Below are 109,280 nucleotides of genomic sequence, written 5' to 3'. Positions count from 1 at the left end.
TCTCTAAAATAAATAAATAAATCTTTAAATAAAATAAAATAAAACACAGTACAGAAATACAGCTCCATGCTTTCATTCCCTGCAAGTAAACCTTTCTCCTAATATATCTGACTCTCAACCACATGAGAACTATATGCTCACAGAGCCCCCTTCCCTGGGTGGGGTGGTAGAGAATGAGAGCTACATGTCTAGGACACAGTGCAGTGGTCCTCAACTCCTGGAACACGTTTGTAAAAAATGCCAGTGCCACACCCCCAAAATTCTGACTTATTTGGTGTGGGTTGGGGCTCAGGCATCAGCATCTTTAATAACCTTGAGTGAGTCCTACATGCAGTCAAGGTTGAAAACCATCAATCCAGTGGAAAAATCTGAGTCCTGGCATGGAATCCTGGCTCTTCCATACACTGGTTGGGTGGATGATTGATTTAGGGGAATAGTTCATTCCCCAGAAATAGCTGGCCTTATAAAACAGTGGACTTGAGCACTGAAGAGTCCATTGCAGTACCAGCTAGTAGACAATGCCTTGAAACACTGGGAGCTGCTCTGCAGCATGTAGCATCTGCTTTAAAATAGGGCTGTTTCTTCCCCCAAAATACATGGATCTAGAGTATTTATACCAAGGAGTATAATTAGGTAGTATCTCTCACACTGACATATGATGACCCATCCTCAATGGTATTACTTCATTTCTGAAAGTCTGGATCTGCTGACTTAGGGTACCCAGAGGAGGAATATTTCTACCAGAGAACCCAACAATGATTCCCCCAAGTTAGGAGCTGGGACTGCTATCAGGCTATTTCAAACATCTCATGCCACTGGAAAAACAGGTTTTTTAAAAAAGATCATAGGTTTGGCAATGTCTCAGACTGGGTTTTGCAAAAGCAGACACTGAGATGGAATTTGGTGTACAGGATTTTTTGTGAAGGACCAACATCTGTGGAAGGGAGTAGGAGAAGACAGGATTGGGCAGAGAGATAAGCTGAACTGTTGAAATTTAGTACAGGACCAACAAACTTCAGTCAGCCCCATGAGGAGTTCTGGAGCATAAATGACCCACCAGACTTGTCCTATGTTAGGCTAAAATGTCCATACCTAATTGACCCTGCAAGGCTCCCTGAAGGAGCTAATAGCTGGAGACCATCTGCTTACAGCTCCCCCAACAAACAGTTCAGACAACAAGCTTTTCTTTGAAGGGGAATCTGGGAAGTGTATCTCTATGTCTACCATGTTGGATGGTTGATCCTGACAATCAAGGGAAGAAAGTTCACTGACACACAGATGGGATGTGGTAGGTATCTTCTAAGATGGTCCCCAGTGATTTCTGCCTCCTGGTATTCATGCCCTTGTGATCTTGGAAGAATGACCCTCCCCCAACAATTGCACCTTCAGATGAGACAACAGTCACAGCCAACAGCCTGAATGCAACCTCATGAGAGACTTTGAGTCGAGGTGCCCAGCTAAGCCACATCTGGATTCCTAGCCCACAAACCCTGAGGTAATAAATGTCTGTTGTTAAAGCCACTGAGTTTGGGGGTAATTTGTTAGGCAGCAAAAGATGACTAATACGGGGAGCAGGGAGGATTATGACTGGAACTCAAGCAATAGATACCCAGGGGTATCTTCTAGTTCAACCTGTAAAGTTTGGCATTCTTAACAAATGGGATGGCCAACAGAGTAAGATAGCTCAGAAACAAAGGTCTGACTCATCCCACCAAGTAAAGAACATAGGCAGTTGACATGCTGACTGAAGAGCAAAGGAAGACAGAATAAACGGCTACGGAGGGTGGTCGTGTGGCCTCATGAACTTTGCAGAAACAAGGGTTAAAGCCACTATACCTGTATTTACCTGTCATGTATCTTTTTTTAAATTTAATTTCATTTTTCTTTCTTTTTCCTCTCACTTACATTGGATACCCAGATGAGATCATGACAGAACTAAAGAGGACAATACATCACTCAGTGATGCTGGGCTTGGAACTGGTTGCAATAACTCAAAAGACAGTGGGTTGTCTACTCTTGGAAAGAAGATGGGTCTGGATAGCATATAGCTGCACTAGGTCAGGTAAAAGCAGCTTGAGGAAGTGCCAGGATGAGGAAAAGGGTGTATATGAGTATTGGGCTATAGAATACTTGTCTCTTTGTCCAGGATAGCAGTACCCTTCTTAATAAAGAGAAATCTCAAAATCAGTGGTAGATAGGACCACAACTCTGAGTCAAAAGACAAAAGAGGTTGGACATTTCTTCTTCCCAGCTCCCTGGCACATTACCCAGGCTCAGGCAATCAGATGTCACCATCTGCATGACTGAGACAATAATGCACTGCCTCAGAGATATCTGAGAGTCTTCAAGGGACATGTTGGGAGTCTTCTCTGATGTCCTCCTTTCCTTGGTCCTGCCCCCTTTTCCAAGACTTTACATTGAGTCTGAAAACAAGTAGTTACCTTCCCAATAAATTTCTTTCATGCTTAAATTATGCAGACATGGGCTTGTTGTTTCAATCAAGAACCCCAATTGATATACCCACAGAGCTATCTCCTTTCCTATTAAGATTGATCCCGTTTTCCCACAGTGTGTTAAATGGAACACTAGTCCAGAAGTATGCTCAAAATGGGTTCAAAGGTTAAATAAGTTTGGTAAACAGTCCATGCTGTATGTCTTTCTTGAAGATTCATGGTAACTATGCGCATTTTAAAGGTTCTGAGAAGTCCTGTGTTAAGAAAATCTGTTTAATATTATTTATAACAGGGGTTCCATTACCATTTTTCTTTTACACTTAATGGATGATACTTCTCACTCTGAGAAACACTGTCCTGAAGCCAAAAAAAGGAAGATTCAGAGGCAGACTACAGTTCCCTCAGATTTCTAAGTTCTAGTTTGTTTGCTCTACGAGATCTTGCCACTTCCCCAGTTGAACCACACAAAGCATCATCACCCCCTTCCAAAGAGGCAATGCTACCCACAGAATATCAACACCATTCTGTTGAGTAATATGTACCTTCCTCATTAATTTCATATACTTTTTTGACATTAATTGTTTTCTTCTCAGGTCTGTTAAAGGCCTCTCTGTTCTGTTTTATTAACCTTACAATTATTTTAATATTACCAAACTAATAATTGCTTTACCAAACATCTTAAAATATGGCAGACCCCCCTTGTTAGCCATTTTTTAAATAAAATTTTCTCTTTTTTTAAGATTTTATTTATTTATTTGACAGAGAGAGACACAGTGAGAGAGGGAACACAAGCAGGAGGAGTGGGAGAGGGAGAAGCAGGTTTCCTGTCCAGCAGAGAGCCCGATGTGGGGCTTGATCCCAGGGCCCTGGGATCATGACCTGAGCTGAAGGCAGACGCTTAACGACTGAGCCACTCAGGCGCCCCTAAATAAAATTTTCTTAGCGATTCTTAACTTGTTCTTTCAAATTACCTTTTGGCAAGTTACAAAAACAAAGTCCTATTGCAATTTTACATAAAGTTTAATTTTAGTAAATTTAGTAATTTTAGTAAAGCTGTAAAATAATTTAGGATGATTTGACATCCTTAAAATAGTCTTCACATCTAGATCCACATGATGTCTGTTTCCATTATATCTGTCAATCTATACTTTTTAGTTTCCTTCATGCAGGCCTCAGCCTTTTTTCTTTTCAAGGGAAGAAGATAAGGTTATTATTATTTGTAGATGATATAATGTTTTAGCTATGAAATCTGAAAGAACCATCTGGAAGAGTTATTTAAATTGATAAGAGAGTTCAATAATCATATGGACAAAACAATCCACATGAATAACTTTCCTGGGTACACAAAACAACCCATTAAAACTATGAATATATAGAGACATAGGGAGGATTTCAGATATATTTAGGAGCAGAATTAACAGGACCTGGTAATGGGTTTGGTGTTGTTTGTGGGTCCCCTTCTGCCCCCCCGATCACTCTCCAGAAAGAACCATGTTGGATCATACCATCTCATTTCAATTTTAGAGTCCAAATTTTATGTCTAGAGGACACTTTTCAAAATTTTTACCATTCCTAGCTTCAGCACTGCTGGTGAGGTCTTTGCTATGTGCATTCATCTCGTTCTTTTCATTTCAGTCAGGCGGAATGGGCTTAGTTAGCTGGTCAATTCCTACCCCATCATTTTTTCTCAGAAATCTGCCTGTTAAAGCTTCCCTGTGATGATTTCCCTCTCACTCTTTCCTGATTGTTTGATGAAGCAGGAGGGAAAGATCTGCTGGAGTTGCACCGGGAAACTGAAAAGAAGAGTGCAGATTTAGACTAGCAGCAGAGGAGAATGAAAGAGGAAGCTCGCGAGGAACAAGGAAACGGACAGGCAGCCCTGAGACCACATAGTCATACAGTGGCCCTATACATTTCAAAGGCTCTCAGACCCTTTGAAAAAGGAATCTACTGTGCATGGAGGTTGGCAAGAGAAATGCCAAAGCTCCTTTTCTGGACTAACTCAAAACCTCGCAAGTTATACCTTCAGGAAAAAATATATCAATGTAAATATTGTTATCAGGGCATTGAATTGTTGAGTGACAACCAATGGGAATTACGGGCTTTCAAGAATTAAAGATTACATTTCACAGCACTTAACAATCTCTGAAGTCCAGACATCCTAAAAGATTCCTTTGTTATATGGAAACAGAACAGGATTATACCCTTTCAATAAGTCTTCTCACTGGTAAGGAGAGTAAAATTGGTGCTCTTTGTAGATTTTCTCAATACACCTCTTCATCAGAACTCTATTTTTTTTTAAGTTCCATCAGTTTTTTTTAATTCTCTTTGATTTTTTCTCTTGGTCTTCTGTTATCCTTTCTGCAGGTTGCTTCTTCAACCCCTTCATTTTCCTGGTTTGTAGTTTGCTTAGGTCTTGCTTCTGCATATGAATCCTTCCATAGTTGTACCAAAAGTATCATGGGAGACATTTTTCTTCTTCTTTGGCTTGAGCGCTTTTGGCATTTTCATAGATAATTTATAAAGATCATCTGATGCCAGATGTGTTCTCCTCAGAACCAGATCCAATGAGGACCCCATCTCTTCCAATTCAATCCTTGGTGTTCTACAACCAGATTTCTTCAACAGCAACTTATAGCTTCGAAAGTAAATCTTCCCATTCAATGCAGTGAAGTGCAGAACATACTCTAAACCAGCCAGGCAGATATTTGGTACTGTGGGGCCTCTGAAGAAATCAATAAGAAGACTTTTTAGCCTTCTGTAGTCTTCTGTTACATCAAAATCATCACCAGCAAATATTAACATGGGTTTTGTTCCCTTGGGACATTTACTATTCTTAATATCTTTTAGAGAGACAAACTTCTCGATACCCAATTCAATCATATCCAGTACATGGTAGTCATACATACGACCTATTACTAGGTTATTTGGCCGCTTCTTATTATGGGAGCCAAACATAAATAAAGAACAATCTGACTTCTTTGAAAAGAAGTCCAATGATGTCTGATCCTCAAATGGCCTTGTAATGTTTTTCTTTTTATACAGAACTCCATATGGTTTTTTTCAGTGCATACACATCTTTAAGTCCTTGTGTCATCATTGAATTTGCATTTCCCCCTTTAATCAGCATAGCATTTTTAATATTTTCACTGAGTTTCGGTTCTCTCTTCTCAAGGAATCTCTTGGCTCTTTTCGTTTTGGGCTTTACAACTCAATCCAAAGCGTCCATGGCTACTGCAACGCGAATCCCCAGAACTCTATTTTTTTTAAAGATTTTATTTATTTATTTGACACAGAGAGAGAGAGAGATCACAAGTAGGCAGACAGGCAGGCAAAGGGAGAGGGAGAAGCAGGCTCCTTGCTGAGCAGGGAGCCCGATGTGGGACAAGTTCCCAGGACGCTGGGATCATGACCTGAGCCGAAGGCAGACGTTTAATCGACTGAGCCATCCAGGCACCCCCAGAACTCACTTTAAATAGGTCTGTTTCCCTAGAGTTTTGTGGGAGGGAATATTTTCTGCTATAGTTTCTAAGATCTTTTTCACGAGCACCATGCTCAAGGTTAAACCTACTCTCAAGATTAAGTCCTTTAGTCCAGGAGAAAAGTCCTGGGAAACTTTAATATGGGGGGGGGGAAAGAAGAGAACAAATGGAATATGTTCTCTTATTAAACAATTATTAAATATTAAAATAATTGTAAGGTTAATAAAACAAATGGAATATGCAATAGTATGCTCAAAGACATTTAACAACTGCTCTCTAAATGTAGAGGGGAAACCCGATTTGTAATATTTGCCAATTGTCATTGCGTAAATATTTCCACCATGGCCATTAAGTAACCAACATGATGTCCCTGAAAGCAGAGTTGAGAAAAGATGCACATAATAGGCTCTTGAGAGCCTGTAGGGGCTAATTCTAGCACGTCACTAAGGGACAAGTAATGTTTTCCACCTGTGGCCCAATCTATCCAATTACGTGGTTTTTCTCCAACCTTGCACTCCAGGACGGGGAGGAGGGGATGCCGCTGTAGGGTGGTGACAGAAGGACAGGGGTACTGTTAAATGCTAGCAGGGAAACCCAGAGAGGGGAAAGGATGCAAAGACCCAGCATAAAACAGAAGGAATAAGCGCCCATGCCTCCTGGGGATCCTCCATTCTGAGCATTTATTTGTCCATTTCCACCAACTACGTGCTATTGCTTGCTTTAAGTTCTCTCTGTAAACTCCAGAAGGAACTGTTCCTCTTCCCTGGCCACAGGAGGCCTGGCTGTCCCCCATGACCACAACTCCCTGATGTGGGCATGGCTCCCTTTTCTGGGTGTGGCCTATAGTCACCTTCTTGGGAGCGGGTGACTTAACAAGGGAATCCCCTGGTTCCTGGGTACTTTCCCTGGAGTGAGAACCACAAGGAACACAAAGGCCCAGTGTTTGGCCACCAGAGAAATGGATGGGGGGAAAGGCTATGTGTTTACAAAGAACAAAAGCCCTTTCCATGGATATAGTAGCTCCAAGCACCTGGGGACATTTCCCAGGTATGGGAAGAAATGAGATGCATCATGGGATTAGGCAGTCCCTTGCTTCAAAGGATTCTCATTACCCTGGAGGGAAAATTAAAAATCAATCATCTTCAACAAAACACTCCAGGATTTGGCGTCTGTCTAGCTCCACGTTCCTATCTCTCACCACTCCTTCTCGCTGGCTTTCTTCACATTTGGAAACATTCCAAGCTTGTTTCTTCCTCAGGTCCTTTACACTTGCAAAAGTATATATGTATATATATGTATATACATACACATATTTTTTCTTGCTGAATTATTTGAAAGTAAATTGCAGTACTGTGGCATTATTGATATTTCTGCATTTATCCTAAAAACAAGGACACTCTTCTCCTCCATAATCATAATACCATTACCACACTCAAGGAATTTAATGTGGCTGCAACATCTAAACTATATATAAATGTCTAAAAAAAAAAAAAAGTCCCTTATACCTGGGGGGAAGGTCCTGACTCTAGGATCCAATTGAAGTTTGCACATTGCATTTGATCGTCATGGTCCTGGACTTTCCTATAACCTGGACCAGGCTCACCGCCTCATCCTCACACACACACACACACACACCTCTTTTTATCATTCATGACATGGACATTTTGGAGAGTACAGGCCAGTTGCTTGTAGAATGCCCCAAATTCTGGATTTGCCTGATTGTTTCTTAATGATTAGACTCAAGTTATGATTTTCTTTTTAAAACTCTGTTAGTGCAGCTTGACAGCCCCTCACAGGTAGGGTGCTGAGTGGTGACTGAGCTGGGGACCCAGCAGGTGTGCGCCAACCATGGCTGAGCCTGGCCTCCAGGTGTCTGCTGGGATCCACAGTCCTGATGCTGCTCAGGTCCTGAGTCCTCCTAAGCTGGAACTGTAGTGAGGAATTTTCCAGCTAAGGGCTATGGAGCCAAGTGTTTGTTGTTTTCTGACAGCAATATCTGAACCCCTGGGGCAAACATATCTTGATGGAGGACATAGAAACCAAGAAGTGGGGGGCCTGGCTGGCTGGCTCACTCGGTGGAGTGTGCAACTCTTGATCTCGGAGTCATGGGTTCGAGCCCCACACTGAGCATAGAGCTTACTTTAAAAAAAAAAAAGGAAGAAAGAAAGAAACCAGGAGGCAACTGCATGCAGAAGGCTGTGTCACAGGGACCCCTGACCAAGACTAAGAAGATGCCCCACAAAGCAGAAAGACTATTTCCTGCCAGGACTGGCACTCAGTGTGTATCCTGGGACCACAGAACCAGACGTGTCGCACCAACAACATCCACCTCGTGTGGGGAGGAATGACGTCTTTACTATGTGAACCCTGAGAGCAGAGGCTGGGCGCCAGTCTCCTGAGATGCCCTGAGACTCCGCTAGTGGTGTCTTCAAAGCCATTCAGGAATTTGGCTTGACCTAGTTCAAAACTAAAGTGGTTGAATGAAGACTTCCACTTCTGGCCAATGTGGAATAACAGGGGAAGAAAAGACAACATTCAGGAAACAATGATCTTTAAGACCCTGGACATCATCAGGACACCTGGGTGGCTCAGTCGGTTAAGCGTCTGCCTTAGGCTCAGGTCATGATCCTGGGGTCCTGGGATCGAGCCCCGTGTCGGGCTCCCTGCTCAGCGGGGTTCTCCCTCCCCCTGCTTGTTCTCTCTCTCTCCCCCCCCCCCCACACACACAAATAAATAAAATCTTTTTAAAAAGACACTGGACATTAGGCAATGAAAGACGGGATCCCTGAGATGAAGGAAACAAGTGAGGGGAGCCCTACAGTTGCCCCAGTTTATATATTAAGAGCTTCCACAGCATACAGGGAAAGAACAGGCAGAGCCCAGCACACTCCCTGAGTTGAGCGGACAGAGCTGAGAGTCCAAGAAGACGGAGGCAGCTACAGAACACAGCACAGAGCACCCAAGAGAAGAGAGCTGCACAGATGCTCAACTCCAGAGAGCTACAGAGGGTCCCCTCGAGTGTCCGGCAGAGTATTGGCCATGCATCTGGTCATTAAACAAAGATCAAGTCACTGTAGAGCTCACTCCTCATTAATCAATACGTTTAACACTACATCAAATACTAATGATGTACTATATGTTGGCTAACTGAACATAATAAAAAAAAAATCAATAGGGAGAGCATGGCATCCCATTCCCCATTGCCCTGCCTCTGCGGCTCCTCTTTATCACAATTACACCCATGCTTTCTTCATCAGTGGCCCATAGATGGCGCCATTACCTTTGGCTGGACACAGAATTACTCCAGGCTACCACTTATTAGAGTACAGTTTTTACAATGTGTGTGAATCTGGTCTTCCTTAAAATTTTGTAGGACTGCATGATAGTTATAATGGAATCCTGGCCTTCCAGGGATTCCAGACCCCCTTAATAAATGTAGCAAGCGATACTAGTAATCCTGTCCCTATCCCTCACTCCCTGGGCCAGGACCCATGAAGCTTCAGTAAATGTATAAAGTAGACAGATTCTTTGAACAGAGAGAGAAAGGTGATGGCTTTATGGAATGGCCTTGTCCCCAAAGAGCAGACACAGACAATCAGTCTTGGTCTTCAGAAACCAGCCAGAGTGGAGGTGGCCTCTCTCCCATCAGCTGTGACTGTTAAGTATAGCAAGCCCTGATGGGGACCAGTCCCAAGAGTCTAGAACATTTAGAAATGTCAGGGTTCCTGTTATGAGGCGACCTCCTGCAAACAGGAGACAGGCAGCAGGGGGACTCCATGTTTGCCTGCTCCACCAAAGCTGTTCTTGCCAAGGGCAAGAAGACCTCCACCAAAAAAGAAAGACACCTGGACAGCAAGTGCCTCCTGATGTGATCCAAGGACCACTCACGAGGTTCTATTGTCCAAAACAGGAAAAAAAAGAAAAATCACACCTAAATCTGATAAGTCCTCTAATTCTAATTGCCAGGGAACAGAGCAACATGGTTAAAGACACCAGAGGGGCCAGCAAAATCCAGAGTGAAAAGTTCTAAGGATATATGGTCTAGTCTTTACATGTGCACATGCGCACACACACACACACCAAGTTGAACAGTTACAGATTTTAAAAGCCCAAAAGAATGTGTCAGACAGACACAATGTATATGGAGTTTGTTTGTGTCTTTTTACAAGTAGCTGAAATAAGCTACTTGTAAAAAGACACATGAGATAATATAGAAATACAGAAAATGACTAGATATTTGGCAAAGTAAGAATTAGTACTAATTTGTAGGTATAATTATTGTGGTTTTTCTAAAGAGTTCTTTTTTTGAGAGTTCTTACTTCTTAGAGATACATACTGGAGTTTTTATAGTAAAAATGATATAATATCTGGGATTTGCTTTAAGACAATTTGAGGGAGAACAATAGGGTTGTAGATCAAATAAGATGGGCCAGTTGTTGAAGCTGGGTAATCGGTATATGGCAATCATTATACTAGTCTCTCTACTTTTGTATTTGCTTTAAAATACATAATAAAAGGCTAAAAAAGAGAGAGAGAGAGTTCCTTACCAAAGTGTACCAGGTAGCCACAGTCAACCTATCAGAGTTGAGATTATGGATCAGCCTTCTCTGCTCAACTCTGGGCTGGAGCATGGCAATCCTGGCAAAGAACCTGTGAACCAGGAAAGAACCCAGGGGTCTTAAAGGTGAGTCTGTTCTGATAGGGTCAGAAGCCTGATCCTTAGGGGCACCTGGGTCGCTCAGTCGTTAAGCGTCTGCCTTTGGCTCAGGTCATGATCCCAGGGTCCTGGGATCAGGCTCCCTGCTCCGTGGGAAGCCTGCTTCTCCCTCTCCCACTCCCCCTGCTTGTGTTCCCTCTCTTGCTGTGTCTCTCTCTGTCAAATAAATAAATAAAATCTTAAAAAAAAAAAAAAGAAGAAGCCTGATCCTTAAAACCTGGCTATTTTTACAGAATGCTTGCTTACTTGCTTTCCTTCTGTGTGTGTGTGTGTGTGTCTTTTTGTTGTTACTATTGTTCTCCCTCAATCTTTGGTAAAATTCTTTTATGGAAATTCCAACTTCCTTCAGAGGTTATCAGAGGGACCAGGGGAAGTTGGGTTTGCTTACCAAATGCTGAGACCTGCACTCTCAGGCCCAGCCCTCTTCTCCCACTGGCCCCCAACCTGCTAGCAACTTGGCCTTTCCCTCCTAGCAGGGGACTGGGACAAACTTCTCTGGGGCATCTGACCAGCCCAGGAGACACATTTTCAAGGCAATGAAATTGATAGAGGCCTGGGCAGAGCATCCTCCCCTCAGGTGAGACTTCCAACTGACCATCACCATAAGGACCATATTTATAGGGCAAATAACAGGGTTTGAAGTTAAACATTTGTCTGCCTACATACAGTTTGGAGCGGGCTACACTTCCATGTTATCATGTTTTTGTTTTTTTTTTTCAAAGATTTTATTTATGTATTTGACAGAGAGAGACACAGCGAGAGAGGGAACACAAGCAGGGGGAGTGGGAGAAGGAGAAGCAGGTTTCCTGCTGAGCAGGGATCCCGATGTGGGGCTCGATCCCAGGACCCTGGGATCATGACCTGAGCCCTGAGCCGAAGGCAGACGCTTAACAACTGAGCCACCCAGGCGCCCCATGTTTTTATATTTTTAAGGAGCCTGGGCTATGAGTGTTTGCCTCCCCTCTCCCAGATTCCATGGAGGGGGAGGGCGGCCCAGCCTGGAGCAGGAGGGGATGTGAGGCAAGATTGTAGCTCTTGCATCCAGAACAGAAGGGCCAGTTTTGACCTGGAGGCCAGATAGTACATTTTAAACAACCAGGCTCCCAATGTTATTCATACAGCATGAGTCTCACAAATAACATTCCTTAGCCTCTCAATCAGGACTCCAGCTGTTTCCACAGGGCTTCCCCCGGCTGATGAGGTGGGGTATTGTAAGTACCCGATTTGAGGTAACTTTGCCTTATTCTCATTTATTGCCTACTATTTATTACCTTCATCTAAGTGTAGCTTCCTTTTCTCTTCTGTTTCTATTAGATTTCCATAATAATAATGAAGTTTTCTTTCCTTGTCGAAACCAAAACATGACTGTTATGAATCTTTTGTTCAGAATACCTCTTCTGCATATTTAATTTTCTCTCTTTCTAGGACTTCTGTTATCTGGATCCTGGCACTTACACTTATACTGTCATACCTCTTAACTTTTATTCTAAATTTCCTAATTATTTATTCTTCACTGCTTCCTTCCTTGAGACATCTGATCTTGCAATTCACTGTTTATTAATTGTGCCCATTCTATTATTTATCCCATCTGTTGTGTTCTTTATTTCCACTATTATATTGTTCACATTTAATATTTCCTCTCACTTCTTTTTATGATTCCTTGTTCTTATATTATTAATATCTTCCCTGTCTCCTTAAGTATATTTACTGAGCTTATTTTAAGTTATTGGTCCATCTGTTCTAATACTTCAAAAGATACATATTATCTCTTGTGTTACTTTCTTTTGAGAAACTTGTTCTCCTCAGCTGTCTAGTTATTTTGGCTTGTGAGGTCATATTCCCCACAAAATTCCAACAACCATATTCCCCACAAAATTCCAACCATTCCTTAAGGTCCTGATCACTTTCTGTATGTCTGATAGTGAGCTTAGGGAAAGAACTGAAGTTCAAACCCTGGTCCTTGTCAGCTGTGTGAGCACAAATGGAAGGGAGAGGAGGAGCCTAAGATGAGCACCAGAACCACAGGTAATGGTGCCTGTGTGCTCTTACCCCACTAGTCAAGGCTTCAACTTCGGACCCCATGGAAAAGCAGCACAGAGTGGAGGTGCTCTCTTGGGTTGGGACCCCCTAGCCCTGGGAGTGTAGAAGAGGAAAAGTAGAGAATAAATGCAGGAGGCCAGTCAGTTCCGGGTGACTTTCCCAATTACCCCAACAAGACCTGTTCTCTGTCCAAATAGTACCCCACTGATACCTACCCAAGCTTGATGGGCCATTTTCTTTTTTTTTTTTTTTTTTTTTTTTTTTAAAGATTTTATTTATTTATTTGAGAGAGCGAGAATGAGAGAGAGTACATGAGAGGGGGGAGGGTCAGAGAGAGAAGCAGGCTCCTCGCCGAGCAGGGAGCCTGACGCGGGACTCGATCCCGGGACTCCAGGATCATGACCCGAGCCGAAGGCAGTCGCCCAACCAACTGAGCCACCCAGGCGCCCTTGATGGGCCATTTTCACAGTGAGGGAGGACAGGATGGTTTCCCCAAAGCAATAGAGGAGGGACAGGGAAAATAAAAATTAAAATAATATTCTGCCCCAAATTAAACGGACACTTCCACCTCTTTGCAGCTTTTTAATGCCAGGTTTTGGGGGAATAGTTCCAGGTACACCTCAAAAATCACAGGGCCCTCTTCTTGGCTTCAGTGGGAATGATTCCAGTGTTTCCCCAGTGAGCTCAAAGAAAGCTCTTCACATACTGATATAGAACCGTCTTCAAAATATAAGTGAAAAGCAGGGTACAGAACAGTGCAATATGCTGTCATTTGTGTAAAGAAGGTGGCATGTGTGGGTGTGTGTTCATTTACTTGTATATGTACAGGACATCCCTGAAAGGTTACATGAGAAACGAAGACCATTGAAGGTCTCTGACAAGGGTACCTGAGTGATTAGGGACTGGGGTAGGAAATTTAAGCTGTTATGCTTTTTTGTAACTCTTTATTTTTAAACATATTTTTAAGTTAATAAATATCTCAAATACACACACACAGTGTCTTATCATCAGATTCCAGGGTCCTCTCCCCGCTTGTGACCCTAATGTCTAGGTGGGTACAACACTGCCCATGTTGAAATCCTCCCCATTTTCACAACCCACCAAAAAATGCCACTTCCTTCATTAAGCCTTCTCTGAACACCACAGCAAGAAGATCCTCTCTCCTCTGAACTCTCAGCCCACATTGGCGACAACATTTTAAGGTCCTGATCACTTTCTACCACACAATTTCATTATCTGTATATCTATCACATCTCCTCTGCTCATTCATTTGGTCTTGAGGAATGCTACTTTGCTGAAATGGGCCCGGTATCTAAAACGCCACAAATTCCCAGGGGCATCCTCCAGGCTCATTTTAGATGATTCTCATTCACACAAGCCACATATTTGCCCTTCTGAATGTCCCCTAGCCATTGTCCTAAACACGGGTCCACCACATCCAGGGCCAGTGACCTGAGGAGCACCAGGATCCCACATGCTGACAGGTCAATGAATTAATGGCCATTCCTTCAGCTTTATATATACGACAAAACTGAGCCACAGAAACCAACAGTCCAAGGTGACCAAATTTAGAGATGAGAGCAACAGCCTCTGACTCTCTTCTGTGACTGTTCTGGAGAACAGTACTCAGTCAGGGAAGTCCTTCTCACAGGACCGAAGAGGGGGCTAGGAAAGGTCTGTCCTCCTGATCTTTCGGAGGACCCACCTTCCCCAATATATTTGGTATTTTCATTGTCATGTTTTACCTGTTCAGTTAAAGATAACGATTGTCCTCTTGCTTAAGTTGGCAAACACAAGAACTGTCGCCCCATGGTCTCGAAGGATCTAGTCTCCTGCAACCTGCCCAAGATGTATGACGGGAAGCTCAGGAAAGAGACAGGTGAGGCCTGGAACAAAGCAGACACAAATGCACTCATCAGAACTGCCCCCCTGCCCCATCTCTCCTCCCAGGGCCCTTTTGCACAGGAAAGTTCCACCTGGTGGGCTCTTACAGAGTCTACCATGCTTGTTAAGGTGTAACCTCTTGGTGAGCCCTGACCCTTCTGGTACCAGGCTTGTATTTTATACTCACAGTTATTCTTGTATTATCAGCCTGTGCTATTTGCTCCTACGTCTGTTTCCTCTACCAGACACTGAGAATGAAGACACAGAGGGGAGGAGGATGGTGGAGTCAGGCTACAGGGCAGCCTGGGGTAGGGGCTGCCGTTGTTCACTACCGCAAGGTGGGTGTTTTCATCATCCTGGTACCCTCGGAACTCAGGAAGGACTTCAGAAACCAATACAGGACGCCCCTTTGGCCCCACGGCCACAACTCTCTGGGCTCCAGGTGGTAAGGGGGCTCTCGGCCCCGCCCCCTTGCCACCCCCTGCCGAGGGACCGGGGTTTAGGGAAAGCGGACTCCAGCACCTGGCGCAGACAGGTAAACCAGAGAAATGAGACCCGCGACCAGCGTCTCGGGCCTGGCCTCTGTTTGAGACATTCCCCCCGACTTCACCCCTGTTCTGGATCCAGCTCGAGGAGGCTGGGAGAACCAAGAGCCCGGCGCCCTCTGCCAGGGCGCATGCGCAGGGTGGTCGGCGCTGGGCGAAACCCCTCGTCGCTTAAGCTCGCGACCAGCAGGGGGCGACACGAGGACGCCTCCCTGCTTGTGGCCGGGAGCTAAGGACGTGGTGGCCGGAGGGTGGGCTGGCACCTGACTGGGGGCTGCGAGGAAGAGAAGAGAAGCTCCCAGCTTCTCTGGGTAAAATTAGCGGAAAGATAGGACGTGGCAGTAGCGAGCATGCCTGGCGCGACCCCAGCCGTCCCCGCCACCCCGGACCGAGTGCTCACATGCTCGCCCCACCATCAGTGTGGTGTGGCCAGGGGTCGAGCCCACAGTGGGTGTTTAGTCCGTCTGAGAGTGCTTTGTCTGGGTCTCCACACACTTCTGTGTCTCTGACTCTGCCTGACTCCATCTGTGCTTGTGTCTGGCACTGAGGCTGTAGATCCGAAAGGAAGAGGAGGGAACACCACCTCTTTCTAGCTCCTGCCTGAAGTTGGTATATATAATTAGCCCTACTCAACTCTCAGCCCTTACCTCAACCTGCAGCCTGCGAAAATTCTACTCTTCTGTTCACTGCACAGCCCCACTCAGGCTCAGCCCAAAGGGACATGGAGTAGGCTCTCCCCAGAGGGACTGCAGAACCCTGAGGGACTGCTGGGAAGGAAAACATGTCCTATTCAGGAAGAGGTGGCTGGTGAGAGAGAGGTGCTGGGGACCCTCCACTGGACAGTTTCCTTAGTGAGCCTGAGGCCAGGGAGCCCTGGGCACCGTCTTCTCCCTTGTAGCCCACCTCTAACCCACGCAGCACCCTTGTGAAAATTAGCTCAGGCTGGTTTTCAGTCCCCATTTGCCTCCTGGGCCAGGTGACCTTGTATAATGCACAACCTGTCCAAACTGTACATGGCAGAAAACTGCATCCTGCTAGTCCCCATGGAGAGTAGAAACTCGGATTGTGAATAAGTCTGTGACCGGGCAGATGTCCACTTGTCCACCTCTACACTCCAGGACAGTGATGGAGGCAGTGACTATTCCTATAAGAACATAACACTTCCTGGGGCGCCTGGGTGGCTCAGTCGGTTAAGCGTCTGCCTTCGGCTCGGGTCCTGATCCCAGGGTCCTGGGATCGAGCCCCACATCGGGCTCCCTGCTCAGCGGGGAGTCTGCTTCTCCCTCTCCCTCTCCCCCGCTTGTATTCCCTCTCTCGCTGTATCTCTCTGTGTCAAATAAATAAATAAAATCTTTAAAAAAAAAAAAAAAGAACATAACACTTCTTACTCCCATCAGGGAACCCACAACTCCTTGTGCGTCCCTCCAAAGCCTCTGACTCTGAAACTAATGGAATCTACAGGGTAGCTTCGGGAAGCCTGTGGCCTCTTCCCCTACAGTCTGGCATGTCCTGGCCAAGATGGTTGACTACTCCTCTGTGCTCAGCTCTGCTCCTGGGGACAGTCCTCACCGCCTAACTAGACATGCAATGCTCTTTTTATATTTCTAAAACCAGGAGTCCCTCTCAGTGATGCCTTCTTTCTTCCCAAACTCTTGTCTCTGACTGAGTTCCTGGTCTTCACGACCTTTGACTTGGCAATGGTTTCTTAGATATAATACCAAAGTACAAGCAACCAAAGACACAGAGAAATTGGACTTCATCAAAAGTAAATACTTTTGTACTTCAAAGAATACTATCAGGAAAGTGACAAGACAACCCACAAATGGGAGATATATTTGCAAATCATATATCCGATAAGGGACTTGTATCTAGAATATACAAACAACCCTTAAACTCAATAATATAAAGACAAGTAACCCAATTAAAAATGGGCAAAGGATCTGAACAGACATTTCTCAAAAGATATACAGATGGCCAAAAGACACCTAAAGATAGTCAACATCATTAATCATCAGAGAAGTGCAAGTCAAAACCATAATAAGATACCACTTCACACCTACTAGGATGGCTATAATCAAAAAGACAGGTAATAACAAATAACAACAAAAATGTAGGGGAAACTGGAACCCTCACATATTGCTGGTAGGAACATAAAATGGTGCAGCCATTTGGAAAACAGTGTGGCAGTTTCTCAGAAAGTTAAACACAGAGTTAACTCTTCAACCCAGCAATTCCACTCTCTTGGGTATATACCCAAGAGAAAGGAAAACATATGACCACACAAAAACTTTTACAAGAATATTCACAACAACATTATTAGTAACAGTAAAACAGTGGAAACAACCCAAATGTCCATCAACTGATGAATGGATAAAATGTGGTACAACCATATAATGGAACATTCTTTGGCATTAGTAGGGAATAAAGGACTGCTACATGCTACAAGGCGGATGAATCTTGAAAACATGACGAGAAATGAGAAAAGCTAGTCACAAAAAACTGCATGTTATACAATTCCATTTACATGAAATTCCAGGATAGGTAAAGCTATAGACCCAGAAAGTAGATTAATAATTGCCTAGGGCCTGGAGGCATGGGAGATTGAAAGTAGAAGAGCTAAAGCCTTCTCATTGGAGTGATGAAAATGTTCTAAAATTGATTGTGGGGACATTGCACAACTCTGTGAACAGACTAAAAACCATTGAATTATATACTTTAAATAGGTGAATTGATTGGTATGTGAATTATATCTCAACAAAGCTGTCACAAAGAAAGAAAGAAAGAAAGAAAGAAAGAAAGAAACGACCTCAGGAGCCAGCTGAAGGGAGTCCCACTGACTACATTTGGGATAATTTGCAAATTAAGTAAATAATGATAGTAACATGTTATAACCCATTGACTAAAACATGAATCCATTGTACTTATTGTTATAAACAATGCATAGAAAATTTGACAAGTAATAGGATATATACATAGTCTCAGAGTTCCTCCCTAAAAATATTTATTAATTACAAAGGAAAAAATACTAACTTTACAGAGAGAAACTTAACAGACACCACCTCACTCAAATGATCAAAATTAACATCACCCGTATCTGGATAAAAAAATATCAGGTCCCATCTGATAGGATACAGTGAGAGAATTCAGCACCAGTTCAGTGGTATTCCTGCCACAGATGCATAATCTAAATTGAACCATGAGGAAATATCAGGCAAACCCATATATATATATATATATCTGTCAGGATATTATATATAATAACTGGCCATGGAAGTCAAGAAAAGACTGGAACTATTGCAGACTGAAGATAAATAAGAAGACAATGACAACTAAATACAGCATATAATCTTGACTGGATCTTTTTGCTATAGAGATACTGTCAGGACAACTGGCAAACCTTAATGAGGTCTGAGTTGTCCACGGCAATAATGTTGATTTTATTATTTTGACGATTGCATTATGATTATGAGGGAAATACAAAACAAAGCATATGTCAGCAATTTATGCTCAAATGGGTCCAGGGCAGGGTGAGTTCTTTATACCTGACAACTTTTCCGTAAGTTTCAGATTGCTTAAAATAAAGCAAGAAACCATAATACATAAAAAGTAACTGGCCGGGGCGCCTGGGTGGCTCAGTTGGTTAAGCGACTGCCTTCGGCTCAGGTCATGATCCTGGAGTCCCAGGATCGAGTCCCGCATCGGGCTCCCTGCTCAGCGGGGAGTCTGCTTCTCCCTCTGACCCTCCTCCCTCTCGTGCTCTCTGTCTCTCATTCTCTCTCTCGCAAATAAATAAATAAAATCTTTAAAAAAAAAAAAAAGTAACTGGCCCATGTTCTTCAAAAAATGTCTATGTTACAAAAAGGCAAAGAAAATTTGATGAACTGTTCCCAGCTAACGGAGACTAATAAGAACTCAAAAACTAAACACAACGAGTAATACTGGATTAGATCCTGGACCAGAAAAAAATAAGAAAGGACATAATTGACACAAGTGGCAAATTTTGAATAAAATCTGAAGATTATATAATAGCATGTTAGATGTCCTGATTTTGATCATTGCACTATGGTCATGCAGATGAAGGACGTCCTTCTTTGAGAATATAAGGGCACACGGTGTCTGCCACTTATTCTCCCATGTGCCTATAACAATAATTTTCTAAATATATAGGGAAAGAGAATGATAAAGCAAATGTAGCTAAGAAATAGGTTTACTGGAGTTCTTTGTACTATTCTTGTACCTTTTCCATAAATTTAAAAGTATTTAAAACTAAAGTTTTTCAAAATAATGTTTAAAAAACAAGATGAGCGGCACCAGTCATTAAGCATCTGCCTTTGGCTCAGGTCATGATCCCAGGGTCCTGGGATGGAGCCCTGTGTTGGACTCCCTGCTCAGCAAGGAGCCTGCTTCTCCCTCTCCCACTCCCCCTGCTTGTGTTCCCTCTCTCGCTGTGTCTCTCTCTGTCAAATAAATAAATAAAATATTTACAAAAATAAAATAAATAAAGTAAATAAAAAACAAGATGAAATCTAAAACCTGATGCACATGAATGAAAAGCACATGCACAAAAAATAATGCATATTTTGTGAGAAAGTATAACAACAAAGACATATACACTAAACACAATTCAATGGTTCCTTATTGGGGGGGCAGGGTGGGGAGGAAAATGGGAGCGTGTGGCTAAAGAGAACAAATAAAACAATTTTTTAAAGACTGGACTGGGGGTGTCTAGAGGAACAAAAGCCAAATTTCTGACTTCAAACTTCTGAAGAATAAGGTGGGATAAGAATGGAGGCAAGCGGGGCGCCTGGGTGGCTCAGTCGTTAAGCGTCTGCCTTCGGCTCAGGTCATGATCCTGGAGTCCTGGGATCGAGTCCCGCATCGGGCTCCCTGCTCGGCGGGGAGTCTGCTTCTCCCTCTGACCCTCCCCACTCTCGTGTGCTCTCTCTCTCAAATAAATAAATAAAATCTTTAAAAAAAAAAAAAAAAGAATGGAGGCAAGCATGAAGAGGGGAGAGGGGAAACATCATACAAACACACGCTGTTTTGTGTTTTATCTTTATGTTTTGCATTGTTTGAATTGTTTTGTGATATAAAATATATTCATGTATTATTTATGTAATTTTTGAAATAGAGGAAAAATGGAACATCCATAAAATGTTATCTAGAGGAGCTATTAAAACTGAGATAGAGGAGTGCCCTAGTGGCTCAGTCTGTTAAGCATCTGTCTTCCGCTGGGGTCATGATCCCAGGGGTCCTGGGATGGAGCCTGGCATGGGGCTCCCCACTCCACAGGGAGTCTGCTTCTCCCTCTCTTCGCCCTCTCCCCCCTCGTGCCCTCTCTCAAATAAATAAAATATTTTTTTTTAAAAACTGAGGTAGAGCTACATCCACTGATATGTAAGAATGTCATGGCCTATTGTTAAACTTTTTTTTTTCAATGGCAATTTGCAGAGTAGCAGGAATAGTATAACCCGTTGATGAAAAACGTATAGTTTGCACATGCAACGTTGTAACTATCAGCTATGCTACTTATGGAGGGAGGATTAAGGAGAAGGACTTACATACATTTCAGCCTGGTTATTTTACAATGAGCTTGTATTAACATAATTTTTAACCACATAATGCATGAATATATTCTCATTTTTTAAAAAATCAAGTAATATATGTATGGTTTTAAGATACATATCACTGTAGCTAAGGTAAGGAATTGTTTCTTAAAGAACAATTGGTATTTTTTTAAAGGAAATGTAAATTCCTTTTAAGCAAAACACTACTTAAAACAACGATTATGTAATTATACCTCTATTAATATAGCAACAGTTTAAAATAGTGCATACGCCCAATGAGGAGGTTGTCAGTTTCCAATTCCGTTGAATGGAAGGTGAGAGTCTCACCTTGCCCGACTTTCCCACACACGCTAGACACTCCCTCAAAGTATAAGTCACGACGTGCCCCTCCAAATCCACAAAGCCCTTCTGCTACCCAACCTGTGCACAGGAAGGTCCCCTCATCGGTCCCTTAGTTTCTACCTGACAAACTCCTGCCTGGGGATGTCAGGGCATCACCTCCACTGGAAAGTCTTACCTTTCTCCAGGCAGGAGAAGGAATCCCCAGTCCTCCTCTACCCTAGCCTCAGCACTCCACCCTACCATCCCCATACCCTCCCCACCTTCACCACGTTTCCATTATCTCATCTTCCCTCTACCTAGAGGGCTCATCACTTTGCGCACTAACTCTCGCTTGGGGGACCTGTCTTAGCAGAGGCTTAAGGTGTGGGGAAAATGCTTTCAGGCAGTTTGGCACTGTATTAAGAGCAATGAAAAGGTCCCTATCCTGTTGACCTAGTAAGGATCCTAATGAAATAATCCTCCCCAAAGGAGAAAACTATCTATTTGAAGATTTTGGTTTGAGCATCATTTTAATGCTGAAAAACTGGACACACCAGAACATTTAACAATTGAATGGTTAAAGTAAATTACCGGAAACAGAATATCTCTTGGCCATTGAAAATTACGTATGAGGACCATAGCACAGGACAAATACTTAGTTGAGACCTCAAGTAGAAAATGCAAAATATAAAACTGCATGTTCACCATGACTAAAACGATGCAAATTAAGTGTGCAGTGAAAAGAAGAGTGGGGTTTTTTTTTTCTTCTTCTTTCTTAAGAAAGAAGGTGATGAATTTAGGTTTGGGCACTGGGATTCTTTTTTTTTTCCTTCTTTCAATTCTATTATTATTGTTCTAACTGTATGACTAGTACGCAGAGGCTGGAAGCGGCGTTAAAAGGAGTCTCAACATTGTCTATACGATTTGGAAACAGAGGTATTTTCAGCAAGAGGACTGCATTTCTTTTTTTTTTATTTTTTTTTTATTTTTATTTTTTTTAAGATTTTTATTTATTTATTCATGAGAGACAGAGAGAGAGAGAGAGGCAGAGGGAGAAGCAGGCTCCCAAGGAGCAGGGAGCCCAATGTGGGACTCGATCCCAGAACGCTGGGATCATGACCTGAGCCGAAGGCAGTTGCTTAACCAACTGAGCCACCCAGGCGCCCCTTTTTTTCTTTTTTTTTTTTTTTTAAAGATTTTATTTATTTGACAGAGAGAAAGACAGCCAGAGAGGGAACACAAGCAGGGGGAGTGGGAGAGGGAGAAGTAGGCTTCCCGCTGAGCAGGGAGCCTGATGCGGGGCTCAATCCCGGGACCCTGGGATCATGACCTGAGCCAAAGGCAGACGCTTAAGGACTGAGCCACCCAGGGGCCCCAAGGACTGCATTTCTAATGGAGGGATTCCGGCACCTTGACCGGCCAGTGGGGGCTGGGGGCCGGGAACAGGACTCCCAGGGTCTTTTAGAACAAAGCCACGACCACCAAGTGCACCTGGAAGAATAGGTACGAAAAGGACCCCCTCGCCCACTAGCCAGCCACTCCACACCCGCGACTCGGGTCAGGCTGAGCGGCGCCGATTGCCCGCGTTGGTTGAGGGCATGTATTTCTCCAGCGATCCGTCCCTTTAGACTACCTTCTCCATTAGCAACCTGCACGTTCCCACTGAGACCAGCCGGCCTGCTGACCAAACCTAAGGAATCGAGAGAAATTGGCAGAAAGGCGGATCACTCTCTGCGGAGACCCCGCGGCGCTTTGTTTGGGTCGCGCGCAGCCTCCGCGCTTCCGGCCCCGCCCCTTCCCACTCTCCCGCCCCCTGTCCCTGACCCCAGCTCTCGCTCCTGGGCTCCGCGCACCCGGCTCACACAGCTTCTATCCCCCATCCCCGGCCTCCTCCTTCCCACTCTCTTTCCCTTTCTGCCATCACCTCTCCGCCCCCCAACACACACACACACACTCACACCTCTCCCCCATCAGGACCTCCAGCACTGCCTTCACCACCACCATCTTCCCAAGGATTTGCAATTTTTGCCCCAGACGAACGGACTCTAAAGAAGGGGTCTCTGCGGAAAATGAGTAGGACCCAATCCCGAGGGGGCGGCTTTCGTGGAGATCAGGACGCCGGCCTGAGCGTCTCGGCTCCATCACTCCAGAGGGCGCAGCCCTCGCCCCTGGGGAAGGGAAGGCGAAAGGCCGAGGCTGGGGAAGGGAGAGGCAGGTCCCTGGAAAAGGAATGACCGAGTGTGAGGACACTAGAGATGGCGACCAGAGTGCGGCCGCCTCCACTTAGAGAGGTTGAGCGCTCTCCGTCGTCTATCCGTCCGTTTATTGGGATTTGGGGATCATCCACCAAGGCTAGGATTTCAGAGTGGAGAGCCCAATTCGCATCCCTCGATATCCCCAAGTTTGTTCTCCATGAGTGTCAGGGGGAGGTGGGAGAGAACGAGATCAAGGAATATATCAATACATTCTTATTCTCCTTAAAAAAACGTCAGGTCAGGGGCTCCAAAATGACACACACTCCGCCAACCCTCACTTCTTTCGGGGAAGAGCTAGCTCTCTCAGCTGTCCGTCCAGCTGTCCCTCCATATAGGTACAAGACTCAGAAACGTGTAACGTGTGGCTCGTGATTATTTTTACACAAATGGTGTGACATTCCGCGATTGTCCCGCAGCGGAGGCCGCAGATGTGTGCCAAGGGAAGGGAGAGAGACGAGTTCTTGGCAAAAAATTCCTTTGCACCGTTTGGTGCAGTCTGTTGAACTATATGTTTGCCTAAGAGGTATTTTACCTTGCCAGAAAGAAAAAATATATATATTAAAAATAAAGAAAAGGAAATGGGATTAAGATCTAGAAGAAAAATAGGTAAACCCTGTTCCTCAGACACACAGGCACACGGACGCGCATCGGGAGCTCGGGCATATTTGCTCTTTAGTCCTTGAAATTGCCTCGGACTCATCTCTGGGCTCACTTCGCCGCCCCTCATTTCGTGTGGCCAAGGCCCAGATTCCGGAGGTGTCCTAGTCCCGCGGACGCGGGAACCTGCCCTCCAGAGCCTGCCAAGGCCATCCACGCGCTCGGAACTCAGGCTTCTGCGTCCAGCCTCCCCGAGATCGCAATCCCCCCGCTGCCGTCCCCACGCCCGGCCCGCCATACCAAGGACCTTGACCTCGCGCGGACCTCGTCGCCTCCTTTAGCTCTCCCTGACCTGCTTTTGAACCCGCTAATCCTGTCCGAACTCTCGCCCCGCGGCGATCCTTCGCCGCGGCCCGGCGCGCTAATTCCCACTAACCCCGCGCCCCGCCGCCTCTCTCCACTCTCCAAGCTTTGAAGGGCGGCGAGGGCGTCGGCGAGGGCTTCGGCCTCGGAGTACGGTGCGATGCGGTGCGGGTTAGGATCGCCCTTGCTCCAACCCACATTCACGCCCTCGGACCAAAGCAAGCAGTCTTCTGTTGCAAACATTCTCTCCTTTTTCTTTGCTTTCTCTTGTTTCCCCTTAGTTTAATTCGTTTCTTTAAGAAACCTATCAGATCCACAGAGATAAAAATTTTAGGTAACATACTGAACTGCCGAGGCTGTGGGGAAGCGGACACTTTCGCAAGAGGCTGGCAAGCGACGAGGCCGCAGAAAGGGTAAGCAGGAGTCGGACTACCACGGAGCAAGCGCCTAGCGCGAGTGAAGGCGGGAAGAGGCAGGAGGAAGAACAGAGGGACAGTGTGACCTCATTCCTGTTTTTAGGTTGGGGCGGGTATGTCTAAGATGGGGCAAGAATTTGGGGCTTCTGGGATGGGGCTGAGGATCTGGAGAGACACCTGCTTGTCATTTTATAAGCTTTTGTGCTGGTTAGAGGGCTTTTTTCCCCCTCACACGAATGTTTTCCTTTAAAAAAAATTAAAACTGTTAAAAGTTAATGAAATTAGTGCACAACATAGACACTTATGAACAAAAGCCCCCACACACCCGCGCGACCGCGAGTGCGCACACAGCCAAGGCAAGGGGCTGCATGTTTGTTTGGCGTGTTTTGTTTGTATGTTTGTTTTGCCTTTTTTTTTTTTTTTTTTTAGCCAACTGAACAGGAGAAATTGTGTTCCCCTTCTTGGATTTTCCTTTATTACACAACCACTATGGCTGCCCGAAAGCACCTCTTTAACGGGAGTTATTTTCAGAGGCCATTTTCTAGTCACCAAAACAAACCTGTGCTTAGTCATTGGCTGGTCTGTGCATCTCAGCAAACCATCAACCAGGGGAAGTGACCCCTCAAGATCAACTTCAGAGGTCCCCTACCATGACTCCACTTTGGGTTTCACTATCCAAGGGAAGGTTAGCCGTCTCCAATAATGTAGACTCCCCGACTGTGGAGATTTAGGTCTGTTCAGTTCAAAAATGCCCCCTAGTGCCTGGCATTCTGTCCAGAAATAGTAGTAGCTCAATAAATATTTGTTGGAGGAGGGATATTCCAAAGAGTGTGCAGCAGCTCCTAGAGAATCGCTCCCAGTGGATATAAATTCTTAGCAACATGCGGGGCTGGGGGGGGCTGGTAATAGGACAGGTGCCCTAACGGACTATCTGGAGGGGGCCCTGGCTAGCGGTCAGGGTGTTCCCAAGATTCCAACAAAGGCCCAACAGTCATCCAATGTATGCTCAGATGCTCTAATCTGGACCTGCCTGACCCAGAGAGCAAGGAAGCTTCAGGTGGAGAGGTAAGGGAGTCCCCAGAACCAGGGTAACTGCTGAAGGGGTACCAGGCATCATGCTTCCTCAGCTTCCCTTTCCCCAGGGTAGCCTGGAACCCACCCTCAGGTGATGCTGATGGCAAACGATCTCTTCTTGGGACAAGGTTCAAGACTAGCGTGTTCCCTGGTGCTGCGACTTGGGACTGGGGTGGTTGGTGACCCTGAATGTGCAGCGTGGCAGCAAGCATAGCAAAGACAAAAAGGAACCATGTCTACAGGGTAAGTCACTATGGGCAAGCTCCCTGAGGCACAAAGTAGGGGAGGAACAAATGAGCAGCTGTCCTAGATGGAGGCCTTGAAACAAAACACCTCTTCAGACTTATTCTAACAACACTTAAAAGATTGTTTTACTAGATTCGTTTGAATTACAACAACCCACAAATTCAAAGGGTGTGAAAGGATATAAAAGCCACCATTGCTGGCCTCCAGGCTGCTCCCCAAAGGTAGCCCAAGGAGCCACTCCTGCTTTTTCCGGGCCAGGCCTGGTGCTAAATGCCTGGGAAAGGGTGGGGGAGCCAGGACACCACCTGCGGGGATCCCCCTGTCTCCAGGCTGTGGGGCTCAGATCGTTCTGGGGCTCACATTGCCATTCCTTCCTCACCTGAGCCATGGACCTGGGCCTTGGGAAGGGCTGTGGGCTGGCTGGGGTTCCCCAACAGGGAAGAGAAAAATCTAGCTTGACGGCAGAGGCAAGAGTGGTTCTTTAAACACTGAACGCTCAGCAGTGTCCATCCATTTCATGACTGAAAGCGAGGTTCAAGTCCAGGTTGCACAGCCCACTGTCTTCTCTGAGCTCAAGGTTTGCTTTTGAGAAACACGAGGTTGGATGAGAGCAGCAGATTTGCTATCTAGAGGCCTTGGCGGTGAGTTGTATTTCTCCAGCACCCCCATCCTGACTTTACCTAGGCAGCTGGGGTTGAGGGCCTGGAATCTGGGCTCCCAAACCCCAGGTCAGACAACCTCCCCCTGTCTCTTTGGGCATGGCTAACCTCTTAGTTCTTTCATCCATCCAGGAGGAAGGGAAAGGTGGACGAACTCCTGCTACCTATGTGCTCTGGCTCTAAGCCTTAAGTGATAAAGGCTTAGAGCCTTTATCACTTAAATTCCCTCCAGCACCCACTGAGTGCCAGGTACCAGACAAAGTGCTCTACACAGATTAACTTACCCTTCATAACAACTCCAGGAGTTTGGTACTAACATTATCCCCATTTAATGGATGAGGACACTGAGGCACAGAGAGGGTAAACAACCTATTAGCAACCAGGTACTGGTAGAACCAGGATTCTAACCCAACCTAGTTAAGAGTCAAAGCTCTGAATCTTTACTACAGAGCCTAAAATTCCTACAAGCCTCCCAGTCTTGCCATCCCCTCCTTACTGGACAGGAATGGAAAGGAAGTTTCTGGAAGGTGACCCATTAGCTTGGGACATACAGCCAATCCATGGCCCATCCCTGAGCCTCACTATGCTCCTCCAGCTGCTCCCAGAAAACTTCCTACCTCTTCTGAGCTGCCAGTGGAACACCTCGAGCCAGGAGTGTACCCATACTCTCACACAGGTAAGGTAGAAACCACCCAAATGTCTATCAGTAATGAATGGATAAACAAATATGGTATAACCATACAATGGAATGTTATTCAGCCATAAAAGGAATAAAGTACTCATATATGCTATAATATGAATGAATCTTGAAACAGTATGCTAAGTGAAAGAAGCCAGACACAAAGGTCAATTATTAGATGATTCCATTTATGTGAAAAATCCAGAATAGGCAAATCCATAGAAACAAAGTAGATTGGTGGTTGCTTAGGGCTGGGGGTGGGGGTGGTGGTAGAAAGTTGGAGTGATAGCTAAAGGGTACAGGTTTCCTTTTGAGGTCATGAAAATGTCCTAAAATCAAAAGCAAGGTGATCCCTGCAGGTGGTGTCCTGGCTCCCCCACCCTTTCCCAGGCATTTAGCACCAGGCCTGGCCCGGAAAAAGCAGGAGTGGCTCCTTGGGCTACCTTTGGGGAGCAGCCTGGAGGCCAGCAATGGTGGCTTTTATATCCTTTCACACCCTTTGAATTTGTGGGTTGTTGTAATTCAAACGAATCTAGTAAAACAATCTTTTAAGTGTTGTTAGAATAAGTCTGAAGAGGTGTTTTGTTTCAAGGCCTCCATCTAGGACAGCTGCTCATTTGTTCCTCCCCTACTTTGTGGTGACAGTTGCACTATACATCTGGACATAAACTATGTATTTGAGTATATCTGTGAAAATACTAAAAACTATTGAATTGTACAGTGTGTGAACTGTATGATATTTAAGTTATATCTCAGTTAAGCCGTTACTAAAACAACAAAAACAAAGCAACACATAGTAAAGCCAACCAGAGTCAACTCAGCTTCTGCTCTTTGAGAGTCTGCACCCTCACACTCCAGGTTTCTTCTGGTCTCTGGAGAGGCCACAGCTCTCCCTGAAGCTGTCAAGGCACTGTGTCACTCAATCTGAAAGTCCCCACCCCAGCCACCAAGTAGTGCCAGCCTGGGGGAGTCCAGTGTGTGAGTTTGTGGGGAGCCCAGTTCTCAGAGTGAAGTGAGAGACAAGGGAAGAGATTTTTGCCTTAGCAGGGCCCTGGGTTCCCACACTAAGGGTTGAAGCCATACAAACTAGGTATGTGACCTCGGTCCATTTCCTTCTCTGCAGAAGGGAGCAACCAAGTTCCACCCTAAGGGGTGTCCTGACTCATTCATGATAGTATTAGTGTTGCACATTTTGGGGCACTTAGCGCTGTATCTCTCACTAGAAGACAAATAACATGTCAATTGATTTAGAGAATGATCCAGACAAAATCAGAGTGGTAGGAGTGAGTGAATTTTGTTTGTTAAGAAAGAAGGAAATATTTTTAGAAGATACTCTCAAGTCTCAGGTTTTTTTGGTGGTTTAAACTCCGCACGTGGCAGGGATGGTAATTTCTGAAGAAAGATGAGTAAAAGTGGGTGCTTCTGCCCTGGCAAGGAGAAGGCTGATGGAAAGTGGGGGAATTTGGGAGAGGGGAGGGAGAGAAAGAGCTATAGAGGCTCAGGGGCTGGGTGGGCAAGACCACACCAGGGAAGGGAGGAAACCTGGAGAACCAGAAGGTGAAAGGAGGCAGAAGGAGGGTGAAGTAGCAAATCATCAGAGAAGGATCAAGGAAGAAAAATCACAGAGCACTACCAGGGAAGAGGACTAGGAAGCCAAGAAAGCTTTGGGGGAAATCTGTCTAGAGGAAAGCAGAGAAGAAGATCAGCAAATCAAGAATCCCCCCCACCACCACCACCAAGCCACTGTCCTAGAACCTGAGGACACCCATGCCTGTGTTAGTGGCTGACTCTCCCTCCCACCCTGCCCAGCCAGTCGCCTCGTCTCTCACCCTTGGGTGGCCTCTCCTCAAGAGAATCCCTGAGTCCTGTGGATGGGGGGAGCTTTTCAGATCGTGTTGGACACCTGCGGGGGTTGGGTCCAGCTGTATCCTGGCCAGGTCTGTTCACCCTCTCTCATCCTCCTACCCCCAAATTGCCCCCACCTTCCAGACCTCTGCTGGCTTCCCTCCTCCCCCACCCACCTAAAGTCCTGACTGAAATAAGCATTTGTCATTCCCTGGATTACTGCATACAGACCACCCAAGACCTTTGCTCCTGGCTTTCATCCAGCAGTGTCTGCTTCCCCTACCCTTAGCCCAATGCAGGGGTTCCCAGCCAGGCTTCTCCTGGAAGCCTTTCAAATATCAAGAATGCACTGGGGATCTGATTTGAAGTCATTGGACCTGAACTGAAGCCATTTGGTCTGCAGCCCAGCACTATTATTTTTTTCTAAGTTATCCAGATGATTTAATAGTGGCAAGTTGAGAAATCCTTTGCCTCCTCCTTTAAACCTTCCTGGCACTGGTCCTAGGCCAGAGTCAAGGCTGCCCGGCTGGGATCCCTGCCTACGCAGAAGAGGGGACAAAGCAAAGTGGGGGGGTGTTGCCTTGAGAGGCAAAGAAGTGGGGCAGGAGCTGGGCCTTCCCCACCTCACCCTGCACCAGCCCACCCCAGCCCAGCTAACTTGGGTTCTCTGCCTTCCCCCAGAAGTGACCTCCACCCTCATGTTGGGCACCTCTAGGGTCCAGAGGGTCTGCTCCCTGCAGAATCCTCAGAGGCCAACACTGGCATCCAGCACAGACAGGCCTCGGGCATCTTGTGTTGCCTGAAATGAGTCAGTGACTGAGTGCAGTGTCTGAACCTGCAGGCAGCTATCTATCTAGGAGGAGTCTACACCCCGGAATTTGAGGAGCCTCATTGTGCCCCAGCACCCCAGGAACAGCGTGTCTCACCAAGAGAGCAGCCCTCCTTGGGTTGCAGCATTGCTTCTCTTCTCAGAAATCAATACATTTTATTGTTTTTTTACAAAAATAGCAATGCTCGTTGTAAAAAAAACTCCAGCAGCACCCCATCTACTTTTAAAATGTCAATTCCTTCCTACCAGAGAGTGGGACACGGGGTCCCTCTCCAATGTGCCAGTACAGAAGTCTGGCTCCCAGGCACATGGGGGTGGGGTATAGACAATGTCGAGGAAGGAAGTGATGCACAGATTTTTTCTGCCACCTAGGTCTTGTGTTCCCCAGCTGATTCTTCAAGGAGTGTCCTTCCCTATTCACCAAATCCCTAGCTCCCTTCAAGTGCAGCAGAATTCCCTATCCCAGGAGTAACAGCTGGGGGCCCGAAGAATGCCACCCAGGGTCTCCCAGGGACCTTTGTGTGGGACCCCAAAACCAGCAAGAAGAATGATGGACAGGAGACCCAAACAAAAAGGGGGTGAGGCAGGGCAGAGGAACCCAGACCTCCTGAGCCTCCAGGCCTCAGGGAAAGGACTGGGGAGAAGCACTGGCTGAGAGAGGGGAGCAGGGAGGTAGAGAGGCGGAGGAGAAGTGCAGGAAGGAAGCCAGCTGGGGAAGGCACCTGAAAAGGCTGCAAACTTGGCCCAGGCACCAGAAGGAGCAGGGCTGAGCTGAGCTCAGGGGTCCAGGTCTGGAGAGCGGCCTGAAGTGCTTGCCTGAGCACCCTAGGAATACAGAACAAGGAAGAATAACCAGATACAGGATGGGGCTCCAACTTTCCAGGTTCTGAACACCAAAGGGGATGCTGAAGCTCCTGCCAGAGCTGCAGGACCACTGTGAGTAGAGGACCCAAGGGCTTGGCTTTGAGATACAGGGAGCTGCTGGGGGACCTGAATTCCAACTCCCACCCAACCATAGGCACACCTTGGCTCCCCTAGAACCCAGGACAGGCGACACACTTCTGATCCTAAAGGGCCTGCTGCCCAGCAGAGTGGGGGTAGGGAGACTCTTTACCCATACAAGTTGTTGAGGGGGGTGGTACCTAGCTCTCAGAAGGACAGGGCTCAACAAGTCAGTCTCACTCGCTGAGTCGCTAGAAGGCCTGGTGAGGGTGGATGGGGAGAGCCTGGAGGGTCCCTGGAGAAAGACTGGATCAAGCCCATACCAGGAGAAAAATCAGCAAGAATTAGAGATGGTAGTTAAGCAAGGTGCTAAACAAGGTGAGACTAGGGGGAGGACAGTCTTCTTTCCCCAACTCAGGCCATTTTGGAGAAATCCTCTGGTGACCTAGTGCTAAGGAGCATCTGAAGAAAGCTGGGTTGGTGGAGCCCTTTCCTGACTGGCCGTCTCCCCACTCCTACAGCTGAGCAGAGGACATGGACCACTATGTGGCCAGGGAGCTCCTTGTGGCAGAGCATCATGGGACTCCAGCCCAGGACACAGCAGCTCACTGTAACCAGACCTGCTCATCCTGCAAAGCCGAAGCCCACTAATTCCCTGGGACCAGCTGAGGCCAGGACAGAGACTGATGGCAGGGATGGAACCTGGGCTGTGAGCTGTGGAGGCTCTGTGGGACCCAAAAAGGAGCAGATCAACACCTGGGGTTTGTCTGCACTGGAGCCCTGGCAGGGTCAGGCCACAGGGAAAGCAGTTTAGGCCATGGCCCTGCCCCTGTCAGCTGGGACTCCCCTCCCCTCTCCCCCATACACATCCCTCCCACTAAGGTTCCTGAATCACTTTACAAGGTTGTGTAGAAAGACAGAGGATTTTCCACGTTCCTAGGATCTTGACCCGGTTGAGATGACAGTGAGACGGCGAGTGTAGACTGGCAGTGAGAGCATATGGCATAGGACACATAGGTCATCGGTTCACTGCTGAGTGAGGAATCCCAGATCACAGTGAGTTTGTGCCAGGCGGGCTCAACATCCGGAGCTCTGCATGTCCTGCTTAGCCTGGGCAGGAGGATCTCCCAGAACCAAACGGCATCCCAACATGTGAGCGTGCACACACACTCAGCAAGGCCAACCCTGCACACCCCTGCCACATGGCTGTACCTGGGTACAGGGGCACCCAGCTTTCCTCACCCAGCAAGCTCAGGAGACAGAACGACAGGACAAGGTCTCCAGAGAGGAAAGAATATGGGTGGGAGTGGCCGGGCACAATCTGCCTTCTGGGCTAGGCACTGGGCCGCCCAGGAGCCCGGATGGCCTGGCAGGCATCTTGGCTGGGCCAGAGCCCGGATGGGAGAGTAGATTCAGCACTGCCTTCCCCCAACACACACACACATCCACACACGCATGGGACATACTCTCCGCCTCAGCGCGCAGAAGCCCTGAGTTCCTCACTCGGTAGGAGCGGGCACGATCTCCCGGCCGGGGCCCCACCTCCAGGCCTGGGGAGCTGAAAGAGCCCGACGCCCCCGGGACGCCAAATCCCATCCCGCAAAGAGGGAACGGGAGGAAAAAATAAATAAATAAAGGGCGGGAGAAAGAGGAAGAGTGGGACCTCCCAAGAATTAACCCTCCTCCCTTGCTCCCTGCGGAGCTGCCCGAAGCTAGGGGTGGGGAGGCGGCCGCAACTGCCTGGGTCCTGGGTCCGCGGGATTCTACCTCTCCCTGTAGACCCGCCCGGATCCCCCAGGAGCGTGCGGGCGTCCGGAAGCCCATCCGTGGACCTCGGAAAAGTTCGCGGGACAGAGACCCGGAGTTATTGGCACTGAGAGACGTTATTTGTGGAATGAAAATTGAAAGGGTGAAAACAAAACCCGCCAGGGTTCAGCAGGGGCTGTTCTATTTTTCTTTGAACAGAAACTGGGGTCGCCCTGTGGCCGGCAGAAAATCGAGGGCTTGGGGGCCGGGAAGGTTGGAGCCTAGTGTTTACTTTCTGCTTCTTACATGAATAATAAAAATAAGTAAACTTGAAAGAGTTAGAGAGGAGAAAGACTGAAATGCAGAGCGAAGGCGACCAGCGTCCGACTGGGCAGGGGTGGAGGGCACCCTGGCCCATGTGGGGGTCACTGAAGAGTTCTGCCGCCCCTCCAGCGCGCGCCGCCTGGGTCCTTCCAACCGAGCTCGGATCTGCGGGGTCGCACTGCCTAGGTCCTCCTGTAAGTACAAACTTCCTTCCCCCCAGAGCCCCAGGGGCCACCAACCGTCAGCACGCAGAGCTGGTCCACGCTGCTCTCCCCTCTGCACACCCTGTCCAGCACCCCCACACCGTCCTGCGCTCCCCTGCCCTACCCAAAGTACCTAGTGGCCAAGTTTCTTTCTTTACTATCTTCCTTTCTGTTAGTACAGAGCAGCAGTCCTCCTCCCCTGCACCCTTTACCCTCCCCTCTTCCTACCTCTCAAACCCTTCACCAAGGCACTGTTAGTCACTCAATTACGCAATTGGGGCGTCCAGCCCACCTTGCCTTCTGCTGAGGACATTTGAGATTGGACAGAAGCACACGCACACTGGACACACGCTAAGGCACCGACACACGCAGTCACATAACGGCTCGCCGAGTCATGGAGGAGGCACCAGCCACACACTCAGCCGCGCCACAGCCGCTTACCCCAGCACATCCATGGGCCCTGCCCCCGAAGACACTCATTCAGACGCCCGGACAGACTGGAGCACCCTCGCTCACCCGAACCTGCGGGCCGGAAAAGGAAGCAAAGTCTGTAATGGCGCTTTAGCGGAGGGGTCACCGGCCCTCCCGCGCACACACACCTTGTACACACATCTTCGCTGAGGTCTCTCAATCTCTCTTCGAGCCCCTTTCTGAGTCAAACGAAGGGAACGAAGGGCCTGTCCTGTCCTGGTGCTGTCAAAGGAGAAGCTAGAGTCGGGCGAGCACGGGCTCCTTAGAAAGTGCTGGGAACCGGGACGCCTCGGAAGGCCGAGGGCTCTGCCCAGAGCCCCCCACCGCTTGGCTTCCCAGCGCAGTCGGCTTCTAGCAGCGCTCACCTCCGCGCTTCGCTTCTCCCACCCCAGGGCTGGGGTAGGGGGCAGCTCCACGGCGGCGGCGGGGTGGGGGTGGCACAAGGAAACGCCCACCTGCTACCCTAGTCTGAGGAGGCGGGCCCCGCGTGAGGGCCTCCGAGCCGCAGGGGAACCCCGCGTTCTCTGCCTACCAGTCTCGGCCTCACTCGACCCTCTTGGCTCCTGGCCCCGGCAGTCTATCTGCACGTGTTTTCTCTGCCCCGGCGAGTGCGGGTCACTCCGTCACTCCCCTGGCCTCACTCAGGTTCACTGACCACATTCCAGGCCTTGCTCTCCCAGGAGCGCCAGGACTGGCCTGCGGTCGGCGTTCGTGAGTGTGGGTGGAGGTATGAGTCTGGGGGCGGGGGTGGAGCACTGAACCCCAAGCCCGAGTCCCTGCCTCCAGCCCCCGACCCCGCCAAGCGCCGGAGCAAGGCCAACCTCCTTTCTGCTTGGTCTCTCTAGTGAGGTCTAGGTCTCTCCAGGAAGTGGCCTTCCTGGAGCACTATGGTTATTGATCCCTCTGAAAGAGCCAGAGCGCGGAGCCGGCGCTCCCCCAGGGACGAAGGGAGTGGGGAGGAGAGTAGGCGAGGGTTGGAGGAGGGAGTTGATAAACTTTAGGGGAGGACGTAGGACAGCACCCCAGGGCCGCTCCAGCCTCCCTCTGCCGAGCTGGGTGTGGGGCTAGACTAGGGGTAGAGGAGTGGGGCCACCCTCCCACCCGCCCCGCGCACCTCCCTCGGGAGCGGCTGGGAGTCGGAGAACCCCGACTCCCGCCCAATCAGCAGGGACGGGTGGAGCAGCCGGGCGGGGGCGGGGGCGGGGCCGGAGGAGGAGGAGTCGGGCGGGGGTTGCGAGGGGCGGGGAGCCGCGGGCTGGGCTAGCGTAGGCTGGCCAGGCGGTGGCGAAGGCGGCGGTGGCAGCCGGCATGGGCGATGGGGGCGCCGAGCGCGACCGCGGTCCCGCACGCCGGGAGGCGCGCGGCGGGGGCGGCGGGGACAGAGGCGGAGCGGAGGACTCGGGTGCTGATGCTGGCCTCCGCAGCCCAAGGGAGATTGGAGGGACCTCTGCTTCTAGCCCCGAGGGCTCCAGGGAGAGCGGCGCCGACAGCGACGGCCACCCCGGGCTCGGTGAGGCAGACCACTACCGCCGCATCCTGGTGCGAGGTAAGCGGACAGCTCGCGGCCCTGGCCCACCGGACCCCCACCCTACCCCTTCTGCTGCCTCCACCTCCCAATTCATATACTCAACCAATCAGTCATCGCTCAGTCATTCATTCAGCAAATATTATTCTGAGCGTCTATTGTGTGCTGAACCTTGAGCTGAGTGCAGGGGACAAAGCGGCGAATGGGACCAAAGAGATCCCCGTGTCACTGCCTTACAGTTCTCAGCCTCTCGGGCCGGCCGCTCACCCTAGGCCCATCCCAGCCGATTACGTTGGCGGGGGCACAGACGCGAGTGCGGGATGCCGAGAGCCAGTCCCCGCCCCGCGTCCCTAACGGCGGGTGCGGAGAAAAGCGTCACTAGCGCTCGGCGGGGTCAGGACGAGGTGGGACCAGCGTCCGGAACCACGGGAGGAAAAGGCCGGCGCTTCCCCGCCGCCTGGCCAGCCTCGTTTCCCATTCCCAGCGACGCAGACCGCACCGGTTGCTCCCGGGAGAGGGCACCGGGACACGGAGGGCGGCGTGCGCGGCGCTTGCCCGCCTGGGCTTCGCTCTTTCGGCTCCCACTTCCTCGCGGCGCCTGGGCCCAGCCGGCTCTCGGCGCGGCCTTCTCCCGGCCTGGCCTTTCGCGGCTCTCCCTTTCTCCCTCGCCCTTCGCCCTCCTCTCTTCTTTCCTGGCCTTTTCTCTCTGCCGAGCTCTCCTCAGCCCCCTTTTCGTGCCAGCGCTTCTGGACTGCTCCCGAGTACCCAGCTCTGCCTGGCCTCCTCACTGCGAGGCTGAGACTTCCCGACCCCCAAAGACAGCCTCACGCGAAGCTTTAGGCTCAGCTTTCGCCGGATCCGGGCCTCGCCCAGAGAGATGGGAGGAGAAAGGGGATTCCGGGGTCTCGAGGTTAGCCCGTCCCTAGGAGCCTAAGGTCTGGAGCGCCGGCACCCGCAGACCGAGCGCCCAGAAGAGGCCACACGCGGGTAACGGCCCCCCCCCCACACACCCCCGACCTCCTTCTCCAACTCCCTGGCCCGGCTTCCTCCCGCTGCCCTTTTACTGCCTCTGCTTCCTGACCGCCCTCTTGCAAGCCAGGAGGCTTTAGGAGCCCACCGGCCAGAGCTGATTTCCCCCGCCACCAGGGCCTGGGGAAGGGTAACCAGCTTCACGCTGGCCCCAGGACACTCCAGCGCCAGGATCCCGACTTTGTCTGATCTGACCTAGGCCACCCACACACAGACTAGGACAGGTTGGCCTGGTTTCGCACAGCCTCCCCACAGTGGTTGGGTTTGGGTGGCTCTGGGAATGGGGGACAGGGCCAGTGTTGAGCATGGAGGCAGTCCAATGTAAAGTCGACTGATGACTGTCTGGACACAGACTCAAGGACCTTGGTCTTCTGGAAACACTCCTGGTGTCAGGTGTGGTCACCTAAAGATGGGGCACTAGGTGCTGTTCTGAGGGCAGGCTTGGGTCAGGCAGTTACAGGACTGTGTATGAGGATGGTCCCCACCCAGCAGCAATTCCAGCAGGTGTGTGGACTTGTTGGGCACCTGGGATTAAATTATATCCCTTCTCATAGACTGTAGGGTGTCCTGAATGCAAGAGGTCAGCAGCTAGCTTGGAGTTCCATTGAGAAAATCTGCAGGGCTTCCAGAAATGAAGAAATCATCTCCTTAAGCCCACACTCCCAGATTAAGATTCTCAAGTCCCTGCCTGTGACACTCACCACCTCAAACCCCATCTGTGGGTATTTGTGAGTTCTGGACAATTGTGAGTTCTATGCCCACCTATCATCCCTTCCACTCTACTGACTCTGCATGTAGAATAAATAAATTCTGTGTACAGATGGCCAGTTTAAGAACTCCCAGGTGTAGACTCAAAGAAGGTAGGAGTGATGTAGCATGGAGGCCACCCATGCTAGGAGCAGTCCACAGCTGGACAGAGATGGGCACCCCCCCACACACACACACTGTACGTGGGGCAGCTTGTGTGCATGGTCAGGAAATATAGTTTCATAAATGCATGTATGCACATACAGCAATGTCATTATATTTGTACAATAAAATCGAAATACAGCATAGAGGGTGTATTTACACACCTAAAAGAAATGAAAGGTAAACAAGACCCTCATAAATCCCTCTGCCCTTTCTCATTTAATGAAAAAGAGGTTATTTCAGGCCTGAGATACCTGGCATGTCATTTAGCCCTAATTCCTCCTAGCCAGGGTCACCTGCGTCACTCCTGGCCCCACCGGGGCTCAGGGTAGGGGCTCTAACAGATGGAAGTCCTGGCACTGGTCAAGGGGAGTCTGTAGTGCCTTGGCCTCAGGATGAATGTCCTCCAGTGTGCTTTAAGCAGAGAGTCCATTTTGCCCTTGACCTCCCAGGACACAACCTCCCAAAGTACTTTTGGAGCAAATCATAAAAAGGTGGAAGGGAGGTGTTTGCCATCGCAGACCGTTAGGTTGCTGATGGGGTGAGAATTCTGGAAAAGAACCCCACTTCCTCTGGGTCTTTGCACTTCTTTCTGTTTCTTTTCCACGCTGATCTGTTGGGGGGAGTTCCAAGGCACAGCGGAATAGAAGGAAAGTATGTGTACTGGAATTAAATGAAGTTGGTTTGGAATACCGGCCTTAGAGTCCTTTAAATTTGAGCCAGTTTCTTTGCCCCTCTGTGCCTCAGTTTCCTCATTGTACACAGAAACCCACAGCTGTCACTTTGAAAGTCAGTGCTAAAGGTCAGAGGTGATGTCTATAAAATTGCAAACACCCGGCGGTATCTCCAAAAATATTCTGTTGAATGAAAGGGGCCCGCTCTGAGGTGACCCACAAACCACTCAGGAAATGGGCCTCCTTCCTCAGAAGCCTCTCCCAGCTCAGCTCACCCCCCTACAGGGGACTTGGTGTCTTTTTGCTTTGGCAAAATGCTGCGCCTGAGTTGGGAGGTGAGCAGCCAAGGGGTTGAGAGCCGGCTGTGGAAAGGAGGATTAGTGCCACCTTGCAGACCACGAGGTGTGGCCTTCCCCAATCCCCTTCGAGGAACCCTCACTCCACCCATCTCTCAAGTTTCCTGCTCCCTCTGCGAAATGCAGGTCAGGGAGCCAGGGAGGCCGACCTTGCTGCATCCCCACCTCAAAATGGAGGCCGCTTCAAGCCGCACATGGACGCAAACAACTCGGCAAGGATGTGAGGCGTGTGTGCCCAACAGGCATGCCCGCACACCCCCCGGCGTACCCAGCCACGGTTCTACGGTACCAGACCGCCGGCGTAGGCCACCGCACACCTCTGCATGCACAGCCCGTAGGTCAGTGAGGAGCACGGATGGGGGATCCTTTTGTTTTGTATTTGGAAAGGGCGCGCCAACCACGAGCTGGAGGCAGCTGGACAGACCGCCTCCCAGCCGTGGCTCTGACCGCACTTGCAGACCAGATGCAGTGGCCTTTTCGGTGGAGCAGGGATGCCGGCAGTTAGAAGACGTGGACCAACTTTCACCCGAAACTTTCAGCAACCTCACAATCTGTGCTCACACCCGCGCACTGGAATGCGCCTGCGTGATTCCCAGATTAATCCAGACGCAAATTCAACAACCCTTCTGGATAGAGCCGGCAGGGTCGCCCGCTAGTGTCACCAACTTTTACGAACAATGCTCAGCGCCGCTACCTGCTCATCCCAAGTGGTCCCTTACGCCTCTGGGTGTCAAAACCCCATTCTGGCTGCATCCTCTGTCCTCGACCCAGTGTGAGCACCTTGGCCCCGGTGAAACAGGATCATGGCTGCCCCCAGAGCGCTCCCCTGCTGTGATAACTGGGGAGCTCCCCTCCTCATTTCTACACTTCTCTTTCTGGGAGCAGGAGGACAGGAAAAGTTAGAGATCCGTTGACTGAGTGAACAACTGGCCCCTACACCACCATTCACTAGCTGAGGTGCTTTCACCTGGGAAGTTGATGGATGCACCTGGTGGCTAAGGACATAAGAAAACCCAGGAAGACCAGAGCCTCTGGCTCTTTCTGGCAATTCTTGCTTCGGATGTGGGTGTGGGGAAGGGAGGCATTGAATTTAGTGCGGGCAGTGCTGGTGTGGTCCAGAACAAGGAAACTCTGGACGCTTACAGAGGGCACAGTAGCGTACACCAGGCAGGGCCCTGGCTGCCAGACTCATCCGAAGACGCTGGGCAAGGGGCCAAGGCTTCTGGGGCTTGAGCTGAGAGCGGCCTGGGGGGGAACAGACTCCCCCCTCCAGCAGCCAGATCTGGGCTCAGCTTCACTTCGAATCTGCTCGCTTTCTACTTGGATTTACAGAAGCCCCTGGACATACAGCGGCTCAGCCCTGACCTTGCAGGCCCCACCCTGCAAGTTGCAGCAGCTCCGCAAGGGCACACCTGCCCGCTTGCCCAGAGGGCATTTTGGCAACGGAGAAGACGGAGCAGATGGGGCAGATCGTTGTATCTAAATGAACACCGGATTTTGAGTCCCAGCTCTTGGGCCTTCGGTGGACCTCAGGACCCTAGCCTCCACGAGAGTCTGTTAATAGACACGGTTACCCAGGACCAGGCCCCAGGCTGCAGTTGAAAGGTTTGAATGGTTCATGCAGGGGACCGCACTTTGGAATTTTGGTTTTATTTTAATTTTTAGTTTGGGGGCCTGTGCAGATGTATTAGGTTTCTTTTTTTATTTCCCTGGGATTCTTTTGTTTTATGTTTATTATGTTTTTCCTTTTGCTTTGTTTTGGCAGAAGGACCCACATTCTCATCAAGGGTCTGGACCCAGTGCTATCCTTTTGGTCTTTATTTTTCCCTTTATATACACGTGCCCCCCCCCCCCCCCCACCACACACACAGAAGCAGCCCCCGCAACCAAATGTGTCGTCTTGTTGATGTGTCTTGCGTGCACTGTTTGCATTTTCAGGGAACTATGCAAGGCTCCTTGTGTTCTCATGCTATTTTTGTTGTTCTGGGCCATAGCTTGGATTCCAGGGCCTGGGGCCCCACTGCCACGTCTCCAGCGTGTGCGCCACGCCCACGTGCAAACACACACGTGCACCTGCAGAGTCAGAGCTTCTAGGTGCTCCCCCACCCCCTCCACCTCCAGCCCCTTCACCCTGCAGGGCCAGGAGGCTGGGACTGTGAGTGAGTACCTGCACTGGAGGGGAGGGAGGGGACCATGGGGATGTTTGTCCTTGGGCTGATACAGGTCAAGGGATGGCTCCGGTTTGGGGCATTGGCCCATTGTGCACCATCTGTAGGGAGAGAGAGCCTTTAGGCGTCCTGTTGGCTCTGGGCCATTTTCTCAATTACCCCTGACTGAGCCTGGGGCCATAGTGGCCCCGAGATCCCTCCCTATATCTCTTTGATTTGCATTGGGGGGGGGCACAGGAAGCATATTAATTATTCTTCTATTTCCTGTTTGCTTAATATAAAATAAAGATTGCTCTGGGGTGCCTGGGTGAGGCAGTTGGTTAAGCATCCCACTCTTGGTTTCCACTCAGGTCGCCATCTTAGGGTCATGAGATTGAGACGCGCTTTGGGCTCCCCGCTCAGCACAGAGTCCGCTTGATACTGTCTCCCTCTCCCTCTCCTCTCTCTAAAAATAAATAAATAAATTTTTTAAAAAATAAAAGATTGGCCTTACTCCTCATAACGTCGGTAGCGGGTTGCACAGCAGTGTATCCCGCCGAGTTCCCTACCCCAGTTTGAGAAATTCTGATAGAGGACACCGAGGCTGAGTGGGCCTGCCTAGGAATCCCTGGGAGCTGGGTGGCGTAGGCGTCTGGTTCGTCCTCCACAGCATCCAGGAGGGAGTTTGGAGGGCGTGAGGGTGCCAGGGTGGCATCGAACACTGCGGAAAGAAGTGGCAGCGCCGGACCGGATCTGGTCCACAAAGCAGATGAGTGGACGGATGTGGGAAAGCCAGGACCTCGAGCGCAGCCGGGGAGGTGGGTGGGGTCGGCTGTTAGGTGCTAGTTGGGGCCCGCAAAGGCTTCTCGAACCATCTCTCTCTCCCACGTTCTCCTGCGATCTTGCCCTTCACTTGTTGATTCTTTACACAAACATCAGTCAATACCTACTAAGTGCCAGGAGCTGCTAGCGCTCAGCTTCCCAAACAAGAGACTGTCTCAGGCACTGGGAAGTGCGGGGTTCCCGACCCGCCCCAGCGGGGAAGCGAGGCCTGCGATAAATTCATCGAGCGAGGCAGGTGCCCGGAGCCCGGGTCCTGATGCCGCGCCAGGACCACGGAAGAGGTCCCCGCGCCCGCCAAATCCACGATCTCCCCAGATGTGTTCCTAGCACACAGTACACAGTCAATATTTGTCGAGTGAATGAAAGGAGACAAAACTGTCAACGTCGCGTATTTCATTAGGAAGAAGACTGCAACGCCCTTCCCCGGGAACAACGTTCGTTCTGAGATGACATCCTCATTTTTTGACGTTACAATACTGTTCCTTCTATGAAACGGTGATGGTGCCAGAACACAGGATAATTGTTAAAACATAAGATTGCCAATGCCATATTTTTGGAATTTTGTGGAGCCCTGTACTTTGGGAACCACCGAAATAGAAAACTTGGAAAACCTCAAATACGTTTCTTTGACTCGTAGCTGGGTCCCCAGGGCCAGCTGGGGAGGCCGCCTAGAGGCCGGTCCGGGCCGGAGCAGGAGGTCGTGTGAGGCGCAGGGCGGTGAGGTCGGTAGTGAGTCTCCCGCCTCTCTGTGGCTGTTAGCTGGAGGTTCCGCCCGCAGAGCCAGCCAGGGGGCGAGGAAGAAATAGCTAGCTAAATCCGCGCCCCTCCTCCGCGCTCAATCCACAGGCCTCCAACCATCCGCTGGAGTTTAAAATCACTGGGTGACCAAAGCCTGTGTTCGCTCGGTGTTGCCCCTGCTACCGCGCACCGCGTGGACTGGTGCGGCTGCGGGCAGCCCCGGCCACACTCGCACGGTAGACAGAAGACTGAATTTCAAAAAGCCATCCGGGCTCAACGTAAACCGAACCAAACCAAGCCCGAAGCGGTAGAAGGCTCCCCGAGATGGCCGCGGTGCCCCGTTTCAGGTGTGTCCTTCCAGGAGATTTTCCCACTCTTGCGTACAAACGTTAGCAAAAGCCGAATCCTATTACAGAAGCTGTTTTGCAACTTCCCTAGGGGTCATCTTTTCGGGTCAACCATTTCGCGCTGTTCCGTGACGGAACCGAAAGCATCCCTTTGGTTGGGGAAAGCCCGAATTCTCCCAACCTCTGGAGGGATGCTCCGGTTGTTTATCTCTAATGGAAACACTGTGGAATAAACTCCCAAGGCACGGGTCTTTGCGCACTTGAGTGTTTCCGTGAGATAAATTCCTAGCAGTGCAATTGCTGCTTCAAAAGGTTTACACACACGACAGTTTTTAAAAACGTGTTTTGTTTAAGTCGAAAATAGTAATTTGCTCCTATGATTCGAACTTCAAAACGTTGTGTTGTTTTACATACAGAGTGAAAAATCTCTCCCATCCCTGCCCTCCGTCTTCCAGTTCCCACCCAGCTCCAAGGCAGCCATTTTTTTACTTTTTAATTTCTCCTTCCAAAACCATTTCATGCTTATGCAAGTCAGGGCCGCTATATTATTTTGTCTTGCCTTTTTTTTTTTTTTTAAACCCATATGGTGACATCTCTCTATATTTTTCAGCACCTTGCTGTTTTCACTTACCAGTATATTTGGGGATGTAAAGAATTTCTTTTTAGGTTTTTCACAGATGCATAGTATTCCATTTATATGGACTGGGTGGACCATAATGTGTGTTGTATAATTCATGTCCTATTGGTGGACATTTAGCTTTTTTCTTATATGTTGCTATTATATGCAATGCTGCAATAAGTAAACTCCTTCTTGGTCATTTGCACGTGTGTAGGTATATGTCAGGGAAGTTCCCAAAAGCAGGTTACTTGGGTGTGTTTGTAATTTGGAAGATAATGCCAAATTGCCCTCCATAGATGGTATATACCACTCCACTCCCCACCCACCCCTGTCCCAGCCCCAGTAGGTAGCAATGCCTGAAAGTGCTTGTATCTCCAAATCTTGCCATCAGTTTGTACTGTATATCTTGATAGATATTGTCAAATTGTTCTTTGCAATTTACACCCTCATATCGTCATCTTGTTCTTTGTAGTTTATAACCTCATCTTTTCCCTCTGCCCATATTGGGCATTACATATCTTTTTTATCTTTGTTAATGGTATAGGTGATAAGTAGTACCTCATTGGCATTCTAATTTTTATTTCATTTATTATTAATGTAGTTAACTATCTTTTCATATTTATTGGCCAGTATATTTCTTCTGGTGTTATCTATTAACTGATTTCCTTTGACCATTTTTAATTTTCAAATATTTCTTTCCTTATTGATTTGTAGAAACTCAGAATTAAGGATAGTAGCTCATTGCTTTCAATATGTGTTGCAGTTTTTTTAAGTTTATAATTTCCTTCTAATTTGTTTCTGATGTCTTTTATTTTCTGATGTATAAAATAACTTTCCAATTACAAAACCAACCGTGCTGTTTTGCTATATCATGTATAAATTGAAACTTCTTCATTTTCCCCTCCATAAAGCATGTACACTCCCAGGATGTAACCTCCCAAACTTTCTCTACTAAATGAAAAATATAAATATATAAGTTATATATTACAAGAGTGGGATTTTTTTTTGCAAAATTTTTTCCATTTTATAAACATTTGTCAACATCTTGCTGTCTAGAACTGACTTGTTCTTTGTAACAGCTGCATGATATTCCATTCTGCAGATATAATTAATTTAACCAGTCCCCTACTGATGGATATTTAGGTTGGTTCCACTTTTCCACTACTACAAACAATGCATCAGTGAGCATCTTTGTATCCTAGTTTGGACAGATGGTTTTTTAAGGTCTCATTTATGAGACAATCTGAAAAATGTGGAAACATGTAGGACTTTTTTTATATTAAGGAATGATTGGTAATGATTTTGGTTGTGACAGTAGTACTGTGGTTATTTTTTTAAAGGAAGTCTTTTTTAGAGATACATATAGAAATATTTCTGGATGAAATGATGTCTGAGATTTACTTAAAATTATGAGGATAGAGAAGAAACAGGATTGTTCCTGAATTTGTAATTGTTGCAGTTGGGGGATAGGTATATCAGAGCTTATGACACTATTCTCTCCAATTTTGTATATGTTTGAAATTTCTCATAATAAAATGTTTAAAATAATAAGCATTATTTCACATATATCATATTAAAATTGTGATAGATATTTCCAAATTTCATGCCAAAAATGTATACTCCCAGCAATTGTGTATAAAAGTGCCATTTTCCTCATCCTTCCAACCTAGGTATACTGGATCTTTTTTTTTTTTTTTTTTTTAATTTTACTTATTTATTTGACAGAGAGAGACACAGCGAGAGAGGGAACACAAGCAGGGGGAATGGGAGAGGGAGAAGCAGGCTTCCCGCGGAGCAGGGAGCCCGATGTGGGGTTCGATCCCAGGACCCTGGGATCATGACCTGAGCCGAAGGCAGACACTTAACGACTGAGCCACCCAGGCGCCCCTATACTGGATCTTTTAGAGTGAGGTCTTTTCAAGTGAAAAAAAAAATATTTTTATTAGCATTTTTCATTACTAGTGAGATTAAGCCTATATTCATATATTTATTCTTCATTTTAATTTCCTCTTCTGTGAATTTTTTATTCATGTGCTTAGCTATTTCCGTATTGGTTTATTATTTTCTTATAGTTGTGAATGCTATTTTTATACTAAAGAAATAATCCCTTTTTCTGTGACATGTGTTGCAAATATGCCCAAATCTTTCTCTTTTTAAAAAATTTGCTGTGAGGTTAAAAAAATTTTTTTTTTGCTGTGAGGTTTTTTTTTCTGAACTCAAATTTAAATTGTAATCATATCTAATGGTCATTTGTCTTGGGGCTTTTAGTTCTCTGTTAGAAAGTTCTTCTCCAACCAAAGATAAAACTCAATTTTGTTACCTAGTCTTTGCAACAAACCAAACAAAAAAGTACACAAGGTAAGATTAGGGAAAGTTTTTCCTCCCTCACCAGCTTCCACTCTTGAACAGTGGACAGAAGAGAGGTGTTTATCCTGCAGACTTGATCCTATGTGGACACAAGTACACACACACACACACAGAGTGTAGTCTTAGTCTTACTTTTTGTTCTTTATAAAAATAGGTTTGTACATACTTGCTGTTTTTATATAGTAGTATATAAGGGACATCCATCCAGGTCAGTGTATGGGGATGTTCCTCATTCTTGTTAATGTCTACAAAAAAGCCAAAGGCATGACTAATCCTGTGATTTTATTAACAATATTTCCGGTGATAAACATTGAACTTTTTCCTTTATTTTTCTCTTACAGACTATGCCACAGTGAGTCTGTCTTTATCAAAGTGTATCAATATTTCTCTGGAGTAGAAACCTCCATCAGATTTCTAGGACAATGGAATTAGGTGGTTTTTAATTTAGCTAGGCATTGTGAAATTGTCCTCTACAAATATTCTTTTTTTTAATTAAAGATTTTATTTATTTATTTGACAGAGAGAGACACAGCGAGAGAGGGAACACAAGCAGGGGGAGTGGGAGAGGGAGAAGCAGGCTCCCTGCTGAGCAGGGAGCACAATGTGGGACTCGATCCCAGGACCCTGGGATCATGACCTGAGCCGAAGGCAGACTCTTAACGACTGAGCCACCCAGGCGCCCCATCTCTACAAATATTCTTAACAATGGAGCTTGAGAGAACCTATATGTTCCCTCATTTTTGCCAGCACATTTTCTCCAGGCTGATAGATAAAATATGGCATCTGGAAAAAGAAAAAAACGATCTCATTTGCTGTTCCAACTTTGATTTTCTCTGATTCCCTCTGAGCTTGAGTATTTTTTCATAGTTATTAGACACTTGCATTTCTTCTTCTCTGAATAACCCTTTCATAAATTTGCTCAGTTTCCCACCGCTTGACTTTACTCATCTCAGTCTCTAGAGGCTGTTTGTACCAGATATTAGGACTCTGCTATGCATGTATTATAAATATTTTCTCCTAATCTGTTGTTTGTCTTTTAACTGTCTCTCATCCTGCAAAAGTTTTTATTTCTAGGTACTCAAATCTGTCATTTATTTTCCTTTTTAAAAATTGTGTATGTTTTTCTTCAATTTTTGGAGCTTATTTTTATGTGAAAAATGTTCATCTATCTTGTGTTGACTTTTGCACACAGTGTGAGATAAATTACTTTATTCCAAATAATGAGCTAATTGTCCAAAGGCCAGGTCTTTAATAATCCTCTCTTTCCTCCCACTAATTTGAAATGTCTTCTTTATAGAAATCCTCAAATATGCATGGATTTGCTTCCAGTCTCTTGCGCCGGCATCACACCATTTTAGTTGCTGTAGATTTGTAATATGTTCTGCTGGGTGGTAATGCAAGCAGTTTCTCCTCATTCTTTCACATTGTTTCTTCACTATTCTTCCATTTTCAATTTTCCCAATCAACTTGAGGATGAATTTTCCATAAGGAATTTTTATAATAATCACATTGTAGATTAGGCAGGAAGGACCTTGTCACACTTAAAAATCAGCACATTACCAGCTTGTCATGCAAAGGAACTACCCAGGTGGTAGGAGATGGAATCAGGTAGGGCTTTGTGGGAGTCTACTGGGAGAGGGACCAGGAGTGGGTAATATTTGGTCCTAGAGGTCAGGGGCATTGGCTAGCCATTATCAGACAGGAATGACCACCTCTCCCAAGGCAAAGGCTCCTGGGACAGAATCACCCTCTCCCATCCCCCTCGGGCTCACCCCTCTTTGAGGAGACCAGAAAGGCAGGAAGCCTCAGGAGTCATTCCCTTTAGACTCATGCATTTTCACCCTAAGGAGTCCCTACCCACAAGGAGGCCCTGGAATTAAAGCTGTCCCTCCTTCCAGGTGCTTCCCCCAAACTCCACCCAGAAAAGGAACAATTCAGGGAAGGGGGCTCTGTCCAGGGGGCTAGGTTTTGCGTCCAAGACAACCCCAAATCTTTGAGTTTTAATAAAACACAACTGTACTTCTCACTCACATTATAAGTCCATCACAAGTGGGCACGGGCTCAGCTTGGTACTCCGAGATCCAGGCTATGACAGTCCATTTTGACTCCTGCTTCCAGGACCATCCCAGTGAGAGGAAAGGGGTGTGGCAAATTATGAGTGTTCATCTGAAGGTGACTTCACCTTTTCCTTTTGGCTAAAGTAAGTCATATGGTCATATCTAATCTCAAAGTGTAGAAAACTAGTGCAACCCTACCATGTGCTTGGGAGGAGTTGGAAACACTGGTGAACAGCGTTCACGATTTATCCACTAACTTAACTTTGATGAGTGGCCTTCTCTATTATAGCTAAAATAGCAACCACGCACACACACACACACACACACACACACACACTATGGTTATTGGGTTTCAGTTATGGGGAGAGGGTCAGTAATATCCTCTTATCTTGTTTTATTGTCCTCCCAACATTTGCCATTACATACATATTCATTTTTAAAATTTATTATTTTTCTCTGTCCACAGTACAAGATCTAAGGAAACAAAGACTTTGTTTATTTTGCTCATTTCTATATCTCCAGACCCTGGAATAGTATTTGGCACATAGTAGGTGGTCATTAAATATATGTTGAATGGTTGAATATGCATAGTTGTTTCGTTTACATAAGTGGGATATTACTGCATACGTTATTCTATAACTTTCTTTCACTTAATGTCAGTTCATATAGATACTTTGTCATTCTTTTAAATTGCTGCAATCTATTTTGTAGTATGAATTACCATGATTTGTTCAGCCATTTCTCTTGTGGGGAACCTTGAGGTTGCTTTCAAATTTTCAATATTTTGAACAATGCTGCAGCAAACACCCTTATATATGCTCTGGAGCACATGAGTGTATGCTTTTCTGGATAAATACATACTAAAATAAAATTGCTAGGGCAAAAGTTATGTGCATCTTTAATCTTGACAAATGCAGCCTTAAAAGGGGGTGACAATTTACAGTCCTACCAACATTGAATGGGAGTGTGGCATCCTCTACAGTTCATCACTGATTTATTAACCATTCATTAATGTCTTTCCAGTCCTATGGGAGATAAATGATTTTCCATTGTTGTGTGAATTTGCATCATCCTGATTTCTGTGAAGCTGTGCTCGTTTTTCTTATGTTTATTGGTCATTTGACATCTTTTTCTGTAAATGGCCCAGATAAATTACTTGACCATTTTTTTCTAATAGACTATTTCCTTTTTAAAAAATCATTTATTATTGCATTATATATAATTTTTTTTACCATTTTAAAAAGTTTTTTCTTCAATTTTTTTTTTAATTTTACCTTGATCTTGATCCTTTTGTCCTACAAAAGGTGTTAGCTTTAATATAGTCGGATATATCCTTTGTCTTTCCTTTACAGCTCTAGTTTTATATCTTGCTCTTCCCAAGCTCAGGATTATAAAAATATCATCCTATATTTCCTTTTAGTACTTTTATCATTTTATAGTCTACGATTTTCTCTCTAATCCATTTGAAAATTATTGTCATTTATGATGAAAGATAGGAATTTAACTTAATTTTATTCCAAATAGATGATTTATGGTCACCCATCTACTTAACTCCATTTATTGACCAGATCCACCTTTTTCCATTTAGAATGCTCCCATTATCATAAACTCTACCACTATGTATATGTGGGTCTTCTTGTGCACTCTTGATTCCATTGTTCTCTGATTTTCAGTCATTTGAATATCATCTTCACCATTTCTGTTATATTTATATTCTGTTTACTTACTTAATATTTTAGCATAATACATTTTAAGATTAAATACCTACTTCTGCCTTATCCTAAGCACATAAAATCATAGGTTTAAATTTTTTCTAGTAAACATTAAAATAAGTACATAACTTTCAAAATGACAAATGTTTATTTATGTACCATTTAAAATCACCTTACAAATCACAAGTGGAATGTGGAGGCATTTTGGGGAAATGCTACTGTATTTTTCGCACCGATGGATTTGTCCTCATCGGGGACAAAACCTCATTGTAGCTTCATGGCATGTTTTGTTGCTGTTGTTAATGTCTTATTTTGAAATAATTTTTGACTCAAAAGAAGTTGTAAAAATAGTACAGAGAGGTTCTGACAGAGAGGTCCTATGTATCCATCACCCACCTTCTCCCAAAAGTGACATTTTACATATCTATAAAACATTATCAATTAGTTTTGGTTTGTTTTTAGATTTTATTTACTTATTTTTCAGAGAGAGAGAGCACAAGCAGGGAGAGCGGCAGGCAGAGGGAGAAGTAGACTCCCTGCTGAACAAGGGGCCCCATGTGGGACTCGATCCCAGGACCCTGGGATCATGACCTGAGCCGAAGGCAGACTTTAATGGACTCAGCCACCCAGGCGTCCCTCTATAAGACATTATCAAAAGCAGGAAATTGACATCAGTACAATATAATTGACTAGACTACAGACCTTCCTCAAATTTCACCCATTTTTACATGCACTCATTTTTTTGTCTTTATATATAGTTCTATGACACTTTACCACATTTATAGATCTGTATATCCACCACCACAAATCGAGAACTGTTCTGTCACCATCAAGGAACTTCCTCATGCTACCCCTTGATAGTCACACCCTCCCTTACCTAACCTCTGGCAACCATGGATCTGTTCTCTTCTTCTATAACTTTGTCATTGTGATCATTGTTATATAATCTTGGGGACCGACTTTGGTTTTCTTACTCAGTAGAATTCCCTGGAGATTCATCCAAATTATCGTGTCTGTCAATAGTCATTCCTTTTTATTGCTAATATCCCATGGTATAGCTCTACCCCAGTTTGCTTAACCATTCACCCATTGAAGGACATTTGGCTTGTTTCCATGTGGGAGCTATTATAAATAAAGCAGCTGTGAACATTCATGTGCAGGTTTTGCCGTGAACCTAAGATTTTGTTTCTCTCAGATAAAGGCCTAGGAGCGTGGTCACTGGGTTCTATGGTAAGTGTATGTTTAACCCTTTAAGAAACTGCCAGGTCATTTTCCAGAGTGGCTGCACCATGTACATTCCCACTGGCAGTGTATGAGAGATCGAGTTTCTCTGCATCCTCACCAGCCTTTGACACTCTCAGTATTTTTTATTTTAGCTATTCTAATATGTGTCTCTTGTGGTTTTAACTTGCCTTCCCCAATGGCTAGCGATGTTGAATATCTTTTCCTATGCTTATTTTTATGGCAGGTTTTGATATCTGGCGGGCGAGTTGCCTTTCTTATATGATTCCTGCCTTCCCTAAACCTGAGAGGAAGAGCTGACCTTGTCTGTTCCCTGAGGCAGGAATGCTTGTCTCAGCTCTTCTACAAAGAGGAAAGGACGGGGGACATGTGTGATTTGACCCCAGTGGTCGGGAACGCAGGCTCCAGTGGTCTCCAGAGGCTCACTGAGGAGATGTGAAACTGCTATCACCACATATGACACCCACCACCCTTCCTCCAGTCTACACCCCCCAAAACACTTTTAATAAAATCAAGGCCTTTAGGGGCGCCTGGGTGGCTCAGTCATTAAGCGTCTGCCTTCGGCTCAGGTCATGGTCCCAGGGTCCTGGGATCGAGCCCCACATCGGGCTCCCTGCTCGGCGGGAAGCCTGCTTCTCCCTCTCCCACTCCCCCTGCTTGTGTTCCCTCTCTCAGGTCTTTCTCTGTCAAATAAATAAATAAATAAATAAAATCTTAAAAAAAAAATCAAGGCCTTTAGAGATGGAGTCACTTGGTTGTTGTGAGGAAGTTCTGAGACAGATCTTGCAATTGGAAATAATAGGACCTGAGCAAAGGGAACCCAGTCAATGGGGTTGCAAATACTACCTCCCCACCTTTTCGGAATGTAGAAAGTATCAGAGAGGGAAAGTTTGAGTTGTCCCAAAAGGCCTGTGGTTCTCACCACCACCTCAAGAGCAGGGCCCATGTCCATCTGATGAGCTCTGCCCAGTCCCCTCACAAGACACGCCTAGTGAGGGGAAGACCACCTCTGAGAGTGACTGTATTCCCTGACCCAGACACAGCTTCTCCCCGGGCTCGACTGAGCACCTCTGAGGGCAGGGGCAGGACCTGCGAGCCAGGAGCCTACAAGGAGCTAACACATACCCTGGAGGAGGAAATGTGAGCAGGCCCTGGCAGGAGCCAGGAAGAACCATCTCATAAACCATATGGTGGAGGATTCAGAGGGACAGGGGTCAGGGTCACCCTCTAGAGCAGGGATTCTAAAAGCAGAATCCACAGTGGTGAGGCTCACAGGAGTCCCCTGACAGATGGCACATCCCAAATGCAAGTCTTTTCCTCTGCCTTCCAGGGCACTGAGGAACCTGTCCAGAAGATTCCATTTTTTTTATACCCATGACCCAAGTTCTCTTCATTATAACCTATCCATTGAATCATTAAGTATTACCAAAAGATGGTATTCATAAAGTAAAGTAAAGGTGTTTATACAGCTGATGGAACACTGTCAGTGTGGCCTCGGTTGAGTTACTTAAAATGTGTTCCTTCACTTCCCTATCTGTAGAATGGGACTAATAATAATCCAGCTTCACTGAGACATTGGGAGGGTTCGAGTGCTGAAAACAGTGCCTGGCCCAGAGCAAACACAGCAGAGGTGTCAGCTTTTATTATGCCTAAAACATGAGCAGCCCTGCCATACGCTTCTAGAGGGTGAACATGGATCATCTCTGCCCCTATAGTTAAAGCTGATGTATATACAGAAGCCCCCCCCTCCAACTCATATTTTACTTTTGCGAACATTTTGTTTTTGTTTCTCCGTTCTTTGAGTGGGAATATCCGGTGAATATAGGCTGCAAGGTTTTCAACCTCTCTTAAGTAGGCTTCAAAATATTGGAGACTCTATGCATGGATGGTATTGGGTTAGGACCCAGGAGGGTGGTCCTATTGCTCAGAACTAGGTACATGGCAAGTGGTAGAAATCTCCCCTCTGGAAGGCACCCCAGCAGCTTGATTGGTGGCAGTGGTCCTTGGGCTCTTTCCTGGGGATCCCAGCTCCCCAGGCTGCCCTCCACCCCATACTAGCTAGCCTCTTCGCGGACCCCAGGAGGGTCTGTGGACTGAGTGCTCACCCATGCATGCACACCTGTCCACAGGGCTCAGGACCTGGCTCTGGACATGTCCTCCAGTAAGCCTTACCTGACTCATCAGACCCAATTCTAACCCATCCTCTCCTCTATACTTGAGGACTTGGTATATCTCTTTCCATTTGTCCTTTTACTCTGCTGAGGGAATAGAATCCTGGCTGGGTCAGAGCAAATCCTTTCTGCCCAGACTATGGCAGTGGACTTGAAATTTGTAATGAGGCCCATTCACATATATATGCCGAATAGATACAACATACTGCGTTGAGTGATTAAGGAAGCTAGGCCCAGAGAGGGTAAGCCACTTGTCAGAGGTCACAGAGCCAGACCCAGGCCTAAAGAGCTCCCCATTAGATCACACTACCTCTTGTGAAGATGATTGTTGGTGGCCTAACTCCTTACCTAGTGAACTAACCAGCCTCTTTTCATGGCCCTGCAGATGCCAAAGGGACCATCCGGGAGATCATCCTGCCTAAGGGTCTGGACCTGGACCGGCCCAAGCGGACCCGCACATCCTTCACGGCCGAGCAGCTCTACCACCTGGAAATGGAGTTCCAGCGCTGTCAGTACGTGGTGGGCCGGGAGCGCACCAAGCTGGCCCGCCAGCTGAACCTCTCCGAGACCCAGGTAAGCCGGTAGGGCCAGGCCGCTCCACCCCTGCCCTGCAGCCTGGGGACTTTGTGGGGTATGGGACCTGTGGGCTGCTAAAGGGAGACCCAGCTTTGGAGGAGTTCAGACATGCGTTAGGGAAAAGCTTAGAGGTAAACCAGAGTAGTAAATATAGTGCGGACAAGAGAGCGCTGGCGTAGGCCAACAGGGGGCCCCGCGACTTCATCAGGCACTTTGGGGTGGAATATGGGAAACGGCCAGAGAAATAGGAAGGAGGGGCATCCAGGATGCAGGGAGTGACTCAGGGAGGTGTTGGTGCGGGAGGGACCCTGCAGTAAACGATGGGGAGGGGTTGGCTTGCCAGGAGCAAAGATTCCAGGGACGAGAAGAAACATTACAGAATTGGGTTGAGGACTTCTCATTTCCCCATTCTGGGCCTTTCCCCACCCTCCACACATACCCTTGATCCCACTGTGCCTCAGAAGTTCTTGCTGGAGAGAAGGAGTCTGAACACCCCCTTCACCCAGGAAGGGCTTAGCATTTTAACAATAATAAGCTTAAGCCAAAGGAAAAGCGTTTGCACTCTGTGTGAATGGAGGCATTTCAAGCTGGTAACAGAGATTCAGGATAACGATAGTGATAATAAGACCACCGAGTACTCAGTGTGCCCAGGAGCTGCTCTGAGGGCTCCGCATATGGTAATTCACCAATGCCTCCCAGCAACCCAGTGATGTAGCTCCCTGTATTATCCCATTTTACAGAGGAGGAGAGGTTATGCCCAAGGTCATACAACTAATAAGCCCCAGGGCTAGGACTTGGGCAAGCAGTCTGGCATCTTCATGCTACCTATAAACCGGCAACCATCCTGGAGCTTTTAAGGAATGACTCGGGGACCCTTAGCTGAGCAAGAGCTCTGGTAGGTTAATGTCATATATGAGGGAGCTCAGTCAATAAATGTATGACAACGGCCAAAGCAGGACTTAGAGCGGGAAGAGGCCAAGAAGGAGAGGAGTGAGCAGGCAGACAGTCTGGAAGGGGGCGCTGCCTGGGGAAGGCGCGGGCGGATAAGGGAGGCCCTGCAGTGCCTGGCACCCTGCAGCGACGTCAGAGGTGGCTGAGGTCCTGCGGGCCTGGGCCATCTCCGCCTGGACCTCTTGCCCTGCTGCTGCCAGTTGCTGAGTCCCGAGAGCAACCCTGCAGACGGCCTGGGCCAGCAGGGGCCCTCGCTGCAGCTATGCTTGGTCTGGAGGCTGGAAAGCCGGGTCCTGCCAGACAGAGGGCTGTGGTGGCTGGACCAGGCCAGAGCTCCTGGGGGGAAAGTCAGGCATAGAGTCACCCCTTGATACCTGCCCCTCCCTGTCCTAACTGCCCTCTGCCTGGCCTAGTTTTTCCCGCACACTCTACCCTAAAGCTCTGCTCTCCAAGGGCACCTCAGATGCCCAGGCTCCTTCTCAGTCCTCATCCTTCCCCTGCTCTGCCTCCTAGACACCCTACGTGTACCTGCCCTTGATGGTCAAGGTCAAACCCCTCCTCTTCCAGGAAGACTTCCGTAAGACCTCATTCTGAGAGACCCTTCCACATGGCTTGGTAAAGTGTGTGTGTATATATGTGTGTGTGTGTGTGTGTGTGTGTGTGGTGTGGTGGGCACCAGCTAGTGCCCAACTTCCCAAGGACGAGAATGTGTTTGAAAGCCACATCTCCTTTTCAGGTCTCCTTGGGGAGCTTAGCACACAACTGGGCAAACAGAGACCCCTCAGTGAATCCTCAACTTACTGACTCTTGCTTACCCCCGTCCTTTCTCTGTCCCCAGCCCCAGGTCTTGCAGATACTATAAGGCACAGTTAACCTTTATGGAGACCTTCCTCTGTACCAGGCTCTACATACTTGACGTGGCCTAAATTATGTAGTCCTCACCAAGACCTCGTGGGAGGGGAGTGAGGTTTTTCTTCTGACCACACTTCTGACACCCAATGTGTGGTGTTTCCCAACACCAACAGCAACCAATTCTGCCATTCTCTCTCACCAGCTGGGTGTCAAACTAGTCAATGCAATTCTGATGCCAACTCCTGCTGTGAGCACAGACGACGCGGCGTAAGCCTCAGTCCCACAGGACAGTCTCCCATCAGGTGCCAGATGCAAGTCCCCAGGGGCCACCTGTACTTCTGACTGGCCAGCTCTAAAATTGGGGGCTCCCACATCTCCCTCCTCAGGTTTGGCAATGTGTTGGAATGACTCGCAGAACTCAGGAAAACATTTTCCTTTCTTTTTTTTTTTTTTTTAAGATTTTATTTATTTATTTGACAGAGAGAGAGAGAGAGAGAGAGAGAGATCACAAGTAGGCAGACAGGCAGGCAGAGGGAGAGGGAGAAGCAGGCTCCCTGCTGAGCATAGAGCCCGATGTGGGGCTCGATCCCAGGACCCTGGGATCATGACCTGAGCCAAAGGCAGATGCTTAACCATCTGAGCCACCCAGGCGTCCCACATTTTCCTTTCATTTACAGGTTTATTGTAAAGGATAGAACTCAGAAATAGCCCAATTTGGTGGCAGGGGAGATAGAGCCAAATGGAAGAGATGCATAGAGCAACATGTTGGGGTGGGGGTGTTCGAGGAGCTTCTATACCGTTTCTGGGTGTGCCACCACCCCCCCCAACATGCTCATCAACCCAGAAGCTCTCTGAATCCTACTGTTGAAGAGTTTTTATAAGCCAGCCCCATTCCCTCCCAGGAGGGCAGGGGTGGGGGCGCCAAACCTCTAATCACAGGTGTGGTCTTTCTGGGACCAGTGCTCCTGAAACTGTGCAAGGCCCACTGAGTCACCTTGTTAGCATAAACTCAGGTGTGGCTTAAAGGGGCCTGTTATCAATGACAGAAGACACTCCTCTCACTCAAGGAGTTCCAAGGGTTTTAGGGGCTCTGTATCAAGAACCAGGGACAAAGGTCAAATATGTACACTTTTTAAATACCAGAATAGGCCTTTATTATTTCTGCTTTAAAGAGAGGGAAACTGAGGCACAAAGCAATTAAATAACATGCTCAAAATTTAAGGCAGGCATATGTGGGGCACCTGGCTAGCTCAGTCAGTGGAGAATGCGACTCTTGATCTCGGGGTCATAAGTTCAAGGCCCACACTGGGTATAGAGATTATTTAAAAATAAAATATTATAGGGGCCACTGGGTGGCTCAGTTCGTTAGCATCGGCTCTTAATCTCATCTTAGGTCTTGATCTCAGGGTCATGAGTTCAAGCCCAGCATCGAGCCTACTTAAGAAAAAAAAAATCCTTAAAAAAATTAAAAATCGGGGCGGCTGGGTGGCTCAGTCGTTAAGCGTCTGCCTTCAGCTCAGGTCATGATCCCAGGGTCCGGGAACGAGCCCCGCATCGGGCTCCCTGCTCTGCGGGAAGCCTGCTTCTCCCTCTCCCGCTCCCCCTGCTTGTGTTCCTGCTCTGGCTCTCTCTCTCTCTGTCAAATAAATAAATAAAATCTTTAAAAAAAAAAAAAAAAATTAAAAATCAAGAAGGCACATTCATTAGCTCATCTAATCTATAAAAAGATGGTTTTATGGGTAATACTATCCCCATTTCAGGAAACTCAGAGAGGTTAGTAACTTGCCCTAGGATATACAGCTAAAATTTGGTGGAATTCTCTGTATATTCACCCATACCTCTGTTCAAAATTATTGCTGAATGCCTACTATGTGCCAGGAGAGACATAGTATCTTTTGAGATCTTTGAGGAGATGAATGACAGTGGGCTGAGGTGTGAATGACAGGGAAGAGTCAGCCAGAGGAAGAGCCAGAAGAAGGGGAGTCAAGACTCAGGGTAACTGTGAAGACCTGGAGGTGAGAACTAGCATGGAATGTTCTGGAAGTGTCCGAAGGCCAGTGTGGCTGGAGTTGGAAGGTAATAGGAAGGTAGGTGGGGCAGAGCAGATAGTGTCTAGAGGCCCTGGTGAGGTGTTGAAGGGAGGTCTGCTGGCATTTTACAGAGGTCACTCTGACATCTGGAGAATGGGGACGAGAGGACGAGGTGGGGCCAGTGCCGTGTTGTCTCAGACTCTGAGTGATGGTGGAGGAGAGAAGTGAACTGATTTGAGACGTACTCGAATTTGGAGAACCCGTTAGGACTTGCTCATCATGAATTACGTGCACAGGGCAAGGGAGAGAGAAGTGGCTGGGGCTGGAACAGCTATATGGTGAAAAATGGTCACTGATGCCACGTCAACAGGTTGAGAAAGCTGGGGAGGAGCAGGACAGTGGGAGAAGAACCTAGAGTTTTGTTTTGGATCAGTTCAGTTTGAGATCCAAGGGGAGATGTCAGGAAGATATGTCAGAGTTTTCTCTGGGGGTTGGTGTTTCTCTGATTTACCTAAGTGTCTTGGTCTGGGCTCTTCTGGGGGAAAGGATAAGAGATTCCTTCAAGTGTGCTCAAATGACAGATGGACTCCGAAGGGGTAAAACAGGAGACACAATCTTGTGGAAATCCAAGAACAGGAACCATGGTGTAGCCAGGCCTAGTAGACAGCGGAAGCTGAAAGTCATTTTGGACCCAAGGACTTCAGTGCCACGTGCAGCCCTCCCCTCTGGCGCTCCCCTGACTATGCCCCCAACTGCTTCCGAGCAATTGCCTCTGTCCACTTCTCTTCCTCCTGCCAACCAGCATCTTTACCCCCTTCCTGGATATCAGTAGGGTCCTAATTCAGGCAGAGAGAATGTGGGCTCACTCAGGGCCCATTCTCATTCCCTATCTCTTCCTTAACCTCTATGTGCCCAGTTCAGTTGTCTGCACTTTTAATGAGAACCCCCTTACAGGACCTGGTGGACAGAACAGTGAAGCCTTCCCCCCCCCACCACCTACAGAGTTCTGCAGGCTGAAGTGTTCTTCAGAGCTTGGGACAGCGAACCAGGCAGAACACAACTGACCTCTGGCCCTGGGCTTGCCGAGACCCCAGGGCTAGAGAGCAGGAGGGGGTCTCAGAGAGAGCTATTTCTCAGAACCATCAGAATCACCTCCACCCCCCATCCCCCTAGAGTGGCATGTGCTCTTCCCCACATCAGAGAACTAGGACAGTCCCACTTAGCCCAGTTCTCCCTGTGTTTAGAAACCCCCTGATACACCTTGTCACCATGCTTTGTTTCAAGGAGAGTATGTAGCGCGTGGTTAAACCAGTGTTTCTCAAAGTATGGTCTGCAGACCACCTTTATGGAGAACCCCTGAGGTTCTCATTAAAATACAGATTCCTGACTCAGATTCCATGCTCGGCCCACAGTTTCCAAGTCAGAATTTCTAGGAAAGACCGGACAACCTCTATGTTTTTCAGCTAATGTGGTACCACCCTACTGGAAAGACTTCAGCATCTGCCAGACATTTTACTAAATCCACTAGTATTAGCTCATTGAGTTATCACAGCAAATCTATGAGGAAGCATTATTACAATCCCATTTTACAGATAAGGAAACTGAGGCACAGAGAGTTTAAGTAACTTGCCCCATGCCATTCTCACTAATCAAGGAGAGAACTGGAATTGAATCCAGGTCTGTCTGACCCCAGGATCTTCTCCACTATCTTGTTTGCTGCTTCTACCAAAACATTTACTGTCTTGTAACACTTGCTGACCTGTCCACCTCCCCCACTGCTGGTGTCTGAGAACTAAATGGGTGCAGATAAAGTTTTAGGTATTCCTTTTTTCTCAGCACCTGGCAATGCTGACATGGACTGGATGCTTGCTGTTTATGTGTTGTATGAATGAATGACCAGAGGCAGAGCAGGAAACAAGAAACATGGCTGTGGAGAAAGGGAAGGTGGGAGGCTGGCTTCAGGACTCCCCTCACTCGGCTGACCTGGGGGACTTTTTCAAGGCCGGGGCCCCAGGCTCTAGGCTGAAAACAAACTGCCAAGTCCCAATACTGACTTGATCACCACTTAGCTTGGATAAGAGCAGCTCTGGCTCTTCGACAATTACCTCAGCCCCATACCCATCACCTCTGCCCCAGATGACTTCGTCTAGAACAGCAGAGTAGGTGGTACCTCCCAGGTTACAAAAACCAGGGCCATCCCAGATACGCAAGTACCGTTCATAGGAATGTGCCCACAGTCACAGGAAGCAGCCTCTTAAAGATTAATGCCATTTCCAAATCCACAGTGAGGCTTGGGATGTAACACCAACCATGAGCCCAGAGAGGAGGATAGATGATCTCCCAGAAAACACCTCCCTAGTCTTGGCAGCCAGCTGGAAACCATGCCCCTCCCCTGGTGTGTGGCTCACAGTGTGGTCCAGCAAGGGATGAGGGCATGAAGGCCCCAAGCATTCACTGAGTTCCAGAGGAACGAGGAGAGGGAGGAGGCAAGATGGCAGCCTGCAGGGAGACCACAGCAGGGCACCAGGAAGGCAAGGGGGGGCCAGCACCTCAGGAAGTATGCTTCTGCACAGGACCCAGGCCTATCCAGTATGCAACTGAATTGGGCCTTAAAGGACCTGTATCCAGATTTAACCCTGAGAGAGGGTGGCCCCTTGGTAGAATCAAAAGCTTCCTGGAAGAAAGGGGTGGATGAGCCCAGAGGCTCTGAGCCTGTCTCTTACTTGTTTGCTGAGCCTTATAAATTCACCCTTTAGGCACTGTGGGACTGATGGTAGGAAGTAGACGGGCAGGGTGCTTCTCTCCCACCTTTGCAGCTCCAGGACCTTCTACCACAGTTCACACGTTAGAATCACACCCAGAAATATTTTAAAAATATGGACGCCTAGGCCCCATCCCGCAGAGATTTTGATTTAGTGAGCTGGGATGGGGCATGGGCATCAGGCTTTATAAGAAAATGACTCCATATAATCTCAAAGTGCAGCCCAGACTGACAACCCCCGATGGGGCCCATAAGGGCCCAAGAAATGGGCATGCCAGACCCCAGCCCCTGCCTCCCTTACCCTCCTCCCCAGGAGACTCCCCCACCCAGGGCCAGCCTACATGTCCTCCCTGCTGCCCCTGCAGGACGAGACCCCCTGTAAAATCTTTGTCCGTCCTTATGGATCACATTCTTTTTTTTTTCCTTAAAGATTTTATTTATTTATTCATGAGAGACAGAGAAGAGAGAGACAGAGAGAGAGGCAGAGGGAGAAGCAGGCTCCCAAGGAGCAGGGAGCCCGATGTGGGGCTCGATCCCAGGACCCTGGGATCATGACCTGAGCCGAAGGCAGACGCTTAACCGTCTGAGCCACCCAGGCGCCCCATGGATCACATTCTTGTTACTGCCACTCCCTTTGTTGCTGGGAGTGGGTCAATGCCACCCTCCCCCTAGACCCTCAGCTTCCCCAGGACAGGAATCCTGACTTTTGGGTCTGTCCTCTGCCCTGAGTTCAGAGCCAGGAGCTCACAGGAGGGTGGGCCAGGCACCATGCGGAGCCATCTACATGGACTTCCTTATCTGATCCCTGCAACAGTCCAGGTATTTTTGTCCCCATTTTTGAGATGAGAAACTGAGGCTGGGATGGTCTTGGGGTGGTGCCTAGGGCCTACCGGGGTGGCTGCTAACCAGGGCAGAGAAGCCAGGGGACTTCCCAGCAGGGGAGAGGAATCCAGTGACATACAGAGCCACTTCCCCCGAGGGTCTGGTGGGACCCTTTCCTGGAGTTTCCGGGAGTGACAAACTTAGAAAGGTTTTCTTCTTTCCAGTCGCTTCCTTCAACTATATTTGGTCGAGTGCTTCTTGGCCTTCCCTTGCTGATATCTCCTTCAAATGTCACCTTTTCAGAGAGGCTGTGTTTGCCATCCAGGAATAAGCTAGTCCCCTCTGCTCCCTCTCCCCCTTTTTTCCAAACCAGCGTCTCTCCAAGTGGTGTTCTCGGGCTGGTGTCCCCCGCAAACTGTTATCTGTCCAGGACCGGTTAAGTGCAGAAATGGAGAGTAAGTGTAATTCGTTTTAACTGTATTTGACAAAAACATTGGTCTATGACAGACTGGAAACTTTAAAAAGTGGTTCCTCAGCGAGAACAATTTGAGAGACACTGCTCGAAGCCCTTCGCGCCGCCTGACAGTCGCAACTGTTCTCATTTGCCCTCTTCATCCGGCTCCCCCTCCATGCTGTCCCCTCCACACCAAAGATTTGCTCTGCTTTCCTCACTGCTGATTCCCCACGTTGAGGGCAGCGCCCAGAAGGTAGTAGGCACTCAGCACACATCCGCTGAATGAATGATTGAGCGAATGAACGAATCAATCAATCTCAAGTAGATCCCATAACCTTCTGGTTAACTTCTGTCATTGAAACTCAATCCAGTCCAATTTAAAACACCAAACTCATGTCTGTTTCAAATCCCTTCTTCCCCTTCCCCACTCAGAACAGGTCTGACTCACTGTTGAGGGCGCTGGAGGGGTGGTTGCTCCTAGGAGGTGGGGTCCTGAGGCATCGCCCTAGGGAGCCCTCATCCTCACCCAGGCAGCCCTCCCACTCCTGCCTCCTCCTCCTTGTCTCTGAGCTCCTTCACCGGAGCCATAGGAGTGGCTGACCTCCCTTACACCCTCCCAAAGCTGGAGGCCACCAGCAAGCCCCTCCCGTCCTTTATCTTTGTGCGCCCTCCACTCTGCGGCATCCCCCCTTGTCCTGAGGGCACACACTGTCCCAGCCAGCTGCCAGCCTCCTGAAACCTCCAGGCCAGAAGCAAGCCCAGCCTCTGTACTCCTGGGACACAAATCTGGGCGCAGCAGGGCTGGGTTTGACAAGTGTTCCAGCTGGGGAGCTACGTCAGACTCTCCTCTCAGGCCTTTCTAGTCCCTACACATGGTTCTTCCAGAGCCTGCTCCTGGCTGTCCGTGAAGGGGGCACGCTGTCCTTCTCACAGTGGGGAGGAAATCCCGGCACCATGAGGGCTGACCACTGAGCTTCCCTCCCAGCCTCCGGTTTCTTCTACAGACCAGGGCAGGGCTTGGAGCACCAGGCGCTGGGTGATGGTAGAGGTTGGTCCTGCCTCCTCTCATAGACCTGGAAAAGGGGCTCTCTCTGCCCTTTTGTTGGTGGCTTCACTTAAGATGTGGAGGACTTGGCACCTCTTTGTCCCCAGGTTTGAGAGTGTCGCCCTTGGAAGCCCCCCCTCAACATGCTGCTGTATGCTGTCACACCTGGTGTCATGTGAAGAGACCTGTCATGTTGTAGGGGATGAGGTGGGAGGTGGCTGCTGAAAGGTTCAAACAGATGGGGACAGAAAGCTCACTTCAGAGGCAGTGTGGGGGTCAAGACCAGGAGCCGTGGGATGGTCCTCACACCGGGCAGGGGCGGCTGCCCGAGGCCGCATGCTTTAGAGGGCCCTGCTTTGGCCCTTCTCGGGCCTTGCCCCTCCCTATGGGGTGAGCGCTCTGCGAGGCCGAGGATGCTGCCCACCAGGAGTCTGTGCCTGCCTTCTAGAACACACCCCATGTCCGTGATCTGGAGGGCAGGGTCCCTCATTGGCTCACCCAGAGCAGGCTGGTGTGGGAAGGCCTTAATGACGCTCTGAATGCTCTTCTTCCCCCTTTCGCTCCACCCTTGCTCCCCCACTCCCCACTCCCTTACCCCCCATGTCCTCCCTCTCCTTTTCTCCTCCCACCTGCCCCCACTTTGCTTCGCCCTTCCTGACACCCCTCCCCACCCTCTGCCCCAAGGTGAAGGTCTGGTTCCAGAACCGCCGCACCAAGCAGAAGAAAGACCAGAGCAGAGACCTGGAGAAGCGGGCGTCCTCCTCAGCCTCCGAGGCCTTTGCCACCTCCAACATCCTGCGGCTGCTGGAGCAGGGCCGCCTGCTGTCCGTGCCCAGGGCCCCCAGCCTCCTGGCGCTGACCCCTGGCCTGCTGGGCCCGCCTGCCGACCACAGGGGCACCTCACTGGGTGACCCCAGGAACTCCTCCCCGTGCCTCAACCCAGTGACCTCGGCCTCGGCGTCCCCGCCGCTGCCACCCCCACGGCCAGCCCTCTGCTTTTCCGCTGCCGCGCTCCTGGACCTGCCTGCCTGCTATGAACTCGGCTCCTCGGCCTTCGAGCCCTACAGCCGGAGAGCAGGCAGCCCTGGCGGTGGCAAGAAAGCCAACTTGTAAGCCTCCACCGCTCCCCCCCCCCCGCCCCGCCCCGTGACACTGAGTCCCCAGGCACCTCACGCCCCCGCCTCCCCTGCCCCGTGGACCGCCCGGAGCCGGCTCGCAGAGCGCGGGGAGCAGCGCACGCCGGCCCGGCCGCCCCCCCAGCTCAGAGACTGTCCACCGGAAGGCCTTGGTCCCGCAGCTTGTGTGTGTGAGTGCAGTGTGCGTGTGTGCCGCTCACTGAAATAAAAGGAAAACACTGACAAGAAGGGAAACAGAGTCCCCACAGCACCACCACTGCCCTCAACCCCCTCTCTCCTCCTCACTGGGAAGGAGGACGCGCTGAGCCAGGGACGCTCTAAAGGGCAGAAACGAGAGCCCCGACAGCCACAGTCACAGTTGCGGGTTGGGGATCGGGGTTTCACACGTGTGGGGGCTGACAGACACCTGACTCCTACTCCCAATTAGAGCTTCCACCTGCACATTGCAAAGCCCGTGGTGGCAACATTGATGCTTTTGTTGGTTAAACATTGCTCTTGCAAGCTCCTCTTTGAAACAAAAATACTTGAGAGGTAGCAATGTTAAATCCTTCAAGAGGGGTAAAGGATGAAAGGTCAGATCAGAATCCAGAGAGCCAGAGAGGGTAAATCCAGGCAAGATCCCACACGCCTTAGAAAGCACGCCTGTCGCGAGCACCACCCCACAAAGCACTTTTTAAAAAGTGTTCTGTTTTTGTCTTTTTGTTCAAGTAAGACGCTTGTATTTAACTTTTTGTTGGGCCATGACTGTGGATTTATAGCAGGTTGCAAAGATACTGTAGAGAAATCCTGTACCCTCCACCCAGTGTCCCCCTTGCATTTTCCAACACCGAAGCTTGATATCAGAAGCAGGAAGTGGACATGGGTACCGTGTGTGCGTGGTTCCCTGTCATTTTGTCACCCATGTGAGATCTGTGCACCCGCCACACTGCGGTCAAGGTGCAGTGCCTCCAGTTACCACAAAGCTCCCCCTTCATGGTCACCCCCCCCCACCCTGGAGGCTTCTTTGAAAGAATGGAAATCCTGAGAGAGGGACCAGGGACCGGAAATGGGTCCTCAGGCCAGAGGTTGGAGGTGAGATTTCAACTCTCTGGGGAAGAAAAGACAAGCACGTCCCTCCAGTCTGCTCCGGGAAAGACATATTTGGTTTCAGACTGGCTGTCCTGAGTCACCCAGACAGGGGTTCCCCATACAGTTGTGCTTCCTCCCCTCCCTCTGTGCTGCTGGTATCATTTGGCGAGGTGCTTGGAAATGCCCTGCCATCCTGAGTCTGGAATGAAACATGGGGGTGACCAGGGCAGACCTTGGGTTCAGTGGGTCGAGCCACCACCTAGTGCCCACCTTGCCTTGTCCAGCAGACCTGTGCTCCATGACTCCTTTAGCCACTTGACACAGGAGGGTTCCTCCATTTGTACTTTCTGCTCCGAGCTGAAAACTTTCAGGGCAGACCTGCTGCATGACACCCTAGAGGTAAAATATAAAAAGGTAAGACAGGGTCCTAGGATCGGATAGAGGGAGACCTACCCTGGTTTCCAGGAAGCTCTCAGTATGATGAGATTGAAAGGCTTAAAGAGACCCAAGTTTGATGGAGGAGACATAAGCTCAGCTCTGTGGGGGCTCAGAGTCTAGGGGCAGTGACAAGAGGCAATGCTCCAAAAGGGCATGACAAAGGGAAGACACCAGATGTGTGGTGAATCCAGAGTGCTGGAGGATGCAGGGAAGGCTTCCTGTAGGAGGTGGCCCTGAAGCTGGCAGAAGAATGATCCTCTATAGATGTTCAAAAAAAGATGATGATGGAATGGTGCAGGGGAAGAAGTACCCGGGTATGATCAGGGCAAGGGGTGCAGGGTGAGGGCAGGTCAGGGGAGACAGTGAGGAAGCGACGTGAAGAGAGGGCAGCCTGCCAGAAAGTGCATGTGGTGCGGAGACCAGGAAGAGATGTGGTCTGGAGCAAGGGGCTGTGAGAGCACCTGGAGTTCCAGGGGGAGGAGCTGAGTTCATACTGGCTGCAGGCTGGGGGCTAACGAAAAGCCAAATTCAGAGGTTAGAGGGCCAGCCTTACCCCTGCGCACCTCCCCTCCCCTCTGCTGCTGCGGCAGGTGGCTTAGGGCCCCTCCCAGATCTGGAAGAGCTCCAGGACCCGATTTCCCTGTTTACAGTCAACTCAGGGAGGACGGGAGTGGCGAGGGGAGGGGTGGCCACCGGGGCGGTCTGATCAGTTCTCTCCAGCTCCCGCCTGGCTTGAAGAGTTTGCGCTCGCCACCAGCCCGCTCAGTTCCTCAGCTCCCAGGCTGCCGCCTCGCCATGGACACAAGGGTAGGCAGTAGGCCCGGGGGGCTCCCCGGCAGTGGCTGTGATCTGGGCAGAGCCCGGGAACACATGCAAGCGGTCACCCGAAACTACATCACCCACCCCCGTGTCAGTGAGTACAGTCCCCGCAGTGGGTGAGGGTGGGGGCTGCTGGGTGGCTCGAGCTTCTTAGGCTCAGGGAAAGAGGAGGCTCTGAGGCGGAGGAAGATCTAGGGGGCTCTCGGTCCATCAGAGTGAGGCAATGGACCGCCCAGACAAGGGGCCACCTCTGCAGATGGGGGGATGGGGTCCCCAGCCCAGGCTACCCCAGAGGAGAAGGCGGGGGAGTTCCTTGCGGGAACCTCTCGGTCATCACCCTTACCCTGCCCTGAGGCCCCAAGTCCAGAGAGAGTTCCCCACTGCCCCAAGGGTGTGTGTTTGTGATACATGCTCTGTGTGAATGTGTGTGTGTTGGGGGTGTGTGTGCGTGTGCGAGGAAATGTATGATCAGGAGTTCTCAGGGAATGCGTGCGGCAAGGTGGACCATGTGTGCATTCTCAGGATGGGGACAGACACGCCACTGTGTGTCACGTCAATGGGTCCATGTCATGCGTGCCTTTGGGGGAAGGTGTCTGTGTGTATAACCCAGGGGAAGGAGCGTGCCTGGGTACGTGCGTGCTCCCACCTTCACTTGGGTGAGGACAGGTGTAAATATGTGCGTGACAGCTTTCAAGTGTGTATGATCAGAGGGAGGAAATGTGTAACAATATATGTGCATGCTTGTACAGTCAGGGTGAGTGTGTGGTTCCGTGCACGAGCATGCGTGCTCATGGGGAGAATGTGGGTACGTGGTCAGGTGATGTCATATGTTTGTGTCTCTACAGCTGGGGGCAGGGGGAGTGCCTGGCACGGGGAGAATTCAGAATTCAGAGGGGACCATCCTGAGGTGTGTCCAGGTATCTGGGGCACAGAAACCAGTAAGGCTCTGGGGACCGAAGAGAGTACCCCCTCCATCTCTCCTTGCCAAGGTCATTCTCCAAATCTCGGATTCTCGGGCAGCCCGGCTCACTGGACTAAACCGGCCTGGCCAGCACAGGCCAAGTAGAGCCTGAGGCTCCTAACAGCGCGTGTGTGGAGAGAAGCTGGCCTAGAACAGCCACCCCGCCCTCCGCCCTCGGTCTGTTGCTACCCAGACCATAGGGGGAGGAGCCGGCTGGCGGGGCAGCCCAGAGAGCCGGGTCTGCATTGAATGGGGCTGGCATCCGCCCAGAATGGACCAAGTGCAAAGTGGGCAGGCCCGGGGTGCAGAGGAACGGAGCAGGGGGTGTGAGGCACCTCCAGAGGCCTGAGGCAGGGACTGAGGGGTGGAGCACATTCCAGCTGAGGAGGAACTGAATGGGATCAGATTTAGCAAGGAGGCCCTGCAGGCCCAGCGCCATGGAGGCATGGGGGAAGCGCTGAGGCCCAGATCCTCCCCTGGGGCAAAGCAGGGGTCATGAAGGCCCAGAAATACCCCGTGACTGGCCCCCCCACTTGGGCCCAGAGCCCAGGCCTGGTGGAGATCTGAGCCCACCCTGGCAGGCTCTTCCCCCACGCCCCCTGCAGCGTGCCCTCCCCAGGACCCTGCCGGGTGGCACCTCACCCCAGGGCCCCCTCCAGCCGGTTGCCTCTAGCCAGCACCTTATTTAAAGTCAACAAGCCCTGGTACAGGGAAACACCCAGGAGATGTGACCCAGGCTGGAACCCAGGGGTGGCAGCGCCCTCGTGTCTGCCTCTGTGTCACTTCATGGGGCCCTCACTCAGGTGAATGTGTCACACCCAACAGCTGACCCCGAGACAAGGTTCCGCAGATGGGGAGCCCCTCCACCCCGACTCTTCTCCGGACCTGCATTAAAGACGTTCGTTCCCGCAGGGACAAAGGCTACCGCCTCTGCTGCACACCAGTGCCCTCATAGGGTACCCCCAGGGGCCAGCCCCAGCCCCGCCGACAGCCTCCCCCACCCAGGAGCAGATCGGATTCCTCAGTGTGCTTCTGCACCCACGGCATCCTCCGGTTCCCACCCCCTTCCTCCTCTGGGGGGCCTGAGGGGTGAGGATGGGGGTGGGGGGAGTGTGTGCAAAACTAGAGCTGCGCAGTCAGGTCAGGAGAGGCAGGACTCCTGAGTCTCTCTCTGCCCTCCGACTGGAGGACTCCATGGACTCTACGGATTGCTGGGCAGGAGAACTTTTAAGTAGAGACAGAAAGTCTAGGAGGAGAGCTGCGGGACCAGAGGGACAGGGATGGGGCAACTGGCTCCCAGCCCCAGGGCTTCCTCAGCCCTGGCTGGGGTGAGTCGAACAGAAGGCTTCCTGGAGGAGGAGGTGGACCAACAGGCCTAAGGCCTTAAGGGTGATCTCACTGCAGTGGCTGAGGGAATAAGCCAGAAAGGAGGGGGCAGGGTAGAATAGGATGGGGGTGAATCCCAGCAATATCTGCCCTGGTTAAGAAGGGACCCGGCTGCCTCCCTCAGAGCTAGAGCTCTTTCCCCAGGGGAAGGAGGTGGCATGGAGCTTTATCTGTTGTGTGGGGCAGAAGGCGCTTGGCGGGGGCAGGGGGGAGGCAGTGGGAGGAGGGAGGGCAGGGTGCAGCGGGAGCAAAGGTTGCACCCACAGGCTGTCAGCCAGGCTGGAGGGGCAGAGCCAGGTCAGATCACCCGGGGGCTGGAATGCCAAACCCCCAGCTTTGCTGCCTGCCTTGGTTTCCTCCACCGGAAGGCCAGAGAGTTCCACCCGGCAGGTCTTGGGCTGATTCTAAGAAGCCTGGGCTTCCAGCCTTGGCCCTCCCTCCCCTAATCCGTCCGGAGGGGATAAGGAAGGAGGTGGGAGACCTACTGGCCCCCGGCTTGCCCCCACCCCGGCCTCACGCCTGGGCAGCCGGCTCAGCCCTCTCCCAGGACGCTGCAGGTGTGGCTGGGCAGGCCCTAATTAGTGGGCTGCGCGGAGCCCCGCTGAGCCTTTGACAGGGGAAGGCAGCGGGGGAGATGGGGGCAGGGAGGGGCGCCAGGCCTGCAGCCCTAAGTGCAACCCAGAGTGTCAGCTAGGACAATGGAAAAGGGGAGGGGGCAGAGCAGAGGGAGGGAGTGTCTGCAAAGTCTCAGGAAGGCCTATTGAGGGAGTGCCCCTCAGAGGTCTTCTGGGCCAGCCTCCTGCCTCCGGCATGACCCTCCCCCACTTCACCTCACCAGGGTTGACCAGTAGGTCCCAAGGCTGGGGGAGTGCCACAGGGTGCTGACTGACTTGTGGGTGCCCCAGGAGAAATCAGCCAACTTCTGGGCCTCAGTTGGCCGCTGCATGCGATGGACACAATCAGTTGGGGGTGGGTACACACAAAAAGCCTGGCTTCCCGACAAGGACATCTTTGTTGCTCAGCCACCACCTTGGCTGTGTCCAAACGAGACAGCCTCGAAGAAAAGATGTTCTCTAGTCTGACCGGGGAGACACAGAGCTCTGGTCTGAGGGGGGAGACATAATCCATCTCATTAAGGACCACAGGCTGGGGAAGACACCTCTAGGGTGCCCGCCTGGGGGCTGTGGGACGTCAGGGGGGAGCAGAGCCAGGGGGCTGCAGGACTCAGTCAAGGGCAGGGTGTTGAAGGATATGAAAAGCCGGATGCTGAACAGAAACAGCCAGAGTGGATTATCTGCAGTGAAGGGCCCAGGCTATGGAGTGACGACTCATTTAGGAAGCCCAGGAGAGAGAGCCAGGCCTGTGCTTCTGGAAACCCAGAAAGCCGGCTTATGGCTGAGGCTGGTGGGATGGACTGGGGGCTCACAGACCACACGCTGGGCGCCCAGCCTGAGGGCCCTGCTGCAGGCAGCCTTCCTCCTGGCCTCTGGGCTGCCCCCAGCTGCTCACCACTGCTCCCCCCACCTCAGGTGCCCTCCCCAAGGCAGCTGTGGGGATTTCCAGGTAACAGGTTTCGCAGAAAGAAGCTGTGAAATGGGGGAAGCCTGCTGTGAAGGAAGGGAGAAGTTGAAAGACTTGACTGACTCTGAGGCAGAATTGGAAAGAGTTCCCTGGGGCTTTGTGGACCTTGAGCCCCAACTGCCCCCCCCCAGCCCACCCACTCGGCATGTTGCTTTGGTCATCTCAGCCCTTTTGGCCAGTCTGGTATTTTCTCTATAGGGCCAGCAAGAGGCCAGCTCTTCCCAGGGCTTTTTAAAATGAGGCTCTGTTCCACTGTGCCTGATCCCTTGGGGTGGCCTAGAGAGAAGCCACAGTGGAGAACGGCAGGAGAGGGTGGAAGGTGAGCAAAGGAAGTCAGCAGTGGAGCGTACTTGCCAGAAAGTGGGTTGTGAAGGGCAGCAGCTGTGCAAGGACTGGGGCTGAGGGGGTGGTTTTTGAGATGGGAGATACCAGGGGCGCCTGGGTGGCTCAGTCGTTAAGCGTCTGCCTTCGGCTCAGGTCATGGTCCCGGGGTCCTGGGATCGAGCCCCGCATTGGGCTCCCTGCTCCGCGGGAAGCCTGCTTCTCCCTCTCCCACTCCCCCTGCTTGTGTTCCCTCTCTTGCTGTGTCTCTCTCTCAAATAACTAAAATCTTAAAAAACAAAACAAGATGGAAGCTATCAGAGCTTGCTTGATGGGAGGGCCAACAGAAGGGGAGATGCTGGCCCTCTGCCCCAGAGAGCAGTCATCTCTGGGGATGGCCCCAGTGGGGAGGAAAGGTTGGCCTAAGAGGGAAGGTTGGATAGATACCTCCTCCCATCCTCTGAAGGAAGCTGAAGGAGTTCCCCTGATCCAGGTCCAAGCCCAAAAGGACGGGTCTCCTCGTGCCCTCTTGTTCTTGAGTTTCCCTAGCAGTCCATAAGCTCAGAAGAGCCTTGCAGACATCCCCACAAGGATCGCCTTGCCCAGTCGGTCTTCCTAGCCCAAGTCTCAGTGAAAAGAACATAGATCAGACGAGGGGTTTGACCACTGAGCCCCAGACTGGGGAAGACGTGAGCTGGGGGCATTTAGTTTCTCTTAGTGCAGGGTGACTTGGCACCAGGCTTGCACGGAAGCACGAGGGCAAGTGGCTGAGATCCCAGCCCCAGCTCTGCCACAAGCATGCTGGGTGACCCTGGGCTAGCGTTTTCATCCCCATTCTCCTCCGCTTTTGCAAAGAGGGTTAGACCACTCTTCCCTCTGATGTTCTTCCAACCTGTGAGTGACCGACCCAGTGACCTTAGAGACACTCTGACCATCCTGCCTTGTCAGGGCGCCTCATCTCAGCCGTCCCACTGGTGCTCCACAGGGACCCCAGGGAAGAGCTGTATATCCCAGGGTCATGGGTCAGGGAGAGTTCCACGGTCTCCCAGCTAGCCTCCAGCAGAACCAAGATAGGCTTCCTGTCTGCAGTCCATGGCTTTCCTGCTGGGGTCCCCAAGACTGGAGTTAGAGGCTCTCTGTAAGCTGAGCTCATTTCTCCATTTGTGGGTCTCTCCAGCGACTAGGACTAGGGCATTCTTCTTCTTCCTCCTTCCTTGTCATTCTTTCCCCTCCCCCACAGGCACTCAGGGAGCCCAGGTCGTCCAGGATGCCCCCTGGCAAGGCCTCATGACAAGGCATGGACCCTGGCTGGTTTTTCTCACTGGTGCCTGACCCCCCCCTCCCCCAACAGGTGCACATGTGCACAGACACAGTGCTCAGTCAGTGTCGAGTGACCCCGGAGGGCCACAGAGGGAGGGCAGTTCTCTCATCATCTCTAGCTGGGGGCCAGAAGCTTTTGGAAAATGTTGTGGGTCAGAGAGGAGGGAGTGGGTAAGATGGGGGTTGAGGCCAGAGGGGAAGCAGCCTCAAGATAAGAAAGACTTCTTCGTGGCTGAGGGGGAGGAGAGGACTCTGAGGGGCCTCTGCCCTCACCCTGGCCCTCCCCTGCCTCCTGCAGGTGTCCAAGCCAGCAGGTGGCCCTGCGGGCAGGGGCATGACCCTTGCAGCAATGGTGGCTGGCCCTGTCACAGCTAATGACCCTGACAGCCCAGACTGGGAAGGGGGTGGGGGTGGTGCTTACAGGGAGGGAAAGCGGAGGATTCCTCTGTGTGTGTGTGTGAGTGTGTGTGTGTGAGAGACCCTCACCTACCTCCACCCCTCCCCCAGCCTACAGGACGGTGTGCAGTGTCAATGGGCCCCTGGTGGTGCTGGACCAGGTCAAGGTAAGATTTCCACTTCTTCCCAGGGCTCCCCAGCCCCTGTACGGGATTTCTTCTAAATTGCCCTGCCCCTAGCTGTCTCCCATGGGCCCACCCATCCCTTGTAATTCCCTGTCACCCATCCCCACGTTCTTCCTCCCCAGCTGTCTCCCCAGCCACCCCCGGTTTCCCTTCCTGCATTTTCAGTGCCCCCGCTCACTCCCGCTCACTCCCGCTCTGGGCCTTCCGGGACCCACACCTACCACCAAGGACCTGGGGAATCCAGGCTGTTGTGCCTCTTTATCAGTGGGATGGTTGTATTGAACTTGCTTACAAGGCTGGACTCTTCCATCAGCTGCTTCTTTTCTTTTTTTTTTTTTTTAAGATTTTATTTATTTATTTGAGAGAGAATGAGAGAGAGCACATGAGAGGGGGGAGGGTCAGAGGGAGAAGCAGACTCCCTGCCGAGCAGGGAGCCCAATGCGGGACTCGATCCCGGGACCCGATCCCGGGACTCGATCCCGGGACTCCAGGATCATGACCTGAGCGGAAGGCAGTCGCTTAACCGACTGAGCCACCCAGGCGCCCCCAGCTGCTTCTTTTCAAAGGAAGGGAAGGCAGAAGAGCAACGTCAGCTAACTCTTCTCCAGAGCTCAAGGTTTTCAGAGGTTTTTGGAATATTTCAACCTGGGAACCAGCAGCATGGGCAGGAAGTAAAGTGGGCCTCGCAGAAAGAAATGGGATGTGGGCTCCTTTGTGTCCCCTGGGGAACCACAGGACCGTGGCAGAGATTGACAGCATTTTGAGTCTGTGGTTGGGGATTCTTAAGGCATAAAGGGCCCTGCAAAAGTATGAGGTCACTCTGCTGTCCTCCTGCCACCAAACGGTTTCACCCCCAGGCTCCCACCCAGACTGGAAAACTGGTGCCACCCTGGAGTCATCCCTTCCTCGACCCCAGGCCATCAGTGCCAATGATCTACGAGCAATCTCCCACCCCACTGCTCCCTGATTATGGCCATGGCCTCGGGGCCCCCAGACTGGGGCCGTCCTCTCCCTGCTGCCCCCCTGCAACCTGAACCCCTTCGCTTCCCTGCTTCAAACTCACCTAGTACTCCCAGCACCTTCACCTTACAGGCCCTACATTCTGTAAGGGCTCGTGTGCACCTCCCCACTCTCATGCCACATCCTCTCCCCTCCCTACGTGGAAATCCACGCTGCCTCTGCGTAGAGCTGCCATTTGATGTCTCTAGGCCTTTGCTCATATTTTCCCTCTGCCTCTCCCACTACCTTTCCCCCATACCTTCCTCTGACTCACCCCCAGGGCTAGCTGAGAGGTCACTTCTAGAAGTTTCGCCCAGGCCCCTGGGCAATGAGCCTGTCCCTCCTCTCCCTCTTCCGTACTGTCCCGTTGGCAGCTCCATCAAGCCATTTGATCACCACCTGGCCACATGTCCCCTCCCTGCCCCCCCCAGTGTCCCTCCAATTGCACATTACTCCTGAGCCCCCGGAGCCTCACACTGCACTTCTACTGAACACCCAGTCCATTGTGGGTGCTCAGTTTGTTCAGAGGAAGGGTGTGTAAATGAATGAGAGGCATGAATGAATAAGTGTTAGAATGACTAAATCCAACCCCCTCATTCCTGGAAACCAGATTCCGAATTCATACAGACCTTCCCGTTTGACCCACTAGCCCTGGGGAGGCACTGGGAAGGAGCGTGATGGAGGTTTATGCGTGTGTGGGTGCACGGGTCACGCAGTCTGACTCCTTCCCACTAGCTACCTGTCAATTCCAGATTGGCAGTATCAGTACTACCTGAGAACTTGTTAGAAATACGGATTCTAGGGCTCCTACCCCAGACCGACAGAATCAGAAACTCTGGGGTGGGGGGATGTGGGGTGGGGGGAGGATGCAAAAGTCAGTCTTTAAAAGCCCTTCAGGGGCTGTGATGCTCCCTGAAGTTTGAGAAGCATCTATTTAGGCTTGCAAACTCTAGTTTCCTCATCTAGTAAATGATCAGAGAGTTGTTGTGAGGATCAAATCAGATAAATGTATTTTTATGAGTCCTCCTTGAGAACGGTTAGCACTCGCTCTGCTTGGAATGCAGAAGTGCTAATGCGCCTGATTAACAGTTGGTGCCATCTGCTGCCCCCTCGTGTGGTATGGAGTCAGTGCCTTCACAGACATCCGCTCTCCCGACTACTAAATGGGGCTAGACTAGGAAACGAGAGAGATCCTCAGACCTGTGGCTCTGTGACTATTAGATGCATCTGTAACTCTCTTAGAACAGACTGAGTGGTTGATGGAGACACCCTGAACTTGCAGAGGGAAAAAAAAATCAGTTACGTATAGTCTCATAAGTTCAGGAGATGGAGAAGACAGCTTTACGTACCCCTCTCCCCATCCCACAACCACTTCCCTCTTCCGGAGTTGCTTGGGCAAAATGCCACAATTCCTCCTCTACAGCGCCACCTTCTGCCCAAATCGAACCACACCAGCAATTACGCTTCCTGCTTCCATCTTTCTCAAATGGAAAAATGCTTAGGGGGAAGAATTTTGTGCAGACTGGAAGTTCTTAGCCCAGGGAATAAGGGCCTCGAGGTTGTACGCAAACCTTTGAAGCCATATATCTGTGTGCCTGTGCATTTTTCTAGAGGTAGTTTCCACAGTTCCATCTGATTTTTGGAGGTGTGAGTGTAGGCTGTAAAATGCTAAATGCTAAACCCCTGAGTGTAGACTGTAAAAATGGCCCCGCTAGATTATTAAACATCCACACTCCCAGCCCTGATCTCACAAATGGTCACACACAGGTTGTGCAAGCATTAAAGAGGAGTCCGGTTAGTGGACAGCCACCTGCCTGGGATATATTAGAGAGATTTCACTAGAGCAGCGGTTTTTAAACTTGAGCACGCATGAGAATCCCCTGGAAGGATTCTTTGGGTCCCAACCCAAAGTTCTGATTCAGCAGTCTGAGGTTGAGGCCCAAGAATATGCATTTCCGGCAAGTTCCCAGGTGCTGCTGCTGGGCTGGGGACCACACTTGAAGATTCACTGCTCTAGATCTTCTTCCAACTGCTGTGTTTTGATGCAGACCAGTCCTTATTGAGACTTGAAGGCAGCTATGCTAACCACTATACCACCAACGCCTTATTGAGACTTGAAGATAGCACTCACCTTATCCACCAGACTTGGTTCCAAATGTCTGTGGCTACTTCAAACTTTTAAAAGAAAAAGCTTTCAGAAGCATGTATATCAGCTCTGAAGACAATTTCCAAAGGGGGCTTCCCAAACTGCCCTGGGCATTGTCAGAAGGAAAGGACTCGAGGCCAGTGCTTCCTCAGAGGAGTCCTGCCAGGCTTGCTAAGAACTTTCTAGTCGGCCGAGTGCACGAGTGCGGGCAGCAGCTCCTCTCTGCCTGACCCCTGGCTGGCTGAGAACTCAGCAGAATCCCCAGCGGAGGACGCGAGTGTCACTGAACCATCCCCACCCCCTGCGGTCCTCCTAGGGACCCAGGGTGGGAGTTGAGAGAATCAGGCTCTGAAATGGTGTTCCTCTGAGGATAAGCTCATTGTCGCACCCTGGAATTCTCCCCCAGCACTCCCCGTTGTAACTGGCTGTGACCACCCCTGCCCCCTCACGCAGACACACACAGAAGAGCCTGGTACTCTCTTCCTAGAGGGTTCCAGACCACACCCTCCATGACGGGGTGTGGTGGTTCTGACCTGGTTCTGCCCGTTCTTCCCGGCGTCAGACTGCAATCTCTCTGCTATGCACAGTTCGTTTCCTCTGATTTCACTGATTTCATCTTTCAGGGACACACAGGGCGCCATCTCCTCTCCGTTCCCCTTTCCTCTGCCCTCCCTCACCCACATAAACCCACATAAAAAAGGAGGACTTTATCAGCCGGCTGCCTGGTTTTTATCGGGCCCATGGCCTGCGCTCTGTCGGGCAGCTTTCCTCCCGAGGTCCACAGCCCACCCGGCAAGGAGGCCGGCGGCTGCCTCGGAGAGAGAGACGGGCCCGCAGAGCGGCCGCCGAAAGCCGAGGACTTGCAGTCAACGTCGGGCCCGGGGCCTCCCAGCCCTTGCTCTTGGGCGCCCTCTTGTGGTCGACGAGCCAAAGACCGCTAGACTTGAGCTGCCGCGCGGACCTCAGCTCCTTCCTCCAGGGGCAGGCCCTGCTCTCCCAGCAGCCCGGCTCCGAGGGATGGTTTGGGGGAGAACGAGGGCGCTTTCCTGGCCTCCGAGGAGGGGCCTGCGCCGAGCTTTCTCCAGTGACCGTCAGAGCTGCAAACGCTCTGGTCTCAAGTTCCACCCTCCCACGCCCGCAGGGGTGCCCTAGGGGAGTGTCCCCCCTCCTCACTCTCCGTTAGGAAATTGAGCCATCCACACACCGCCCCCCACCCCCCACCCCCAGACCCTTAACGTCACTATGTTAGGTAGAGCGGGGTATTTAATATAGTGAGGATGGTGATAACCAGTCGCGCTGTACTTGAACATCCCAAATTACATTTTAATTACCAAAAAATAAAAATAAAAAACATGTTCCTTGTAACTAGTGAAAGAAAAGACAAGTTAACTGTTTGTCCCTAACCTCTTTATTCCCAGCCTCTTGAGATAACCAAGGTAAAGATCCTGATGTAAAGAGGCAAATAAGGTGCACGTTGAAGGGTTTACATTGGTGTCAGTCTCTTAAAAACCTGATTCCCTCATGTCGGTAGCATTCTTCTTGATAGCAGTGCGGTAGCCTGGATGTTCTGTGATTGATTCGGTGGTTTCATTACGGGCAGACATTCGGTGTGTTTCCAGGCTTTGTTATTACAAGTAGTACAGCAAAATATATCCCTTTCATACTGGTGCCTTTATTGCTATAGGGTAGATCCCCCAAAATGAAATTGCTGCTTCAAAGTGTATATTGGTTTTTTTTTTTTTTTTAAGATTTTATTTATTTATTTGAGACAGACAGAGATAGCGACAGAGATAGCGTGAGAGAGCATGAGCAGGGAGGAGAGGGAGAAGCAGGCTCCCCGCCGAGCAGGTAGCCCGATGCAGGGCTCGATCCCAGGACCCCGGGATCACGACCTGAGCCGAAGGCAGACGCTTAACGACTGAGCCACCCAGGTGCCCTGTATATTGGTTTTAAAGTAGATTTTAAATAGATATGGATGATTTGGGGGCAACATTGCTAGCCCAGCAAGGTTGTGGGGATTCACATTCCCATCAGCCATGTGTTGGAGGACCCACTTTCCAGCATCCTTGCCAGCCCCAAACATGTTCTCTCCTGGAATTTTGCCTGTCTGATCAATGAGAATAATACTACCTTGTTTTTTATTTACATATGAGTATCTTTTTATGCGTTTGGATTTCACTTTCTCCTCTGTGAAATCTTCCTACATATGGAGGTGTACGTTTTGAGTTGTGGGAGCTTTGTTTATTGTTCACATTTTTTCATTAAGATTTCATTTATTTGCGAGAGAGAGAGAAGGATACTGAGAGAGAGCATGAGCAGGGGGAGAGGGAGAAGCAGGCTCCCGCTGAGCAGAGAATCCTGATGTGGGGCTCGATCCCAGGACCCTGGGACCGTCACCTGGGCCGAAGGCAAACGCTTAACTGCTTAACCGACTGAGCCACCCAGGCACCCCTACAATCAAATATCTCTATTTTTGCATTTATGGCTTCCAGATTTCTTATCTTAAAGACATCTCTCTCACCCAACTTTTCTAGAAAAGCTAAGAAAAGGAAAGAAGAAAGGCTCTTGTATTTTGTTCATCTTAGCTTTATATGTAAAGGTTTTATATGCCTGGAACGTATGTGTGTTTATGATGTGGGGATCTTCTAAGTAGATACCTGGTTATGTTAGCACCATTTATTCAATAAATTCTGTTTTTCCTGTGAAGTAATGTGCCACATTTGTTCTTCAACAGTCTCCTAAAATCTGGGATTTGTTTCTGGACTCTGATCTGCCCCCCTGATCCATCTGTCTGCCCCACACCAACACTTAACCGTTTGACTTCAGTAGCTTTAGAGCATGTTTTCATGTCTGCTAAGGCAAGTCCTCCACGCTGATCTTTTCCGTAACTATTTTTGGATATTGTCAGACACTTACATGAATTTTAAAATGATCTTATTAAATTCCAGAAGAAACAAGAATCCATTGGGAATGCATTTAATTTATATACTTCTGAAAAGGATTGATATTTTTATGACAGTCATTCTGCCTTGGACAACAGTATTGTTTTCCATTTGTTCGGGGCTTGTTCGATGTCCTTCAATAAGATTTTATTATTCTCTCGTGCCTCTCTTGTCAAATTTATTTCCAGATATTGTATGGGTTTGGGCCCTATTGTGGATGGATCCATTCTTCTCCATTTCCTCGTCCATTTATGGCTGGAATAGAAAAAAAGAGATTCTTTTTTTTTTTTAACTGAAGTATATTGACGCAAGTGGTACAAGAGATTGATTTTGTGCATCTTGTGTACAGCTGCCAACTTCTCATGAATTCTGGGGCTTCTGTCTTTGTTTTTGTTTTGTTTTTTTGGCTAGAGCCTCTTGGGTTTTTCTAGATATACAGTATCATCAATGAAGGGACTTCTGTCTCTTTTTCCATTGGCACACTTTAATTTTACTTGTGATTTGAAGCAGTTTCAAAAAAATAAAAATAGTACGGGGAACATACACCCAGTTGTTAACATTTTACCCCATTTGTTCTCTTTTGCTCTGTGTGTTTGTGTGTACATAACTTTTTCCTAGATCTTTTAAGGGTAAGCTATCCCCAAAACTCCGGTGTTTATTTCCAAAGAATAAGGATATTCTCTTACATAACAACAGTAGTTACCAACTTCTGAAACTTACACCGATACATTTATCTGATCGACCATCTATATTCCAGTTTACCAGCTGCCCTAATAAAGTCTTTTATAGCATTTTCTCCCCTGCAGCAGAAGACCCAGCCTGGGGTCAGGTTCCGCCTTTAGTGGTCACGTCTCTGTAGCCTCCTTTAATCTAGAACATTTCCACAGCCTTTCTTCTCTGCCATTTCTGAAGAACACAGTCTCCTCTCTTCCTCTCTCACTACTTTTTTTTTTTTTCTAAATAAAGCTTTCTCCACCTATGTTTATTAGTATACTTTTTCATTTCTCTTTTTTGGGTCTTATTGTATAAACTATAATTTCCAAAACAATATTAAGTAACAACAGCGATAGTCATCTCTGCGCATTACTGATTTTATTAGAAATAAAAGTGGATTTAGCGTTTCACCATTGGGAAGCTTGTTGATGTTGGTTTGGTAAATAGTGTTCAAGTCTTTGCCTTCCATTCCCGTCTTACGTAAGATTGTATTAGAAACACTGCTGAATGTTATCAAAAGCCTTTTGGGTTTCTATTTACATAATCCTGTAGGGTTTCTCTTTTAATTCGTGTTTACAAAAAACCTCCCTATTATTACAAATTATATTGTGAAATGTTGACAAATTCCCAGAGGTTGATTTATCTAGGCTTGCATTCTTTTGATGAATCCTATTTGGTCATACCTGTTTGTTTACTTAATACACTGATTGGACTGGCTAATAGTTTATTTATAATTTCTGTATCTACATTTATAAGAGAAATTGGTCTACATTTTTTGGAGGGTCCTATTTTTTTTTTTTTTTTTTAGATTTTCTTATTTATTTGACAGAGAGAGAGAGAGCCCAAGCAGGGGGGTCAGCAGAGGGAGAGGGAGAAGCAAGCTCTTCGCTGAGCAGGAAGCCTGATGTTGGGCTTGATCCCAGGACCCTGAGATCATGACGTGAGCCAAAGGCAGCCACTTAACCGACTGAGCCCCTCAGGTGCCCTGGAGGGTCCTATCTTTACTACATTTGAGGTTTGGAAAGTTTTCTATTTTACAGTTTCCTTGCCTTCTAATGTTTCTTTCTGTTCATCGTATTATGTTGGCTGATTCTTCCAATGTAATGCTGAATAGAATGATGATAGCAGGCATTGTTGTTTTGCTCCTAATTTTTTAACAATTTATTTGACAGAGAGAAAGAGAGCAGAGTGAGCAAGAGAGAACACAAGTGGTGGGGAGAGGGGCAGAGGGAGAGGGAGAAGCAGACCCCCTGCTGAGCAGGGAGCCCAAAGCGGGGCTCCATCCCAAGACCCTGAGTTCATGACTTGAGCAGAAGGCAGATGCTTAACCAACTGAGCCACCCAGGCACCCCTGTTTTGCTCCTAATTTTAAAGGGATTGTTTTACATCAGAGTATGTTTTCTGCAGGTGTTTTGAGGATGCTTTTTGGAGTTAAGGAATTTCCCTTTTATTCTGTTTTCAAAGAGTAGTTTTGTTCTTTAACCATGGATATCATGATTCTTTAATCACCAGAGTTTTTGTTTTAATCATGGATAGTTTTTTAAATCTTTTTCTGGTATATTAAGATGAACAGTTTTTTTTATCCTGCAAGTCATTAATAAGGTAAATTTATTACATTACCAGATTTCTAATATTAGACTAACCTTGAATTGTCAGAATAATTCCAACTTGGTCTTTTTAATTTTTATTTGTGTGTGTGTTTGTCTTTTTTATTTTTTGGTTTTTGACTTTTTTCTTTTATCATTTGGTTTGTAACTCGACCTTTTTTATACTTTGCTGGATTTGGTTTGTTAGTATTTTACATAGGTCTTTTGCATATATATTCATAAGCGAGATTGCCTATAATTTTCCCTTCATTATCTTATTTTGTATCATGGTTATCCTTGCCTCATAAAACTAATTAAAGACATCCCTTTTCCATCAGTCTCCTGAAAAGCTCAAGTAATTTTCAAATTATTTGTTCTTTCATTGTCAGAACTCACTTGTAAGACTATCTGGGACTGGTGTTTTCTTTATGGAAAGATTTTACACTATTTATGTAATATCTTAAAGACTGTGGGACTATTCCAGCTTTCTATTTGGTTTTTGATTGGTTTTGGTTTGAGTTGTATTCTTCTAAGACTTTATTCATTTCATCTAAGTTCTGAACTGTATTGCATACAATTGTTCATAATTCCTTTTTATTACTTTTTAATATTATTAGCGTAGCTAGTTTTGACTTTTTTACTCCAACAATTATTTATTTATGTCTTTGCTCTTAATCAGTTTTATTTTATCAGTCTATTTTATTAGGCTTTTCAAAGAACCAATTTGGCTTAATCTTCTTTGTTATATGTTAGTTCTCCATGTTGATTTCTGACCTTTTATTATTTCTTCTACTATATTGGACTTTTTAAAAAAGTTTTTCTTTTAATTCTAGTTAGTTAACATACAGCATTGTATTAGTTTCAGGTGTACAATATAGTTCCATATGTCCACACTTCCATATGTCACCCAGTGCTCATCACAAGTGTACTCCTTAATCCCCATCACCTACTTCCCCCCATCCCCCATCCTACTTTATTGGGGGTTTTATTGCTGTTCTTTTCTCTAACTTTTCATGTTGCATACTCTTAAACTTAGTTTTTTTTCTTTTCTAATATAAGCATTTAAAGCTTAAATATGGGGCGCCTAGTGGTGCAGTCAGTTAAGCATCTGACTTTTGGTTTCAGCTCAGGTCCTGATCTCAGGGTCATAAGATCAAGCCCCACATTGGGCTCTGCACTCAGTGTGAAGTCTGCTTGAGATTCTCTCTCCCTCTCCCTCTGCCCCTCCCCCTGCTCTAGCTCTCTCTCTCTCTCTCTAAAATAAATAAATAATCTTTTAAAAAAAGAAAAATAAAGTTTAAATGCATCCATATATGTCAATATGTAGTTTTTCATTATTGCTTAGTGCTAAATATTTTCTAATTCTATGGTCTTCTACATTAGGTTTTTAAATTTCCAAATACATGAAGTTTGTCTAACCATCTTTTTGTTTTTGATTTATAACTTGTTTTGATTATGGTCAGAAAACATGGTACAGCCTGATTTATTCTACAAGGCGCTCTCCTTTCTCATTGTTTTCTATTTCATTTATCATGTCAGTTCTGATTCCCTCTAATGCCCAAGGAGTAATTTAGAGGAGTACTTTAACTCAGAATATGAGGAACACGTGGGCAGGGATGTCATCTTTTTACCATTTTATTTTTATTAGATTCCGATTCTCACTTACTCCCTGAAATAACTCAATCACCAGGGAAGCAAGGTGAGGGAGCCTGAAGGATGCAATACATTCTCTCAATTACCGCCCCTGGAAGAAGGTGCAGGTTGCAGGGCTTAGCTCTCTGGGGGCTGACGAGAGCTGAAGCCAGGGGCAGTGGGGAGGGTCTGCTCTCCCAGCCCAACTCTCCTGGCCCAGCTCATAGCCTCTTCTGGAAGTGGGGAAAGACTGGGACCCTGGTTCCCGGAGCATGCACAGACTGCAGGGCTAGGGGATTCCCTTGGGGCAGACCTCCACCTGCCCAATCTGCTACTGTGGTCCTGGAGGACAGCCTAATTGTCTTTTTAATTGAATTATAATTTACATATCATAAACTTCCTTCTTTTAAAGCACATAGTTCAGTGGTTTTTAGTATATATATATATTTTTTTTAAAAATATATATATACTATATTATATATATATTTAGTATATATATATTTTTAAAAATATATATATATATTTTTATTTTATTTTTCCAAGATTCAAAAGGTTTATTTGAAAAAAAATCAGCACAGGACAAAGATATCCTTAATATTCCTTCTCAGAATATTTGAATATTCAAAATTTATATGAAATGTAGACAGCAACTCTGATTTCACAGAAAGAACATCAATGGTTTATACAAATGTAAACCCATTCCCACATCCCTCCCCAATGTACTATTCTATCCACCCCTTACTGACATTAGCTTTCACTAAGCTTCTATCTTCAGTGCTACTTGCAAAAACTAAAAAGCAGAAATCATTTTCATTTTTAAATGGCTGGGATTAATTAAAGCAACCAAAGTATATACACAGAGTTGTGCAGCCATCACCACTATTTGATTCCAGAACATTTTTATCACCTCCAAAAGAACCCCTTGTACCTGTTAGTTGTCACTCCCAATCATCCCTCCTTCCAGCCCCTGGCAACCTCTAACCTTTCTGTCTTTATGGATCAGACTATTTCAGACACTTCCTATCAGTGGAATCATATAATCCGTGACCTGTTGAGTCTGGCTTCTTTCACCTACTTAGCATGTTTCCAAGGTTCATCCGTGTTTCGCATGGATCAGTATTTCATTCCTTTTTAAGGCTGATAATATTCCACAGTATAGATATACCATCTTTTATTTCTCCATTCACTGTCTGTGGACATTTGGGTTGTTTCCACCTTGGGGCTATTATGAATAAGGCTACTACTTGTATATGAACACTCATATACATTCATACACAAGTTTTTGTATGGTCACATGTTTTCATTTCTGTTGGGCCCGTGGAATTGCTGGGTCATATGGTGTCTGTATGTTTAACCCTTTGAGGAAGCGTCAGAGTGTTTTCCAAAGTGGCCGCACCATTTTAAATTCCCACCAGCAGTGTCTGAGGGGTCCAATTTGTCCACACCCTCAACTACACTCGTTATCTGTCCTTCGGACTCCAGCCGTATTCATGAGTGGGACGTGGTATCTCATTGTGGTTTTGATCTGCATTTCTTCAATGGCGAATGATGTTGAGCATCTTATGTGCTTATTGGTCTTTTGAATATCTTCTTTGGAGAAATATCGATTTAGATCCTTCACCCATTTTTAAAATTACGGTATTTGTATTTTTATTGTTGAGTTGTAAGAGTTCTGTATATATTCCTGATATTAGCCTGGTTCTTTTCAAACGGATAAGAAGAGATACTACACTTGCTCATAGCCAAAAGAGAAGTGATTGCCTGATTCTTTTTATTCCTGAAGCTGTGAGGACAACACATGAATCAGTCCCAGCCCCATGGCTAGGGAAAGACTGCCACTGGTATGAGGGGACACCTGGCCGCCCAAGAGAGCACTGTGCCAATGTGTTCACCATTAGTCCACAGGGGCAGGGACAACTGTGCTGTCCACGGGACCTAAACAGCCATAGTAATGATTACATTTTATTGAGCTGTTACAGGTCCTGGGCCCCAGCTAATGACTTCACATAGATCACTTTCTCCCCATAGAAGCCCTATGAAGTAGGCATTATTATTATTCCCATTTGAAAGATGAGGAAAGTAACGCTCAGAGACATTAAGTAACTTCCACATGGTCACACAGCTTCTAAGCATCAGAGCTTCAGTTCTAACCCTGGTCTTCCAACTCCAAAGTCAGTGCTCCTGCCCATCCAGGTGTACAGCCTCCCAAACAGAATCCAAATGTCCCACCTCCGGCCCCTCAAGTTCACTTCTACTAGTGCCTGGTCACAAAAGGGGAGACAGAAGCTTGAGACTGGGTCAAGGAGGGATGGGGGGGACAGGGACTTCACCTTTGGTCTCACCGCTGCTCTCCCCTCCTGCCAGTTTGCGCAGTATGCTGAGATCGTCAACTTCACCCTTCCCGACGGCACTCAGAGAAGCGGGCAGGTGCTGGAGGTGTCTGGGACCAAGGCAATTGTTCAGGTAAGTGGTGTCAGGGTGATGTTGGCTGGCTGAATAAATGGATGAGCCCACAAAGTTCCTGACTATCTTATAGGCTCCGAAGGCAGGAAACGTCCTATTTTCCCAAGAGCGTCTTGCCCAGAGCTGGGCACAAAGGGAGCCTAGAATGGAAGGCCCCATTCTCCCCAGCAAGACCCTTATTAGAGTAACTAACCTCTTGTCCCATAGGTGTTTGAAGGAACCTCTGGGATCGATGCCCAGAAGACCACCTGTGAATTCACAGGGGACATCCTACGGACTCCAGTGTCAGAAGACATGCTGGGTGAGGATGGGGGGAGGAGAGGCGGCTGGGCGGTGCACCTCTGTCCTCCTGGCCCAGCTTCCCTGACCTCACACTTAGCACACTGTGTTGTCCTTGCCTCTTTGCCTGTCTGCCTCCCCTGTGAGTTCTTTGAGGTCAGAAGTTGTGTCTTCTCTCTCTGACCCCCAACCCCAGCTCGGGGCCGGACATACAGATGTTCCGTAAATGAGGAAGCCTGGTTCAATCAACTGGGGGCACAGTAGGTAGTCAACTGTTTGGGATTAGGCTGGAACAGAGTGCACATCCCCCAATTTTCTCCCAAGATCTGTCATACCTGGCCCTCTCCTCTTTCCAGCCCTAAAACCCTCCATTAGAGTCATTTCCTGGGCCAAGGCCTCACCTGTAAAGATTTCCAGGAGAGGAGGGAAGATCCCCACAGAGACAGTCACTGTAGCCAGCTCTCTCTCGGGGGGTAACTGAGGGCTGAGGGGAGAGGGACGTGAGGGGTGGGTGGGAGCCGCTGGTTGTGTGGAGGGTGAGCAGCAGTGAGGGAGACCCAGGGCTGGCCCTAAGCATCCCCCAATGGCCTCCCCCACCCTCAGGTCGGGTCTTCAACGGCTCTGGCAAGCCCATTGACAAGGGGCCAGTGGTCATGGCAGAGGACTTCCTGGATATCAATGGTGAGTGACCAGAGAAAGGCTCTGGACAGCTTCCGGGACCCAGCCACCACCTCTAACACCTTGCCCTTGGAAGTTCTGCCCCAGACACAGGCCAGGGGCAATGGGCCAGGGCTCACCCACAGGCTGGTCAGACTACCAGACAGATCGGGTGTGCGACGAGAACTGCAGAGGCCTCTCTGTCCCCAAATCTGCCACAGAGCCTGAAATACTGTCATCGGCACTTCATGTCCTGTTCCTTTCAAAGCCATCATCAGGTGCAAAGTTCCATGGGTGCCCAAGACCCTCACTCTCCCGCCTCCCAGTGCCCTGTCCCCGCCCCTCAGAGCTGCCTGGGGTGGCTTGCCACAGTAGACACAGCCCCTTCCCGGTGGGAGGCCATCCTGAGTCCTCCAGTCCTGTCAGTTCTGAGGACGAGATGGAGGCCCATAGGTGGAGGACCACAGAGGACCACAGCTGCCCCAAACCACTCAGCAAGTCAGGGGCAGAGCAAAGAATACACATCCCCTCAGACAGGAGCTCTCCAGGCTGTGCTCTGTTCCTTCGAGCCCCGCACGACACCTGCTCAGCCTCGGGGCCCTCAGCCTGAGCTCCCACCTGCCTGCCACTTCTGCTGGGCCAGGCAGCACTGTCCAAGGGAGCACTGGATTGTGGCTATTTAGATACAAATGAATTCAAGTGGAATACACGTTCATGTCACATGCCCACCAGCCGCATGTGACTAGGGCTACTGGACCGGGCAGGGTAGTTAGAGCACATTTTCATCATCACAGAGAATTCTGCTCCACAGTGCTGCTCTGGAGTTGGGGGCAGGGTTGGGGGAGGGCAGGGACAGACTTGAGCCCTTGAGCATGGGTCCATGATCGCCCTCTCCCAGGCCAGCCCATCAACCCCCATGACCGCATCTACCCAGAGGAGATGATTCAGACGGGCATCTCTCCCATCGACGTCATGAACAGCATTGCCCGTGGTCAGAAGATCCCCATCTTCTCAGCAGCCGGGCTCCCCCACAATGAGGTGAGGCCTGCAGGGTCCTGCAGACATGACCAAGAGGAACGCACAGGGCAGAGGCCAGGGCTGGTGGGCCAGTGAAGTGGGTCTCCTGAATCAAACAGGCAGGGACCAGCCACGCTGGGGTCATAGCTGTCCAGACTGGTAGCTGTCCTCTGGCAACTCATGGGCTCAGGACTGCAGAACACCTCCTCAGTGCCCCTAAGCAGGTCTTCAAGCCTTCACCCTGAGGAAGGCTGTAGGACCTGGGGCAGCCCTTTCATCTTTCTGGCCTAGGATCCCCCCGCCCCCGTCCCCCCAACCAAAGGCCTTGGCAGGAGGAAGGACTGGAAATTGCTCCATCCATCATCCTCTATGGTGCTCACTGGGCTGGGCTCTGGGCTCTGGTTCTGACACCCTTCTTCTAATCCACCCCACCCCAGATTGCCGCCCAGATCTGCCGCCAGGCTGGGCTGGTGAAGAAGTCCAAGGCTGTGCTGGATTACCACGACGACAACTTTGCCATTGTCTTTGCGGCCATGGGGGTAAGAGAAGCTGGGCAGATTGGCAAATTCTGGAAGCTGTGGGCAGGCAGCCTTGTCTCTCTTGGACCCTGGCTCTGCCTGATATGATGAGGGAAGCATAATCCTTCTCCCTGAGAAGCTGTCAGTGTCCAGGCCTATCTGGTGGGAGAGGCAAGAGCATGACTGAAGGGGGAAGGGGGCTCAGTGACTAGGTACAGTGTGTCCCCCCGTGCATTCCAAAGGACATGGCAGCTGTAAGATGAGCCCTAGGGTGGCCTGGAGGAGGGAGAAGCCAGGGAATTTGGGAAGACGGCTTCAGGGAGGGGATACCACGGGGCCCTCAGGGGGCCCAAGGAGGGGTTTAGCAGGGAAGCAGCTGGCTAAATGAGGGGTCAGGATGCAATGAGCAGAGCACAACCTGAAGAAATCTGAACTTCTCTTTGGGGGCCTGGGGAGTGCAAACCCAGCCCCTGCCTTCTCAAGTGCTGGGTCATCCCAGGGACTGACACTCAATAGGCTCTACTGAGGAGAGATGGGAGGGGCCGGGGCCCCAGCCCTTAGGCTGCAGAGACGCCCCCTCCAGCTCTCCCTGCTGTGTGTCCAGGTGAACATGGAGACAGCCAGGTTCTTCAAGTCTGACTTCGAGCAGAACGGTACCATGGGGAATGTCTGCCTCTTCCTGAACTTGGCCAACGACCCCACGTGAGCCATCCCCTGGTACCCAGACTGCCTTCAGGCAGCAAGCCCTGTCCCCTCTCAACACCCAGAGTACCAGAGCTCAGGAGTATCCCAGAACCATAGCCATGGGCCGGAGATGGGAAAACAACCCCTTGTTGTGCAGATGGAGAAACTGAGGCTGGGTAAGGGGTAGGGATAGCCCAGGGAGAGACGGAGGGGACCAGACCACAAGCCCGCCTGCCACCTGCAGCACCTCTGTTGTTCCCATGTGTGTCCAGCCACTGTCCCCAGTCAGACCTCCTTATTCTTGAGTCACTTCCCCAAAGTCACCACTAAAACTTAAACCACGTATTTACAGAAACTGCTGTTTTATTTTTTAATTTTTTTACTTGAATAGAGTTGACACACAATGTTAACATTAGTTGCAGGTGTACAAGGTAGTGATTCAGTTTCTCTGTAGGTCAGTGCTGTGTTCACCACGAGTGTATCTACCATCTGTCACCAAGTAACACTCTCACCATACCACCGACCCTATTCCCCCTGCTGCGCCTGTCTCCCTCACTGGGAGCCTATGACTCCGCCCCTTGCCCCCCCTTTTGCCCATCTCCCCACCCCTTCCCTCTGGCAACCATCAGTTTATTCTCTGTATGTATAGGTCTGATTCTGCTTTTTGTTTATTCATTTGGAAAAACTGCTATTTCTAAAGTTCAGGAAATGTGAGTTTAAATCTGTCGGTCAGGGGGATGAAAAAAAAATTCTAATAAAACTGTCCTGGGTACTGAAGGGGCTCCAAAAGCGAAGTAACAGAATTCTGGAGGCCAAGATGACATCACCAGAGAAAAGACCCACAGGACAGAGCTTAAGGACTGAGAGAGCCTGGAGCCAGAGGAAGGGACTCGGGGGAGCTCAGAGTGGAAGGGGGCTGCCAGGCGGGCAGGGCACGCCTATGGAATATGCACACTAGCCGTGCTCTGGAGCAGTGAGGGGAACCTTCCGGAAGGAATCCAGGGTGTTCTACCTGAGCCGAGTGTGGCGGGGAGGAAGCTGGGGAAGAGAAGTGCAGCAGGAGCCCCACCCCTGCCTCGCTCTGATAGGCCAGCGCCCCCCCCCCCCCCCCCCCCCCCCCCCCCCCCCCCCCCCCCCCCCCCCCCCCGCACCTTCAGGCCCACAGGGACAGGGTGCTGTCATCCTCATCAACACTCCTGGCCCTGCCTGTCCCACTCCTGCCCAACTCCCGGCCTGTTCCAGGCTCCCCCCCTTCCTCCCTAGGACAGCAGGAGGGAGGAGTGCCAGACGTGGTGAACTGCCCGCCCCCAGGAACCACAGCCGACATGGGGCCTGGGAGCTGGGGCTCATCCCACCCACCCCCCTGCTGCTATGCGCAGTCCACTATCCACTCAGCACTTGGCTAGACAGAGCACAGGCCTAGGCCTCTGGGCTCTCTAAACACAGGCTGTCCCTCCAGGATCGAGCGCATCATCACCCCACGCCTGGCACTGACCACTGCTGAATTTCTCGCCTACCAGTGTGAGAAGCACGTGCTGGTCATACTGACCGACATGAGTTCCTACGCAGAGGCCTTGCGGGAGGTGAGGCAGCTGGTGAAGGGTGTCGGGGTCATGCCGGCCTCTCCGTAGTCCTTCCACCCCAAAACTCACCCATCCAAGCCTGCCGCCACTCACTCCATTTCTCAGTCACTGAACCTCCTACTCAGCCTCTTGCCCCGCTTCTTACCCCAGCGACACTGACGTTGCAGGTCTCAGCTGCCAGAGAGGAGGTGCCGGGCCGCCGAGGCTTCCCGGGATATATGTACACAGACCTGGCCACCATCTATGAGCGGGCAGGCCGCGTGGAGGGCCGGGGAGGGTCCATCACTCAGATCCCCATCCTCACCATGCCCAATGACGGTGAGTCTCTTCGCTGCCCACTACCCTCTGCTACCCCCTGCCCTCCCTTCCCACCGGGATGCCTAAAGGGCCCGTGGTTTTGTGCGTAGATGTGCAGTAGCTCTGTTTCTTCATCACGGGATTCACTGTCTTTTCCTTGCTCCACATACCCCATCACTCCCATGAGAGCCATAGAGCCCAGGCGGCCCTGAGCGGGTGGAGGCGTGGGCCCCATCTACACTGACTCCAGTGCATTTCCTTGCAGATATCACCCACCCAATCCCAGACCTGACGGGCTTCATCACAGAGGGACAGATCTACGTGGACAGACAGCTTCATAACAGACAAGTACGGTCCCCTTCCTACAACTTAGTGCTCTCCCCACCACCCCCAGAGACACTAACAGATGTCCCTTCACCTGCTGTGCTTCAGTTCTCTGTGAATTAGGAGGGGCCGGGAGAGGCTAACTCCAAAGAGGAGATGACCCAGGAAGACTGTGTGGTCACAGACAAAGACAGGTCTGGCTAGAATCCAGACCACCTGACTGTGGGAACCTTGTGAAAATCATCTCATCCTTCTGATGCTGGGTTTCCTCACCTATAAAACAGAACTAATAGCATTTATCACTCAGTGGAGTGCATTGTGGAGGATACAATCATTTGGCACATAGAGAGCATCCAGCAGATAGTAGATACTCAATAAATACCACTTCTCTTTGCTTTCCAGTAATTTGCTCTGGTGAACAAAACAATGGGTAACTGACACAAGTAGACGGTGAATAATGTGCTAACAGGTTAGAAAATGTGTCTGTCCCATCTGATGTCAAAGGCAATCCTGTGACTTTTACCTCTTTGCTCAGTAGGTTCCTTCTTTACAGCTATTAACTATTAAGCTTCAACCTGGTTTTTGTCCAAATAATCAAAGGTTTTAAAATAGTGACTTTCATTACCTAATGTCACGTCACGCCCCCCCTCCTGTCTAGGAGCACACATGTAGACGCGTGCATACCCAAGCTCTAGAATTTGTGGGCGATAAAGGAGGGCAGGGCATGACCAGCCCACCTCTCTGTTGGAGGAGGGAGGAGCAGTCTCTTGAGAACCCCAGGGGGAGGAGAGACAAGTAGGGGTAGGAAGGAAAGTCAAGTCTGGACCCTGCCTTCTGCCACTCCCTTCTTCTGCTTGCCCAGATCTACCCCCCCATCAACGTGCTCCCTTCCCTGTCGCGGCTGATGAAGTCTGCCATTGGGGAGGGCATGACGAGAAAAGACCATGGAGACGTCTCCAACCAACTGGTAAGGAGAGAGCCCAGGGACTGGTGGGTAAGCTAATTTCAGAAGCTAGAGGTTTGAGCCCTACCTGGACCACGAGCTTTTCTCTGGGAAATCCCTCCCCTTTTGGGGTCCCCACACAGCCAAATTGGGGGCCACTGAGCTCCTGTGATCCGCCTGCGGTGACCGCTAGGACCGCCCCCCTTCACCCAGTATGCTTGCTACGCCATTGGGAAGGACGTGCAGGCCATGAAAGCAGTGGTGGGGGAGGAGGCGCTCACTTCGGAGGACCTGCTCTATCTGGAATTCCTGCAGAAGTTCGAGAAGAACTTCATCAACCAGGGTGAGGCGCGCTGGGGGCGTTCAGGCAGTAACCCCCTTACCCGGCCACATATACGCGCACACGCTCCTAACACTCCTGCCCCGTCCCTAGGCCCCTATGAGAACCGCTCGGTGTTTGAGTCCTTGGACCTGGGCTGGAAGCTGTTGCGCATCTTCCCCAAGGAGATGCTGAAGCGCATCCCGCAGGGCGTGCTCGATGAGTTCTACTCCCGCGAGGGGGCGCCGCAGGACCCCGCGTCCGACACTGCGCTCTAGCCCCGCCCACAGCGGACCCCGTAGTTCGTCCCGGAAGCCCCTGCTCTACGCCGATTCTACGCACGCCTCCGTGTCTTCCAAGGTCCCACACACCTGAACCAACCGCTTGAGTGCCCACTGTCAGCTACCCACCCCAAACACCCCCCCTCCGCCTCGAGGTGGGGGGGGGGGAGGGGGCTCCCGCGCTTCATCCCTCTCCCTGGATTCCCCGCACTGGGAAAGAACAAAAGGTTGTTAACGCCTGTATTAAGCACATGAGAATCACCTAGAGAACTTTACAAAATACCAAGGCCCAGGCTCCAAACCAGATCAGTTAATCTGAATCTGGAGGCAGAATTCCTCTGCATTGGTATTTTTCCCCCAGGTACAGCTGGAGTTGCAACCACTAGTTTAGAGGCTGCAAGATAACCCAGGTAAAGATAATGAGGGTGCACTTGAAGAAGTCCTGAGACACTCTCCAACCCGACATACACATAGGGTTTTGTTGTCATTCTTAGGACCCTAATACCTCAGAAGCAACAGCCCACAGAATCCCCCAACTGCCAGGAAATCCTCAAGCTTTGTCCCTGCAAAGCATTATCACTTCATCTTAATTTGAAGCCAGGTGTTAAGGCCCCACTTGGGGCAGATCCCCAGAATTTGCTAGTTTTTAAAGTGCTCAGGAGGGGTGCTAACTCCTTCAGACCACTGGGGTTGGGAGGTGAATGGACTACCAGAGGAGGTTTCCCTGGAATGAGGGAGAACTGCTTTGGGTAAAGAATCTGCATTTTTGTCCCTCCCTGTAGGTCACAGTGGTCTTGGGAGACCCTCCCCACTCCTTAGATTTCTCTGGGGGAAATACCAGGAATGATGGGGCCCAGAGGGGAGAAGGTAGTTAGAAGTGAGTGGTGTGGTCCGGTATACCTAGAGTTGACCCCTGGGGCCTCAGTAAACCTCTGATAAGCTTGGGGTCATTCCCCCTGAGAAGGGATGGAATGTGGATGGTTCACTCAACACTGAATCAAGCTACGTTGATTGCTTGACTACCATATATTAAAAACTTAAACGGCAAACTGAAGAAAACATTGATGACAAATATATATAAAGGGTTACAGTTAATAAGTTTTACAACTCCAGTAAGAAACACTTTGAAGACCCTCAAAGAACAATGTGAAGAAACAGATAATTCCCAGAAGAGAAAAACACTGATATTTAATTGTTTAACTTTTGGTAGTCATCAAGGAGTCAAATTAGAACATTTCCACTACCAAATTATTAGCAAATGTTTATTTAAAATCACAATATTCAGAGCTGGTGGTGATGGTTCAAGTAGGTCCTCTTTTAACAATAGAAAATTCTAGATAGCTGGCCTGGTCTCACTGCTCCAATCCCCTCCCTCCTTGTGAAGTAGGTGGTATTATTCCCAGTTTGCTGATGCAGAAACTAAGACACAGAGGTCAAGTAACTCACCCAAAGTCCCACGGCTGATGTGCAGGGTCCCTGCTTCACTGGGGGTAGAAGTGTAAATGAATATAAAACCTTGGTGGTGGGCAGTTTGTAAACACATATTAACAATTAAAAAATGTTCGTTCCCTTTCACCTAGTAATTCTACATTCAGGAAATCCATCCTAAGAAAACGACCAAGATGAATCATTTTGTTTTCTGCCGCACATGTCAAATGATAGTACGTCCATTATGACGCTGGGCTACAGTGGCGTCATAACGTACGTTTAGTATATGGCATGACAATGGATACTAGTTCATAATAAAACGCTAAATGAAAATAAGTACAAAAAATGTAGGCTATGTATATACATATCGTAATGGACCGTGATTTCTGCGGTTGGTGGAATTGCGATTTTTAATTTCCTCGTCCCTTTCTCTGTTTTTACAATCAGCACTTACCAATTTTATAATCAGAAACAAAACCCTAGTGTCTTGTGGTTTGTGTGTGTGGCCGATGCTGTTTCCAGGACAAGGGGGCCAGGGCTCACCGGGTGGCGGAGGGGTTAGCCGTGGCAGGATCTCCGGGAGGCGCCGGGCGGGCCCCTGGAGATGGGGGGGGGGGGGGGGGGGGGGGCGGCCGGCCGGTTACTCAGCCGGGGAAGTGTTGCGGTCCGCGGAGGAGCAGCCCTGGCCGCAGGGCCAGTTCGAGCTTCCGCCGGCCGGAACCTGCGGGCGGGTGGCGCGGGCCCGCCGGCGGGCAGGCCGTGGGGAGGGTGGGGGAGCAGTCCCTGCACACAAGTGTCGCCATGCAGCCGGCGGAGAAAGCCTCCTACAAGGTCACCCGGGGTGAAGCTGCGTCCCAGCAGCCCAGGTGGGCCGGGGATGAGGTGGCCGGGCTGCGGGGGGACTCCCTGGAGGGGCAGGGCCCGGAGCATGGAGCCCTTGGGTGGCGCGAGGAGCCGGGAGAACGGGGCTGGGGTCCGCGCTCGCCTCCGGAGAGGTGTCCGGGGACGGTGGCTTCCTCACTGCCCTGCCGACCAGCGAGCCCCGGCCTGGCCTCCCGAAGCGCCTTGGTGCTCAGTGACAGCCCTCGCCCTCACGCACGCCCCTCCGCAGGGCCAACGGCCCGGACCCAGACTCCGCTTTCTTGCTCACCTGCCCACTCCGGACCCACGCTTACCCCGACGATGAGTGGGACCAGAGTGCTATTGGGAGCTACTACGAGCTGTTCGCGGCCGCACTGGGCAACCTGGAATGGTTGCGCTTCTGTCTGAGTCGGGACCGTGACAAAATTCCGGCAGATGACAAGGTAAGGCCTTGGAGCTTGGGGGCAAGAAATGAAGTCCTCTGTACGCACAGAAAGTTCCTCACATAGTGGTTCCCTGGCAAAGATCTGCCTATGGCAGATCCACAGATACCCTTTTCTGTGTAGTCACCTTCTATGAGCAGACTCTGCTCTGTAGGTTAGGTTGGGGACCCTGGGGCCCCAATCCTGCTCAGTCTCCTCCTACCCTCCTCCCGCCCCCACAGGGCTTCACTGCCATCCACTCTGCAGCCCAGAGTGGCAAGCTTACGTGCCTGCAGGTCTTGGTAGAGGAGTACAAGTTTCCCGTGGACCTGCCCACCAACAATGGCCAGACACCCCTGCACCTGGTCATCCACGGGGACAACAAGACCATGACCCTCCCCTGCATTCACTATCTACTTAAACAAGGGGCGGCCCTCAACACGTGAGTCCAGCCTGTGTCCAGAAAGTGTCTTGGAACCTGGGCAGATAGGAACCCCACTTCCAAGTAGGCAGATCCATGCAGGACAGGCAGAGGGCTGTGGGGTGACAAGGATTGGGTCCCACATAAAAGCAGTCAGCGAGCCCGCATGCTGTAGTAAGGAGATCAGGCTCTGGGAGAGGACAGACCTAGTTCACACCCCAGCTTTGCCATCCGCTAGCAAACAGCAAGACCTCCGACAAGTCACTCAACCATTAGCCTCAGTGCTCTGGTTCCCAAGCTTGTCAGCACACTGGAGTCCCGTATGTAGCTTCAGAAATACCAGTGCCTGTGTTCCAGTAAAAGGCTGAAATTGGTATGGGGTGCCATCTGAACTTTGGAAGGCCTAAAAGATCCCCAGGTGTTTCTAATTTGCAGCAAAGTTTGGGAATTATTTCCTGAGTGTCTTCAACTGAAATGTGGGAAGATGACATGAGACTATTGTGGTAACTGAGGAAATGCATGGAAGTGCCCGGATGGCCCATGGGAGACTGCACTCGCTCATATTTACAGAGCCCTGTGTGCTCGGTGCCAAGCCTGAGTTGGATACAGCAGTGAAGACACGGAAATTGTCCCAGCCCTCATGAAGCTGATAAACTAGTGCAGGAGCAGAGGGTGAACTAGCAAACCAATAAATGAATGAAATGACAGTGTAGTAAGTAGTTACAAAGGAAATAAACAGGGCAATGAGGTGATGAGTGAAAGGGGTAGGGCAGAGGACCTATTTTGGAAGGGGAAGTCACCTCTAAGGAAATAACATTTAAATAGCAGCCTGAAAACTGAGAGCAAGGCAGCCATGGACAGAACTGGGGAAAAGAGTCCCAAGCAGAGGGAACATCATGTGCAAAGATCACACGTTGGGAAAGAGTGGGGCAAGGTCAGAAGATGAGGGTGGGAAGGAGGCAGGGCCCAGGTCACGCAGGCCTTGTGCGCCATGGCCAGGCAGGGGAGGGGGCAGGAGGGCTGGCTGACTTAAGAGCCAATAAGTTTAGTGCTCTCTGAGCTCCAGCCAACCCAGCTCTTCTTCCAGCAGATCTTTACTGTTGCACATCCATATAGTCAGGCTCCCACCATTCATTTAGTCCAAACCCTCCTCCTACGGTTGAGGAAACTGAAGCTCAGAGAGGAGAAGGGACATAGCAGAGTCACCCAGTGGGCTAGTGGCAGAGCAGGTGCGGAAGCTGGTTTGCCCACCTCTCTGATGGGCAGATGGCCTTTGTCCTTCCTTTCTGCCCTCTTCCCGGCCGGCGGGGCGCTCTACAGTCAGACATGCAATGGCTCCACACCCCTCCATCTGGCAGCCTGCAAGGGCCTGCTGAGCTGCGTGAAGGTGCTGGTGCAAAATGGCGCCAATGTCCATGCCCGAGATGCCACGGGCTGCAAGCCCATCGACTACTGCAAAATATGGAACCACCGCGACTGTGCCCGGTGAGAGTGTGAGAACCACCCACAGCCTGCCACCCCTTCCCTCCCTCCCAGCCCTTTCCCTGGGGCCCTCACCTAAGGCTGAGCCTTTACCAGGAGGGTCTGGGCTGGGAGATAAGTCTGCGGAAGAGACCCCCCGGCCCCCCCCTCCCCCAGGATATTATTTCCAGGGCTTTCCACAGGGCCTCACCCCTTTGGGTTGAGCACTGCCCTTCCTTGCCCTGAGGCCTTGGATCCTCAGCAGGGGGTGCTGATCAGACTATCACTTTCCTCTCTCACCTCAAAGGTAGTGGGAGGGGCCTTGGGCAGTGGGGAATGGCGTCTCTGGTGGCTCCTCCCACCCTCATCCGGGCCCTCAGCAGCAGCCAGTCTTCCCAGCCCAGGGTGAAGCTCGGTCACTGGGGGATGACATACCGCCCCCCTTGGCGTCAGGTTCTTGAAGGATGCCATGTGGAAACGGGACAAGAAGGACTTTGCTCGTGAGATGGGGAAACTGAAGAGGCTCAAGGACCAGCTGGCCTTCATGGAACAAGACTACCTGACTGAGTATCAAGTAAGGGGGAAGGGGGGCAGGGGCGCCGGGCCCGCACTGCTCTCCAAGCAGGTGAGCACAGGAGGCCGTGACTCACAGGCAGTTAGAGGAGTGGCTGGTAGCAGTCCCACCCAGAAAAAGCCTCCCTCTCCCCATCCTCTGAAATTCCACCCTTAAAAGCCACTCCCCTAGGTCAAAAGTCTTATTTTGTGTTAGAGAGTAAATACAGCTTAAATTGGCAAGAAGTACAGCACCCCTCCTAGTGCATTGCCTCCTTCTGGATGAGGAGGAAAATCTCTAGCGAGTTCTAGGCCCTGCCTACATTGGGATTCACATTGGTTAAAAAGATCCATCCTCCGGGCGCCTGGGTGGCTCAGTCTGTTAAGTGTCTTAACTTCGGCTCAGGTCATTATCCTGGGTCCTGGGATGGAGCCCCGCATCGGTCCCCCACATCAGGCTCCCCACTCAGTGGGAAATCTGCTTCTCCCTCTCCCCCTCCCCCTGCTCATGCTCTCTCTCTCTCTCTCAAATAAATAAAATCTTAAAAAAAGGAAAAAAAGATCCATCCTTTGGGGCATGTAGCTGGCTTAGTTGGTGGAGTACATGACTCTTGATTTCGGGGTTGAGAGTTCAAGCCCCGTGTTGGCAGTAGAGATCACTTAAAAATAAAGTCTTCTAAAAAAAAATACATCCTTTCCAACAGACACTGAGCATTTCCTCTCTGCTAGGCACCTGCTGGACCCTGAGGCTCCAAAGACAAATGAGATGTGGTCCCCTCACTGAAGGAGCTTAGAATCTAGAATGGGAGGTGGGTTATATTCCCACAGAGGAGGAAGGGTCCAGGAGGATGCCAGAGAGATAATGCTTAAGAGGATCTTTAAAGATGGGCAGCAGTTGGCTGTATGAAGAAGGGAAGGGCTGACCAGGCAGAAGGAACAGAGAGCCCTGTGGAGAGGCACAGAGGTACAGAAGAACGTGGTATATGCCGAGAAGCACAAAGTCAGTACAGCTAGGGGAACAGATGTGAGCTGGAGATTGCCAAGCGAGAGATTTGGGAGGGGCTCAGATCTATGATGGACCTTGGCTAGGGAAGAATGGGGAAGTAAAGGATTTTAAGCAGGTATAATGATATAGGATGCAAGAGCCAGAAAACCCAGAGAGAAGATGCTGGGAATCCTAAGTGGATCCAGAAGTGGGGAGGGCTTCAGGGCTGGCAAAATCCAGTACTCCAGCTTGGTTCCAGCTGCATTTCTCTCCAGTTTTCTCAGCGCTGTCCTCTTTTAGTGTGTCACCCAGTCCTCATAGCCCCTTGTGTCCAGAGGAGGCAAAGCTCATCCATTCCCGTGGCTCTAAACTTTCCCAGAAGCCCCTTGCAGATCTCCCCTTATCTCTTATTGGCCTCAGTTGGATCCTATGTCCATTCTTGTGCCAATCCCTACAGCTAAAGGAAAGCCATGTGCTGACTGACCTGGGGCTGGGGCAAGGCTGATGGAATTATTATGATTGGCTTAGCCTAATCAGAGCCTACCTCCCGAGCTGGGTCAATCTCCGTACCACCTGATGGCTTAGCAACAGTCCGGGGGGTGAGACACTGAAACAAGGGGGTGGACAAGGGGCAGTTCTGTGGCAAGCCAAAGGTTCAATTCTAGTGGAGGCAAAAACAGAGAGGTAGACCGAGTCATGACCACCCAGCCCAGAGAGCCAGCCAACTATATCCCCCAACATAAAAGGCCCACCACTTCCAGAAGCCAATCCAGACTGGCTACCCCCAGTTCCAGGCCTTCCAAACCTTTCTGCTTTCTTCCTCCCCCATCAATCCAGAGATTCTCTCAGGGCAGGACATATCTCCACTATCAGACGAGGGACTTCTCTGGAGGTGGAGACTTGTCTCCCCCATGAGACTTGAGGTTTTCCGTAGGGCAGGGACTGGAGACCTCACTTAGGGCAGAGGCCGTATCAGGTTGGAGGTCGGAGAGGTTCTACCTGCCCCATCAGCCCAAGGGCTCCCTTCGGGCAATAGTTATCTCCCCGTCAGAACAAGGGCTCCCATAAGGCAGGCGTTTCTCTCATCAGACTTAGGCCTCCTGGGGTGCAACTGGATCTAGCCAGTGATACCTGAGGTTTCCAAGGGCTACAGCCACAAGGCCCCCCTCCACAGGAGCAGGGAGGAGGGGCAGCCCTCCATGACTATCTTGTACCCTCTGATGTTGCAGAAAGAGCACCAAATTCTGAGAGAAGCTGATTTCAAGAAGTGGCTCCATCGCAAGCAGCTGCTTCAAGGCCAATCCCTGATCCCCAACGCCAAGCAAGCACCTTGTGCCCCACCCCAGGCGATTGCCATCCCCCAGACCCCCAAGCACCAGGGGCCTCGAAAGAGTTTCTACCCCTCCCCAGAGGCACGCCTGCGGCAGACATCAACACCCAAGCTGCAGTCCTTGGGGACACCCACACCCATCTACACGCAGCCCATGGTCAGGCGGCCCAAGTGGTGGAATGTTAGCAACAATCCTGCCAGATGGCCCACCACCCAGATCGGCTACCCACAGGGCATCCGCCTGGGTGTGCATCCAGACCCCAGCCCGGAGCGCGACTTCCACAGCTTCCTTAAGGCGAGGTCTGACCGGCACGGCGGGGCACAGCTGTGCACGGTGGCCGGCAACCGGGTGGCACCTGTGCCCCAGCTGCCTTTCAAGGTGCTAGTCCAAGAGCTGTACCCTTCAGTGCGGCCACGCAGGATGAAAGTGCCCCAGGGCTTTTGCCCTGTCAGCATAAGGCACGTGCCCCGGAAGCGGCTCTCGGGTGACAACTTCTGGACTGACGCTCTGGCCATGAACCTGCGTGAGACATTTGATGAAGCCTTCCTGGCAGCTGTGCAAGCCCATCAAGGGCTCCCCACTCTGCCCTCCCCCAAAAGCCCCCCATAAACTTATTTTGGTAGGTTGTCAACCTGAGACAGCCCAGTGAAGGCTGAGGTGTGGTGATTCACGTTGGGGATGGAAGAGAGGGAGAGGAGTACTCACAGGCTTCCCACTTCCCACTCCCAAGCTTGAAGATCGGAGCCCCTTCTCTCTTAACAAAAGACTAGGTCCCAGGTCTCCTTTCTCCACAAAGAAATTCCTTGGAATCCCCAAGAGGTTTAAGCTAGGGCTGAGGCCTCAGAGTGGGCATCAGTCTATCCTGGGCCCTTGCATCATGAAACTGACGCTTTGGTGTCCCTACTACCTCTCCTCCCCCCGCCCCAGCCCACCAGGAACAAGGCTTCCAGGATAGGGAACCACAGGAAAATGCTGTGTCCTTCAAGGTTTCTGTAGTTCAGGGAGGCATAAGCAGCATATCCTGGGGGGAGGGAGGGAGGACCCGTGGCTTCAGTTGCAACTATACAAGCACTTGCACTTCCTCCAGGAAGCTATCCTGGATCCCCTGTTATCCCCTGGACACATCACTACAAATCATTCATTAAACAAACGTTTATTGAGTGCTTTCTATGTACCGGGCACCAAGCCAGGCACTGTTAATACAAAAACTGAAGGACAGTCCCTGCCCTCAAGGAGCTTACAGTCTAGTGGGGAGATAGACCAGCAAGCCTAGAGTGATTTGTGTGGTGTGCTGGGGGGGAGAGGGGACAAAGCTCAGAGGAAGTGAAATCTAAGCTGAGAACTGACAGAGAAGGTATCCAGGTGGGCAGAAGAAAGGGGAATCAAAGTGGCATCTCTGAATACAGGAGGCGGGGACACAGGGTGCAAGGTGGCAAGTGATGAGGCCAGAGAGGCGAGCAGGAACCAGACATCACAAGTTTCACAAACCATGCTAAGGGGTCTGGACTTTATCCTGAGGGCAGTAGGGAGCCATGGAAGGTTGTAGGCCAGGAAGTGACTTGATCAGCTATACATTTTAGACAACTCTGGCTGTGGGACATAGAAGGAGAAGGAGGCTGTCACAATAATCCAGGTGTAAGCTGATGACAGTGGGTGTGGCTCGAATCAAGCGATGTTAGGAAGGTAAACTTAACAGTTTTTAGAGATTGGATGAGTGGGAGGGGCAGAAAGAGAAAGCAGGGCTAGAAAGCAGGTTTCTGGTCTGGCTCCTGAGGGGTCTTGGGGCCACGGCAGGTACCCAAAAGAGGCAGGTTTGCAAAGGACAGCAGCAAGTGCCCTCTGGGCCATGAGAGTTGTCTGTGCACCCAAAGGCGAGAGGAACTATGGTTCAGAAGATCAGGAGGGATGCTGGGGCTGGAGGTCAACTCTTAGTTCCTCGGCAAAGAGTCCTTGAAGCCATCAGCTCGGATGGGCTCCTCCAGGGAGCCCACAACAGAACCCTGAGAAGCCCCATTGTGCATGGGGCAAATGGAGAAGCCTGCACAGGAAACTGAAAGGAATAGCAGAGGCAGGAGGAAGACCAGCCACAGGAGTGCCAGGGAAGTGCAATTCAAGAAGCTGGGGGTGAGCAGCCCTGTCAGATGCTGCAGAGATCCAGTGTAAGATATGAAAGGGTCTGCTGGATTTAGCACGAGAAGGCCACTGGCAACCCCTAGGAGAGAAGCCATGTCGTCGGGGTGAGGAACAAAGAAGGAGACAGCAAGGGAGAGCTGAGCCAGCTGCTGACCCAGCAGTGAGGATGATATTGGCCTCCTGTGTCCTCTACCTTGTCTTCCCTTGTCTGCATAGGATAAAAAGGCCTGGCCATCTCATTCCCACCAAGAAGAAACCAAAGTGTGCTACTTCTCTCAGCGAAAGGGAAAGGCTGGGATTTTTAAGAGAACAGGAAGTGCTGCAGTCAAGTGAATGACTTGGTGGGACTTGGGGCAGGATATAGAGAATTTCAAGCACAGGGGCTTCCCCGGCTTAAAGGTACCGCATGTGCACTGTCCATCTCCGCACCTGCCACTCTCGATCTGAGGTACAGGACATGGCAGGAACGGCTCTCATGGGGGCTTCACTCCCGTATGTACTGCTGAGTACTTGCAAGGCACTGTAGTTGGGAGTGCAAAGTCAGCAAATGCTGGTCTGTGCCAGGATCTGGCCCACCTTCTTAGAAGACTGAGGTCAGCTCCTCGGGAGCCAAGAGCACACAGAAGAGAGGGCCAGCCCTCGTGTGCTCTTAGAGCGACAAACCGTTTCTCCCCTCAGTCCCCTTTCTTAAAAAATAGGCTGTAACCCAGGCTGCCTGGAAGCCAATTTCTATTTTCTTTCCTCTTGGGCCTAAGATAGAATTCAGCCAGAAACCACTCCTTTTCCCCAGGGGAAGGCTTACAAATAGGATATTGCAGATGTTCCAAAAATCCCACCCAGTCCCAAACCGTCCCTCCGCTGCCCCCAGCGTCACAGCCATGGCGCCTTGGGGAAAGAAGAGATGGAAGAAAAGGGAGGGGCACGAGAAAGGCTGCCTCCACCCCCAACCCCCCTGACCCGGCTCAGCTCCTCATCTCTGCCCACTTCCCAGGAAGGGCCGTGGGAGCAGTCCCTCTGGGAGGGCAAGACCCAAACCCAGAAAAAAAGCCCCTGGAGCAGAAAAGCCAGTCCAGTCCAGGGCAGAAGGTCAACAGCAAGAAAGGGAGATGAACTTTCAGGATATTAAGGCAAACACTGCCACCTAGAATCTTTATTCAAATGGGAATCAGCACTTGGGACAGAAATCACAGTTCAACAGCAAAAACTATTTCTCCTGGAAGTGCCAAGCCATGGCCCCTCCCCACGGCCATCTGCCCAGAGAACTTATCCCTGTCTGCTCTCCAGCTTCATAGCCCCTGCCCTGCCTGCCCCGGCTGAGCCAGAACCTCCCGACCCACCACGGAAGTGGGCAGGAGGGTCATAGGGAGCTCAGCTCCCGCCTAACCAGGTGGCCTATGGCCTCCTGGCTAAGCAGGCTCTGCCATCCTCCTGGTGCCCTCTGAGGTCACGGCCTCTAGCAGCGTCAGATCTGAGCCAAGCTGAGCCCTTTGAGGAAGGTGGGGATGAGGGCTTCAGGGAGAGTCAAGGGAACGAGGGCCAAGGCTGGGGGAAGGTGCCTTCCAGGCTCACGGTCCCCGCCTAGTGCAGAGGCCCAGGGGCCCGACTCTCCTGATCTTGCCCCCGCATCCCCTCCCAAAGGGGTTCAGTATATCTTCTGACGACTGGGTAGAACGGCCTCTTTGATGAAGGAGAAGACAATCAGGATCCCTAAGCGTTTGCCCCGCTTGCCTTTGGTGAAGTAATTGGAGACCACGTCATCTGTGGAGACACAGGCAGGGGGATGAGTGTGTGTGTCTACATGTGAACATGGATCTCCCCACCTGGAGCCCAAGTGTCTCCATCACAAGGCTGGGCTCGGGCTCCCCACACAACCCAGGCCTTCCTGAGGCGATCCCACCATGACCCCTGACAAGCCCCTTCTCACCTCCTGGCTGCATGGTGGAGGGCAGGACGTTTTCCCCAGCCGACAGTGACACAAAGAACGCAAACGGGATTATCCACAGACAGAAAGTGAAATAGGCCAGGACCTGGCAACAAGAGACACTGAGAGAGGGTGCCCCGGAGGTGCCAAGGGTGGGCCCCACACGGCCACCATGCATCTTACAGAGGCGGTCAAGAACGCACAGAAGGCCCCACACCTGATCTCTGAAGGAGGCCAGGGCCCAGGAAGCAGAGGCAGGGCAACCTCAGACATGGAGAAAATTCAGTGGGGAAAGGTGGAGGCTGAGGATGACCGAGTATGACCACAATCCCCAAATCCTGGGCACTAGGACAAACAACTCCTCTGAACTAAAGGAAGCAGATGGAGGGCAAAACCATGACTGACCCATCTTCCCCCCAAAAGTGACCCTGTTCTTCCCAGGGGTCAGAACTGGAGCAGCAGGGTGTGGAGAACCCCTGAGAGGAAAAAGGCTTGGCAGTCTGCTGGGAGGAGCCGGGCTTCAGGGCTGCAACCCACCCAGCCCCATGAGGTCTGCATCAGACAAGGCCACCCCAGTGCCCTGTCCTGACCTCAGGGTGTTAGGCTGTGATCTTGGGAGAACCAAAGGACTCCCTGGGGGAGAGCAGTGACCTCCCCGCCTCAGCCAAAGAGATCCCTCCTCCTCACCCCACATCACTTTCTAGACTCATCAATACTCTTTTTTTAAATGCGTTATCCCTGAGCAGACTATTTCAAACCCCAGCTAAGTTCACAAAGCAAATCATGCAAGTCCCCTTTACTTCCTTGTCCCTGCTAATAGTTTGATGTACTGAACACTTCTTACCTCTGAGAAAGGATAATATTCCTCTGCAAAAAACTGAAATGCTAGGTAATGATTCACCACCACTAGCCCTGTTGAGGAAATGAAGAGTCAGTCAGTTTGGGGGGAAGAATATAAAGCTGGACTTTTAACCTTCAAAGGCCCCTGAGAGTTGGGAGTCCTGAGTCTTAGTCCTGATTTTACACCCAACTCGGAGTATGGCTATAAGCCAAGTACACTACTCTCCAGAACTCAGTTCTCCATCTGTGAAAATGGGAGGATTAGCTCCTACCTGCCCACTGCAGAAGGCATTTATGAACAAAATTAGAAGGCAGATAAGAAAGCTCTTTGAATGGTATAAAAATGAGATTTGTTAGGTAATCCAAAGCACCGTGACCATTAACCTACTTTTAAATGGATGTGAGTCCCGAAGAGTGCCCTCCCATGGGCAGTGGGCGCAGGAAGTCACAGGGCAGATAACATACTCCCAAGAGATTCCACTCTGAACTGGGCAGCTGGGAGAGGGCCTCAAACAAAGAGGCTCTCACTCCTCAGGAATAAAAGGGCACAGTTTGGGGCACCTGGGTGGCTCAGTCATTAAGCGTCTGCCTTCGGCTCAGGTCATGATCCCAGGGTCCTGGGATCGAGCCCCGCATCAGGCTCCCTGCTCTGCGGGAAGCCTGCTTCTCCCTCTCCCACTCCCCCTGCTTGTGTTCCCTCTCTCTCTGTGTCTCTCTCTGTGAAATAAATAAATAAAATCTTTAAAAAAAAAAAAAAGGGCACAGTTTGCTAGATGCTTTGGGGTGCAGTTTTAGGGTTCCTCCAAATTCTGGGGGAGAGGGTCCTTTCTCATTCTGCCCCAGGGTAGGGCTCACTGGTCTAAACTGGTATGTTCTGGACTGACACCCACCTCCTTAGGGTGCAGCCACATTTATGGAGGAGAGAAACAACCTGCAGATCCTGGGGATGGGCTGCTCAGAGATAGGCATCCCTGCCTGTTCTCATGGTGAGGTGAAGGGCAGGCACCAGAACAAAGCCCCACTCAAACTGAACACCCCGCACATCCACCTCACAGCCAATGCCACGTCTTGTCTTTCTTTCCTCCTCTTGCCTTTCCCCTTCTAAGGCAGAGCTCTGCCGTGCCTAGCCACACTCTAGGACTGGGGAAACTGGAAGACAGATGGTGCCTGATGCCCACAGATCTTCAGGAAAAGTCTCTCAGGCATCTAAAGGGCAGGTTGGGGGAATGACAAAGGGAAGCCAGGAGGGCCTGCTACTGGGGGGATGGGGGGGGGAGGGTTCTATCCCCTGGGAAGATGCAGAAGGGGTCTGGTCTCCAGGGAAGGACTCTCCACACCAACCCCCACCAAACACATCCTCTGGTAGAATCACACCAAGGCACTCAGGGAAGAGGCTAGTCCTAGCTTTAACTGGGTGCCCTCCTTGTGGGTAATATTCTCTTTCCAGATTCTCCCACAGAAATAGAAAAGTAGCTCTAAGAAACTCCCAATTACATCTCATATCCTGCCCAAAGACTAGATGACCAGTAACGATTAATGGGAGAAAAAACAATCCTGGTAACCAAACACTTCCCAGAATCTTTTCTGGGGATATCTATAACCGCCTACTGTGTGTCACCTGAGTCCATCATCAAGAACCCAAGGCCAGAGAGGAGAAATGACTCCCAGGATCAGAAAGTAGTGCCAGCTTAAAGGCAGAACGGTCAGGGTCCTCCAAACACATTTGTCTACCCCAGCGCCGGCACCTGCAGGGGGACCCACAGCCCCATGAAGCTTGTGTTAATCAAGACTTTGGGCCAGACGACTAGACAGGGAGCTACCTGCCTCCCAGGGTAGGGCTTTGGGCTTTTCCTGGCCAAGTGGTTTCTTAGAGCCCATAACTACACAGAAAACCCACCTTTTTTCCCTTCTCAAATTCACCGCCCTGGGAAAGACCTCCCTAAGTATCCCACCCCCACCCCCTCATCACCCCAAATACTAGTCACTAGAGCCAAGGAGACTCTAGGCTCCTCAAGTGTAAGAAGTCCATGTTCCCAATCAGCCTGGCCTCCTGGAGGACCCTAGTGGTTTGCCACTTTTCTCTATATCCCCATAGTGCCCCAGACTGAGCTGGGCACATGCAACCACCTCGACGGCCTCCCCAACTCTGCCCCCTCTCACCGCAGGAAAGGATGAAGTTAGGCGAGGTCAGCATGATGAAGGGGAAGGTCTGGAGGAGGCCAAAGTAGACGAGGTTGGTGAAGAGGCCCACGCCAATCATGAAGGTGGGGAAACGCTCAAACACGTAGAGGCCAATCAGCACAGCTGTGGAGAACTGAAACAACGAGAGGTACACAGTGCAGGGAGCCTCTTCCAGGCAGCCTTCTTGGTCTCACTAACCCCCAGCCTGCTCTGGGCAACACTAGGTTCATGCTTCGATCTCTCCCTATTTCACAGTCCTCCCCAACCTGTCTCTCAGCTCCCAAAGGGCAGCATCTTTTAACGCCATTCTCAAAAATTTTTGACAGCAACCCACAGTAAACGTTATAAGATCAAAGTTCAAATTTCAATTCTTTTCTATTCTATTCTGTTTTTTGAAAATGCTGACCATGACCTACTGAACTGATGACACAACCCAATAATGAATGAGACCTACAACCTGAAAAACACTGTTCTGAAGAATTTATAGTTGTCAGCGCTTAACAAATGGCAGTTGGTAGAATAAAGGTCTAATTCCTGTACCAAAACCCTCAGGCCAGGCCTCTGAACCCAGAGCTGAGTGCTATGGTCTCGTCTCCACTACTAACCCTCTACCCCAAGCCATGCCCAGAGTGGCTGCTGACACCAGGTGACTTGAGAGGCACTGGACTTCTCCCATCCAAATGGTCCCAATCCCCACCCCTTCCCACAGCTGGCAGGAATCTACCCGCCAGCAGGCACTCCTGGAGCTTTGACATCAATGGCAAGGATTGTGTCTTCAGGAACAGAAGCCTTCCATGAGACCTCAGGAGGGCAGGGACTGGGCCAGGGAAGGTGTCTCCCTCTTAGGACAAGTCACTTGATCTGAGGACAATGAGTACTCTAACTCAAGTACTCAAAACTGTTCTTAGGTAGGTTCTTCGTAGTTCTTCGTAGGGGTTAGAGACAACGGGAAACAACCAAGCAAAGGCCAAGCCATGGTCCTGTCAACACAGAGTGTGCACTCAGCTGTCACCCTAAGGAACTGAGAACAGGGTCTGCAGTGAAGCGCTGCTACTTGGGGAAGGGGCGAGGGAACACCTGGACCCAGAGAGCAGACTCAGGAGACAAGGTGCAGGTGAAGGAGGTAGGGGTGGCACCCTCAGGAAACAGCAGGGACAGAGATCTCACCATTCATGCAAAACTCCCCCTACTTCCTCCTTTGAGGCAGGGCAAAAGAGGGGAAAATCCTGGGGAAAACTGCCACTTACCCAGATCATGTATTTTATGATCCTGCTGGTGGCCACTGTATATTCTTCTATCAGTTCTGCCAGGTAATAGAGTCCAGCCGCTGGGGGGGTTGGGAAGAGGAGCAAGCAGGGAGAACATTAGCCAGAGTCACTCCCACTATCCTGGTCTTTCTCTCTCTGCAGCTGGGTCCCCATCAACCCCTCATGGACTCCCTCACTAAGGAACAAACCGAACAACCCATGTGGGGTCTTCCCAAGCCTGAAGAAGCAAAACTTTGTCCGGGCAACTGAAAAAAGATTTCATAAAACTGAATGGAAACCTGTATCTGATGCCTCAGCACAATGCTAACCTCTGGTCCATAAAGGGGCATTTCATTCACTCATTCACTAAATATCTGTTGGGCACCTGGTATGGGCCAAGTGCCGCTCTGAGTGAAGAGAGAACAGGGTAAGACAGGCAAGGTCCCTTCCCTGACCCAGCGCGGGTAAGTGGGGGTAGGGAGAGGCGTCAGACGAGCCCAGTGTGACAAGTGCTACTTCAGAGAAAGGACAGGGCACCACCAAACCCCATAAGGAGAGCCTCCCGGAAGAGGTGAGATCTCAGCAGAGAGCAAGAGTAGGAACTAGCCAGAAGGGAAAAGCGTGTCAAACTCCGAGAGAGTAGGCAGTACGAAGGGCCAGAAGCGAAAGGGCGGGGATAAGTGTCCGGGAAAAGTTCAGCGCGATAGGCCCGCGAGGGTGGGCACGGCAGCGGTTGGCGGTGCGCGAGCTCGGGCAAGGGGCACTTGAGTCAGCCACTCCCAGGCGGTGCCAGGGCGGATTTAGTGACACGGGGAAGGACCCGCGGTCCCACGGGGCTGCTGGGGTCAGCAAGAGGGGGCAGGATCCGGCGGGACAGGAAAGGGGAGGGATGCGAAGGCCGGGAGCACCGGACAGGAGTCCCCCGTGATGCGACCGCCTTCGTGATGCGACCCCCGACCAGCACAGATGCCGGGAGAGGAGCCCGCGCGGACCCGGGTCGCGCACTCTCACCGACGGCCAGCGTGATGAAGGCCACCTGGATGAAGAGCGAAAGCCAACTCAGCACGTACATGAACCACATGGCGCCCTCGCCCCGCCCGCCCCCCGACCGCCGGGACGGGCCTGCGCGCTTCGGCTCCGGCGACACGGAGCCGCCGCCACCGTCGCCGCGTCCCCGCCCTGCGGACGGAGGGACGGCCGTGCGCCGCCGCCGAGAGGAGCCCGGCCGGAGCGCCGCCCCCGGCCGAATCCGGACGAGCGCCTCCCGCCGGCGCGGAGGACCAGGCGGCCGCGGCCTCGTCCCGCACCCCGCTGGCGGAGCTCCGGCCACCGGGGGCTGCACCCAGCGGAGGGCCGGCGACGCAGCCCGGGGAGGCAGGACGGTGCCCGGGGGCGGGGACAAGCGCCAGCCGGGGGGACAGCGTTCGGTGCACTCCCTGGGCGCTCCCGCGTCAGCGTGGAGGGGTCCGGGGCGCGAGAGGCCCGCCCGACCGCTCCCAGCAAGCACTGGCCAGAAGCGCTGAGGCGGGTCGCCCAGCGGGCTTGTTTGCCACCGCGGCTGACCCGAACAAAACTGTTGCGTGCCCAGCGCGGGCCAGGCACTGTGCTAAAGGCTACGCTGTATTTCCGTGATGGCAGTTGACTGTAAATCATTTCAGGATGGGGAAGCTGGGGCCAAGGAAGGTTACTTGCCTCGGGTCATACATTTAGGAAGCGGCACAGGCAGGAGTTGGGGCGCCTTTAATCAGTCATCCTCAGGCGTAACTCTCCCTTTAGGCCGAGTTCCTTGAGGGTACCTTCTGCACCTTTGTATCGCCTGCACATCGCCAGTGGCGGGCACGCAGGCCGCCCACCGGGCACTGAATGCATTTACTCTACCACCGGAGACTCACTGAGGGGGCGGAAGGCGCAGGGCAGCCCTTGTTGAGAAGTTCCCCATCTAGTGGCCAAGACAGGCATGCAAAACAAAGTGTCTGTACGGGCCTGGGCTGTGCTACTCATCTCGGGATAATCTTTACGTGCATAAAAACGAATACATATTCCTCAAAGATTAAACATAGAACTACCACATAGTGCATCGATTCCCCTCCTGGGTAGATACCCCCCAAAGATTGGATAGGTGATAGGCGTGTCTGCAGGACTCCCAATCCCTTGGAATTTCCAGGTGAGAGGAGCATTTTTGGTCTAAAGAGGCGACTCTGGGTGGGCTCCTGGATAGATCAGGATGGGGGCTGGTCACCAGAAAGACCAAGCCCTGATTAGAAGCTTGGAACTTTCAGTCCCATCCCCCATCCTCCACAGAGGGGAGAGGGCTGGAGATTGAGCTAATAATCAATCATGACTGTGTGATGAAGTCTCCATAAAAATCTCTAAATTATGGGTTCAGAGGTTGGCGGATGCATCCACATGCTTGGAGGGTGGCCCACCCCAACTCCACAGGGACAGAAGCTCCTGGGCTCGGAAGCCTTCCAGACCTCGCCCTATGTGCCCCTTGATCTGGCTGTTCATCTGTACCTGTATAATATCCTTTGTAATAAACTGGTAAGTGTAAGTAAATATTTCCAAGTTTTGTCACCCAATTATCTTGTAGTTATTATTTCCAAGTTTTGTCTAGCCA

The 109,280-nt window shown here is 50.1% G+C and overlaps 4 protein-coding genes and 1 pseudogene across 4 annotated transcripts; 3 read left to right on the top strand and 2 right to left on the bottom strand.

Annotated features, from left to right (window-relative positions):
* Positions 1 to 4,761: 4,761 nt before the first annotated feature.
* Positions 4,762 to 5,682, bottom strand: LOC110588824 (annotated as a pseudogene).
* A 29,284-nt stretch (positions 5,683 to 34,966) lies between these two features.
* On the top strand, positions 34,967 to 62,998 carry VAX2 (ventral anterior homeobox 2). The gene is made up of 3 exons (XM_021699230.1): positions 34,967 to 35,204; positions 52,780 to 52,967; positions 62,570 to 62,998. Exons 1-3 carry the CDS (start codon positions 34,967 to 34,969, stop codon positions 62,996 to 62,998), a joined length of 855 nt encoding a protein of 284 aa, XP_021554905.1.
* Positions 62,999 to 65,322: 2,324 nt separating this feature from the next.
* Positions 65,323 to 90,894, top strand: ATP6V1B1 (ATPase H+ transporting V1 subunit B1). Its single transcript, XM_021699161.1, has 14 exons — positions 65,323 to 65,440; positions 71,423 to 71,478; positions 83,880 to 83,978; positions 84,186 to 84,279; positions 84,861 to 84,938; positions 85,813 to 85,952; positions 86,369 to 86,470; positions 87,054 to 87,151; positions 88,593 to 88,716; positions 88,884 to 89,034; positions 89,279 to 89,361; positions 90,200 to 90,304; positions 90,494 to 90,623; positions 90,714 to 90,894. Exons 1-14 carry the CDS (start codon positions 65,323 to 65,325, stop codon positions 90,875 to 90,877), a joined length of 1,542 nt encoding a protein of 513 aa, XP_021554836.1. The 3' UTR covers positions 90,878 to 90,894.
* Positions 90,895 to 93,109: 2,215 nt separating this feature from the next.
* Positions 93,110 to 98,950, top strand: ANKRD53 (ankyrin repeat domain 53). Its single transcript, XM_021699117.1, has 6 exons — positions 93,110 to 93,174; positions 93,420 to 93,612; positions 93,834 to 94,033; positions 95,333 to 95,497; positions 95,927 to 96,047; positions 98,240 to 98,950. The coding sequence occupies exons 1-6, from the start codon at positions 93,110 to 93,112 to the stop codon at positions 98,948 to 98,950; spliced, it is 1,455 nt and encodes a 484-aa protein (XP_021554792.1).
* A 541-nt stretch (positions 98,951 to 99,491) lies between these two features.
* On the bottom strand, positions 99,492 to 107,841 carry TEX261 (testis expressed 261). The gene is made up of 6 exons (XM_021699085.1): positions 107,675 to 107,841; positions 106,664 to 106,743; positions 105,396 to 105,549; positions 103,240 to 103,307; positions 102,399 to 102,501; positions 99,492 to 102,232 (listed from the first exon to the last, which is right to left on the bottom strand). Exons 1-6 carry the CDS (start codon positions 107,742 to 107,744, stop codon positions 102,117 to 102,119), a joined length of 591 nt encoding a protein of 196 aa, XP_021554760.1. The 5' UTR covers positions 107,745 to 107,841; the 3' UTR covers positions 99,492 to 102,116.
* Between the last annotated feature and the right edge of the window lie 1,439 nt (positions 107,842 to 109,280).

This window comes from Neomonachus schauinslandi, chromosome 10, assembly GCF_002201575.2.
Source record: "Neomonachus schauinslandi chromosome 10, ASM220157v2, whole genome shotgun sequence".
NCBI classification, from domain to species: Eukaryota; Metazoa; Chordata; class Mammalia; order Carnivora; family Phocidae; genus Neomonachus; species Neomonachus schauinslandi.
The sequence above is the reverse complement of the archived record's forward strand: the minus strand, read 5'-3'. Positions and strand labels throughout refer to the sequence as shown.

What these genes read in the sequence shown, in the direction of transcription:
- VAX2 (XM_021699230.1), top strand. Translation starts at nt 34,967, where the DNA reads ATGGGCGATGGGGGCGCCGAGCGCGACCGCGGTCCCGCACGCCGGGAG. An exon ending in CCGCCGCATCCTGGTGCGAG is followed by an intron (nt 35,205 to 52,779) that starts GTAAGCGGACAG and finishes ATGGCCCTGCAG; the next exon opens with ATGCCAAAGGGACCATCCGG. An exon ending in TGAACCTCTCCGAGACCCAG is followed by an intron (nt 52,968 to 62,569) that starts GTAAGCCGGTAG and finishes CTCTGCCCCAAG; the next exon opens with GTGAAGGTCTGGTTCCAGAA.
- ATP6V1B1 (XM_021699161.1), top strand. Translation starts at nt 65,323, where the DNA reads ATGGACACAAGGGTAGGCAGTAGGCCCGGGGGGCTCCCCGGCAGTGGC. An exon ending in GACAGCTTCATAACAGACAA is followed by an intron (nt 89,362 to 90,199) that starts GTACGGTCCCCT and finishes CTGCTTGCCCAG; the next exon opens with ATCTACCCCCCCATCAACGT. An exon ending in GAGACGTCTCCAACCAACTG is followed by an intron (nt 90,305 to 90,493) that starts GTAAGGAGAGAG and finishes CCCTTCACCCAG; the next exon opens with TATGCTTGCTACGCCATTGG.
- ANKRD53 (XM_021699117.1), top strand. Translation starts at nt 93,110, where the DNA reads ATGCAGCCGGCGGAGAAAGCCTCCTACAAGGTCACCCGGGGTGAAGCT. An exon ending in GCTGCGTCCCAGCAGCCCAG is followed by an intron (nt 93,175 to 93,419) that starts GTGGGCCGGGGA and finishes GCCCCTCCGCAG; the next exon opens with GGCCAACGGCCCGGACCCAG. An exon ending in ACTACCTGACTGAGTATCAA is followed by an intron (nt 96,048 to 98,239) that starts GTAAGGGGGAAG and finishes CTGATGTTGCAG; the next exon opens with AAAGAGCACCAAATTCTGAG.
- TEX261 (XM_021699085.1), bottom strand. Translation starts at nt 107,744, where the DNA reads ATGTGGTTCATGTACGTGCTGAGTTGGCTTTCGCTCTTCATCCAGGTG. An exon ending in TCATAAAATACATGATCTGG is followed by an intron (nt 105,550 to 106,663) that starts GTAAGTGGCAGT and finishes TCGTTGTTTCAG; the next exon opens with TTCTCCACAGCTGTGCTGAT. An exon ending in CTCCACCATGCAGCCAGGAG is followed by an intron (nt 102,233 to 102,398) that starts GTGAGAAGGGGC and finishes GTGTCTCCACAG; the next exon opens with ATGACGTGGTCTCCAATTAC.